At 39.9% G+C, this 124,965-nt stretch overlaps 1 protein-coding gene across 4 annotated transcripts; it reads right to left on the reverse strand.

The window, feature by feature from the left end:
- Window positions 1-12,760: 12,760 nt before the first annotated feature.
- LOC126253705 (mitochondrial enolase superfamily member 1-like) lies at window positions 12,761-103,074 on the reverse strand. Of its 4 annotated transcripts, none has more exons than XM_049955237.1 (11): window positions 103,052-103,074; window positions 76,718-76,829; window positions 72,490-72,592; window positions 52,926-53,041; window positions 50,919-51,073; window positions 43,263-43,381; window positions 31,046-31,203; window positions 25,765-25,899; window positions 25,475-25,646; window positions 16,810-16,991; window positions 12,761-12,943 (listed from the first exon to the last, which is right to left on the reverse strand). In XM_049955237.1, exons 2-11 carry the CDS (start codon window positions 76,805-76,807, stop codon window positions 12,818-12,820), a joined length of 1,356 nt encoding a protein of 451 aa, XP_049811194.1. In that variant the 5' UTR covers window positions 76,808-76,829; window positions 103,052-103,074; the 3' UTR covers window positions 12,761-12,817. The 4 variants fall into 4 exon arrangements, with proteins under 4 accessions (XP_049811194.1, XP_049811191.1, XP_049811192.1 ...); XM_049955234.1 differs by lacking the exon at window positions 103,052-103,074 and adding an exon at window positions 85,499-85,648; XM_049955235.1 differs by lacking the exon at window positions 103,052-103,074 and adding an exon at window positions 84,391-84,416.
- Between the last annotated feature and the right edge of the window lie 21,891 nt (window positions 103,075-124,965).

Consider the following 124,965-nt stretch of genomic DNA (forward strand, 5'->3'; position numbering starts at 1 on the left):
TCCAGTCAACATTGTCAAAAGCTTTCTCTAAGTGCTAGAAACGTGGGATTGCCTTTCCTTAATCTTTCTTCTAAGGTAAGTCGTAAGTCAGTATTGCCTCAAGTGTTCCAATATTTCTACGGAATCCTAAACTGATCTTCCCCGAGGTCGGCTTCTACCAGTTTTTCCATTTGTCTGTAAAGAATTCGTGTTAGTATTTTGCAGCTGTGACTTATTAAACTGATAGTTCGGTAATTTTCACATCTGTCAACACCTGCTTTCTTTGGGATTGGAATTATTATATTATTCTTGAAGTCTGAGAGTATTTCGCCTGTCTCATACATCTTGCTCACCAGATGCTAGAATTTTGTCAGGACTGGGTCTCCCAAGGCCGTCAATAGTTCTAATATAATGTTGTCTAATCCCTCCCGGGGCCTTGTTTCGACTCATGTATGGGGTCAAAATGTGGCCAATGACAACAGGTCAGAAAAGTCTTGAATGCAAGGGACCGCAAAGTACTGTACAAGATATATGGTGAAGTGTATGAAAATGGTGCTTGGAGAATTAGGACCAATTCAGAACTGTATGAACTCTATAAAAATCCCCAAGTCACCATAGATGTAAAGGCACAAAGGTTACAGTGGTTAGGGAATTTGCAGAGAATGGAAGAACAGCGAGTGCCAAAGAAAGAACTGATGGCAAAACCAGATGGTAGCTGCTCAGCAGGGAGACCGGGATTGTGATGGCTAGTGTGTGATATAGAGACGGCTCTGAGAAAGTTAGAGTATGGAACTGGAGAAGGCTGGTGAATTCAAGAGAGGATTGGAAGAGACAGGTCGTCGACAAGGCCTGGGCCCTCCATGGGCTGTAGCATAGGAAAAGAAGAAGAAGATTCATGTATTTATAGCCTTCTTAGCAATATGGCAAAATTGCAGACTACCATTATACTGATTGAATATTCTTTGTTGCAACAACTAGGAGTAAAATTGTATTCTGTTGTTCAGTTTTATAATATAGTTTATTGGCAGCATTAGAAAGCCTGGTGATGTAGTTTGCTGTCCCACTACCCACTCAGAAAGTAGCCTTTCTTTCGTTTTGAAAGGGTGAAATTTGCAATTAAGCCATTGGTGTTGAATTACAATTTTCCATATTTATGTTTGACAGTGAAATTGGAGTCATTTAGTTTTAAAGACCAGCATATTAGACAACTTTTTTTGTGTAATAAGTAGTATAATGAACCATAGACCTTGCCATTGATGGGGAGGCCTGCATGCCTCAGCGATACAGATAGCCGTACCGTAGGTGCAACAACAACGGAGGGGTATCTGTTGAGAGGCCAGGCAAATGTGTGGTTCCAAGAGGGGCAGCAGCCTTTTCAGTAGCTGCAGGGGCAACAGTGTGGATGATTGAGTGAACTAGCCTTGTAACGTCAACCAAAATGGCTTTGCTGTGCTGGTAATGCAAACAGCTGAAAGCCAGGGGATACTGCAGCCGTAATTTTTCTCGAGGGCATGCAGCTCGATCTCCAGGTGGGAACTACTCACGGGAGCATGGAATGTTAGATCCCTTAATTGGTGCAGGAGGGTTAGAAAATTTAAAAAGGGAAATGGAAAGGTTAAAGTTACAGTGTGCTGTTGAGTGGTACTTAAGTAAATAAATTATTGAAATCAAAGTGAACTAGAAATTAGAATATAAATGAAAAACTTGGTTTAGTTTAGAGAGTTACATACTCGCAAACAGCGGGCCGAACAGCAGAACAGAAGAGACAATGACCGTGAAGTCAGCAAGTTCCACATAAGCGGGCGCTGTCGATTCAGCCGTCAGGGCATCACCCGACCGGCTCACGTGTTTCTCAGATGTCGTATGTGAGCAAAGGCCCTCGCCTACATCCCAAGAGCCAATGACCGACGTAAAGAAGATTCTTCGAGAAGCTATTCAACGTGACAGAAGAGGCAATACCCGGCTCACGTGTTTCTCAGTCGTCACATGGGATCAAAAGCCCTCGCCTACATTCCAAGAGCCAATGACCGACGTTAAGAAGATTCTTCGAGGAGCTTCTCAACGTGACAGAAGAGGCAATGACCATGAAGTCGTTCACCTCCAGTAAACTGAAGTGAATAAATATGCGAGACGCAGTGGGCCAGAGAGATGAAGACGGAGACGAAGACGGAGACGGGGACGGAGACGAGATGAGAGACGAAGAAGGAAGAAAAGAAGAGTAGCAGTAGTTTTCAGTCAGTTTCGGTGCTGAAGACCGTCATGCAAGAAGAGTCTGCATCATGCACAGACGAACCAAGTCCGCCGCTGTAATGGAATAGCAAGCAGCAGCCGCGGCGCCAGAAGACAGAAGTTAAAAGGTATTTGAAGTCGGATTTTTACATACCCGGGTGACTCGTGAGGTCGGGAAGGAGACGGCCTCACATCAGCAGTCACCTGTGAGCTGGGATGAAGACCTGACAGCCGAAGACTGGCAAGCGGGAGTCCGTGGTTCGAGTCCGCCACACTGGCCTTCCCCCGCCGCACCGCTCCGCTGGCCGACGCAGAACACACGCGGCCGCTTAGAGAAGAGAAACACTGGGACGCGACACCCAAGGTATCATCCGATGCACGATTTCGCTCGCAATAATTAAACGGGCCACCTCGCGCTGCGCGTCTCCAGTCAACTGGGCGAGACGGCGACACGAGATACACACCGCTACGCGTAATCAGACGCCGCCGCCGCCGCCGCCGCTGCCGCAGCAGAAGACTTCACAAACGACACAGCTGCCGCTCTCCGAACCAGAACATCCCGTAAGATACAGTTGTACAAATCTTCAATAAAAGTTATCTTATGTAAAAATGATGTTTCATTCGACCTCATACCCGAGCCAAGGAAGAACCCACCCTGCCCACATGTTGTTAAGAGGGAAAAGTTAATTTATTTAATATTTTCACCCTGACAGAATGCTTTAGAATGCTCATCCTGACAATTGACTTGCATCAAAAGAGAAAACCCAGTTACATTTAGTGACAGAAGTGTCACATTTAGTAACACAACTGTTACATTTGGTGTCAGAGAAAAAACCCTTGGCTCAATATGAGGTGTGAATGACAGTCACTAAAGGTCCACAGTTAGTATTGTTTAATGTGTGAAAGAATAGAGGTTTGCATAGCAGTCGTAATATTTTCTTTATTTAGAAGTGTATTCTCTCTCATAATTTTAAGAGTTTGTCGAAAATATTTAAACACCTTTTGAATTCAGTGTGGTAATATTGTGTAACTAATAGTTTGTAAAATGATGACATGAAATCGTACAAAGTCAGAGTCAGCATCACAAGCGGTTTCTACTGATGAAGCTATTCAGATCTTAGTTAATCAGATAGCACAGCTTAAAAACGATAATAATGCATTATTTAAACAGTTGAGTGACGTTAGGCAAACCAGTTCAATCCCTCCCACCCTAGATTCCTCAGCAGCAGCCTTGGTAACTCCTTTTTCAGGTAAACCTGGCGAGGACATAACAGCCTTTTTTGATGATTTAGTAGCAGCTGCGAAGTTAGGATCATGGTCAGATGAACAGCTCTTACAAATGACAAAGTTAAGATTGCTAGGAGAGGCTAAAGCACACGTATTATACCATGAAGAATTACGGAATGCTCCAACATTTGAGGAATTGAAGAAAGGATTACTTAAACGTTTTCAAAAACAGAACAGCTGTAGATTTTATAGAGAAAAATTAAACACTATCACTCAGAGGCAAAACGAGTCGTTAGAAAGTTTTGTAGATAGGATTAGAAAAGTTAATATTAACACCTATCAGTTGACAACTAGTGATGAAGCAAATAAAGTTATTTTACAAGAGGCAGAAGATAGAGCTTTGGATACATTTTTACGTGGGTTACCTCCTGAAACTTCCCGTCGTGTCAGGGCAGAGTTTCCTAAAAATTTAGCAGAAGCTGTATCTGTGGCGACGGCTTTTGAAGAAATTGACATTGCCACCAGATACAAGGAGAAGCGAAATGTATTTTCAGCAGGAGTACGATGTTTTAGGTACGATCGACAGGGACATATAGCAAAAAACTGCAGACAACCTCAATGCACTAATTGTCAAAGAATAGGTCACACATTCAAGGAATGCAGGTCTAAGAAAGTTTTTGGAAATAGAAACCAGTTAAACGGGAATGTCGGAGCCGCCGCCAGGCGTTCCCCATAAAATTTCATGCCATTAAGGCGAATGTGAAGGCGGAATGCTGGTTATCTGCTACCATACAGGATAAAGAGGCAAGGATACTAGTGGATACAGGCGCAAACGTATCAATAGTAAGTAATGAAAGTATTGGACAAAAGAAATATGACCCTCCAAGGTATAGATTGAGTGGAGTAGGAGGAGGTACAGTGAAGTCATTAGGATGTACATCACTGATTTTCTATATTCACGGTGTACAATTTCAGGAAGATGTAGAAGTGGTAACAAAGGTAACTGACGGGTACGACGCGATCCTAGGGTTGGATTTCCTGAATAAACATCACGCTAAAATCGACCTCAGACAGCAAACTGTAGAACTTAGCGGAATAGTGTTTCAGCTAGGTGACACCGCTGCAAAGGGCCCTCTGCCGCAAGATTTCCCTAACCGGAAGGCGAAATCAACTATACTGCGTGCAACGTCCTTGAAGGTTGATTCGCGGGATCAGATACCATCTGGTTCAGGAAAACTTTTCTGGATGACCGTTGACCCCGAAGTACCTACAGATACAGTATGTCTAATAGAGCCATTAGAGGAAAATGAGGAATTAGATGTATCACATTGTTTTGTACGTAGGAGTGTTGTACGGGTTCAAGACGTTGAGGGAGAAAGAAAAGTACCGGTACATATTGACAATTTCGGAGTGGAGGACAAAGAGTTGCATAAGGGAATATTAGTAGCTACAGTCAGTACTTTTGAAGAAGAAGATTTCATTTGGTGAGATATTGATAATGGTCAGAAACCAGACGCCTATAAAACCGCTTTACGCCAGAAGATTGAGCATTTGAAAGGAAACGATAGAGACACGATAGAAGCAGTTTTAGTTGAGTTTCAAGATGTATTTAATGCAGAAGGTCCACTGCCAGCAACAGATATCACACAGCATAGGATCCCAACAGGAAATAGCCCCCCAGTTTATAGGAAGCCTTATAGAGTTGCGCATCACTTACAGCCAGTACTGGATGAATTTTTAGAACAGCATCTAAAAGATGGAATTATAGAATATTCTGATTCGCCTTATAATTCAAATATCGTAATTATTCCAAAGAAGTCTCCCGACGGTACGAAACGATATAGATTTCGTTGTGACTACAGACACCTTAACAAACAAACTATCTCAGATGTTTATCCTCTTCCAAACATTACAGATATCATTGACAGTTTGGGTAACAGTAAATACTTTTCAACAATCGATCTACGTAGCGGATATCATCAATTGGAAGTTGCACCTGAAGATAGGCATAAAACAGCATTTTCTACCCCTGGAGGCCACTGGCAATTTAAAAGAATGCCTTTTGGTTTGAAAAGTGCACCAGCAACTTTTCAAAGACTACTCGATGCAGTATTGCGAGGACTCAAAACTCAGCAATGTTGTGTATATCTAGACGATATTATTGTATTCTCCAAAGACATTAATGAACAGGCTGTGCGTCTGCGTAATGTTTTTCAGAGACTTAGAAAAGCTAAATTAACATTAAATATGGAAAAATGTACTTTTGCATTGACAGAGGTTACATACCTAGGGCATGTCATTAGTGAAAAAGGAATTAAAACAGATCCTCGATTAATTTCGGCAGTTAAGGACTTCCCAACACCACAACGCGTTAAGGAAGTACAAAGTTTCATTGGTCTCGCATCGTACTACCGGAAATATGTTCAAAATTTTGCTGAAATTGCCCGACCCTTAACCCAATTATTGAAAAAGGGTGCAAAATTTCATTGGTCTGAAGATTGTGAATCAGCATTTCAAACCCTTAAAGATAAGTTAACACACAGTCCAGTATTAGCCTACCCAGATTATAATAAAGAATTTATTTTATCCTGTGACGCAAGTGGTCATTCAGTAGGAGTTGTTTTGAGTCAGAACATTAATGGCGCGGAACACCCCATAGCCTACGCTTCGAGACAACTAACAACGGCAGAAAGAAATTATTCCACAACGGAGAAAGAATTGTTAAGTGTTATTTATGGTATCAAATACTTTAAATGCTACTTGTATGGTAGGAAATTCAAGGTCATTACAGACCACGCAGCTTTAAAATGGTTGCTTGGATTAAAGGATCCATCTAGTCGTCTCACGCGTTGGGCCCTATGTCTTTCCGAAATGGATTTCGAAGTTATCCATAAACCAGGCAAAAAACACACGAATGCAGATTGCCTAAGTCGGAAAATAGCACTTTTGGAAGCAACAGGCCGAGATACTGAGGACTGGAGAAAGGCACAAGATGAGGATACAGAATGCAAAAAATACGCAACTCAGAAACAATTTTGCTTTGAAGATGGTGTATTATGCCATAAAACAAAACTTGGACCGCGAATTGTTGTTCCCCAACACCTTAGACAAGAAATAATGGCAGAGGCCCACGATCATATCCTTGCAGGACACAGTGGACAGCGGACAACCAAAAGACGTGTAGCAGAGCGATTTTGGTGGCAAACCAGAAAGCAGGATGTTGCGCAGTACGTTCGTAATTGCATTGCGTGCGCACAACGAGCTGAACTTTCTCGTTCAAAAATACCCTTACAGAGGCTCCCCGAGGCTTCATGTCCATATCAAATCTGCGGAGTGGATCTCTACGGGCCATTTCATAAAACACCTGCTGGTAATAAGTATGTCCTTACAATTATAGATCACTTTTCACGCTATCTAGCTATGGTGAGCTCCCAGATCAGCAAGCAAATACAGTTGCCCACACTTTAGTTAACAACTGGATACTTAAATTTGGCGTACCTGAAGCTATTATCACAGATCAGGGATCTAATTTTATGTCTGAATTAATGAAACAGCTATGCCACTTACTAAAAATACGTAAATTACGCACAACTCCATTACACCCTCAGTGCAACGGGCGCACAGAAAGAGTTCATCGGACAATTGGCAAGATGCTTAGTTATTATATTAACGAACAACATTCTAATTGGGATACGTATTTACCAATAATCGTGTCGGTATACAACGCCAAAACGCATGAAGCAACTGGCATGTCACCTTATGAAGTGGTCTATGGGAGAAAAATGCCGTCCCCTTTTGATGTAATCAGGCAGAAAAACGGAAAAGTCGGAGAAACAGTAAGAGATTTCAGTCGAATGATGAAGGATGTATGGCAAAAGGTTCAAAAATCTAATATGAAGGCTTTGGAACGATTAGGTAATGCCCAAGCTAAATATCCAAATTACAAAATCGGTCAGTGGGTTATGCTTTCAACTCCTTACATTGCGAAAGGAAAAACGAAGAAATTTGTAACAAACTACAGAGGTCCTTATCAAATTATTGAGATCACGTCACCAGTCAACGTTAAATTGCAACTGCCCACCCGAACTGCTATTGTCTATGCAAGTCGGTTAAAACCTTTTAAGGGCGCTCCAGATGTAATTCCTTCAACAATAGTGTCTGCTTTTCCGAAGGGTGGAGGAAGTTCCCGTAAAGGAAAAAGAGTGGCCACGCCAGCACAACATACAGACATGGCACCATACAATCTTCGACCAAGAGTGCGAATGTCCTAGTTGAATCTTAGTAGACTGTAGTATACATATGTAAATAATTAATAAATTATAATGGTTTATTTTTTTAAGAAAGAAAAAGTTGATCATAGAAACATTTAGATCTTGTAGTTAACAATGTATTCCTTCATTTCTTTGTTTTCGTTTTTAGTAGGTTGGTAGGTTCATAACCATGTTGTTTGCTTTTTTCAGAAAACGCCATGCAAGCATTTCCTACACAAAACCTATCCTACCTCAATTACTCCCTTGACAGTTCCCTTCTGAAGTCATTAGATACGTTCATAACAAGGCAAAATTGATGCCAATGTTATGATGAAACATGTCTTAAAATTAAAAGGTGAACACAAAACTAAAATTATAATCCTAGGAACGGGTATATCTGGAACCTTTGTGTTGGTGTTTCTGCTTTGTACAGTTTTCTTTTATTTAAGACGAAAAAATAAGACAAATAATAATATACCACTTCATCAAATCCCTGTTCATTGGATACCACACTCTTAACTGGTGTACTTCAGTAGTTACTTTTGAGCATTAGTGTATTAATTTTGTTTATTGTACTTCATTCTTTATAAACAGTCTCTTGTTAAAATAAACAATACTGTAGAATAGATATTCTTGCATTCATATAGGGTTAATTAAACAGGTGTTGCTATGTAACTTTCTAAGTGAATAATCTATTTTTGTTATACATTGTCATCAAGATTTGTTACACTTATTACAACGATTTATGTGTACACTATGTGATTCATGATCGTACAGTGCTTTAGTAAAGTGATAAAGTACTTTCAACATACTTAATGTGAAGTGTGTGTAATCTTCTAAGTCGAGAGTTTTCATTGCTTATGTCAGTGCTTTTGCCGTGTGAAGAGTGGAGGAATGTTGAGTGGTAAATTCGAGGGCGAATTTCTCCGAAGGGTGGAGGAATGTTGAGTGGTACTTAAGTAAATAAATTAGTGAAATCAAAGTGAACTAGAAATTAGAATATAAATGAAAAACTTGGTTTAGTTTAGAGAGTTACATACTCGCAAACAGCGGGCCGAACAGCAGAACAGAAGAGACAATGACCGTGAAGTCAGCAAGTTCCACATAAGTGGGCGCTGTCGATTCAGCCGTCAGGGCATCGCCCGACCGGCTCACGTGTTTCTCAGTTGTCGTATGTGAGCAAAGGCCCTCGCCTACATCCCAAGAGCCAATGACCGACGTAAAGAAGATTCTTCGAGAAGCTATTCAACGTGACAGAAGAGGCAATACCCGGCTCACGTGTTTCTCAGTCGTCACATGGGATCAAAAGCCCTCGCCTACATTCCAAGAGCCAATGACCGACGTTAAGAAGATTCTTCGAGGAGCTTCTCAACGTGACAGAAGAGGCAATGACCGTGAAGTCGTTCACCTCCAGTAAACTGAAGTGAATAAATATGCGAGACGCAGTGGGCCAGAGAGATGAAGACGGAGACGGAGACGGAGACGGAGACGAGATGAGAGACGAAGAAGGAAGAAAAGAAGAGTAGCAGTAGTTTTCAGTCAGTTTCGGTGCTGAAGACCGTCATGCAAGAAGAGTCTGCATCATGCACAGACGAACCAAGTCCGCCGCTGTAATGGAATAGCAAGCAGCAGCCGCGGCGCCAGAAGACAGAAGTTAAAAGGTATTTGAAGTCGGATTTTTACATACCCGGGTGACTCGTGAGGACGGGAAGGAGACGGCCTCACATCAGCAGTCACCTGTGAGCTGGGATGAAGACCTGACAGCCGAAGACTGGCAAGCGGGAGTCCGTGGTTCGAGTCCGCCACACTGGCCTTCCCCCGCCGCACCGCTCCGCTGGCCGACGCAGAACACACGCGGCCGCTTAGAGAAGAGAAACACTGGGACGCGACACCCAAGGTATCATCCGATGCACGATTTCGCTCGCAATAATTAAACGGGCCACCTCGCGCTGCGCGTCTCCAGTCAACTGGGCGAGACGGCGACACGAGATACACACCGCTACGCGTAATCAGACGCCGCCGCCGCCGCCGCTGCCGCAGCAGAAGACTTCACAAACGACACAGCTGCCGCTCTCCGAACCAGAACATCCCGTAAGATACAGTTGTACAAATCTTCAATAAAAGTTATCTTATGTAAAAATGATGTTTCATTCGACCTCATACCCGAGCCAAGGAAGAACCCACCCTGCCCACATGTTGTTAAGAGGGAAAAGTTAATTTATTTAATATTTTCACCCTGACAGAATGCTTTAGAATGCTTATCCTGACAACTGACTTGCATCAAAAGAGAAAACCCAGTTACATTTAGTGACAGAAGTGTCACATTTAGTAACACAACTGTTACAGTGCGTTAGTGACGTTCAGTGGCAGGGGGAACAGGACTTCTGGTCAGGTGAATACAAGATTATCAATACAAATGGGTAGAGCATGTAACTGATGAGGAGGTACTGAACAGAACTGGGAAGAAGAGGAATTTGTGGCAATACTTGACTAGAAGAAGGGATCAGTTGGTAGGACACATTCTGAGGCATCAAGGAATAATTAGTTTAGTACTGGAGGGAAGTGAGGAGAGTAAAAATCATAGAGGTAGAGTAAGAGATCAATACAGTTAACAGATTCAGAAGGATGTAGGTTCCAGTAGTTAATCAGAGATGAAGATACATTCACAGGATTGAGTAGCATGGAGAGTTGCCTCAAACCAGTCTTTGGACTGAAGACCACAACAACAACATAATAAAGACATAACTACGATGTCAATTCAGAATGATACTTAACAGTAGTGAAATTTTATACTATATAAGTAACTTGTGGTGCCAGAAACTCCCCTTTGGTTGTACTGTAAATAAGCTCTGCTTGTTTTAACTTCCATGAAATGTAGCCTATTGGCCTATGAGGTCACCCTAGGCTCAGTTAATACACACGCCATCATAATTGCTAGCACTGCTAGATAAACTGAATGATTTCACAAACTCTTGTTAAACTAATACTGGCAACTATTTTACAACCTCCTTTTAACTTTGACACCCCTTTTTCACAATTGGGTTTCACATAAAACTTGTGCCATTTTTTAACTGTTAGTTAGGGGTGTAGAAACCTTCACATGATGAGAGTTGAATCACTGATCATAGTACAAAAGTCCTTGAAGCAACTGTAATTATTTTGCACAACTAGGGGAGGGAATTCATGAGCATCGCCCGTTGAGAATGGAATGGCCATACTTCTTTGCCTGTGATTATACATCCTAAATAATTTACAAGTTGATTGCACAAACCTACACTTTTCCAGTTTTAAAATTAAGTTAGTACCTTGTAATTGATCTGTTATTTTCCATTTGTTCTACATGTTTGGACATAGAGTGAGAGAAAATTTTGGCACCATCCAGGTCATACTGTGTCTACCCTACGGCATGCATGGCTATCAATCTGGTTTGCAAAGAGCACACTCATTTGAGCCTCAGTATCTGCTAATAGCTTGACCTGTCCAACCATACCTGTAGAGAAGCTTTTACCACATTCAGTAACCACAAAAATCACAAGGTTTTTGCCTCATTGGCTCTCAAGTACCCAGTGTCTAGCCTGGTCAAGAAGATAACATCCGGTCTCTGCTCTAAATAAACAGTATGGTTGTGATGACTTGGTTATGTCATGCCATAAACTGACAGGCATCTTGTTGCAGCACCACTAAATAAACATCTAGTAAAGTTCATGGAATAGAACACTGAGTTTCCATGCCTATTCTGGGATCGATTCCATTAATGAGTGTATCTTCTGCTTGTGCTTCTGCCCCGTCAAGGAGAGCCACATTTTGAGTACTTTTGTTGCCCAGGACATAGGTTGGACATGATACAGATCATATGTGAGGCACATGTACTTCATAATTTTCTGAAGTTTTTTTCTTTGAGAGAGGACAACTTGCCGAATTCAAAACTGATGCTCCTATGGTTGGTACATTCTAAACCCCTGGTCAATATTTCAAGCCTCTGCAGTTAACAAAAATTCTGCAGAGTCAAACTACGCACTGACGTCCACTACGAGCTTTAGTCGTGTGCTGTTCAGGTGAAATTCATAACTCCATACAAATATCTTGCTATTTCATGAATGTTCTGAAGGAAAACAACATTCTCGGTCACTGTATAGGTGGGAATAAAATTACTAAGTGAAATGTAGAGCCATATTTATAAATACTGCTACCTGAATTTATGGTTGGAACATTTATAGCTAAATCTGCAGGATACTGAAGTACATCTTAGTTATGGTCAGATTTTCCCAGGACACCTGCAACCACTCCCACAGCCTTTTGTATTCTACTTGAAATGGTTCTAGCTCCTTTTATGATGACCTCGATACTCCCTCACAATTCAGTATTCATCAATTGGAGGTTTTGTGCCTCAGTTTGGAAAGACTAATAGCCCCCCTTCACTGTTGTTAACGTCACTTTTTAGCTGCTAACATGTGATGCACCACTTTTAACTCTATGAGTACTTGTTACTCAAAATACGGCAGCAAACAAACATTGACATGCAACATAAAAACTGTAGCTAAACACTAGTACAGACAGAACATTCCCATGTGGCTGGTGTGTTCTCATGTGTGTTTGCAATCATTGAAACTTACACTGTCAAAGACCTTTTTATCTCCAACGTTAAGTGAGTGTACCCCCCTTTTAAACACACTTCCGACCATATGTCCATGTAACCTTTTTAGCTCGTTATCCTCTCAGCAGTAGTTTCCTGCAGTTTGTTCCTATTTAGAAAAAACATCCTGTAAGTGAAAAATACCAAGTCATACCATTGTTCAGAATGCTTTTTAAATTGTAGGTCCTCTTGTAATTGCCTGGATATTTTGGTTCACATGCCAGAGGTAAGGACACACACCACTTGCAAGAGAACTGTGCCCAATAAGATGCTGTGGTGTTCAAACTAACCTTCAGGTTCAGAGAACCTTCAGCTCCTCTTTTCAGTAATACTACACATGTTAGTGAAAAAAAATTTAATATGCTTATGGGTACATTTGCAACTCTTGATGTGCTTCTTTGTTAAATTTGGGCAAAATTAAGAAATATTAACAATGGTAAAATGCATTGAATAAAAGGAAGTTTTATTTCAGCTTATTTTTGAAGTACAAATTTGTATTTTAACTGAGTGGTACGTGAGGTCGTTGGAATGTTCCCTCATTGAACATCTTCTCCCATTCGTGTCCAAGTGGGTACTCATAAGATTCTGCTGATTTAGCTTTCATCTTTGTACTGTAACCTGGAGCCTGTTAAAGATACAGCACATAATTAAAATTAAAATATAAATTAACTGATACAGTATCTATAATTAAGCAGTGTACAAACAACTCATTTCTTATAAAGTGCAGCTCAAGTCTTTTCAGTAGCTTCCAAGGATGTCTGACCATTGCTTTATGTGGTACACGTCAGAGTTTTGACCAGTCCTCATAAGTTAGTCTGTCTGCCACAGCAGTAATTAGGTTTAATACTTCCCTGACTCTTCTGTTTTACAATAGCACCACTAACAGTGTACCTGAGCATTTGTAGCCGCTGAGGAATGTCTCTGATAGACTGGCAAAAGTCCCTACAACCATGCATCATTCAACTTGATCAGGTTTCTCTAGTGACTGATTTGAGACAAATATCAACAGTTGTATTTGTACTTATACACCATCGGATGTATATTGTGACTCAGTGCAGAGTGCATTCAGCAGGATGTCCAGAAACTCCTTACATAGTGTATGGGAGGCAGGTGCTGTACAGCAGTGGTAAATGGACATAGTTTGAGGGAATTTATTATAAAGACTACTGGCCACTAAAATTGCTACACGAAGAAAAAAATGCAGATGATAAATGGGTATTCATTGGACAAATATATTATACTAGAACTGACATGTGATTACATTTTCACGCAATTTGGGTGCATAGATTCTGAGAAATCAGTACCCAGAACAACCACCTCTGGCCGTAATAATGGCCTTGATACGCCTGGGCATTGAGTCAAACAGAGCTTGGATGGCGTGTACAGGTACAGCTGCCCGTGCAGCTTCAATACGATACCACAGTTCATCAAGAGTAGTGACTGGCGTATTGGGATGAGCCAGTTGCTCGGCCATCATTGACCAGGTGTTTTCAATTGGTGGGAGATCTGGAGAATGTACTGGCCAAGGCAGCAGTCGAACATTTTCTGTATCCAGAAAGGCCCGTACAGGACCTGCAACATGCGGTCGTGCATTATCCTGCTGAAATGTAGCGTTTCGCAGGGATCGAATGAAGGGTAGAGCCACGGGTCGTAACACATCTGAAATGTAACGTCGACTGTTCAAAGTCCCGTCAATGCGAACAAGAGGTGACCGAGACGTGTAACCAATGGCACCCCATACCATCACGCCGGGTGATACGCCAGTATGGCGATGATGAATACACGCTTCCAATGTGCGTTCACCGCGATGTCGCCAAACACGGATGCGACCATCATGATGCTGTAAACAGAACCTGGATTCATCCGAAAAAATGACGTCTTTGCCATTCGTGCGCCCAGGTTAGTCGTTGAGTACACTATCGCAGGCGCTCCTGTCCGTGATGCAGCGTCAAGGGTAACCGCAGCCATGGTCTCCAAGCTGATAGTCCACGCTGCTGCCAACTTCGTCGAACTGTTCGTGCAGATGGTTGTTGTCTTGCAAACGTCCCCATCTGTTGACTCAGGGATTGAGACGTGGCTGCATGATCCGTTACAGCCATACGAATAAGATGCCTGTCATCTTGACTGCTAGTGATACGAGGCCGTTGGGATCCAGCAAGGGGTTCCGTATTACCCTCGTGAACCCACCGATTCCATATTCTGCTAACAGTCATTGGATCTCGACCAACGTGAGCAGCAATGTCGCAATACGATAAACCGCAATTGCAATAGGCTACAATCCGACCTTTATCAAAGTCGGAAACTTGATGGTACGCATTTCTTCTCGTTACACGAGGTATCAAACAACGTTTCACCAGGCAACGCCAGTCAACTGCTGTTTGTGTATGAGAAATCAGTTGGAAACTTTCCTCGTGTCAGCACGTTGTAGGTGTCGCCACTGGCGCCAACCTTGTGTGAATGCTCTAAAAGCTAATCATTTGCATATCACAGCGTCTTTTCCCTGTCGCTTAAATTTCACATCTGTAGCATGTTATCTTCGTGGTGTAGCAATTTTAATGACCAGTAGTGTATATGTCATTGAAATTAAATAATTTCACAACCAAGACCGTTTTTGTTTTCAAACTATGTTATTTATTTAGCTGGATGCTCAATGAATTTCTGAAATAGTTGGAAAGTTTTGTGTTACCCGGGATTTACAAAGCAAAATAGGAAACATCATCATAAAATTTCAAAGACTGACATGCCTGACTGGAATTGTACTTAAACAGATTGCTGATTCTGTCATGAAACTGGGGCTACAACCAATTAATGTGTAGGAGTTTTCATTTACAGGCCAATAACTGCTTAAAACAAATTGTACATCATTGGAGAAAATCAGCAGAAATCTTTCAGGTAAAAGGTTACTATAAAATGTTATGTAAATACCAATAAAAATAATAATATACATATACTCTTAAGGTCCAAACAATATGTCAGTCTTTGTGGAGTTAAAGAAAGCCTACAGTTAAATAGCCTGCACTGTCCTGTTAAACATCCTCAAAGAATTCAGAGTTTACGTTAAACTGCTGGCATTAATTAGTCACCCTGACAGATACAAACTGCAAGATAAAGTTCCTATGACCTCTCTCAGATTGAGATCAAAACAGATGTCAGGAAAGGTGATGCTTCTTAACTGTGTTCTCGAAAAAATCATCAGGATGTGATCGAAATTGATGGAAACCACCTATAGCCTGACGAGAATGGGAACTAATTCCAAGATAATCTTGCTAGATGGCTAGCTTTTGCTGCTGTAGAAATGGCTAGGATTCAAACTGAACTATTAAGAAAATGCCAAACAAACTGACTTTCAGATATCATTTGATAGAACAGAAGTAATGACTAACATAAAAGCTGCCTCCCCACACCTCTGGACGAGTTATGAAGATGTCAGCAGAATAGAAAGACTGGAGTACCTGGATGAGATCATTATAAGAAAAAAGAAAATTGACATGGAAGCAGTTAAGGCATAAATATGCAAACTTGTAATAGACTTCCAAAAGTCTTGCACAATCTACAAGAAAAAATGTCTTTCATAAAACCTAAATACATCATTATGAAATGGTTCTGAAGTCAGTAGCTATGTATGTAGCCAAAAACCTATCCATAAATGCAAATAAAGGCCATGCTTGAAGAATCATACAAAAAAAAGAGCACAGAATCATTAGGGCAATTGTGGGATCCAATTACATAAATGTCATCCACAAGTCTGTGGCAAAGGCGAGAAAGTACGACACAATCTATAAAAGAAGTGTACAACTTTACAATTATCTAGAATGGATGGACAGGAACAGGTTGACCAAGAAGATCTTCCTCTTTCTTTCTGCAAACCTCAAAAACAGAATGCCCTGGTTTAGTAATCCCAAAGGCGACCTCCAACTTGTATCAATGAAACCTGAAGATACCTTTGACAAGAATCTCTTCAGCGAGAAAACTGTGATGAATGGGCTACACTAAGATACAGAACCAAAAAGAAGATGCCATGTCCCCTTGGATGGAGGAGTGTAAGCAAGCTCGTTGACAAAGTATTAAGGACATTTGCGCTGAATTTAAGTTCACTGCCAAATGTAACAAGACTTAATTCACTGCCAAATGCAACAAGATTTAATTTGGTCTTAGACAGTCCCAGCAAAATATACATATATAGACAAACTGGGGGGGGGGGGGGGGGCTGTCTCAAAGCTTGCTAAACACCATGGACTGATAATATTGCCAACTGCCTGTCATTTTTTGTATTATTTATGGTGTATTTTGCTTCTTCAATTGTTTTACAAATAATTAATATCTTCATTTAAGTAATTTCTCATCTGATGACAGATGTATATCCTGAAGTAAGAGCAATGCTACACGGGAAAGCCATGTGTATATTTGTGATTCTCTTAAGTTACTTCTATTGCAATTTAGGTTTTCATCTGTATTTGATTGTGATAGATTTCTGTGTCAGTGAATACTTACAGTAGGTGCAATGTAGTGAGCATGTTTAACATTGGTTGGGTTTTCAAAATGCTCGTGCTGCTGATCAACATACTCAATTACTCTGTTCTCCTTCGTTGTCGAAAGACAGATGTAATCAAATATCTGGAGATGTTGCACCATCTCACAGAGTCCAACACCACCAGCATGAGGACAAACTGGAACTGTAATAAAGAAAAAATAATTAATCCTTAGTTCATTTCCATGAATATAATGGAAAACACCAGCTTTTGGAAACATAGAGCTGTCATACAAAGTTTTTGTGACTTTCTTCAGAGTCAAATGTACATGTGGGTTTTTTTTTTTTTTTTTTTTTTTTTTTGGGGGGGGGGGGGGGGGGTGTTTGTCTGCCTGCCTGCCCGCCCGCTTAATGTTATGAATGTTATGATTTGGAGGTCAATGGTAGGTCAGTGGTGACTTATCATTTCATCCAAATCCTCCTTCAGAACAGACATTAAATAAACTAAGGTGAACATACTTTTTATGTTTTAATCTTTCTGTCCAAAAGAGGAATGTGAGTTTGAATGCTTAACAGTCATCACCACTTTTTGCATGTGTATCCATCACTTGAATCTTCAGCATAGAAGGGAGTGTAGGTCTATCATGTGAATCATTATTTTTGCCTGATCCACAATTATTGTAACAATTATTTTGAATACTGCAAAATACATGGCATTATTTTATTTAACAATTTAAAATAGCCCTCAATGTGATCCCTCAGGTTTTCTCTGTGCAAATGATTAATAGAGTGCTTCCAGGTGTTCTGCTGAGCTGTTGGTTCCATTTATTGCACAATATTTTGATGACTGATGTAGCCATCTTCTTCAGGTATGATGAGTTTTGCTGTTTTGTGTGTTCACTGCCTGGACTCCAACCATATTGTGAACTAGTTTCTATGACAGCATAATTAAGAAGTCTATCGAAAAGAAGGTGCCAGAAAACCTGAAAAACAAGAAGGCACTTGGAGGCTAGCACTCAGTTTATTAAAATATTGCCAATCATAATGTCCACCAGAGTTGGAAGAAGGTGAGAGAATTACTTTTACATGTGTGTTGTCTGTTCTTTTGGGGCATATGTGGTGTCTGTTCTTTCGGGCATGTCTGAAAGAACAGACACCATGCCGTCATGATTCCATGGACATATATATATACATGATGAAAGAGAGATACCAACATCAGCTGCATGATGGCATTGATATAATTCAGTGGTGATAAGTGAAAATTAATCCTGGATTGGGACTCAACCTGGATTTCCTGCTTAAGGTGGGCAGTCTCCTTACTCGCTTCAGCTATCCAACCATGATTCTTGTCCAACCCAAATTCCTAGCTTGCCACATGTTGATTTCGTACCTCCCCTGGTCCATTTTCCTTATTGCTTGCAGTATCTCATGATTTTCGCAAGAAAATGGCGTAACTATTATGATTATGTGTGTGGTGTCTGTTCTTCTGGACATGTTCGAAAGATAGTCATATTGCAGAAGTGATTAACACGACCCTTCACTTAAAGCAGGAAATCCAGGATTGAGTCCCAGTCTGGCACACATTTTCACTTGTTGCGACTGAATTATTTCAGTGCCCTTATGCAGCTGATATTGGGTTTCTCTTCCATTGTGTTGAGAGAATTTGAGTTTCACCAATATCAGTGCTGTCCGTGAAAAACCAAGTGGCATAGTGGGCATCAGAAATAAAACTCAGTTATAAATAGCAGAGTGGGACCAACAATAGTTCACAATCTGGTTTGAATCCAGGCAGCACATACACACAACAGCAGAGCTTGCAGTGCCTGAAGTAGAAAGCTGGATCAGTAGATATTGTGCATAAAATGAAAACAACAGCTCAACAAAACCACGTAAGGCTATCAAGCCCTCGACAGGCAAATAGTTGTCCTTAAACTGTAATACATAAAATTTATTTCTATGAGCATGTGTTATGCAACAATATATGACATAACTAGACATGCTGTAGGAATAAGCATAAGAACTAAAAAAAATGTAAGAAATTATATACCTTACTTAATAAGAAAATGTTATGAAACACTGACGATGTCTATAAAATATACATTGTACCATGAATGAATAAATAAATAAATCAAAAAGAAAAAAAATGTAGGCATGTCTCATTCAGCATAAATCTTGGGCACATTACAAGGACTTAAGTAATGATTACACAACAATTCAGGGGAACTTATATTTCATAAGCTTTGTTTGAGCCAGCTGAAAATCAAATGATCAAAGAATGCAATTGGCAGCATTTGCTTACACTGTTGCCCAACTTATTGGATAGCTCAATAATAGATTCACGAAAATCAACACTAAACAAAGTGCGATACTTTTGCTTATGTGTATATTGATTACAATATGTGCCAAAAATTCTGATAATTGATTCAGATGTGTGTTGTGTGTGTTTCCAATTTGCATTGTTCAGAAATATAAGAATGCTGATGTTTATAAAGAACTGAATGATCATCTCTGCAAATTCATCACCCAGAGTAATCACTAGTAGTGATAGCTCATTTTACAGCTGCAACCTTTCAATCTGCCTTTGGTCTACAGCAGAAATATCCTTAGAAGGTGTAGATGATCCAGATGATGATGATAATAATAATAATAATAATAATAATAATAATAATAATAAATAACCAGACTTAACGTCTGAGAAAGTAAAGAAATAATAATAATAATCAACCCCGTGGAGGCCCAGGAAAAGAATAGGCCTCCGGTATGTTCTGCCACGACGAAAAGAACAAACCACTAATAGGGCTAACCCCCCTTTTAGTGTGATTACTTGGTTCAGGACAGAACTAAAGAAGCCTCGCACAAGCGCCGTCATGGTCGGGGACGACGCTTGAACCCTATGCCCGTCCACAATGGTAACGACATTGCTAGCCAACTGGAAAATGATTTAAATCCAAATAGAGGTGTTTTGCAGGATATGCTTCCTGCAACCACCCTAGAAGGAAAACAAAGACAGAGGATGAGATGGTCAGATGAAGTTAATTGACACCTCATGTTCTGTTATTACCAAGCAACAAACCTAGGAACCAACACAACTGGATACAGATCACAAGTATACACAACATTTATTACCAGATACCCAGAATTAAAATTTTTAACAGAACAACGACTAGCTGATCAGATCCGTGTAATAATAAAAAATAACAGGATACCCCAGTCAGAATTAGAAAACAACAAGTACAACAAATACTGGAGCAAAATAATGTGCAATCAGAAGAAGAAGAAAATACAGTAATGGACTCAAACATCCCAGAGCAAACAAATAAAGACCAACACGCATCAATTAAACAATCAGAGGAAAATGAAATCTTAAGACAGCCACCAGAATAATCACAAATAGAACACGAAGTGACACACATGTTAGATATAGAAGAGAAATTTCAGCTGACATATATAGAATACAAAGACACAAATACAGACATTAGACCATTCTTGCATAGACCACCAAATAACCCACAAGTCGAAACAACAATAAAAACTATCAACACAATCATACACAACAAAATAAATGAAAACACAACTATGGAAGAGTTACAACTACTGGTTTATATAGGAGCACTCACTACACTAAATATACACACTAGGCAGATATCAGAACCAACCAACACACAGAAGAAACCCACAAAACCAGCATGGCAACACAGGCTACAGATCAGAATAGAAAAACTGAGAAAAGACATTGGACAGCTAACACAATTTATAAGAAATGAAATGTCAGAAAAAAAAAACGAAAAAGGTTAGGTAAAATCTCACAACAAGAAGCGACAGAGCAATTAGATGAAAAGAAGCAGAAATTACAAGCATTGGCCAAACGACTTAGAAGATACAAAAAAAGTGAAAATAGAAGGAAACAAAACCAAACATTCAACACAAACCAAAAGAAATTTTACCAGACAATAGATAACACATGCATTAAAATAGACAATCCACCAAGCATAACAGACATGGAACACTTCTGGAGCAACACATGGTCAAACCCAGTACAACATAACAGGCATGCACGGTGGATACAAGCAGAAACAGACACATACAAGATGATACCGCGGATGCCTGAAGTGATAATTTTGCAACATGAAGTCACCCAAGCAATTAATTCTACTCACAATTGGAAAGCCCCTGGAAAAGATAAAATACCAAATTTCTGGCTAAAGAAGTTCACCTCAACACATTCACATCTAACTCAATTATTTAACAAACGTAATTGTTGGGTTCAAATTAATGATATGGTTATAATAGAGGGAAACATTCCACGTAGGAAAAATATATCTAAAAACAAAGATGATGTGACTTACCAAATGAAAGTGCTGGCAGGTCGACAGACACACAAACAAACACAAACATACACACAAAATTCAAGCTTTCGCAACAAACTGTTGCCTCATCAGGAAAGAGGGAAGGAGTCGACTGACATCTCTGCCCAAACTATTTGTCTTTAAATATGTCTGCTTGTGTCTGTATATGTGTGGATGGATATGTGTGTGTGTGCGAGTGTATACCCGTCCTTTTTTCCCCCTAAGGTAAGTCTTTCCGCTCCCGGGATTGGAATGACTCCTTACCCTCTCCCTTAAAACCCACATCCTTTCGTCTTTCCCTCTCCTTCCCTCTTTCCTGATGAGGCAACAGTTTGTTGCGAAAGCTTGAATTTTGTGTGTATGTTTGTGTTTGTTTGTGTGTCTGTCGACCTGCCAGCACTTTCATTTGGTAACTCACATCATCTTTGTTTTTAGATAAATTATTTAACAGTTACATTGCAGACCCATACACATTCCCTGATACACTTACACATGGAATAACTTATCTGAAACCTAAAGATCAAGCAGACACAGCAAACCCAGCTAAATATCATCCCATAACATGCCTACCAACAATATACAAAATATTAACTTCAGTCATTACACAGAAATTAATAACACATAGAACACAGAACAAAATTATAAATGAAGAACAAAAAGACTGTTGCAAAGGAGCACGAGGATGTAAAGAGCAACTGATAATAGATGCAGAGGTGACATATCAAGCTAAAACTAAACAAAGGTCACTACACTACGCATACATCGATTACCAAAAAGCTTTTGATAGTGTACCCCACTCATGGTTACTACAAATATTGGAAATATACAAAGTAGATCCTAAATTGATACAGTTCCTAAACATAGTAATGAAAAATTGGAAAACCACACTTAATATCCAAACAAATTCAAATAATATCACATCACAGCCAATACAGATTAAGCATGGAATATACCAAGGAGACTCATTAAGCCCTTTCTGGTTCTGCCTTGCTCTGAACCCACTATCCAACATGCTAAATAATACAAATTATGGATACAATATTACTGGAACATACCAACACAAAATCACACATTTGCTATACATGGATGATCGAAAACTACTGGCAGCAACAAATCAACAACTCAACCAATTACTAAAGATAACAGAAGTATTCAGCAATGATATAAATATGGCTTTTGGAACAGACAAATGTAAGAAAAATAGCATAGTCAAGGGAAAACACACTAAACAAGAAGATTACATATTGGATAACCACAGCGACTGCATAGAAGCGATGGAAAAAGCAGATGCCTATAAATATCTAGGATACAGACAAAAAATAGGAATAGATAATACAAATATTAAAGAAGAACTAATAGAAAAATATAGACAAAGACTAACAAAAATACTGAAAACAGAATTGACAGCAAGAAACAAGACAAAAGCTATAAATACTTATGCTATATCAATACTGACCTACTCATTTGGAGTAGTGAAATGGAGTAACACAGACATAGAAGCACTCAATACACTTACACGATCACAATGCCACAAATATAGAATACATCACATACATTCAGCAACAGAAAGATTCACATTAAGCAGAAAGGAAGGAGGAAGGGGATTTATCAACATAAAAAACCTACATTATGGACAGGTAGACAATTTAAGAAAATTCTTTCTAGAACGAGCAGAAACTAGCAAAATACACAAAGCAATCACTCATATAAATACATCGGCTACACCACTGCAATTTCATAACCACTTCTACAACCCTCTAGATCACATAACATCAACAGATACGAAGAAAGTAAATTGGAAAAAGAAAACACTACATGGCAAGCACCCGCCACACATTGATCAAGATGCATCCAACACATGGCTAAGAAAAGGCAATATATACAGTGAGACGGAAGGATTCATGATTGCAATACAGGATCAAACAATAAACACCAGATAGTACAGCAAGCATATTATTAAAGATCCCAATACCACAACAGATAAATGCAGACTTTGCAAACAACAAATAGAAACAGTATATCACATCACAAGCGGATGTACAATACTAGCAAATACAGAATACCCCAGAAGACATGACATTTTAGCAAAAATAATACATCAACAGCTTGCCTTACAACATAAACTTTTAAAACAACACATTCCCACATACAAGTATGCACCACAAAATGTACTGGAGAATGATGAATACAAATTATACTGGAACAGAACCATTATAACAGATAAAACAACACCACATAACAAACCTGACATCATACTCACCAATAAAAAGAAGAAAGTAACACAACTAATCGAAATATCCATACCCAATACAACCAATATACAAAAGAAAACAGGAGAAAACGTTGAAAAATACATCCAACTGGCTGAGGAAGTCAAGGACATGTGGCATCAGGATAAAGTTGACATTATACCAATTATACTATCAACTACAGGAGTCATACCACACAATATTCACCAGTACATCAATGCAATACAGCTACATCCAAACTTATATATACAACTACAGAAATCCGTAATTATTGATACATGTTCAGTCACCCGAAAGTTCCTAAATGTGATGTAACATATACCGCACAGTTAAAAGGAAGTCACGCTCGATCGAGGTCCGCGTCACTTTCCATTTTTGACCAGACATAACGTCTGAGAAAAGAAAGAAATAATAATCATAAGAAGAGGAAGAAGAAGAAGAGGAATTTAGGGCATATGCATGTTCTCATGTTTGTACTTCTATACACTGATCATGACTGCTGTTATTACAGTGAAGTACTGCATGAGGAGATACGAACTATCAACTCCATTCTCAAAAATTTCAAACAGACAATTGTATGCTAAGTTCACTACTGAACAATGAAATTATTATTGACTGGTGTTAGAATTTAGAAATAAACTAGTATCGGCATTAGTTCTTATGATTTCATTCTTTAGGAGTTGGGACACACAAGAAGGTACTTTCTGAAATCTGAACAGGACAGTTTATGACAGTTTTGTACAGGAAGTGCAATGAAATGGAACAATTAAACGTGTTGGAAACTGTGCATGGCATCTCCCCCGAATATGAGAATTACTGTAACAAGGCACATGTTCCTCACAATGCAAAATATCTTTATACCAACAGCAGAATCTTTGAAATTATAGCAGCTCCACAAAATAAAAACATGTGGTTTAATGGAACTACAATACACAAAACTGTATCACTTTTATGAAACCCTGTAATTGTCTCCCATTGTGATGCATAAGTTTGAAATTTGGCTCAAGGTGGCTACTACAAACTTCCTCTTTAATGGTGCAAAAACATGGCACCCTGTGACTTCAACCTCGGGCTGAGTGACATTTCAAAAAGCAAGGTCTCAACACGTGAAAAATAGGCCACAGCTCAGAAGTTCATGAGATATCCTTAAAGTAGGGTTGAATTGACCAGGACGTAGTTGCAGTGTTGAACATTGTGAAGAACATTGTCCTGATGCTCACTGTACAGTGAACTGTAGGTTTCACCTGAGAAATGTGTGGGAATCAGTGTCCCGAGGGAAGGGGTCATTTCAAATGTTCAGATGTGTGTGAATTCCTAAGGGACCAAACTGCTAAGGTCATTGGTCCCTAGACTTACACACTGCTTAAATTAACTTAGACTAACTTATGCTAAGAACAACACACACACCCACGCCTGAGGGAGGACTCTAACCTCTGATGGGGGCAGCCGCACGGATCGTGGCAAGACGCCTCAGACTGCGCGGCCGGGCTCATCTCATTGCCGCCTTTTATCCAACCTCCAGGGGGCTTTTCGTGTCGATTCTGAGAGGCTATGTGTCTCAAATATTTTCCTCGGCTCCACATAAGAAAACTGGGTGATTTCAAAGCTTGGTGTTGCAGTTCTGACTGCAGAGACGTCAAAGGAAGGGATAAAATGTGTGTAAGAGAGTGTGTTACAACCTTCCCATCATGTGACACATCCACGATTGGGCAGAATTGTGGTGAAATTTGATGCCAATGTCGTGTCATTCACCCACCTTACATCTCATATGAGCTTTAGAGTTGTGACTTTTTTTTGCACGTGTCGACACCTTGCTGTTTGAAGCGTTGCCAGGAAGTTTCATATCAGCGCACACTCCGCTGCAGAGTGAAAATCTCATTCTGGAGGCATACCTCAATGTTTATGCACACATGGTCCATCAGTTAGTTTATGTCATGTAGATTGTTGCTCTTCATAATGGCAGATATCCTAAGCATTATAAATGTTCTGGTACTGCAGCATAATAAATGCAAAATTATTTTTACATCTGACTAAGAGTTCATAATGCAGGTCGAATTTTAAAAAGAGCCAATAGAATACAGCTTTAAACATACCTCCCAATTTGTAAGCCATTAGGTAAACAGACAATATCTCATTGACACCACCAATGCGACACGAATCAATCTGACAATATTGCATTCCACCAGCCTGCAGAAATTGCTTGAACAATACGCGGTTGCAGCACATCTCTCCAGTTGCCACACCAATCCCAAGTGGTTTCAGTGCCTATTTTGTTTAAAAATGCACAGAAAAACAATAAATTATTTTGACATCAAATTTATTTTGTTTCCAATAATTCCATTTCCTGAAATATTTAATTATAGTTACTGGGCATTTGCTGTACCTTGGCTATTGCAGCATGTCCAAGAACATCATCAGGGGAAGTAGGCTCCTCGATCCAAAGTGGCTTGAACTCGGCCAGTTCCTTCATCCAGTCAATAGCTTGCTGTACGTCCCAATTCTGATTGGCATCTACCATCTTCAAAAAAGGATGCCAATCAAAAATGTGTTATAATATAACTCCGTATTTACAAAGTCAACTTTTACCTACACAAAAATATGTGCAGATTGGGACCAGGATGTAAGAAACATAAGATCACTTTTAAAAAATCATGAACTTTCAAAACTACACATTTCTTATTTGAAAGGTAAAGAGGAATGACTAGGGAAAAAACAAATACTAACATAGTTTCACCCAGCTGAGAATCAAACCCGGCCCCCTGCGGTTTGTACAAGCTATCACTTTTTACTCTCTCTCTCTCTCTCTCTCTCTCTCTCTCTCTCTCTCTCTCTCTCTCTCTCTCACTCCCACCCCCCCCCCTCACCCTGCACACGAGTGTGTGCACACACACACACACACACACACACACACACACTTGTGTGATTTATGGAGAGTGATAACTGGGAAAGCGTAAAATGAGTGGGGAATGGCACATTAGTTACGGGCACTCTATTATATTTCATTTATATATCATTATTGGATAATGGATAATCCATTCAGCTGTTTTACTGATGTTATTTGATTCATATAATCAATCAATTTTAAAATTATACAGTTTCATCTTCAGACGTCCTTGTGACAGTCCAACTCATCCAAAACACTCAAATACAAAAGTGATCCAAAACATTGGCAAACTGAAAATCAGTAGTGCTACTGTAAGCATAAAATATGCCAATTCTTGTGTACATTCTATGTGAAGCTACTGGGGCTGTGATGCACAGCATTTTCAGCCACTGGGCATCTGGGTTTGGGGAAAAGTAGTGTTCGACAACAGCAGCAGCAACACCATGGGATATGTTGACATGCAGGAACATAAGGCCAGCATGTAGTCTAACGATAATAGGACAGGAACCATGGAAACGCATGAATTAAGTGGTCAATGTCTTGAATGAGATTTTCACTCTGCAGCGGAGTGTGTGCTGATATGAAACTTCCTGGATGATTAAAACTGTGTGCCGGACCAAGACTCGAACTCAGCACCTTTGCCTTTCGTGGGCAAGTGCTCTACCAACTGAGCTACCCAAGCACGACTCACACCCCATCCTCACAGGTTTACTTCTGCCAGTACCTCGTCTCCTACCTTCCAAACTTAACAGAAGCTCTCCTGCGAACCTTGGTAGAGCACTTGCCTGCGAAAGGCAAAGGTCCCGAGTTCAAGTCTCGATCCGGCACACAGTTTTAATCTGCCAGGAAGTTTCATATCAGCGCACACTACGCAGCAGAGTGAAAATCTCATTCAGGAAATATCCCCCAGGCTGTAGCTAAGCCATGTCTCCGCAATATCCTTTCTTTCAGGAGTCCTAGTTTTGCAAGGTTCGCAGGAGAGCTTCTGTTAAGTTTGGAAGGTAGGAGACGAGGTACTGGCAGAAGTAAAGCTGTGAGGACAGGGCATGAGTCGTGCTTGGGTAGGCAAAGGTCCTGAGTTTGAGTCTCAGTCCGGCACACAGTTTTAATCTGCCAGGAAGTTTCATGATCAATGTCTTGTAAATAGAAATGGAGGATACTGTGGAATATCAACTGAAGATGTCGAGCAACCAAGAAAATGTTTCTTTGGGAGGATTGTAGCCAGTTGTGGTGATGTGACCAGTAGACAGACTAGCGTATTTCATTTGTCTTGCTTTGAAAGAAATGAAAAGTGCTGGCGTAAGGAGGAGATAGAAACAAGAGACAGATTTTGTTGGAGGCCATATTGGACTTACAGAATGGGATCATAGTGGTAATGTTTGTAAGCAGATATAGTGTAAATCTAGCAGAGATATTCAGCCTGTGTCTCTCATCCTTCCCTATCTCTGTTTTGACATATCATCATTTTGTCAGTGCTGGTGAAAGTGATCTGTATCCTCTATCCTCCCTCAAATTACCTCTTCATCCCACAAATACACAGCGATGGTCACTACAACTGTAAGGGTTGGTTGCATTTTATTTGTGTGTGTGAGGGTGAGGGTGAGAGAGAGAGAGAGAGAGAGAGAGAGAGAGAGAGAGAGAGCACATGCACACATGCCTCTGTTAATGGCGAGATTATGAACAATGAAGCATTGTAAAAGCTAGAAATATTTTCCTGACTGTTTTCTTATGCTGTTACTCTTTATTTGACCCATTTCTGCTGTACACGAATATGAATTAATTTTTTTTATGTTTATGTTTTTTACATACAGAGTGTACAAAAATGTGCCAGAAAATGTATGCCTAGTGATTTATTCTTCTAGCAATTTATTCTACAAGGGTTAGTGCAAAAGCCATTGCAACTATTTTTTTTTCTTGCAGATATGTGAACAGACCACAAACTGCTGTTTGTCACGTTAAATCTATGGATGCATAGTGTGTATTCACAACAACAGATGGCTCTGTGATCGCTGGTAGCAGCATATAGTGCACTACAAAATCAGTTGTGTGGCAAGTGTCATGTGAGATTGAAGTAACCCATTTTGAGCTGCACACACACACATCAAAATAAATCTACTCCAAGGAAGAAATGTGAAAGAATGTCACAGTGAATTGGTGGAAGCCCTTGGGAATAATGCCCTCCCATACCGTATTGTAGCATAGTGGGTGGGAAAGTTTCAGCAAGAGCATGTGGCAACTGGTGATAAGTATTGCTTGGGATGACCTTTGAGTGTGCAGGCCAGTGTGGCATGTTCCATAATAGAGTATCTCTTGGAGGAGACAGACAATGGACGCTACTGCAGTTAGAAAGGGTAAGCGGTATTGAGAAACCAACCATCCACAGGATATTGGGAACAGACCTACAAATGTGCAAAATCGCTTCACAGTGGGTACCTGCTTGAACTGAAAGAAGTTCAGTGGTGGTTTTGATATGTAATATGCTCCAAACATTTAGCACACTGCAACAGGATGGCAACCACTTCTTCTCGTGCATAATCACCACTGATGAATTTTGTGCCAAGCGATATGAACTGGAACTCAAAAGATCGATCCACAGAGTGGTGACATGCCTTATCACCAAGGCAACAGAAGTTATATCAGAAAACTTCCCCTGTGAAACTGACAGTGTTTGTCACATATGATGTCAGGGGTGTCAGTGTGTGCCGCTTTGTTTCACAAGGCAGAATAATGAGAACTGGAATTTATTGATGCGACAGGTATGATGTAGCATTTGGGAGGAACATCTGGATCTTGTGGACACTGGAATGATATGGCAAGACAATGCAAAACCACATAAAGCAGAGTGTGAATGGTGGCAACTGCGACACTGGGTGTGGGAAGGATAGGAACACCCACTGTATTATCCTGAGCTTTCGCCCTATGATCTCACATAAAAGATAAAAGAATCACTATGTGGCAAGCAGTTTGTGACAAGAGGACATTGCAATTGCTGTGTGACAACAGATGACCCAATTCAGACATGGTGCAAGACATGGTGGTGCAGATGGTGTTCAGTGCCTCCCACATTGTTGGCAGCATTTGGTGAACGTTGCAGGGGGCTACTTTGAATGACTTTATATCCAGTTTTTTCATGTCAACTGTATGTGTGATGCGCTGTAATTATTTTGCACCATCAAACTAGTATTGTCCTGTACACTACCGTAATAAATAAGTGAGGTGCAATGTTCACGTGTTCTTCAGTGTCCATACAGATAGTCCCCACCTTGTACTTTCATCTGTATATGTTCCATTTTCCAGATTGGCTGGTATCTGCAGGATGAAAACAGTTGCAATGAATTTTGCCCCAACCATCATTTATACAAATTACACATGTAAAAAACACATTTACAGCTACAAAAATTGCTCAAAGTGACCACTCTCTGCTTCCATGCTTTCCCTGAGCTTTCATTCAAAATTTGGTCAAATCAATTTTCAATATACTCTCTCACAGCACATCAACATTTGGTATACAAGTTTAATACAGCAAGGAGTTTAAATGTCCCCATAGGAAAAAACCAATGGACTCAAATCTGACGATCGAGCAGACCCTTCAATGTATCCCCCTCGGCCAATCCACTTGTTCAGAGACTAGTTATCAAGATACTGGTAAACTATCCATGTAAAGTTAGGTGGAACACCATCGTGTGTAATCCACATTTGCTGGGTGATATTTAGAGGTACACCATCAAGTAAACAACTCTTGCTGGGAGATTGTAGATACAGATGTCTAGCAAGATGTCGCAGAAAGAAGTGGGGACCAATGAGATGATCACAAATGATTCTGTCCCACACTGGAATTGAACTTCTGTCGATGTCTGTCTTGCCATACTTCACGACCATTTTACCAGCTCAGATGTGATTGTTATGACAATTGATGACCCAATCACATGAAAAGCCAGATTAAACAGTAAATAAGGTACATGCTAAGAACTGCAGAAACACAGTACTGAGCCTTAAAATGCATTGGCTGAAGGTTTGCATCATTTAATCCTTGCACATGTTGAAGGTGATATTAGTACAGAAGATTTTCATGCCGAATGTTCCAGATCATCAAGTGATTAACCCATCCCTTTTCACAATTCTCCTTCTACTAGGTGATGAAGTTTCATCCACAGTGTGAAGAAAGTGTTCATCTAGCTCAGGCATTCACATATTGCAGGTCTCCTGTCATTTGCAAGTATCTTCTCAAATGAGCTTTTCTCTCTCAAGCATTGGAGGTGTCATAAAAACATTCTTCCAGAAGCTAACTGCCTCCCAGAGAAATGCTCAGCATAAAGCTGACATTCTGCATTCACATTCCCATCTGCTAGGCCACAAATGTAGTGCATATCTGCCATTTCAGACATTGAAGACACCCTTGTGAAGTGTTCTGATGGAAGTTACTGTAAACAAGAAGTGAGTGAAAACACACATTTGAAAATAATCACACAACCAGGAATCATTGCAAGGAATTCCTTTCATAGCTTCCTAACAAAGGATTTTTGGACCCATGTTAATACAAACATTTTGTAATGCTTTAATGTCAAGAACAAAACCATAAATTTTCTGATACATATTTTTATACACCCTGTATAATATAATGGATAGAAAACTAAGTAACATAGCACTAGAATAAACACTGTTTTATGTATGGGTTCCCATTAATCTTTAAAATTGGTTCAGATTTAATTTTCACAATTTCTACACTTTCTCCTTAAGAAATATATAAGTACACCAGACAAGAGAGTTTTTGTCTACATACCAATTTATTGTCCCAGCCGATGATTTCTCTTACTATTTTACAACGGCGTTTATCGTCCTCTAAATTTTGACCAACTTTAACTTTGAAACACGTGAATCCCTGAGAAAGGTACTCTCGGCAAAGATCACGCACACGTTCAGATGAATAACCTAACCAACCTGTAATGTAAAATGAGTATAAGTAGGGTTAGTTGACATATCAATAGCAAATTAAATTTCAAGTGCAGATATGTCCTCCTTCCCTCCCCCAGAGTCACTATTGTTTTATTGTGCTGCCCCATTGCACTGCTGCCAGGAAATCTGTGAATATCTTACTTTTCCTTAAAATTGAGATGCAATATCAGTGAGGTACATCTAGATCTACACCTATATCTACATACGTACTCTACAAGCCACACTATCATGCATGGTGGAGGGTACCCTGTACCACTATCAGTCATTTCCTTTCCTGTTCCACTTGCAAATAAAGCAGGGGAAAAGTGACTGTCTATATACCTCTGTATATGCCTTTATTTCTCTTATCTTATTCTTTGTGGTCCTTATGCGAAATGTACACTGGTGATAGTAGAATCATTCTGCAGTTAGTTTGAAATGCCAGTTCTCTAAATTTTCTCAACAGTGTTTCACAAAAAGAGCATCATATTCCCTCCAGGGATTCCAATTTGAGTTCACGGAGGATCTCCGTAGTACTTTTTGTGTCGATCAAACCTACCGGTAACAAATCTAGCAGCACACCTCTGAATTGCTTCAATGTCTTCCTTCAAGGCGACCTGGTGGGGATCCCGAACATTCAAGTGGTACTTAAGAATGGGTAGCACTAGTGTTCTATATGCAGTCACCTTTATAGATGAACTAAACTTTCCTACAGTTCTCCCAATAAACTAAAGTCGATGATTCACCTTCCCTACTGCCGTCCATACATGCTACCCCATTTCCTATCACTTTGCATCATTATGCCTAGATATATAATTGACATGCCTGTGTCAAGCAGCAAATCACTGCACTGATGTTCACTTACAAGTGCAGTAATCCACTGTATCAACAAAGCTCCCAGAAGCCACCAGTCAAACTGACTACAACCATCCAACAGCTGCCTCACCATCAACAGTGGGACATATCCCCATTTCCTGACCAGCTAAATGAGCTGAGTACAAGAACCTGACACACAGTCATTGTTATCAGGAACTGTGTACCTGCACCTCTCCTCTAACTGCTGGATAAATTCTGGCGACGAAATTTGTTTCTCCCACCAAGGATTGAACTAGTTATCTGCACATGCATTAGTGCCCTTGGCTACAAGGCCTGACATTCCTTCAATAACCACAAGTTGTAATGAACAGTTCTAGTGATAAGGTGTATGCTGTGGTGTTCACAATGGTATTCTCTCATTTATGTTTTATTGCTGCATTATTATTCTGTATTAGCAGGCTGATGTAAATTTGTTAGAGTTATCTTTTATTACCAGTCAAAATTTTAAAAATTTAACTAAAAACTAAAATCATGAAAAATTCCTAAAAGTATAAAAACTCCTGAGTTTTTCTCGAATTTCCCAGTTGTCCTGGGGTGCATACACCATGTACGAACTTTCACCAACAGAAATGAGTCTCCAAATGTAAGGTCTTATGTAGTCTTTAGGAATAGCACCGACAGTTTAAAACAGAAATCTCACTGAAGCTGGTGTGCGGTAAGCACATTTAGTGGTGACTCAGATAAGGCGAAAACTGTGTGAAGTACAACAGTTTGATGAAAATAACACTAAGACAACTGATGATACCATTCAGGTTACAAAAATGTCATTCTGCCACAAGAACGTGAATCTTTGCATATTCACAAACAATGGGCAGCAAATGTGAAAGACCTGGATGGCTGTGGAGACAGCCACACGACATTTATGATTTGCCTTTTCTTTGAAGTGACTATGTTGCATGCTCCTTTAATATAAATGAGAGCTGCACTAGTTATAAGCACAAAAATCAGCCACTCATAAAATTTATTCTCACATGGTACAGCCTACTCTTCCTTTTTCTTGTTCTGTCCACTCTACCCCATCCAGTTGCCTCTCCCACCATGTGCTGCTGATGCTCATAGTCTGGCTTCAGCTGCCATAAACTGGTTTTTTTTTTTTTTGGGGGGGGGGGGGGGGGGCAAAGGTCTTGTTGGCCGAAAGCTTATTTTGTGAAGTATTTTTGATGTGCCTATCTGTGACTCAGCAGCATCTCCCACTATATGGTAAGTAGCAACTATCCTTTTCATAATATTACCACAAATGGGTATCATTGATGTGGTGTTTATCTATATATACATCTATACTCTCCAAACATTGTGAAGTGCATGGCAGAGGGTACTTCTCATTGTTCTACACATTAGGGTTTCAGTAAGTGTATTTGCAGTAGTGAATATGGATTAACATCAGCTGCATAATGATATGATGACAATGAAATTTTGTGCCAGACTAGCTTTCGAACCTGTATTTCCTGCTTTTCACAAGTGGTCACCTTACTGTTTGGCTATCCGAGCATGACTCATGGCCAGACCCAAACTTACATATGTTGTCAACCATGTGCCTACAAATTACACTTGTAAATCCATTACGTATATTCCCATACAGGGGAGACATTTTATTTGAAAGTCGCTTGCCCAGTGTTGGTGGATAAATAAAATATTGCAGTGCCTTTTCTGAATTACAATGCAATCTTCCTTCGTAATTTGTAATAACACAGGCACTACTTACACTGGACACGTGACTTTCAAGTAAAATGTCTCCTCTGTATGGGAATATACATAATGGATGTACAAGTACAGGTTGTACACACACGGTTGATGACATATGGAAGTTTGGGTCTGGCCATGACTCATGCCCGGATAGCCAAATGGTAAGGAGACCACTTGTGATAAGTGGGAAATCCATGTTTGAGTCCCAGTCCGTCACAAATTTTCATTGTCATTCCATTATACACCTCGTGGTAGTCCTTATTCACTACTGCAAATGCATTTAATGTATTTCATAATGGTCATAGTCGTTACAGTGTCTGTTCCTTCAGACATGCATGCATGTCCGAAGGAACTTAGCATCATAATTCAGAATAACACAGGCACTGCAATATTGTATTAGGGTTTCTTCCCATTCTGTTCATGTCCCAGTGCAGGAAGAATGATTGCTTAAATGCCTCTATGTGTGCTGTAATTAATCTAATTTTAACTTCACGACCTCCTAAGGAGGAATATATCGGGGTTGTAGTATACTTCTAGATTCCTCTCTTAATACTGGTTCTCGAAACTTTGGAAGTAAGTTGTTGTGGGGAAACTGGCACCTAATCTTCAAGTGTCTGCCATTTCAGGTTTTCAGACCTCTGTGATGCTCTACCACACATCGAACAAATTTGTTTCCAACCTTGCTGTCATCCTTGGTACAGTTGGAACATCACCTGTTAATCCTATTGGGCATGGGTCCCACACACATGAGCAATATTCTATGAAGAGTCTCATGAGTAAGTTATAAGCTATCTCCTCTGTAGACAGATTTCATTTTCATAGCAGTGAACTGAAGTTTGCCAGCTAAAACTGAAACTATGCGATCATTCTATTTTGTATCCCTAGAAATTTTTACACCCAGGTATTTATAGAGTTGACTGATTCCAATTGTAACTCATTGATATTTTAGTCATAGATAATTATGTATTTAATTTTTTGAATTGTGTAATTTTACATTTCAGTATATTTAATGCAAATTTCCAATTTTTGCACCACTTTGAAATCCTGTTTACATCTGACAATATTCGTGTTGCTTTTTTTCAGACAGTACTTCATTACTGATAACTGCATCACCTGAAAAAAGTTTCAGGTTACTCTTAATATTCTGTGCCTGGTCAACAGCATATAACATGAACAGCAAGTGTCCCGACACACTTCCCCGAGGCATGCCTACAGTTACTTCTATATCAGTTGATAACTCTACATCCAAAATAACATTCTGAGTATTCCTCATCAAGAAATCCTCAGTCCTACCCTAAATTTTATTTTATATTGCATGTGATAGAAAATAAGCATTGATGTGGTATTGAGTCAAATGCTTTTTGGGACTCGAGAAATGCAGCATGTGCCTGGGACACTTCACCATTGGCTTTCAGGATGTCATGTGAGAAAAGTGGATGTTGGGTTCTGCATGGCATATGTTTTCTGAATTTGTGCTGTTTGTCATGTAGGACTCATTCTGTTCAAGATACCTCATTATGTTGGTGCTCAGAATAAGTTATAAGGGTCCACACAACATGGCTGTCAAAGGTATGGGACAGTAGTTCTGTGAATCATTTCTGCTACCTTACCTGTAGACAGATGCTAACGGTGATTACTTTCAACTACAGGGCACAGCTTTTGGCTGACGGGTTAGTGGTACATTGTGATTAAAACAGGAACTAACTTGGCCAGAAATTCTTTATATGGTCTGCTGAGATTTCATTGGCTGTTTCTCAATATCACTGACACTAAATCTATACCAATCACCTTTTGTGTGGTGTGAGGATTAATACAGGGCAATACTTCAGGATTCTCCTTTATAAAGGAACATTTGAAAATGAAGTTAATCATTTTTGCTTTAGCTTTGCTTCCATCAGTTTTAGTTCCTTTTCATCACCAACGTCTGGGACACAAAATTCAACGTGGCCTGCCCAAAGGGATGAATGCTATTTGCAGCCACAGACCTAATATATTTCCATTGTAAATGGACTTCTGAACTACCTCTTTGAGATAGTTTTTCAAAAAAGGCATATAGTTATTCCACAGGCTGTCTTGTCACACCTACTACTTACAAAACTATAATTATTTCAACTGATTTGTGCATGATTAAATTCCACTCCAATGATGGCTGTATTATTGGGGAACATATGTACTAGTGAGCTTGGGTTTTCTCAAAAGTTTTTGGTTACATCTGGAGGGTGATTCTGGTGGCTCATAAAAAGAAGCAATTACAAGGTTATGCCCACTCTTGATACTGAGTTTTGCTCCAACAATCTTGCATGCATCTTCAATGTCTATCTGTGTGGATTTCTGTTTATTGTCTGCTGCAACAAATACAACACCTCCATTTCCCATTAGTCTATTCTTACAATATACACTTAGATTTACCACCAGAAATCTCACTGCAGTTTCAGGTTTTAGACACCTTTTGATACCTAGATTTCTGTGGACTCCACTGCTTTTAAGGAATGCTTCAAACTCTGGAATTTCATTGCAACTCCTTCAGCAACTGATTACTAAGATGTTAATAATCTCATGTGTAGGGGGCATCTCTTTGGATCTTGTGCTACTGCTTCAATGTGTATCTTGTTGTTCTAAAAGATCTAAATCGTGTCTTCAAACTCCTTGGAAAGGCCTGCTGATCAAGTTAATTTTTTAAACTCTCTCACTCACTTCAAGCATAAATAAGTGAATATTTCTCCAGCTGTGTCTCACCATGTTATACATATTTGTACTTCCTTTACTTAAAGGTTAAAAGAAGTTCAAATGGGTAGCCAAGTTTATTAAAAACCTGCTTATTTGGTACTGGCATACCATATCTCATACGTGATCTCTCTACCAGCCTCATAAGTAGGTACATTTCAAAGCCTCGGATTTTCCTGCTTATCGCTGTAGAAGTTTTTATCCTGGTGTAGGAATTTCAGCATTATGCCACTGTCAAGTACAAATAATTGATGCCATGTCATGGCACAGAGATAAATTATATGTGCCATGACATGGCATTTAATATTTACACTTGTTTCAATAGCAGTGTAAAAATTTCTCTACTTATCAGCCAGAACATTATGACCACCGACCTACTATCGATATAAACCCATTCGGGCAACAACAACGTCACGTGGCAAGGAATGACTGCTAGTCAGACACGTGCACAGTGTATGTAGTATCAGTGAGTGTGCTGTCCATGTGAAGAATGAGTAATGTGCGCAATCTATCTGAGTTTGACTGAAGTCTGATAGTGATCGCCCGAAAGTTCGGCATGAGCATTCCGGAAACTGCACGGCTTGTCAGGTGTTTGAGGAGTGCTGTGCTGAGTGTCTTCAACATGTGGCAAAACACGGTGAAAGCACGTCCAGACATCATTGGGTGGACACCCATTATTACCTATGTCAGACGTTGTATGCTGGGCAGACCGGTAAAACAGGACAGGGCAGAGCACAAATGTGTCTGAGCACACAGTGGACCAAACACTCTGAACGATGGGCCTCGCAGCCGATGACCCGTGTATTAATGTTAACACCATGGCGTCAGCAACTGTGACTGGAATGGGCCCTTGACCCTCAGCACTAATTGTCGGCGCAGTGGCAGAGTGTTGCGTGGTCTGATGAATGTCGATACCTTCTTCGTCGTCCCAATGGGAAGGTGCGAATCTTTTGTCTTCCAGGAGAACAGCTTTTCGACACCTGTACTGCGGGATGGAGAAAAGCTGGTGGTGACCCCTTTATGCTGTGGTAAACATTCATGCTGGTATCCATGGGTCCAGTGGAGTTCATGCGAGGGACTATGACAGACAAAGGGTATTGTAAACTGGTTGCAAACCATCTACACCCCTCCGTGATGATTACGTTTTCCGATGGCAGTGGCACTTTTCCAGAAGATAATTGTAAGGGGTCCGCAGGTCCTTACTGCTAAGTTTGCGCTCGCACAGGTCGACAGGGCAACTATCGAGTAGTGTGTGCAGGGCGCGAGAGCTAGAGGGGGTTCACCGGAGTGCCGAGTGCTGCTTGGGTAGATTCCCGCGCGGCGGGAAGAACTGGGCGGAGAGCAGTTAGTTAGTGTGGAGAGTGCGGAGTCAGGGGGTGGTAGGTTCCCGCGTGGCGGGCAGAGCTGTGCAGAAGCCAGCAGTTGAATTAATGCAAATTACCGGCAAAGGGAGTGGCCATCGCCGTGGTTTAACCCCTTTGTGTTAGTATTATACGGGAAATTGAGAAAGTTTAATTACAGAGTGATTTCAGTGATATTGAGTGCCGCTATTGAACTTCCGCGTCTACCGCACCGGCATTACTTGGATTACAGTGATTGGATGTTGCGTGTGACGATTAAGAATAACTAGAGAAACCTGTGCTGAGATTAGCCGTCATTTACAGTGTATTGACGAAGGCAGTGGCTGTCTCCTTATTTTGTGCTTTTGCTAAGAATATAGATCTTGTTTGTGAAACTGTGTTGTGTCCTTCTTACCACCAAACAGTACTTATTATAGTATTTGCGAAGGACAATATGGAATGTAACATCCCCTGAGCAGTCCAATCCGATTGCCAGCCCATTAGGTACACGGTCACATTAATAAATTATCTAAATTTGGGCTGCTATTTTGATCCCGAACGAGCGGATAAATAAAAGGACGTGTTACACCCTTGGCGACCGTGACAGGACAAGTGCAATTTTCGGACAAGTCGTAATGAACAATAGGTAATTTACCTTGCTTAACGCCAGAAAACTAATTTTTCAATGTGGAATCGGGACAGTGCATGAACGTTAAAATCGCGATAAGGAACAGTGCATTTTTTTGAACAATACGAAGTAGTAATATCGCACGATTGTGACTAAACTGTTTTTCTTGCCATGTTAAATAGAACAATAGCGTCAATAAACTGTGTTGTAAAGTGCAAATGCGAAAATCTGCGCGAAAAACTGTGAAAAGTGGACACTAAAGAGAGACACGTGTGAACAGTAAAATAGTGAGACGAGCCAAGATTTCGTCATACAAGTCGTCAGAAAGGTGTTTTGTGGTAATATGTTGACCGAAATTGCCTTTTGAACGGTGAAAATCGGATGGTTTCGTGTGGACCCATAAACTGGTATGCTGACGATAATGTATTGTGGCGACGCAATTAGTGAGTGATGTCACGCAGACCCGTGTAGCAGTTGCACCAAAGAGCTTCGACGCGCGAGGTGATTTCACACGACACCACGGCGAGCGACGCAACTTCGAGACAACGAGCGCAGTCCCGGCATCTAGCGGCCGAACTACAAACTACGCCCGCCTGCAGCGCCACGGAGCGGCCGACGGGGAACTACGTCGCCTTGCAGCTGATCTTCAACTTCACGCGAGCTCCAGCGGCGGCCCAGCCACACCCACCTCAAACGTCAAAACATCGCGACTCGTGGTAACGTCGGTTGGTGAGTGAAGATGACGGGTTAAAATAACAGCAAAATGGAAGTGTGCAATATTCGCGATGAATAAACAGTTCTTAACTGGTATTTACATTAGGAAGAGTACTCAATTGCAGTAATTTCAGAAAAGTTGGGAAACATACTATGAAGTATAGCATGCTTACTTATGCACACTGCACTGTATAAATGGTAATTGTTTTGGTAATTTGGCATTTATAGATTTTGTGAGTGTTATGATTATCTGGTTTAAAATATTTTTCATAAATTTGTGTATGTGAAAATGGTATTGGAAATTTTGGTCTTTGGGAGCTGTTATGTTCAATACTCAGGCACGTTGTATCATTTTGCGAATTAACTGAAAGGATTGCAGGTACCGTTTGATTAGTTTCATCATAATTAGGAGTGTTTTGGTTTATTAGAGGTTATATTAAATTACTTGTCTGGGCATCAGAAATAAACCAAACATGTATACGGAAGATAAGCAGGTTTGTGAGGCAGTAGTTGAAGGGAAAGGGATAGGATCGGAAGACAGAGATGATTCAGGAATTAGTGATTGTGGATTGTCATTAGGAAGCCCATCAGCACATTCAACTAATTATCCCGAGACACCGGGACAAACGACGAGAGCTAGGCCGATTTCAAAGGATGCAGATATACGATCGATGTTAGCAGAGTTGCTAAAGGAGGTTAAGGCATTAAAGGAAGATTACCGAAAAACTGGAGAATTATTTAAGAAGAGTTCACAAGAAACGAGAGAATCACTAAAGAAAGATTTTCAAGAGATCAAAACATCGTACACAAAGATAGAATGTAGTCTGAAGAAGGAAATGCAGGAGTTACCAGAACGATTGAAGGTGAACGTCGACGAGAGAGAAAATAAGCTACAGCCAAATGTAGACCAGGTCCAGGGAGACGTGGAGAAGATGGAAGGAAGGTTAACAGAGAAGATAGAAGAAGATGTTGAAGAAACTAAAACCGAATTGGGAGAAAAGATCAGCGAGGTGACGCCGATGCAGAAACAATGCAACGATGTGGTTGAGGGGATAGGAGAGAAGCAAAACCAATTGGCAGTCAAGCCGAGAAATGCTATAGCCATGCAGCGAGAAGAAGATGACCAGTGGGTTGCAATCGAAGGTGAGGCTTTCACTTGTGGAATCAAGAGGAAGAAAGGGACTAATAATTATGATCAGTTTGGAGAAGGATTATTGAAGAAATGCTGGCCCAAAAGTCGTCAGTGTGCAGCACTTGAGAACCCACTACGATGCAGACCACTTAGTAATTGGAAAGGAACGCCGGAAGAATTTGCCAAACATTTGTGGAAATGGAATGAGATTTTGGAACAACCCCCGAACGATAACGTCATGGTATCTGCGATAAAAAGAAGATTGAATCAGAAAAGGCAAGGAACTGTATCTAGGAGCCTAATCAAAGGTAGAGAGGCCTTAATGAAGATACTGGAGCAGTTGGAGTCTATTAGATCACAGAAATACAAGCAAGCTAATGATCGAAACAGAGAAGGAAATAATGACCCAAGGATTCATATTAATCATTCGTCTGATTTCCGAGGAAGAGGAGGAGGAACCGAAAAACCGAAGGACACTCCAGGTGAGGTCCGACCAAGAGTGAGGGCTATAAGGACCCGAATAAACCTGCTAAGACATGGTTAGGACATTTTAGCTGTAAAATGGACTTTTGAAAGAGGGGAGTGTTTATTTACATTGTGTTTTGTGATGTATTACAGTTAGAGTTGCATGTTTCATGTCAAAGACTATCTAAGGATGAATATAAAACCTATAATAACTAAAATGGTAGTAATAATTCATATGGTCTGTGTTTAGATAATAATTATTGAGTATATATGTTGTGTGTTTTTATTTGATATTGGATTAGAGAGAACTATTGCTGGTTGAAATGAAAAATTGTAATTTTGAACAATGCCATTTATGTGATGTAATAACCTTTTGTAGAAATTGTTGTGGAGGCAGCCCACTACCGGAGTCCAGGATCATTTTGAAAAATTGTAAATTCATTAATGATTTGTATTGCATGTTTTGTTCAATGTAACTATGTTTTAAATCCCTTGCCGATTCTTTTTCACCTGCGGTTCAAAAGAAGTTTTTGAGGGCGGGGATGTAAGGGGTCTGCAGGCCCTTACTGCTAAGTTTGCGCTCACACAGGTCGACAGGGCAACTATCGAGTAGTGTGTGCAGGGCGCGAGAGCTAGAGGGGGTTCACCGGAGTGCCGAGTGCTGCTTGGGTAGATTCCCGCGAGGCGGGAAGAACTGGGCGGAGAGCAGTTAGTGTGGAGAGTGCCGAGTCCGGGTGTGGTAGGTTCCCGCGAGGCGGGCAGAGCTGTGCAGAAGCCAGCAGTTGAATTAATGCAAATTACCGGCAAAGGGAGTGGCCATCGCCGTGGTTTAACCCCTTTGTGTTAGTATTATACGGGAAATTGAGAAAGTTTAATTACAGAGTGATTTCAGTGATATTGAGTGCCGCTATTGAACTTCCGCGTCAACCGCGCCAGCATTACTTGGATTACAGTGATTGGATGTTGCGTGTGACGATTAAGAATAACTAGAGAAACCTGTGCTGAGATTAGCCGTCATTTACAGTGTATTGACGAAGGCAGTGGCTGTCTCCTTATTTTGTGCTTTTGCTAAGAATATAGATCTTGTTTGTGAAACTGTGTTGTGTCCTTCTTACCACCAAACAGTACTTATTATAGTATTTGCGAAGGACAATACGGAATGTAACATCCCCTGAGCAGTCCAATCCGATTGCCAGCCCATTAGGTACACGGTCACATTAATAAATTATCTAAATTTGGGCTGCTATTTTGATCCCGAACGAGCGGATAAATAAAAGGACGTGTTACATAATGCACCGTGTCACAAGGCCAGGAGTGTCACAGAGTGATTTGAGGAACACAGTGGCGAGATACAATTCATGTGCTGGCCCTGCAACTCACCAGATCTGAACCCGATCAACCACATCTGGGATGTTATGAACGTCGTGTCAGAGCTCATCAACCCACTCCCTGGAGTTTACTGGAATTAGGTGACTTGTGTATGCAGATGTGGTGACAACTCCCTCCAGTGACCTAACAGGGCCTCACTGCTTCCATGCCATGCTGCATTGCCCCTGTTATCTGTGCCAAAGGTGGACACACCAGCTGTTAGGTAGGTGGTCATAATGATTTGGTTGATGACTGTACAATCACAAGCAGAAAATGACAGCCTTTAAACACCAAACCATATAGCACAACCATATTACAAGAATTTATTATGTTTATGTTGTCAGAATAAAACTTTCACTCAGTAACAGAGTGCAGTATATGCAACACTGAAATTTTGTGACTGATTGAAACTGTGTGCCAGATCATGAATTTAAAGTAATTGAATAGATAAAAAAATCTACTCACCAAGTGGTGGTAGGAGAACACACACATGAAAGAAGGTCATACTTCTGCAAGCTTTTGGAGCCACTGGTTTTTTCTTCCGGAACAAGGGTTGACGGGGAAGGAAGAGGGGTGAAGGAAAAGAACTTGAGAGATTTAGGAAAAGGGGTAGATTTCAGAAAAGTCACCCAGAACTGTGGATGATGGGAGACTTATCTAAATCTCTCCAGTCCTTTTCCTTCACCCCTCTTCCTTCCCCTTCAACCCTTCTGCCACAAGAAGATGCCACTGACTCTGAAAGCTTGCATAAGTATAACCTTTTATGTGTGTGTCCTCCTGCCGCCACTTGGTGGGTAAATTTCTTTATCTATCCAATTATATTATATTGTCAAGTATTGATTATTTTTGTTGTTATATTAGATCATGAATTTAGCATATGATGATAAGTTTATGCCGTCAATAGCTGAGTGCATTATGTGTAAGAGCATATACTGTTGACATTATGTCTATTTGAGCATATATGTGGGTTAAGTATTCAAATATATAGATAAGAGGTGAAGGTCAAGAAGAATTGAAATCAATAGGTATCAGTTTGTCAGTAGATAAAAGGAAAGAAATGAAAGACAACATGTTGATTAAAGGAAATAACAATACACAAAATATCTTGAAGGTTCAGATGTTTGTGAATGCATACCAACTTGTGTCGTATACGCAGGGTAACCTACTGTCCTCATTTCTTCTTCTCTTTCTCCTTTCCCTTCTTGCTTCGATTTTAGTATTTGAATAGCCTCCTCCTTTGTGATGACATCTGATCTGTAAAAGACAGCAAGTTCCTTTCATTCATTTGGACATAACATCATTTTATAATTTAAAAAAATGCCTACAAAACATCTTTGTGAACTATTTACCATCATTAGTAAAGTGTGTTTAAGCTCTATTTATTTATTAACTCATTTAATCCTGTAGAACGTCTCTAATATCATGCTTATAAATTAACAAAACAATATGAATATACCAAATATATGAAGAATGGTATACCCTAAAAACTGAACACTGTGCTTTTACTGAGTTACATCTTATATAATGGGAGTCTAGTTATATTAAAAACTTTATATATATATATATATATATATATATATATATATATATATATATATATATATATATCTAAAAAGAAAGATGATGAGACTTACCAAACAAAAGCGCTGGCAGGTCGATAGACACACAAAAAAACACAAATATACGTGTATATTTGTGTTTATTTGTGTTTTTTGTGTTTTTTTGTGTTTTTTTGTGTGTTTTTTTATATTTGTGTTTTTTTGTGTGTCTATCGACCTGCCAGCGCTTTTGTTTGGTAAGTCTCATCATCTTTCTTTTTAGATATATTTTTTCCACGTGGAATGTTTCCCTCTGTTATATATATATATATATATATATATATATATATATATATATATATATATATATATATATATATATATAGACACACACACAGGGTGGTCCAGTGATAGTGACTGGGCCAAATATCTCACGAAACAAGCATCAAACGAAAAAACTACAAAAAAACGAAACTTGTCTAGCTTGAAGGGGGAAACCAGATGGTGCTATGGTTGGCCCGCTAGATGGTGCTGCCATAGGTCAAACGGATATCAACTGTGTTTTTCTAAATAGGGACCCCCATTTTTATTACATATTCGTGTAGTACATAAAGAAATATGAATGTTTTAGTTGGACCACTTTTTTCTCTTTGTGACAGATGGCACTGTAATAGTCACAATCATATAAGTATGTGGTATCACATAACATTTCGCCAGTGCGGACGATAGTTGCTTCATGATACGTTACCCGTGTTAAAATGGACAGTTTATCAATTGCGGAAAAGGTCGATATTGTGTGGATTTATGGCTATTGTGATCAAAATGCCCAACGGGCGTGTGCTATGTATGCTGCTCGGTATCCTGGACGACATCATCCAAGTGTCCGTACCGTTCGCCGCATAGTTACATTATTTAAGGAAACAGGAAGTGTTCAGCCACATGTGAACCGCCAACCACGACCTGCAACAAATGATGATGCCCAAGTAGGTGTTTTAGCTGCTGTCGCGGCTAATCCGCACATCTGCAGCAGACAGATTGCGTGAGAATTAGGATTCTCAAAAACGTCAGTGTTGAGAATGCTATATCAACATCGATTGCACCCATACCATATTTCTATGCACCAGGAATTGCATGGTGACGACTTTGAACGTCATGTACAGTTCTGCCACTGGCTACAAGAGAAATAACGGGACGATGACAGATTTTTTGCACGCATTTTATTTAGCGACGAAGCGTCATTCACCAACAGCGGTAATGTAAACCGGCATAATATGCACTATTGGGCAACAGAAAATCCATGATGGATGTGACAAGTGGAACATCAGCGACCTTGGTGGGTTAATGTATGGTGCGGCATTATGGGAGGAAGGATAATTGGCCCCCATTTTATCTATGACAATCTAAATGGTGCAATGTATGCTGATTTCCTACGTAATGTTCTACCGATGTTACTACAAGATGTTTCACTGCATGACAGAATGGCGATGTACTTCCTTTCGTGACAGGTGGATTGGTCGTCGAAGCACCATACCGTGGCCCACACGTTCACCAGATCTGACGTCCCCGGATTTCTTTCTGTCGTGAAAGTTGAAGGATATTTGCTATCGTGATCCACCGACAACGCTTGACAACATGCGTCAGCACACTGTCAATGCATGTGCGAACATTACGGAAGGTGAACTACTTGCTCTTGAGAGGAATGTCGTTACATGTATTGCCAAATGCATTGAGGTTGACGGACATCATTTTGAGCATTTATTGCATTAATGTGGTATTTACAGGTAATCATGCTATAACAGCATGCATTCTCAGTAATGATAAGTTCACAAAGGTACTTGTATCACATTGGAACAACCGAAATAAAATGTTCAAATGTACCTACATTCTGTATTTTAATTTAAAAAACCTACCTGTTACCAACAGTTCGTCAAAAATTGAGAGCCATATGTTTGTGACTATTACAGTGCTATCTATCACAAACTAACATTCATATTTCTTTACAAACTACACGAATATGTAATAAAAAATGGGGGTTCCTATTTTTAAAAACGCAGTTGATATCCGTTTGACCTATGTCAGCACCATCTAGCAGGCCAACCATAGTGCCATCTGGTTTCCCCCTTTAAGCTAGACAAGTTTCGTTCTTTGTAGTTTTTTCGTTTGACGCTTATTTCGTGAGATATTTGGCCTGGTCACGATCAATGGACCACCCTGTATGTATGGTGTCTGTTTTTTGGACATGTCCAACAGAATTGTGAGTGGTTTATTTAGTCTCGTAACATACATGATCAAAATCATTTGATTCAGGTACAGGAGACACGTCAAAAGTTTGGTAAAATTTACCGTAAACGTAGAAAGCTGATGTTTACATACAGCAGCATAATAATAATACAATTTTGTTTTATATAGACAAAAGGCACTGTTAATAACAATAAATAAAACAGTATCTAAAACTCTTACACTAAATTACGCTAGCTCAAATTATCAAGTCATCCTCTAAAAATTCTTCTTTCAAATAGTAGCATTTCTCCCCCAGAATATGATGTAGCCTTATTTTTAGGATCTCTGGCTTAACATTAAATTTACCTTTGCCCATTAATTTGTTATATGTTGTCATTTTCCTATACTGTGGAGCCCATTAATATAATTTCAATTTGTGTGTGAGAAGCATAAAATTATTTTTATTTCTTGTGTTGTATGTGTGGTTAAAATGATGTTCCTCAAATAATTTTTCTGCTGTGTAGGAAGATAATAATTTCATAAATGTATATGGAGGGTACAGTTAGGATTTGCAGTTGTCGAAATAATGGACGACAAGATTCTGTTTCCTGTGCAGTACACATGTATCTGATAATTTTTTTCTGAATTTTCAGTATACAAGATACTCTACTTGAACTTCCCCAGAAAATTATACCATACCTAATGACTGATTCAAAATGACTATGATATGCTATTTTTTGTGTACTCATGTCGGTAGAATTTGCAAGTATCTGCATTGCAAATGCAAAACTGCTTAGTTTATTTGATAAGGAGTCAATATGTGTGTTCCAGTTCAAGTTCTTGTCCACATTTAGTCCCAGGAATTTGACAGTGTCAACTTCTTCCACAGGTTGATTACTGCATTGTATTTTAAGCTCTGCACATTTTGAGTGTTTGGGTTGGAAATGTACCATATGGGTATTTGCAATGTTCAGTTTCAACCCATTTAATTGGAACCACTTTTCTAGGGTATCCAGTGTACTCACAGTGAAGCTTGGAATTTTTTCTGCATCACCATCTTCAATTAAAACAGAAGTATCGTCTGCAAAAAGAACTGATGGGGAATTGATATTTGTGGATAAGTCATTTACATATAATAGAAACAAGATTGGCCGCAAAATGGAGCCTTGAGGGACACCTTGTGTACAGTACTCCACTTCGAAAAATAATTCACCACATTTGAAGTGATAAAACAGACACCTTGTGTGATCCTGCAGCCTTATATGATTGTTATCCAAAGGGAATAATGACATTAGCTACTAGTGGGCACTGAAAAACATCAATAGGGAAAGTTGAAAATTTGTGCTGGACTAGAAATCGAACCCAGATTTTTCTGTTTCTTGTGAGCGGTTGCCTCAACTGCCTCAGCCGTCTGGACACAGTCCCTGACCAACTCAAATTTCCAACTTATCCACACACTGCCGACACAGTGCCCTGCCCATTATCCTCATTATTCACAGCAATTTGCCAATTCCTGTAAGAGTTTGAGCGTGTTTGTGCCTCTGTACATAACTAGAGTGAGATGGCTGGTTGGCCCAGAAATTTACAAGGGGGAACCACACTGATTATGTTGACTAACCGAGCTAATGCGAGGCTCAAACAGCTTTACTCAATGCTCAACAGGCAAAGCACACTGTATAGGAGGGTGTCGAGGTCCATGTGATGATGATGATATGATGATGATGTGATGATGATGATGTGATAATGATGATGAGGTCCCATACTCTGAGGAGCGTAGGGGACGATGTGGGACACCCGCGCCGCCTTACTAGGCAAGGTCCTAGTGGAGGTGGTTTGCCATTGCCTTCCTCTGACCATAATGGGGATGAATGATGATGATGATGATGATGAAAACGACACAACACCCAGTCATCTCGAGGCAGGGAAAATCCCTGACACCACAGGGAATCGAACCTGAGACCTCGTGCATGGGAAGCAAGAACGCTACCACAAGACCACGAGCTGCAGAACACAACACTAATTAGACCACTGATGATGTATGCAGCTTTAGTCCGGCGATATGCAGCTCCAACATGTCTGCTCCACTTGCAGATCATACAAAACTAAGTGCTATGTATCATAAGTGACGCACCACAACACACACGCACCACAGACCTTCACAGAGAATACTGCCGTGAGACTCTCACAGAGGTATTCGAAAAAATTGCCACATGACGGTACAGGAAAGTGAGAATTCGAACAAACCTTTCATCCTTAACATGATACGGGCAAGTCTTCAGGTCCAGATTGTATACCGATTAGGTTCCTTTCAGATTACGCTGATACAATAGCTCCCTACTTAGCAATCATATACAACCGCTAGCTCACCGATAGATCTGTACCTGCAGATTGGAAAATTGCGCAGGTCGCACCAGTGTTTAAGAAGGGTAGTAGGAGTAATCCATCGAACTATAGACCTATATCATTGACGTCGGTTTGCAGTAGGGTTTTGGAGCATATACTGTATTCAAACATTATGAATCACCTCGAAGGGAACGATCTGTTGATACGTATCAGCATGGTTTCAGAAAACATCGTCCGCACGAAGTAATGGCCGCTATCGACAGGGGATCTCAAGTTGATTCCGTATTTCTGGATTTCCGGAAAGCTTTTGACACCGTTCCTCGCAAGCGGCTTCTAATCAAGCTGCGGGCCTATGGGGTATCGTCTCAGTTGTGAGACTGGATTCGTGATTTCCTGTCAGGAAGGTCGCAGTTCGTAGTAATAGACGGCAAATCATCGAGTAAAACTGAAGTGATATCAGGTGTTCCCCAGGGCAGCGTCCTGGGACCCCTGCTGTTCCTGATCTATATAAATGACCTGGGTGACAATCTGAGCAGTTCTCTTAGGTTGTTCGCAGTTGCTGTAATTTACCGTCTGGTAAGGTCATCCGAAGATCAGTATCAGTTGCAAAGCCATTTATAAAAGATTGCTGTATGGTGTGGCAGGTGGCAGTTGACGCTAAATAACGAAAAGTGTGAGGTGATCCACATGAGTTCCAAAAGAAATCCGTTGGATTTCGATTACTTGATAAATAGTACAATTCTCAAGGCTGTCGATTCAACTAAGTACCTGGGTGTTAAAATCACGAACAACTTCAGTTGGAAAGACCACATAGATAATATTGTGGGGAAGGCGAGCCAAAGGTTGTGTTTCATTGGCATGACACTTAGAAGATGCAACAAGTCCGCTAAAGAGACAGCTTACACTACACTCGTTCGTGCTCTGTTAGAATATTACTGCGCGGTGTGGGATCCTTACGAGGTGGGATTGACGGAGGACATCAAAAGGGTGCAAAAAACGGCAGCTCGTTTTGTATTATCACGTAATAGGGGAGAGAGTTTGGCAGATATGATACGCGAGTTGGGATGGTAGTCATTAAAGCAAAGACGTTTTTCATCGCGGCGATATCTATTTACGAAATTTCAGTCACCAACTTTCTCTTCCGAATGCGAAAATATTTTGTTGAGTCCAACCTACATAGGTAGGAATGATCATCAAAATAAAATAAGAGAAATCAGAACTCGAACAGAAAGGTTTAGGTGTTCGTTTTTCCCGCGCGCTGTTCAGGAGTGGAATGGTAGAGAGATAGTATGATTGTGGTTCGATGAACCCTCTGCCAAGCACTTAAATGTGAATTGCAGAGTAGTCATGTAGATGTAGATGTAGATGAACCCTGCAGCATAGCAAAACTAACTAGCAGTGACAGCTGTAAACCAGCTGAGCAACTGGCAATGCAGGGAAGTTGTACTGCACACTAAAATGCAAACAAACCCAACCAAAATCCTTACACAGTGTGATCAATTTATGACCAATATACTGCCTGTATAACGACCTTGGCTTGTTACGGGTACAGACACTACAGCTGGCCCAGGAAACTCACACGTGCCTAGCCCAGCAGTACCCCTCCTCGATAGGACTCACACGATATCCAAAACTAACAAAACCTCACCTTTGCATGATCTGTCACAGATGACAAGAAAACTGGTACTGCTGTTACTACCCGACCCGAGTATTGTAGGGACTTTTTTTACCCTTGGTGGTTGCTTTGGCACTTTTTTCCTTCTGTCCTCAAAATCCTACCCTTTGTTCATATTTTGTCCACTATTTATCTCCTTGATGTGACCATATTTGTGGGTAATCCTACCCACATGTACAGATAGCATCACCGGCCCACATCCCATGAAGTCCTCAATTAGTAACTAACATATACAGAGGTGACAGTAGAACTTTTGTGATGGTCACCATGTCGGTGTAGGTGTGGAGGGGCTCCATCCTTAAAAAAAAAAAAAAAAAAAAGAAAAATGGCCCAATAATCCCTTCAGTGCAAATGCACAAACACACTTGAACTCTTACGGGAATCAGCAAATTGCTGTGAGTAACAAGAATAATGGATAGGGGCACTACATCAGACATGTGTAGATAAGTTGGAAATTTGAGTCAGCAAGGGACGATGTCCGGATGGCAGAGGTGGATAATGGTTGGTTGGTTTTTGGGGAAGGAGACCAGACAGCGTGGTCATCGGTCTCATCGGATTAGGGAAGGATGGGGAAGGAAGTCGGCCGTGCCCTTTCAGAGGAACCATCCCGGCATTTGCCTGGAGTGAGAGGTGGATAAGTCAACTGTTCATGAGAAATGGGAAAATCCACATTCAGACCCCAGTCTGGCAGAAATTTTCAACTTCCCCATTGATGTATTTCAATGTCCACTAGCAGCTAATATCATTATTCCTGTGAATCATAATCAAAAGTTTCATTTTGGTATCTCTGACTGAACCAATGAAATAATTAATAAAGGATATCATGCAACAGGAACAGTGTACATCCTCTACTAACAGCACAGGTCAAAACCATCTAACATTCAAAAACATATATTTGAATGGTTCATTTCTCAAATAAATACTTCAATAGTTGTGCATTTGCTTTATCAACAGTGATATCTACTGTCAAGTGTAGAATATTTTAGACTAGTGTCAAATACGTTTTTATACTTACATATATCTGAAGTCAATTGTGGATACAAGAGTTTCTGGATCCATGTCAACCAGCAGTTTCCACAGAGGTTTATGTTCTGCTGTAGCCCACAAATCCCACAAGGCATTGACTATTGCAGCTGTTGCCAGATGAATTACTCCCTTCTCGGGACCCACCTGTGGTAACACAGAAATAACAACTATTATTGTACACTGACACATAATTAACTTATTCCACCAAAAACTTGCAAAACAATTGTTTAACATGTGTAATTTGGCTTTCAATTATTTCTTGTAACTAAAATCTGAGTAAATACATTTTCTCATGTAAGTGAATGGAAGACAAAGATGTTGTATTTGCTATAATAGCTGCCTTCTCTCAAAAATGAAGGTGACTGGAGGGATGTGCGTTGAGTCAAAATAAATGGCTTGCCTCCCCCACCACCACCCCTCTCTCTTTCTCAGCCTGTCGAGTTACCGTACCAAAGATTCTGTGAAATGAGAATGCAACCACTTAAGATGGTAGAAGTGAAACAGACTGCTTGTACTGCTTAATCAATTAATCTACCATGCAGTTAGATATTTTACAAATTGATGAAAAGATGGTTTTCTTTTTTCTAGACTTCCCAGTTTTGAAAGCTCATGAGCACCCCTTCTGCATTTCCTACCAAGTCCCAATTTTGTGTGGCTCATTTCTACACAGGATGGAACCAAATTATCAAAATTAAAAATGAAATGCCACACTAAAGGGCTTACTACCATAACCACATTAGAAAAGAGACAGAGAGACATTCAAAATCTCAAGGTTTACATTTCTTTTGTACCTAGTATTTTAATACTATTTTACTGCTATGTTGATATTCTGCCTTTTTTCTCTAATTTTGTCTTTGTATCCTTAAGAATAGTTAAGAAATTCTGTGAGTCTGAATTTTGATGATATTTTATTTATACGCTAACTCATTTGACATCATTCAATCGCTGTATTCCACAGTTCTCATCAAGATAGAGGATCTTAATGGACATGGAACAGTGATGGTATACATGCCTCATACATAATGTTAAGCTAAATATTTGTTTTTATAATATTAAGTCCTATTATTGCTGGATCAGTTACATAAGTAGTAATCTTTTCCTATACGCTGCTCTATGACAGTTGAAAGTGCCATACATCATACTAAGAGAAAATAGTAAACTTTTCTACGTGTATTATCTATCTAGGTGCACTGGCATGAAATGACAATGACCTGAGAATGACTTAAAACATCACATGTTCTTCCAGGAAACAGAGTTATGGGTTACAAATAATGGAAGGAATAGAGGTGACTACTCACCATATAGTTGAAGCATTGCACAGTTAAAAAGCACATAAGTAAGATTCAAACTGTTGCTGAGTTTTCAGGCAGTGTTCTTCTTCAGAGACAACTAATACAAATATACAAAACACACAAATACATGCTCAGTTACACTGTCTCAGCAGTACAGTTTCAGAACAGTGTAGTTGGCTGGGACATTGAAGCAATGTGTGTGTGAATATCGGAATTTTGTATCAGTTAACTCTGGAGAAGAACACTGCTCAGAAGCTCAGCAATTTTTTCAATCTCGTTTATGTGTCTGTCAACCAATAAGGCCTCAACTACAGTGATTAGTTATCTTTTACTCCTTACATTATTTATACTCCGCACAGGACTTTCCAATATAATATTAAATTTATGAGTTAACACAATACTATCCTTTTCAACTACATCTAAAACATAATTTTAATGCAGAGACAATTTTATTTCTCTGCCGAACATAGGGTTTTAGTGCTGTCATATCTGAAAAGAGAGCCATAACCACAAGACAGGATAATCAAAGGAAAAGTGTGAGTACAATATTTTTAACTCATGATTTGGTTCACTTTTGTTTAATATTATGTTCATAGTTGTTTCTTGTATGAATTACAAAAAACAACTGAAATCAGCTGCTACATTTTTTACAGAAAGTAACTTTTCACTCTAGTGATAAAATTGTTTTTCAATGATATTCTTACCCATCTTAGTTGTGATTCACTTGTAAGCTTTCTCCAAAAGCTGCCAAAGTCCTTGAAAATGTCACCTGCATCTTGGCCTACCACGAGGTAAGACAAAGACTTAACTGCTTGCACCACTGAAAAGAAAAAAAAATTACATCTGTAAGATGATATCGCATTCATCAATCATGGAATCTGTGCCAGGCCTACAAACACAATGAAGAGAAAATTATTTTTGTCACTGATTAATTTCTGCAGGTGGGAAAGATGGGAAAGAACAAAAGTATCTCCCATAGCTTTTATTATTAGTTTCAAATGAAGGAATTTTCTTTTACAAAACATCAGATTTCATCACTTATTTTGCAGATAACTTTAACCACTGGTCTAATAGAAATAGGAGACTAATGCATGATAGTGATTAGTTATCTTTTACTCCTTCTTCAAATAAATAAAACTAGTAAAGTAGCTGTCAGCACTGAGGAGGCTAGGAGCTGAAGTGTAGACATTAGACTTTCTCAAGTATAAACTTTAAAGCACAGGGTTTTATTTAAATAAAATCACATCTAAGTTAACCATGTTACTTAAATCTCACTTGAGGACAGTATTCTGTTTATAACTGTTATGACAAGAACACACATGATTTATGGAACATAGTACTTTATAGAGACAATTACGATACAATGAAGTACAGGTGGCATGTAGCACTGAATACACTGAATGGACAACAGTAATACAGGTTACAGAGTATGCCGAGCATTCATTTGTGATTGCTTAAATAATACTGTTTCCTTGGCAGCTCACCAGATCGCGTCTGGAAGCCAACCCAGGGGGCCCCTGTAAGCGGGCCTGTGAACTGTATGGATGCGCAATCTCTGAAACTGTTTGCGTAATGAGTGAAGGTACATCACTTGTCCCTTCTACAGGGTTGGAAAACCACATACATACATAAAAACACTAGGCACAGAAAAATACATGGTACTCAAAAAATGCAGGGTATAGAAAAAAAAGTCACTGGTATCAAAGAAGCACTGGTACTGGAAAAGCACTGGTGCCAAAAAATCACTGGTACCATGAAAAAAAGCAATGATGTCACAAGGCACTGTGATTATGAGTCATGAAAAACACCACTGGCAGCGATGACATACATTTCATCACCCCACGATGGCAGCTGCTGCAGCATGTGGCGAGCACGCACCAGTGAGTGGGGTTGGAAGTGATGAGGGGGCAGTTTGGCATGCCATCTCTCCTCTTGTGAGAGGCCACAGGGCAGGACCAGGGATCGCATCTCCATCGCGACATCCTCGTCGAGGTCAACAAAAGGTTCCGGAGGCATCAGTGGGGGCGTCGGAGACAACAGCCACACAGGACCCAGCAATGGAGATGGCAGCGGCGGCGGCTGTGGAGGCGGAGGCTGGGTTGGTGGCGGTAGTCGAAGAGCAGGGGTGCAGGTAGGAACCCCAGACAGCAATATGCTAGGCAGCGATGCCCACTGCCACACGAACTGAACTGTCTGTGACATAGGGATAGGCATCAGCAGCAGTGGTGGTGGGGGAGATGGTGGGCCCTCTGGAACAGACCCTACCAAGCACGGCCACAGCTGTTCAAAGTGACAGGATGTCAGCCATCGGCAGTGTGGACAACGTGCAAACACCAGTCCTGTGGTGCTTGATGATGGCAGGAATCCAGTTCAGTCAGCAGCCGAAACCGTGAGCCCAGACAGGCACACCCAGCCGGAACCAATGTGGAGGCCTTGAGATCGGCAGATGCGGCGTCAGATGCAGCAGGTGAAGGAGGATCTACAGTTGGCATCCGTGGAGCAGCTTGGCCAGGCTCTTGCTCCCACCAGAGTGAAACAGTATGAACTCAAAAAATGATCTACAGCAGCTTCAGAGGACCAGCCGGAGATATGAGCCCACATTTGAATTTCAAACATCCAAACCACATGTTTGTCCTCACCATTGGACTGACAATGAAATGAGGGAGCTGTGAGATGGCGAACGCCGCTAAACTGTCAACAAGATGCAAATTCTCAAGAAACAAACTGGAAGCCATTATTGGTAACTACAGTATACGGATGCCCCTCAATTACAAAAATCTTAGACAAGGCCGAAACACCACAGACACGGACGGACAAAGTGCCGTGCAGGGAAACTTGGAATAGGCCACTACAATGAGCCTACTGATGTAGGAAGGGCCCAGCAAAATCAACATACAGATTCTCCCATGGGCGCTGTTGGGTTGGTCAGGGGGAAAAAGATGCCTGCAAGACAGCCTGTTGCTGAAGACCGTGAGTGCAAACAGCAATAAGCCACATAATGTCCCTATCTGTGCCCAGCCAATACACATGCTGGCGTGCCAAAGCTTAGGTGTGAGAGGTCCCCCAATGACCAACACGTAGAAGCTGCAGTACATTACGGCGTAAGGAAGCAGGAATCACAACCCGTGAAGCAGCATTCTCTGTAGCTAGCAAAAGATCCCTGTCAAACACAGAAAGACAGTGCTGGAGAGAGAAGTAATTATGCGAGGCACGGCCCGGTTTTTCCGGCCAACCGTGCTGCACAAAAGAGAGGACATGACTGAGTACTATCATGCCATTAGTGATGGGGAAACCATCGACTGCATTCTGGTTCTCAATATCTAAATAGAAAGAAAGCAACCCACCATGATCGAATGGCAGGTCCGACCCAGTTGGAAGGCAAGATAAGGCATCAGCATTGGCTTTTTGAGCCATTGGCCAGTAATGGATATGATAATTATATTGTGAGAGAAAGAGTGCCCAGCACTACAAATGATGCACTGTCTTGTCTGACATAGAAGCCGAAGGATTAAAAAGAGCAGTCAATGGCTTGTGACCCATGATTAAATGGAACTGCGTCTGGTAAAAACATATGGTAGTATGCAACTTTATCTAGAAACGCCTGCAGTTCCTTAATGAAGTTGGCCATGGCAAAGTCACAATTGTGTCAATATAGTGATGCAATGGCTTGACCCTTGTGTGAGAAACCTCAAAACCTAAATAATCAATTGACAGCTGAAAAAACTGATATTTGGGAATATTGCATGTAAGTCCCGCAGACTGCAAAACAGAAGACGACAACTGGACATTTCTAAGGTGGTCTTCAATAAAAGCACCTGAAAGAGTGATGTCATCGAGATAACTGATGCGGCCAGGTTCTAAAAATCATTGAAAAATTGTGAGCACACAGTGTTCATATTGCTATAGGCCGAAAGGTGTATTGACAGTGGCCTAGTGGCCTTATCCGAAGGGAGCTGGAGGTACACTTCTGACAAATCAATCTTGGAAAAGTAGTGGCTGCCTACTAATCTTGCAAGCAACTTGTAAGAGTGGGGCAAAGGGTACATACTTGTCATGGACTGTGCATTAATCATGAGATGGAAGTCACTGCAGAGGCAAAGCTTACCCGTCAGCTTCGTAACAATGACCAGTGATGTAGCCCGGCCACTGGAAGAAATTGGCCAAAAGACATTGAGAGACATCAAATGGTCTAATTCAGCCTTGACAGAGTCGTGCAAGGTGACAGGCATCTGTCGTGCTTGAAATAACAAGGGCGGGTGGAATCTTTCATGGTCATATGAGCTGAAAATCGGTAGTACAACCAAGCCCACAGCAAAATAGCAATGAAAACTCAGAGCAGAGGGCCTCTAGTTGCTGATACAGAACTTGATCTGACTCTAAATTTACCTCATCGGCAATGGAGAAACCAAAAGCATTAAATGCATCTAACACAAACAGGTGTGTGGTATGGGAATGATCCACAGGAAGGAAGGTGAGAGGGCAAACAACAGATTTGTAAGATACAGGAGTGGAAAACTGACCTAGGTTTAGAGTCTGCTGTTTGTTGTAGATAACCAACTTCTGTGAAACCTGTGAGATGAGTGGGAACCCCAAGTCCATGTATGTTTGTGCATTAACTAAAGTCATTGCAGCTCCTGTGTCCACTTGCACTTTTAGCTGTTTATTAAACACACGCAAGTCAATAACAATTTGTTCAGGGAGAGATACGTTGAAGAGACACAGCTGATGCCCATCAGTAATACTGTATCCATTACGTTTGAAGAGGAATTGCACACTGATGCAATGTGGCCTTTCTTTTGACACGTGCTGCAAACAGCCCAATGCTTAGGGCATGCAGCACACTCACGTTGGATGAAGCAGTATTGGTAAGACAGAAGGGGGGAGCGGGCACACGGTCGCTGTTGTAACTTGGCCTGATGCAGCTTTTTTGTGGACTTCCCTATCCGGGGCCAGATGAATAATAACATCAAACATCATGCACCACATGATCAGCGTAAGATTCATGGTGGGTGCTAGTGACAAATTTACAATGATGGCTCAACCCATGTAATTCTGCAGCTCAGGCTTTGTAAGATAGGTTTGGGCATTTCCAACTATAGTAAAATTCTACATATAACATGTTCTCAGTCACAGTAATAGATTGCACATTTTATCAAATGGTAAGCTGACCAGTTCCTTCGAAGCTGGAAGTTGGCACAACAACTGATACATGTGTGGTGAAAGCCAGGAAAGAAAGAAAGCCCTACACAGGTTTACATTGCCCATATGAAAAACCGGGAAATGTTGGCATAACCATGTCTGGTAGGAGTCCCAATCTTCAGCAGATTCGTCATATGCTGGAAATGGTGGCGGTTGCACTAGCGAAAGAGCAATCTACCGTGAACACACAAATGCCACTTGAGTGAGAGCAGTGGTAAGAGCCTACTGTTTTTCCACAAAAGCTTGCTGCTGGGCAATGATATGTTGGAGTATTTCTTCCATCGAGATGTTTGTCAAGTGATTAGCATTGAAACAAACCCATGAAGAAAACGTAACGAAGTTTGTTATGGTAAGAACAAACACGATTTATGGAACATAATACTTTATAGAGCTAATGTTAGGGACACTGAAGTACAGATTGTGCATGGCACTGAACATTAAATGGACAACAGTAATACAAGTTACAGAATAGGCCGAGCACTCGTTTGTGATTGCTTAAATAATACCATTTCGTTGGCGGCTCACCAGATCATGCCAGGCCCGTGAACAGTATGGATGTGGAATCTCTAAAATCGTATGTGTCATGACTGAAGATACATCAATAATGTAAACAGTCTGCCTATCTGTCTGTTTTCTGCTCCCATCTTCTTTGTGTGTATTTCTTGGCTTGAGTTCCTTGAAGAAATTAACATTGTTCTTGAATGCAGTTGTTCATCATGTTTATTTCTGGAGGTCCAATCTAAAAATACCATATGATGCACTGGTTGTAAAATGCAGGTTGGCAAGTAAACAAATTAAACTGCCTATAGATCATCAGGCAGGGGCTTATAGTGCTCCTGTACTAAGCAACTTAGCCACACATCAGTCACCTACATGAGACAGTACGGTAGAGACACGTGAAACGCTAACCAGGCAAGTAGCAGCAACTAGAAAGACATTCAGACAATGAATTTCACAAGGAGGAGGGGAGGAGGGAGAAGGAGAGAGAGAAATTCATATGATCTGAGTCCTGTGAACAGTTTTTACACTATTCTGATGGATTTATCTAATAATGAAATGAATTATCATACAAGCTGAATTTATAGCATGATGTTTTGGGGTAACTAAAACAACTATACAACTCCATGCAACATACCTAATATTCCCACCTGGAATAGTAAGTACACTGTGGCTTAATAACAATCATGATGTTTTGGGGTAACTAAAACAACCATACAACTCCATGCAACATATTTAATATTCCCATCTGGAATAGTAAGTACACTGTGGCTTAATAACAATAAGATAAGAGCATATGCTTCACAAATTTACGTGTTTTGACAAGTCATCAAGCATTCTGCTTTGACCAGGGTGAGAGAAAGAAATTACTCTAAAGCTGTTGACGAAAACATACGAGAATTTATTTGTATCATTATGGAGAGATAATAAAGAACAACAATCAGACATAGAATTTAGATGTGACTCCGCCAAGTTGTTGGTTTATTGTTTTACACTAAGTCACACTAATTGGCACTGTAAACACGTTAATGTGAGGATTACAAAAAGATTCAAAGGGTAAAAGTGAAGACAGAAAAATAATGGGAAAATCTGAAATGTTTTGAGACACTGAAAGAATATTATCGATAGAAAGCTACAGGAATATATTAAGAGTCTACTAGCTACAAATACCTGTCAGTAAAATTATGTCCAATATAGAATCAGAGAGGACAGAAAATATAAAATTGTGTAAGAGCAAGAAGAGGAGATCTTGACCTGGCAGAAACAGACTACTTTTATGTCAAAATGCACTTTTTGAGGTAGTTCTCTCTGGGGTCAATACATTTTGCCCACGATTTTTCCCAGTATATTTTCATCCATGATGTGTGTGAGAGCTACAAAATATGTGCCGTGACCTCTCAGTTGGACTGAAAATGTTTACCAGCACAAATCTTTTTACATGTGAGAATGGGTGCAAGTGAGACATTGCCAACTGTAGTGGATAGGGTGCATGTTCCAACAATTTGCTCTTTAAATTTCTCAGTTAACAAACTGTCAAAAAACTTACGCAGAAGTGCATTGTCCAGACAAAAGATGTTTTTTCTTTAGCTATTCATTTGGTTTTTTCTCATCCTTGTATGTTTCTCATCCAGTTGCTCCAAAAGTTTCCAAAGTATTTGTCAGTTACTGTTTCATCCTTTGCTAACTAATGGATAAAAGGAATCCCTTTTGCATTTCCAAAAACTATGAATATAACATTTCTCAAAGATGAGTTCAGTTCCTCCTGCTCCAATGCTTAGCTGCCAGAATCCAACCTTTTCTTTGATTGCTGTTTCATTTCTGGTGACAAGCAGGCCACCAATTTCTTGTCCACAATAATAAATTAGCATAATTAATGACAGGGATTCATTTTAAAGTAGTCCATGCATTCATTTCCATGTTTGCTTTTAATCAGCATCAACACATGCAGCACCCATCTCACAAAAATCAATGTCATAGTTAATTCTTCATGCAAAATGTACTTGTCTCTTTCTTTTACTATGCTTACAGCATCACAAAGATTCAGTTAGGCAATTTCAGACAACCAACAATGATCTGCTGATACCAGAAGCAGACATTAATGGCACCCTGTTGAATTGGATTAGAAAATATTCCTTGCTGATTAGTTGGATAAGAAATTGAAATGGAGTCAACACATAAATAAACTAATCAAGAATCCCTGTTCAGCAAGCTTACCCTTCTCTCACTGTGACAGAAAAATTGTACGTTTGCCATCATATGTACAAATCATTTTCTACCAGTTTCAATCATAGCAACCAACTTCACAGGAAGAAAAAGAGCTGTAGATGAGATGGATCACTGAGTGACCATTCTGTTTCAAAATAGTGAAGTTAATTTTGTGATTATATCGAAATCATGGCCCTGTTAAACATGGAGTCTGTAAAGATTTTATGATTAGTGGGTTTCAATTTATCCACTGGAATGTTGGATTGCATATCCACCTCATATGCATCTTCTTTTTTTCCTCTGAAGATGGTCACCATTTCTCTAACTAGAAACACAAGGAAAGCCACAACTGTAAAAGAGGTACAATTTATTGAGTCACAGAGTGACAACAAGAATACATTGAAGGCAGTTACACATCTCGAACATATTACAACCTAGGACCCAGAAGCCTATCCATGGATTAGGGTATAGAGATTCATGCAGGGAAATCTTTGTTCATCATAAATACCTCACAGTCTACTCACTGTATCTTTACAAATTAATTATATTTTTTGTGACACATCAAAACAAAGCAACAAAGTGCTCTGATATGCATGCCTATAATACAAGAAATAAAGACTGCTACTACAGACAAAGAACAAAATTAAAAACAACAGACCATAGTCCATGCATTAGTGGTCAAATATGGTACAACAGATTACCAAGCTCTATAAGGTGCCACAAAGGGAACTTATTCAAAGTGAAACTGAAATATTTCTTGATTGACAAGTGTTTATATTCTTTAAGCGAATATTAAACTAAAATAAATTATTGTATATATATAGGGAAACATTCCACGTAGGAAAAATATATCTAAAAACAAAGACTTACCTTAGGGGGAAAAAAGGACGGCACACACACACATATCCATCCACACATATACAGACACAAGCAGACATATTTAAATATGTCTGCTTGTGTCTGTATATGTGCGGATAAATATGTGTGTATGTGCGAGTGTATACCTGTCCTTTTTTCCCCCAAGGTAAGTCTTTCCGCTCCCGGGATTGGAATGACTCCTTACCCCCTCCCTTAAAACCCACATCCTTTTGTCTTTCCCTCTCCTTTCCTCTTTCCCAATGAAGCAACAGTTTGTTGCGAAAGCTTGAATTTCGTGTGTATGTTTGTGTTTGTTTGTGTGTCTGTCGACCTGCCAGCACTTTCGTTCGGTAAGTCACATCATCTTTGTTTTTAGATATATTTTTCCCATGTGGAATGTTTCCCTCTAGTGTATATATATATATATATATATATATATATATATATATATATATATATATATATATATATATAGTCTTTAAATATGTCTGCTTGTATCTGTATATGTGTGGATGGATATGTGTGTGTGTGCGAGTCTATACCCGTCCTTTTTTCCCCCTAAGGTAAGTCTTTCCGCTCCCGGGATTGGAATGACTCCTTACCCTCTCCCTTAAAACCCACATCCTTTCGTCTTTCCCTCTCCTTCCCTCTTTCCTGATGAGGCAACAGTTTGTTGCGAAAGCTTGAATTTTGTGTGTATGTTTGTGTTTGTTTGTGTGTCTGTCGACCTGCCAGCACTTTCATTTGGTAAGTCACATCATCTTTGATATATATATAAAATGACTCCTATATATATATATATAGGGAAACATTCCACGTGGGAAAAATATATGTAAAAACAAAGATGATGTGACTTACCGAACGAAAGCGCTGGCAGGTCGATAGACACACAAACAAACACAAACACACACACAAAATTCAAGCTTTCGCAACAAACTGTTGCCTCATCAGGAAAGAGGGGAAGGAGAGGGAAAGACGAAAGGATGTGGGTTTTAAGGGAGAGGGTAAGGAGTCATTCCAATCCCAGGAGCGGAAAGACTTACCCTAGGGGGAAAAAAGGACAGGTATACACTCGCACACACGCACATATCCGTCTGCTTGTGCTGTATATGTGTGGATGGATATGTGCATGTGTGCGAGTGTATACCTGTCCTTTTTTCCCCCTAGGGTAAGTCTTTCTGCTCCCGGGATTGGAATGACTCCTTACCCTCTCCCTTAAAACCCACATCCTTTCGTCTTTCCCTCTCCTTCCCCTCTTTCCTGATGAGGCAACAGTTTGTTGCGAAAGCTTGAATTTTGTGTGTGTGTTTGTGTTTGTTTGTGTGTCTATCGACCTGCCAGCGCTTTCGTTCGGTAAGTCACATCATCTTTGTTTTTATATACACTCCTGGAAATGGAAAAAAGAACACATTGACACCGGTGTGTCAGACCCACCATACTTGCTCCGGACACTGCGAGAGGGCTGTACAAGCAATGATCACATGCACGGCACAGCGGACACACCAGGAACTGCGGTGTTGGCCGTCGAATGGCACTAGCTGCGCAGCATTTGTGCACCGCCGCCATCAGTGTCAGCCAGTCTGCCGTGGCATACGGAGCTCCATCGCAGTCTTTAACACTGGTAGCATGCCGCGACAGCGTGGACGTGAACTGTATGTGCAGTTGACAGACTTTGAGCGAGGGCGTATAGTGGGCATGCGGGAGGCCGGGTGGACGTACCGCCGAATTGCTCAACACGTGGGGCGTGAGGTCTCCACAGTACATCGATGTTGTCGCCAGTGGTCGGCGGAAGCTGCACATGCCCGTCGACCTGGGACCGGACCGCAGCGACGCACGGATGCACGCCAAGACCGTAGGATCCTACGCAGTGCCGTAGGGGACCGCACCGCCACTTCCCAGCAAATTAGGGACACTGTTGCTCCTGGGGTATCGGCGAGGACCATTCGCAACCGTCTCCATGAAGCTGGGCTACGGTCCCGCACACTGTTAGGCCGTCTTCCGCTCACGCCCCAACATCGTGCAGCCCGCCTCCAGTGGTGTCGCGACAGGCGTGAATGGAGGGACGAATGGAGACGTGTCGTCTTCAGCAATGAGAGTCACTTCTGCCTTGGTGCCAATGATGGTCGTATGTGTGTTTGGCGCCGTGCAGGTGAGTGCCACAATCAGGACTGCATACGACCGAGGCACACAGGGCCAACACCCGGCATCATGGTGTGGGGAGTGATCTCCTACACTGGCCGTACACCACTGGTGATCGTCGAGGGGACACTGAATAGTGCACGGTACATCCAAACCGTCATCGAACCCATCGTTCTACCATTCCTAGACCGGCAAGGGAACTTGCTCTTCCAACAGGACAATGCACGTCCGCATGTATCCCGTGCCACCCAACGTGCTCTAGAAGGTGTAAGTCAACTACCCTGGCCAGCAAGATCTCCGGATCTGTCCCCCATTGAGCATGTTTGGGACTGGATGAAGCGTTGTCTCACGCGGTCTGCACGTCCGGCACGAACGCTGGTCCAACTGAGGCGCCAGGTGGAAATGGCATGGCAAGCCGTTCCACAGGACTACATCCAGCATCTCTACGATCATCTCCATGGGAGAATAGCAGCCTGCATTGCTGCGAAAGGTGGATATACACTGTACTTGTGCCGACATTGTGCATGCTCTGTTGCCTGTGTCTATGTGCCTGTGGTTCTGTTAGTGTGATCATGTGATGTATCTGACCCCAGGAATGTGTCAATAAAGTTTCCCCTTCCTGGGACAATGAATTCACGGTGTTCTTATTTCAATTTCCAGGAGTGTGTGTGTATATATCTGAATATTTGTAATAGGTACGATGTAACACCCAATATTGTGCCTTATTAGGTACAATGGTACATTTGTATCATGTATATGTAATCAGATATGTATATATGACTGTACTAAACTTGTATAAAAATGCTATGACGTTTGCAAAGGACACCAGTTGGTGTCTCCATGCAAAAAAATACAATAAATAAATAAATGTCTTTATGAAAACACTATCCCCACCAGGTACTGCTGCGCGAACATGGCAGACCAGGTGATGGCAATTGGTGACTGGGCAGCCCCTGCCAGCTGCCTCAGGTAGTTTGGGGCTTGCCGTTTCAACATCGGCATGCACTACAGTGGGTTACTACAGTCCACCTTCCTTACAGAGGGGAAAAAGTGGCTTCACCATCCATGATGCTGTGACTGAAGAGACATCTGTGGCATCCATGGTAATGCCAGGGGTGACAGCCGAAGGCGAGAGAAGTTCCTGATCCATACAGAGAGGCATGTATGGATGAAAATAAGTGGGACGAGGGCACCTCTACTGCCCACGGACCCTGAGGCAACCAGTGGACAGGTCCAGCAACAGGGAGGCAGCAGCCATCTGAACATGGGGAGTCCACAGCGAGGCATCCAGCATGAGCAGCAATGATCGTGGACTGGGCAGGAGAGGCTCTGGTGATGGAAACCTGGCTTCCATCCCTGCTTTCAGTGGCACCTGTTCAGCACAGCCAGTGGCACCTGTTCAGCACAGTGGGAGGTACCGACAACTGCCACAGGAAGTAAAACCAGAACTGGTGCTGATGAAGCCCCAACCACTGGGCTGGGCAGGTATGACTGAGCCTTCATGAACCCTGGAGTGCCAGGGATAAGGAAGAATGAGACGTCCTGCCTACGGCCAAAGGATGAGGCCAAGCGCCACTCTCAGATGCAACTGTTTCTGATAGCATGTCATGAAGTGATCTTTGGTGTGAATCATGAAGATGCAGTAACTGTGCCAGCTGTCGACAACAGCCTGAACCCAGTGAGGGTGCCATCCTGACTCCCTGGACCAGACTGATGGGCAGGAGGCGAACATCAACTAAACTGGTATTGCTCGGAGCACCTGCCCAGCAGCAAGAGGTTGAGCAGCATCTGCAGCTGACGGCTATCCAGGAGCTAGGCGGGAGTCTTGTCCTATGTTAGGAAATCCTGTACCATGTGTGTCTTAAACATTCAGATAAGGTGTTGAGCCTCACTGTTCAACTGCACCTGGAAGGGAGATACCGTGCCATGGTGAATGCCATTTTGTATATGAATGTCTTTGGAAGGTTGCACCATGAAATGAGGACCATTGCCTAAAACCAAAGTGCAAGGCAAGCCTTCTATGGAGAATATCTTGAACAGGTTCTCAACAGACATGTCTTCTTCACAGACAGACAACAAATGACAGAAGGAAAATGGGAAAAAGCATAAATTGCCAATAACCACAAGGCGTCTAAAAAGGACCAGCGAAATCAAAGTGGACTCTTGCCCAAGGATGATTAGGGCCTGGGATAGCAAAAAAATAGTGTGCGGTTGCTGCCTGTTGGCCCGTACACATGTGGCAGGCCACAACAAGGTTTTTCACCTCCCGATTGATGCCTGGACAAAGTACATGGCAGCGCACCAACAGTTTCGAGCAAGAGATCCCCCAGTGACCCTGCTGTAATAAGTGGAGGACCTCCAGCTAGAGTGCTGGAACCAGTAAACAGGAAGTTGTAGTAACCAAAACCTACTGCGGGAATGCCTTGGGCTGTGGATCGGAGCCACCGGGCGGGGAAGCCACCAACGGTGGAGCACGCACCACCGGGTAAACACAGGACGAGTCGGACGACAGACAAATGACAACTGACAACAACCGACCATGACCAACGATGAGCGACACAACAAGGAAGAGACAAACAACGGAGGCTTGTGGAAACCACAACACCAAACACCAAACGTAAATACACTCGGAACCAGAGCCAGGCAAATGTCAACAACGAGCAATGACCAGAACGCAGTACCGCCGAGATAGAAACGAAATCCAGAGCGAGTACCAGATCGACTGGACTAGGGCAGAGCGGGTCCCTATATACGAAACCGGAGGGAGCGGCTATTGGCCGCTGTCTGCACGTGGCGTAGCGGTGGCGCCCTCACTGCGCGAGAGCCGCTGCGCGGAAGAACCGCCGCGGAGGCGGAGCCCTCTATGGGCTGACCGTGTCCATTTGTTCTGGCGCGTTTTCGACTTCCGCGGCGGAAGGTACTATAGAAGTAAACCCTTCTGTTGACAGGAGAATAATGCCATCCAAAAGGGAAAGGCAATGGCATGATGCATAAAAATGCTGCCTAGCAGACAGTCGAGACACCCATATTAGAACGTGTACAGCCTACCGGAGCCCTGGATCTGCCTCCACAGTATAGGCAGCATGGGAACTGCTGATGGAAAAGCTATCCACTGAGTGCTTCACCTCCATATCCTGTTGAAAACAAAGCAGCCTCCTGGTCAAATGAGGGGTCGGGGCCCGTGCGGAGCCAGACAGAGCATTTGGATTCGTATGTTGTAACTTGGGGTGAAAATGGATCTCATCACTGTACAGTGACAAAACCAGAGCCCAGTGCAGAAGATGATGAGTGGCTTTGTTTGGTAAGGACACTAACAGGCTAAATGTGGAAATCAAGGGCTTACGGTTGGCAATTAAATGAAATTTTGCACCATACAAGAACACAAGAATTTTTTAAGGCGTACGCAATGGCAAGAGTTTTTTTTTCCCACTTGACAATAAAGCTGCCAAGCCAAGTGTTTTCAGCGCAAAGGCGTAGGTCATTTAGAGCCATTTGAATAGCCACTGATCAGGGTTGTCCCTCCCGCCCTCCCCCTGTGCTCAGACCCATCCGTGGCCAGGAAGAGATGCTTGTCGGTTTTAAATGTTGCAAGGCACCACACAAAGCAAAGGCTATCCTTAAGGTGCACAAGAGAAAGCTCGCAAGCTGCAGAATAAACAAAAGGAGCATGTTTCTGAAACAACAGATGCAAGCGGTGGGCGATAGTAGCTTCTCTGGGAATACACCTATGATAGTACGCCACTTTGCTGTGGAATGCCTGTACTTCTTGTACATCAGCCAAGTGGAGCAAAGGTGTAATGGTAGTGACACATTCCATGGGGCGTATGCCCTGCTGAGAAATTTCATGGCCCAAATAAACAATGGAAGGCTGGAAAAAGTGAGACTTTAGCAAGATTACATTTGAGGCATGCAGTCAGTAGAACAGTAAACAAAGAATGTTAATTATATAGGTGACCCTCCGTGGTAGCACTGTCACAAAGATATCATCAAGATAGTTAATGCAATGGCAGACTACCAACGTAACCTATTCTAAAAAATGTGAAAGATAGCAGGTGTACTAGTGACCCCAAATATTATCCATTGATACTGATAGAGGTTGAAAGGTGTATTAACCACAAGAAATTGTTCTGATACCTTGTACTATGGAATTTTGAAGGTAGGCTTCGGCCAAGTTGATTTTCGAAAAGTATTGACTCCCAGCCAACTTTGTGTGCAACTCTTCTGGGCATGGCAGGGAGTAAGTGTCTATGACTGACTGTGTGTCAGTAGTGACCTAGAAGTGGTCACAGAGCCAAAATTGACCATACAGCTTCTTTATGATTACTAAGAGCATAGCCCATCCACTTGAAGAAGTTAGTCTAATCACTCCCAATGATGTCAAGTGATTCAGCTCCGTCTTAACCTAATCACATAAAGCTACTGGCTCGACCATGCCTGAAAAAAAGTGAGGATGGGTGGAGGGTTTGAGGGTGATGTGTACCATGAAATCGTTTGCACAACATAACCCTGAGGGAAAGAGATCCGACAACTCACAACACAAAGAATCCAGTTTGTGATAAGGCACTCTTGATCTGAACCATATGCACTTCACACTGGAGCTGATACCATATGCACTGCCTTTACAGTAAGAAAAACCAAAGGCAGCAATCTAACCCAAACAAATTTTCAATACTCACATCATTAACCACCGTGTATGTAACGTAATGGGCAATTGAGTTTGAGACTGTGTCAGCCGTGAATAGGAATCTGCTGTTTGTTATAGCTTACCAATTAAGATTACCAATTAATGCTCAACACACACTAATGGTGGTGACCCAAGCCTGGCGTACGTCTATGAATCAATTAGGGACACAGCAGCTCCCATGTCAACTTGTAGGATTAATGGTTGATCCATCACCCACACTTCAATGAATATTTGGTTTTGTCCTGTAGACAACGGTGAACACAATAACAAAACAATATAAATATTGACTGCCATTTTCCAGCAATGACTCCTGGGGTGGGGAGAGGAGGGAGGGGGGAGGGGGGACAGCAGAGATTGACATACTGCTGCTATGTGACCCCTTTTTTACATTTATGGCAAGAGGCCCACTGTTTGGAGCAGGCTGCCCACTCGTGCTGTGCGAAACAAGAGGGGCACAACAGAAGTGGCATTTGTTATTCCTACTGCCAACAATGTATTTGTCCACATTGGCCTGGTTGGCTGTCTGTACTGCAACTACCTCCTCCATCCCTAGGCTCCAAGCACTGGGGTCGTATGCTGTCAACAACAGCGACGTCACTCAAAGCCTCTAAATAGCAGCCAGTGCTGCAGGAGACTCGAACAGCTGTAAAGTATTCAAAACTTCTTCTAATGTAGGGTCCTCAAACTGAAGGGCACATCGACACAGCTCCTTACCTGGGGCTGAAAGAATGACTGTGTCTCTGACTATTTTGCCTTAGCCATGACAAACCGACTCAACTGAACCACCCATGCTTGATATGACTGCTGTTGCTGCTCGTGACATTGGCAGAATTCAACACATGTAGCCATCACATGCTTACAATGCACATCGTCATTAGAAAGTGATGCTGGTTCGTGCAGAGGAGTTAAATGGCAGAGTAAATGAGCTGTGCAAGGGATATCCATGATAAGAAAAGAGCCTTACAGACCTTCTTGTCAACCAGATTGAATACCATGAAAGGTTAGCAAAGTCGCTTGTTGTAAGTGTCCCAATCTTCTGCAGATTCATCACAGGGTGGGAAAGCTGGTGGGTGAACAACCAGCAGCTGAGGCTGACTCAATGCAGTCAACAACCATTCCAATGCAGCCATCTGCACATGCCATTGTTGCAGAATGGAATGGAGTAAAGCCAGTAGGAAAGGTATCTAACCCAAACAAATTTTCAGTACTCACATTATTAACCACTGTGTACATAATGGAATGGGCACATGACTTTGAGACTGTGTTGGCCATGAATCAGTCCAGAATAGGAATCTGCTGTTTGTTGTAGCTCACCAATCAATGCTCAATATGTGGATGAGCAGACTCCATAATAAACAGATATTCAACCCTCGTCATTGTCAGTTGTGTTCTAACAAGGAACACAAAGCAACACAAGGCCATAAGAGAGATATAATTCATTGAGTCATGGAGTGACATCAATAAGAATTCACGGAAAGTAGTTACCTGTCTCAAACATATTACTAATAGGGGCCCAGAGGACCACGAATGGCCTTATGAAGATGCTACCCTTTCAGATATCACTGGTGTAGGTGTAGTGGTGCACGTGCACAGCGAACCAGGTGATGGTGGTCAGTGACTGGGCTGACCCTGGTGGTTGCGTCGAATAGCTACAGACGTGCTCTTTGAATGTTAGCACACACTTTGACTTGCTGTTGTGTCCCAACTTACACCCACTGTGGGTGGCATGTGTTGTAACTCGTGAGTTACTACAACTGTGACACCAAAACTGGTAGAAAATGAGTAATAAATTTCTACAGCTCATGGCAGACAGGCAATTCTTCAAATTCATGACAGCAGTATTGAGTCACCTCATTAAATTGTTAGTCTCACTGTGTTAATGTAGCAACAAGAGTTTTAGCTCATTTTGCATACTTACACTCTTTGTTGTCTTACGTAATTCTCTTCTGGTGCTGTGCACTTGTAGTAAATAAAGTGCTTATTCGGCAGAAGTGAACAGTAAGAATATTGTGTAAAGTAGATAACAATACATCTTACAGATGCCTTTTTAAAGATCTTGGAATTCTTACACTTGCTTCCCATTATATTTATTTCTTAATGGTTTTTGTTGCTGACAATAAAAATTAGTTTCAGCTGAAATAGGATCTACACAGTCACTACACTAATACAAAAATAATTTTGATGTAGACTGTGCCTTCTTGCCTAGGGTATGCACTCTGGTGTCAAGGTATTCAACAAGTCTCCATCTAACATAAAGCCAAAATTGAGAATTCCAGCCAGCTCAAAAGAAAATTTAGCATATCGTCTGAATGTCTAAATTCAAGGATTGAAAAGCTGTGTTAACTACATGGCAGGTAACAGTGTTCATTGCACCTGTACGACACATAGTAAGGTAGTGTAGGCATGACACAGTATTTAGAAATGTAAGTTACTGTTTTCCCTGAAAATACCAGATTAATCAAATAAATATTAAACTTCCAGTAAAATATAAAGAGCATCTATTTAACATAACTGGGGAGATAGCAGCTTTCTCTTTAATTTACTTGATTGAATTTAGCTGACATAAACATGCGTGGTGGTCTATGGGTAGAGCATCAGACTCTGGCCCTGGAGGTCCCGGGTTCAACCTGAGATAGGGGCAGGGAGTTTCCTCATTCCAGTCTGTCCAGGATGGCCCTAGATCCACTCAGTCTGTTATGAAATGAGTATTGGGGATGTTTCCCAAGGGTAAAAGGTGGCTGGGGCTATCGGCCAACCACCTTTTGCCTCCTAAGGCTGTGGCAATGAAAGACTTTACCTACAGTATAATAATAATAATAATAATAATAATAGCTTTATTCAACATCGAATGGTACACTGCACATGTACAAAGAAACAGTAATGATTAAAGTTATTTGTACAATACACAAGACACATTCTTCTGAATACGTCATTAATTTACAACAAAATTACAATAAGCTGTTTACTTATTTCTATTCACATAATTTCACAAAGCATTTGTTGTTCTTCATATAACTATGGTACTCTTCTAATGTGTAGAAAGGATGTTTTACTAAAAATTTCTTAAGCTGATGTTTCAGTTTAATTGTAGGAAGAGCCATGACTGCTCTAGGCAATGCATTAGCTAATTTTATACCTGCACACTGAGGCCCCTTTTCGTAAAGTGCTGTTCTGTGGCTGCCAATGTAAAATCTTTCTTTATTTCTAGTATTGTACTGGTGGAAATCTGAATAAGTGTTTGGGTGCAGTCTTTTCACAAGCAATATGGCTTTTAGAATGTATGTGTTTATAACAGTTAACACCTCTGTTTTTGGAAACAAGTTGCGACAAGATTCGCTATATTTTGCTCCACAGATTATTCTCACACCCCTTTTTTGAAGAATGAGTAGCTTATCTAGATTAGCTTTGGTTGTTGCCCCCCAAATTTCAATACCGTAGTTCAAGTGAGAGGATAGCCCTATCACAGGCTTGCGCCACAGAAAAGTAGGAAAACATGTATCCAATACGGTCAATTTATGGTTAAAAATTTGGATAATCTGATCGTGGATCATCTTCATGAGAAGTATTGCCATGGTAAATTAAGATGTTTATTCCTTAACTATTGAAAAAGAATGTGCAGACTCCTTACACCTATTCACCAAGTTTGTATCAGTTTTATCACAGCATGAATTTAAGTTTGTTTTCAATACATAGGGCGAGTCAGGAGGAAAGGTGCACACTTTGATGGGTGATAGCATTAGTGATTCTGAACAGAAGATTTCATATGGATGAATGTCCTACTCTGAATGATTTCTGAGATAGGACACATTTAATATCACTTATTCCATTTTTCTTGAGTAACTCGAACACTGAGCCACCAGTGAAAACACATCAAAGTGCAAAATTAAACTACGTTAAATTCTGTACAAAAAGGGAACTATTCATTTCTTTTCTCTAGGACTAATAGATTGTGTGAAGAAAATGCAAGAAAACAAAATCTTGCGGGATGCGCTTGTGCTGTACCTTGCGGGCCAATATGAAGTAGTTTTGGGAGTTGCTAGACCACGAGTGTCCTGCATCAAACTGTTTGTCTTAACTTGCTCTACACTACTATGGTATGTGGTAAACAATGACAATGTTTGAATAATACAAAAAAAATAACAATGTATATCAAATGTGTTCTGTCTCAGGAACCAATCAGAACAGGGCATATGTCCATATGTAGTTTTTTGTTCAGAATCGCTAATACTATCAAGTCCTCAAAGCATGTACCTTTTCTCCCGACCCACCCTGTATTAACAAACAATATGATTACTTTGAAAAGCCATATAAACAAAACTATTCTGCAGCTCAAGGTACATATGATTTATTTGCAAATCAAGTTGATATTTGATTCATGATATTGTACAATGCAGAAACAAAAATTCTTTGATATCATCACCACCTCAAAGTTAAGCAGCAAAATTTTCACCTTGTACCCATATCATAAAATACGCTTACATCCATACAATGGCTTATCCTTCATAGATATGAATAATGATGAAAGCCCTAACAATGAAATGCATGTAATTCTAATTCTTTGTTTGCTGCACTGAGGTGGCAAGAAGCAATTAACTGACAAATGTGTGAATCCACGTGGCAGTGAATGAAAAAAACTAAGACATAAAAAATACAGCACGATTCTCAGACAGGCACAAACAGCTTACCTATTTCAGTTCCACGGCCACAAGTGAAGGTTAAGCCGTGACCTTCGATTTCTCGGTCAGTATAAATGATAACATATGCACAAGAATAGTCTGGATCTGTGTGCTGAAAATTGAAATAAAAAATCCTATTTATTACTAATGAAAGGTAAAATTAAATGTAACACTTAGATTTAAAAGCATTGAGTCTTAAAGAGCATTATTCAAAAGAAATTCATTGCTGAATTAATGGCCTCATTAGAGGACACACAATATAATTTGCTACTTCTCATTTTCTGCTTGAAGTAGGTCGCTTCATAAATTAATTTTTCACTGTTCATTTACACACTCTATTTTTTCTAGAGCAAAAATTTTTCATTGATACACAAATTTTTTTCACAGAATTCTTTTAAAAAAAATTTTTTTTTGAACATCAGTAACTATCTTTGATTACATACTACTGTTTGCATAATATATATTGTGAAGTGTTAAGCTTTAATGCGCTATGGGGTTATATGTACGCACACAACATCTAAGAAGAATTGAATAGATGGTGACATTGTTCATTGAGTGGAAAATGTGAATAAACATGAGTTCAGAGTGGACCATCTGGCAATGATGAAAGATTGTCAGCATCAATAGGAATTTCAGAATGAATAATTTTTCTTCAAAGTATCGAAGCAGTTTACACTGCTCTAAAGCTATGGCAAAACACATTTCACTCCCATAATGTTCAGTGGTACTTCTCGTGGGCTAGTCCTAAAAGAGATTTCTTTAAGTTATGAATTACTGTATCGAATCTCAATTCTGACAGAAGCATGTGAACATGGAGAATCCTTGATGAAAGGCATAAATAATTAGGTGTGGTGATATAGTGAAAGCTGAAGATGAAAGCTTTGGGGTGAACACTTGTAACTACCACAAACTTATGTATGTACTGTTGCAAATACCGGCACATGAATTATCTGTTCCACTTCTTCTCTCTCACTGCTGCATAGCCTTCTGTGTTTTGTATTCATCACATTATCAAATATATCAAAAAAGGAGGAAGATTAGGGTTTAACATCGGTTTACTGTGAAGTCATTAGAGACAGATCACAAGCTGTTTCAAGGATGGGGCAGAAAATTGGTCATGCCCTTGCAAAGAAATGATCACAACATTTACCTGGAGCAATTTATGGCAATCAGGGAAAACATAAATCAGAATGATCGAACACAGATTTGAACCGTCGTCCTTCCAAATATGAGTCCAGTATGCTACCCACAGTGCCACCTTCACCAGTCACCCAAATAAATGCGGCTTACAATGACTGGCTCTATAATTATGATTCTAGATTATTTGTGAAGATCCATATTGTGTAGTTTTGTGGATCTTAATTCAAATTTGGGGAGATTAAGGAAGATGAATCATCGACTCAATTTGATAAAAGATGATGTGTGGGTAGTGGAATGCAGTAGGTGATACTCAAATTGAGTCTGATATGTTTGACAAGTTTTTTTTTTCTTTTGTTACAAAAGGATTAAAGCTTTTGCCCTTGGTTTTTAATTCTTACAAAAGATTTATCACTGGGCTTTTAATTCTCATTTCTACTTCAATGTTGTTTCTCTTGCCTATCCTTTCCATTCCTTTCTGCACTATTTGACTCTTCTTTCCTTTTTCTCTCCTCTCTTTTACTATACCTCATGTCTTGCTGCCATTTCAACATTGATTTTCACACTCATTGGTACTGCCCTACTTTCATCAGCCCCTTTATTTTGCCTGGTGAAAGAGTTCCTAGCTTGTATTACTTTTTTACATAAATCTGTTGTCAACTGTTGATAAGAAGATTTTACTACAAATAATGTTATATTCAATTAAATTGGAAGAAACTGTTATTATTCATTTATTATAATCCAAGTAAAAAAGATCTGAAAGCCTCAAGTTATTTATAATGACTGCTTCTACTTCTCTTTAGAGAGCAGCTTCTTTTACTTTGGAAGTATGATAAATCTACAATCCTGTAATATTTATCACCCTCATATAGTTTTTCATTGATGCTGTCTTTAGGGAAACCAAATTTTCCATTTCTGAGGATATTACAGTTTTCCTTAAAATGTCTACATTTCATTGCTACCAAAATTATTAGTTAGCATACACAGAGTATTGTTTGAATCCCAATGTATACTAATCCCTTACAAATAAAAAAATAGATATAAAAATGTCAGGGCTACTTCCTTTTGACGTTCATTCCAAAATGTAAAAATATTTTATACAGATGGTTATTACTGTGATAATCTGACACATTCTACACCCTAGCGATATACGCACATCAAGGATCTATGTAACACAAAAATAAATAAATAAAATAAAATTATCAAGCAGAATATTGAAACTCAGAAACACTCATACAATGAGAGGGTGCCATAGTAGGCATAGTGTTCATGCACTTTAAAGAAACACGAACAAATAAATGAACACTTACTTACTGAATGTAGTGCAACTACTTGATCTGCTCGGTTGAAAACAGTACCTTTTACGAGGGTCGGTCAAAAAGTAATGCCTCCCTTTTTTTTTCTACTTAAAGAAATTAAGTTAAGTGAAAAATTTGAATTTGGCGCCATTCCTCAAACCTTCTTCTGCAATCCACTGCCGTAGTAACTTTCTGTGTCAACAGGTGGCAGCACAGCAGAAGTTTGTAAGATGGCCGACATCGATGTTCGTTTGAGACAGCGTTGTGTGATTGAATTCTTGAATGCAGAAGGTGAAACGCCCATACGCATTCATGAAAGACTGAAGAAGGTGTATGGTGTTGTGACAGTGGATGTCAGCACTGTTAGACGATGGGTTCGTCGTTGTAAGGAAGCTGAAGGGCAAACACCGTTGACTGACGAAAAGCGGAGCGGCAGGCCGGTGAGTGCAGTGACTCCACACAACATTCAGCAAGTTGATGACATCATTCGTGGTGACCGTCGGGTGACTGCAGATGAAGTGTGTCGCATTATTTCTCTTAGTAAAGGCAGTGTGATCACGATTATTAAACAATTGGGGTACTCAAAAGTTTGTGCACGGTGGGTTCCAAGAATGTTAACCGATCAGAATTAAAGAGGCAAGGAAAACAATAGCCTCCCAACACTTGCAGCGCTTCTGTTTGGAGGGAGATGAGTTTCTGAAAAAAATTGTGACCGGGGACGAAACATGGGTGCATTTTTTTGAACCCGAATCAAAGAGGCAGTCAATGGAGTGGCGTCACACAAGCTCGCCGAGGAAGAAAAAATTCAAAACTGTGCGATCGGCAGGGAAAGTTATGGCAACAGTTTTCTGGGATACAGAGGGTGTGATTCTGGTTGATTTTTTGGAGCAGGGATGCACAATAAATTCTGTTCAATACGTCACAACCCTCAAAAAACTTAAAGCACGTCTTCAGCGAGTTCGCCCAACAAAATCAATGGCAGATGTTCTTCTTTTGCATGACAATGCAAGACCACACACCAGTCGTCACACCTCTGACGAGATTGTCAAAATTGGATGGGAAGTTTTGCCTCATCCCCCATACAGCCCTGACATGGCACCATCAGACTTCCATCTGTTCGGGCCACTAAAAGAAGCTCATCGTGGGATTCATTTTGAAGATGAGGAGGCCGTCAAAACATCCGTGCGTCAATGGCTTAGGAAGCAGAGCTGTGATTTTTACCGTGCTGGGATACATGCCCTTGTTCAAAGATGGACCAAAACTGTAGAGATGGGCGGAGATTACATTGAAAAATGACAAAATGATCCTCAATGTTGTGGTTTTCAACCTATGTAATTGCATTTAAATTTCCTGACAATTAAACGTAGAAAAAAAAATAGGAGGCATTACATTTTGACTGACCCTCGTACAAGCACTTGAAATGCCTAATATAATGTATATAACCTTCAACTCATAAGATGTGATTCAGCTGTGATGCTGTAAAACTAAGCACTTATAAACTTAAGAACACTTTGGAATAAACATGTTCAATGCTAAATGCTTGTAGAATGAATCCCACTGATATTGGCTCAGAACAGCACTTACTGTTGTGCTATAGGAGACTGGCCATTAATTTTAGAGCATACTGTATGCAGAACACTGGCTTTGTATCAACTGTAAAAACAATGCAAATGCAGCAAAGAAATGAACTACAAAATTTTGTATGAATAAATGGTGCACTCTTTATAAAACCCATTACATTACTAGCACACGCATAACTAACTTCACAAACAAATATTTTATTAAATAAGTTATTGAATTACCATAGCATCTGAGCCATGCGCACCTAAGGATGTGGGAAAACGAATATCCCGCACATGCAAAGTACGTATCCTTAATCCCGTTCCAGGCATGCTTCCTCTTACACGGCGGACTCTATAACAAAAAATACAAGATATCTGACACACTGTATTTTAAATTGTTATGATGAGTTTTGCAAAAATGTATACAAAAAAATTTAATTCTCTAGCAAATTTTTATTTGTTCTGTATTACTTGCAATTCCTTCAGAATGGTACTAGTCAGTAGTTAAAAGATTATGTAGAAATGTCCATAAGTATTTTACTTCTGTGCTTATTCATTAATGTTTAACTTTGATACAGGTAAAAAAATGATACCTGCTCCTTTTCCTCACAACAGAATACCTAAAATGTGTCTCATGTCTCCAAGATAATTTGCAAACTTCTTAAAAACTGAGAGTGTCACTACATTTATGTATCTCAATAAACACATATACTGTTTGTTATGTTTCATACAATGTTGTTCAGTACATTCCTTATAACTTCTAGTATAAAATAATACATTCCTGGTGTAAACCACAGCATGAAAAATCTAAGCATTTTTAGTTCATCAAATGTACTGCGGTTATTATCTGGACACATGACACCTTTATTACTGAAATGCTGCATGAGTCTGCAAGGATAATGTATTTATGATTAAAACATCATGTCTTGTGTTCTGCTGTCAAGGGCATCAATAACTTGAAGTACTCACAATTTGCAGTTGCACAGGCCGGCCACCAGCCTGTGCCTTACTGAATATGTTACACACAAACCCACTACTATCTCTATAGCTCAAGGTCACCAATGTTAGCAGAGCATTTAGAATTCGTTACACCATTCAAGGTTTACACAGCTGAAGGTGTGGCAATTTCTTTGGTGGAAGTTTGGGGGCAGTGATTTGTGCATTAATTTTTGCAAGTGAACTTTTGTGCTATTGTCAGTAAAATAAGAGTACTGTGCAACTGTTATTTTCCCACTTAAGATTCCTGGGTTATGCCAAAAGAATTCTCTTATTTTTAAATTTTATAAATTCAGTTCATTAACAGAATTCCTGTACAAAAGATGAATGCAAGCAATGACTTCAACGACTGATTTAAACAGCTACCACTACTATAGATATGTTTATCTCCGTTTTCATAAGAGGAAAATAAAAACAAATAAAAATGTTATCACATTAAAAAGCGCATGCAGCAATACAGAAAATGAATTACAGTAGCAACTAGCTGTGCAGATAATAAAATGCTGAGACCTGAAATACAGTTAGAGTTAATGGTAGCAGCACAGTTATTTAAGATACGGGTAGTCATTACGAATAAAACAGTAATTATTGAAATCTCATAGTCTGTACAAATTGAATCCACATGAGCTTGAAAAACCACATAATTACCATTATATATCCTGTTAGCTTCTGTATGTTAATGTACCTATTTGTATACCTTAATATCAAAATATCTTTTTAAAATGTAATCTTTCTTACTTTATTTCTTTAAAAAAATTAAAGAAAACAACATAAGTACGCAAGTGATAACAACTAAACCAAGTAATTCTTACAAGTTAGTGTTGTTAAACACTTCTCTGAAAAACCATTAGGAATTTTGTCATTACCTATATGCTAAAATATGGTTTCTCCACTCAATACTATTAAAATTTTGCTGATTATTTAAGGATATTTATTCTTACAATACATAACCATATCATCTTTACACTGAATGGCAAAATATATGATTACCAAGCAAAATAACATTTAATTTTAAAATCTTTTATTTATTTAGTTTATATACATTATCACAGTGATGATATTGGACTTGTTAAAGTATAAAACAGTATAAAATATTATATATTTACATCATGTACAAAATCTTGTCATTCTTATCAACATATCTTTATCATAAAAACATTATTCTGCTTTACTAGATTATAAAATTATATATGTACATATAGGTAAAATAAAAGCTAGTGAAACACCTTGGTCAATTTTACTAAAATAGGTACAGTAACATATAGCACAAAAGTTAGGTGCATAATTATATACGTACAATGATGAAAGAAGTTTAGTTTTATCTATTAATACTTTGATAATTATGAATTTTTGTTTAGAGGGATTATGAGGCAGACCTACAGATTTGTGCAAAGTTCTAGGTATTTATTAGTGCTGTAGACACTGTTGTTTGTTACTAAATTTTTAGCTCTTTTTTAAATGTATTAATGTTTGGTATTTTTTTGATGTTATCAGGCAGTGCACTTTAGAGAATTTTTGGTTTGTAAACAACTCTGTCCAGATATTTTGATTTTCTGTGCACATCCCTATGATAGTCATCTATTTATTTATTTAGTCCTTCCAATCCTACATGTGTAGAATATATACAAGGACATTGGACATAGTTTAGATCTTTACAAGATAAAATACAGTTTGTATTGTATTCCTAAGGGCTAGATATTTAAGTAATTTAGGAAAGAATCATATACACAACAAACATTAGAGGCAACATACAATGTAGAATATTCATAATGCATCTTTATTTTTTTTTTGTTTGGTTTCTAGGTACTCTGTCAGACCGTAAAAGCAATGATCAATTAAATATGCCTTTAGTTCATCCTTAAAACTACTGAGATTACTTGCTGATTTAATATGGTTAGGCAGATTATTGTACATATTTATCCCTGTATGTAGAGTGTCTTTTTGGCACAATTATGTTCTCACCTGTTTCATATGAAGATCAGAGTTTTGTCTTGTATTGATGCATGTATATCTTCATTTTTTAATAAGATATGGGGGGGTCTATAAATATACTGTTTGATAAAAACTGACATTTCGTATATAAAAATGCAAGGAAGAGGAAGAACTGACAGCTTTTTGAATATGGGTCTGCATGATTTCCTATTGGTTACCCCTTCAACAATTCTTAATATTCTCTTTTGCATCCTGAAAAGTTTAATATTTTTGTTGCATTGCCCCAGAAGATTATGCCATATTTAATTACAGAATGCACAGAGGCGTAGTATACATTTAACAGGCTGGCTTTGCTGCAACAAATTTTTAAGATCCTTATCATGTAGCAGGTTTTGCTTAGTTTTCTTTGCAAATATTCAATGTGTACCCCCCAGCTATTCAAAGCTGAAACTTGATGGTTTTTAATGAAGCAGATACTTTCAAATACAAATATGGATGGTAAGGTCATGATTCTCAATTCCTGAAAGATACCTCTACATGATTCTCTGTAAGTAACATCACTTATTAATCTTACACCTTCCTTTTGAAGTTTAAAAGACTGCTTTGCAAAAGAGATATTTCCCCAGAATACTATACCAGACCTCAGTAGACTATGCATGTATGCATAACAAGCACTTAATACTGTTTCGGTAGTGCAGCAATCTTTAAGCATTCTTAATATGTAACAGTACTTGCTTAATTTTTTGTTAAGCATTTCTAAATGTTTTTCCCATCGTAGATGCTCATCCACCCATAATCCTAAAAATTTTATGTGATTCTCTTGTTGAATTTGGCTACTCAATAATGTGAATTTTTCATTGATCCTAATTTTGTTCCTTGTATGGTTGAAGTTCATCCATACAGTTTCTTTTCAGTGACAAAAATGGGTCAAATGGCTCTGAGCACTATGGGACTTAACTTCTGAGGTCATCAGTCCCCTAGAACTTAGAACTACTTAAACCTAACTAACCTAAGGACATCACACACATCCATGCCCTGTCAGTGACAACTAGTCAGTTATCTTTGAACCACTTTAACCACTTTTCAGCCACTTCTGCTGTTCTGTCAGTTTTTATTTTTTTTTTTTTGTAATATTCTTTCCTTTTATAAAGAAGCTGGTGTCATCAGCAAATAATATAATATCAGCTATTGAACATTGTTGTGGTAGGTCATTAATAAAATCCAAGAATAACAATGGTCCCAGTACCAAACCCTGGAGCAACACATGATTAACTCTTTTATACTGAGAATGGTACACGTTACCATCCTGAGAAATTTGCACTCTTTGTTGTCTGTCATCTAAATATGACTTGAACCACTTATAGGAAACACCATGGACACCATGATTATATAGTTTTGACAGTAGTAGATTATGATTTATAAGATCAAACACTTTGGAAAGGTCAAAAAACAAGCCACAGATCAATTCCTTGCCCTCAATAGCTTTGTAATCAAGTTTTAGGAAATTGAAGTGAGTCATTTGCGTAGATTTGCCTTATCTGTAAACATTCTGCGCGTTTACAAGAATTTTACTTTTGTTTGGAGAGTCTAGCAATCTGTCATACATTATTTTTTCAATTACTTTCAAAAATGCAGATGATAATTACAGTGGTCTGAAATTTTTAATGTCAAACATGTCACTACATTTATAAATTGGTATTACTGTTGACTGCTTAAATTTACTTGGAAGCACACCAGTTTCAAAGGAATCATTGATTATGTCCACAGGTTGAGAGACAACTTTATCAGTACTGTATTTAGTAGTTTTGTCAGGGATACTGTCAAATCCCCCAGGTCATTTTGCTCTTTAGTTTACTGATAGCCTTTTGTACTTCTTCGGGTGTTATGGGATACAGGTACATTATCCTTTCATTTATTGAAGCTTTTACCTTTGTCTTTGGATTACATTTACTTGTGATCAGGTTTAGGGCTACATTATATAATGCTCATTAAGTATATTAGCTATTAGAAGTGGATCATCAACAATTTCATTTCTGTGTTTTATGTTGATTTTATTAATTAGTATTTTCATGTTTGCCTGTATGATTATTAATAACTTTCCACCTTGATTTCATTTTTTTGTTGCCCTTTCTGATATATGAATCATTGTGCTTCTTTTTTGCAGCAATTATAGCTTCCCTGTGCTTTTCCCTATAACACTTTACATATGGTTTAGAGGTAGTATTTTGATTTTATTGTATTTGAAAACTTTTCATAACTGCATTTCAAAAATTTGCAAAGTGATTTCTGTGTGAGATTACCTTTTGGAAGTAGCAATTATGCTTTTCACATTATTTATATTTCCACAAAACTGTATATATTCAGTTAAAAGCTGGATGTATTCTTACTTAGTTCAGTTCTCATAGAACTTTCTGGAGAAGCTGATTGTAAGCATTGCAAATCAAAACTCTGTATTTGTTAAATGGCCTCAAAACAACATATGGATGTAATCACACAACATTCCGTTAGGTTAAGCTAATGTTGTTTTGCAACAGCTCTTGTCATCAGGAACTATAAGATCTAAGCTGTATAATGCCACGGATTTCTCTGCATTCCATAGATCAAAAATTCTAATTTCACAATGACAATGTGCTCTGTCTCTCTCTCTCTCTCTCTCTCTCTCTCTCTCTCTCTCTCTCTCTCTCTCTCACACACACACACACACACAATGGAAACATTCCACATGGGAAAAATATATCTAAAAACAAAGATTCTGCAACTTACCGAACGAAAGCGTTGGTACGTTGATAGAAACAATAACAAACATAAACACACACACAAATTTCAAGCTTTCGCAACCCACGGTTGCTTCATCAGGAAAGAGGGAAGGAGAGGGAAAGATGAAAGGATGTGGGTTTTAAGGAAGAGGGTAAGGAGTCATTCCAATCCCAGGAGCGGAAAGACTTACCTTGGGGGGAAAAAGGGACAGGTATACACTCGCGCGCGTGCGCACACACACACACACACACACACACACACACACACACACACACACACACACACACATCACGTGTGTGTGTGTGTGTGTGTGTGTGTGTGTGTGTGTGTGTGTGTGTGTGTGTGTGTGTGTGTGTGTGTGTGTGTGTGGGTGGGTGGGTGGGTGGGTGGGTGGGTGGGTGCATGCGCGCGCGCTCACCCGCTTGTGTATACCTGTCCCTTTTCCCCCCCAAGGTAAGTCTTCCTGCTCCCGGGTTTGGAATGACTCCTTACCCTCTCCCTTAAAACCCACATCCTTTCGTCTTTCCCTCTCCTTCCCTCTTTCCTGATGAAGCAACCGTGGGTTGCGAAAGCTTGAAATTTGTGTGTGTGTTTATGTTTGTTATTGTTTCTATCAACGTACCAACGCTTTCGTTCGGTAAGTTACAGAATATATATATATATATATATATATATATATATATATATATATATATATATAGATCGTTATACTGCATGTGGAGCATACTTAAAAAAACTGTGTTGTTTTGATTTACACAATTGTTGTTACACAGTAATTTTACTGAAAACTAATTACAGTCAAACAAATCTAGGCCCAACCCTACTAACACCATGCAGACCTGTTGTAGCATGATGCCCAAAAATTAAAGGCTGTGGTTAAGGCTCTTTCTGAGATATTCATCGTTACAGGATTGTCACAGCACAAATTATGTGGAAGGAACTCTCTGGGAAGTAGAGGAAGTCTACTTGCAGAGAGAGTCTTCCAGCATTCTTAGCCAACTTAGTTCATATGATCATAATGTAAAAAATGCTAGTCCAAGAAGTCCAGGACAGCATCCATGGAGTTTTAAAAGTACATGACAGAGACAGACAGATTGAAGCTCTGAAATTGGCTGTGAGATGTGTACAGCACAAAAGGCTATAGGCTAGGTTTAAGTCTACAGTTGTAATCTGCCAAGAATTCCAATAAAGGACAAATGTTAAGCATCTGACAATAAATATTTCAGAACTGAAAATAAAAGGAAAAATTGGGGAACAAATGACACAGGCAACAGTACTTAGAACCCTGGTTCTAGCATTACACAGATTACAGATTAGGATTAAAATGAAGTAACTGAAGTTCAAACATAGTTCTCCTCTCAACAAGAATCAATTCTTTTTCCTACTTTTCAGTAGAAGCTGTTGATGAACATACTGTTCTAGATTCCATTCTGATATACAGTATTGAACAAATGTTCACTGAATTGTTGTCTTTACTCCTTATATTATTGTACAATTAAACTGTATTGTTAAGATTATAAAAGTCTAAATAGGAAGCAGACAACAAGCTCTGCTCAGTTAACTGATCCAGTTTTCTGTCATATGCCACTCTCATAAACATAAACTTATCGTAAAACTGGCCTTTGGAACACACTGGAAATCCCAGGGACAGAATGGATATCATAGGTTTATTGGTACTACTTTGGTCCGAATTGAGGCTTTTGGCAATTAGCAGTGCAAGTAGTTCTTACTGGAAGAATTCAGGTACAAACCCTGATACTAAATAAATAACTAAATAAGATATGAGGTGACCTAGTATAAGGTGACGCGTCAGCCACACCCATGTGTGAGTGTCCTTCTCCTCTAAGTGGTTTTCTATGTTCTGCATTAACGCTTTCCACAGTACACTTCATCCAGGGCTTGTCATACTACTGAAAGCATGACAAGATCTCCACCCATGTGCGAGAAGTGTTCTCAGCAACATGCCTAGTGCCATCCTCAGTTGTATAGTTAAGGTTAGTGTCCAAACTGCTGCCTGCAACTGTTGCTATTGTTATATGATATTCTTTGCCAAGATATTTCCACAAATAGCCTAAATCATAGGTAATAATGCTGAATACTGCACTTGGTTTACAAATACTAGTTATGGCACCTGCTAATCACTTTCCAAAGAGCTCTGTACGCACTCTGACATTCCCCTCCCACTACTACTACCTAAGAAGAACACCTTAACACTTTTATTACTGAACTTTGCTTGCATCTTATGTCCTGTACTGTCAGACTGCTTCTTTACTTTTCAAATTCCCCATGCCTTCTCACAAACCTGAAGAATCTGAACACTGTAATCAAAAATTCTTAAAGAGAGATGCATAAATAAATAAGACACAATTAATTATCTGTAAGTCTGTCAGCCATCAATACAAAATATGTCCTCGGGTTATACATTCTTAATCAATGAAATTCATCTGGAGAAAAATAACATAGGTAATGTTTATACTTACACTATATTTAACAAATTCCAAAATAAATAAATATTTTCATAGACAGAATAAGAATCTTAAATATTAACTGTAGAAGAACAGTGGAACTTACTGAGATATCAGTGAGAGATCGTCAATACAAAAGGACTTTTAAAATGTGTTGTTGGAAACAGGAATCTGTACTGAATCGCCTCAAAAAATGTGGGTTCTCTACTGAAGCAACATATTATTTCTACTAAGAGCCTGAAACTGTATGCTTAGTAACTGGAGACATGAGATGGTAACAAAATCAGTGCACCATTAGACAAACAAGGCACTGAAACTAGGTTATAATGAAGGAAAAAGCGACTGGTTTATAAAAAAATAAAACAAGTATCATTAGCGCTCATCACTGAAAAGTTCCTCTTCTGTAGCACAACTGAGCTGTGTGCTTTATTTTGTAATAATTTTTTTCTATCTGCTTGTTTTTGACATGAAAAACCATATATTTGCCTTTAGGTAGAACTAACATGCACACAAATGTGGTAGTATCACATCCTCTGGAGACTTTCCAGGCTACAACAATTATTTTCCAATTAGGTAAAAGCTCATTAACACCTCATTAAGAAACTTCATTACCAAAACAGAAGCATCTATTTTCAGGAAGTGAATCCTGCAAGGTGAAGGCAACAGATTAGAACTAGAGACAAACAGTGTTATTCACTTATGAAAGTCCTGAAAAACACTTATTTCTTTTATAGGAAAGTTACATTAAACACAGAAATGAGCATAAACAACTAAGTAAGAATTTTACTTTTCTGTGATTTAGGTAATGCAAAGCAGTTTTACAGGTTATTGTTACAAAATTGATTAAATGCATGTTTATAGTATAGCATACCCTTGTTTAGACATTGATGTTAACTTATTCTTGTTTCAGCAAGAAATGAAAGTAATGTAGCTCAGTTATCTTGTTGTTGACTGTTTCTTAATAAGGTTATGTAAGCTACTGTATCTAACCTTGAAATTCAAAATAGCATTCCAAGCAGTGCTGTCATCTGTCAAGTATCACTTGACACATAATCTTATCATACAATTGTTATATAACAGTCTATGTCAATGTAGTTCAGTGTAAATAATAATACTTGAATCACATGAAGGCTGCAAAACTGACAGCCAGTGTGCAATAAAACAACATACATATCAAAGTACAAGTCAAGAATGTCATTTCCAATAAAAACTCATAATGTTAATAATATCAGGTGACAATATGTAATACAAATCTAATATCAAAATGCTTGTTTTTGTTTGCATATGTTTCATTTACTTTTGTCTTCTTTCCTCTTAACAGTAATGAAATGTAGTGAATTCCTAAATATGGCCTGATTCACATTTGTTGAAAATAAGGCTAATACTGCGCACTACTGCATCTAGAAATATCACGGTTGCTAGGACAATCGCATACTGGTACACAAAACTTAGTTATTAAAGCCAGTAACTTTTCAGTTAGTAAAACATTAACTTATTTTTTACCCTATTAATGATAGAAATTGGTCAAAATTTGAAAAAGAAGATCTTTATTTTATGACTCATTAGAGATAAATAACAAAACAAATGTCGTTTTTGAGGGAACGTAAAACCAAATCAAAGACTGACATAAAGTACATTAATACATTTCAGGGCTCTCAAAATATTTTGTATAGTGTTAATTCTGGTAGTGTATATGCCATCCGATTATAACTCTTAAATTATTCAACTGAATCTAAACAATGAAAGTTCTTTCTCCTTCCTACAATTTTAAATGCGGAACTGATGCATATTTTGTAATTAATTTAATTACATGTGCTAATTAGTATAATTTGAATAAAATTCTTATTTTTACAACAGGCTGTGACAGAAGCTCTGAACATATGCAATTTAATAACACCTCCCCCCTTTTTTTTTTTTTTTTTTTTTTTTTTTTTTTTTGCAACGCATCAGCTTGGGACATTTTCCACCAGAGGTAAATTCAGTTTTTTGGGGGATGTAAATCATAATAGAGTCATGAAATTTGTACATGTGTATGAAAGGCAACTACAGCCATTCACTAATATTATTACATTTAATTAGCATCTAACAGCTAAATTCAATGTGAAAATAGAAAATTGTGCCTGTATTATAAGCAAAGAATTGAGTAAAGGTGAGTACTAATCTTTCAGCCAAAGCCTTCTTCAGAAAAGAAAGAAAAGGAAAAAAACACACACATTCATACGAGTAGGCATACCTCACACACACATGAACGCTATCTTCAGCCATTTTAGTACTTCTTGCTAAAGCAGTAGCAGGTAGGGGTCATGTGTGTATGAGGTGTGCCTACTTGTATGAAAGTGTATGTGTATTTTTTCCTTTCTTTTCTGAGAAAGCTTTGGCTGAAAGCTTAGTGTGTAACAGTCTTTTTTTGTTGTGCCTGTCTGCAACTTGTGTCATCTTTATGGTCAGTAGCAATCTATCCTTTCCGTGTTGTTGTTGTTGTTGTGGTCTTCAGTCCTGAGACTGGTTTGATGCAGCTCTCCATGCTACCCTATCCTGTGCAAGTTTCATCTCCCAGTACCTACTGCAACCTACATCTTTCTGAATCTGCTTAGTGTATTCATCTCTTGGTCTCCCTCTAAGATTTGTACCCTCCAATGCTAAATTTGTGATCCCTTGATGCCTCAGAACATGTCCTACCAACCAATCCCTTCTTCTAGTCAAGTTTTGCCACAAACTCCTCTTCTCCCCAATTCTATTCAATACCTCCTCATTAGTTATGTGATCTACCCATCTAATCTTCAGCATTCTTCTGTAGCACCACATTTCGAAAGCTTCTATTCTCTTCCTGTCCAAACTATTTATTGTCCATGATTCACTTCCATACATGGCTACACTCCATACAAATACTTTCAGAAACGACTTCCTGACACTTAAATCTATACTAGTTGTTAACAAATTTTTCTTCTTCAGAAACGCTTTCCTTGCCATTGCCAGTCTACATTTTATATCCTCTCTACTTCGACCATCATCAGTTATTTTGCTCCCCAAATAGCAAAACTCCTTTACTACTCTAAGTGTCTCATTTCCTAATCTAATTCCCTCAGCATCACCCGACTTAATTCGACTACATTCCATTATCCTCATTTTGCTTTTGTTGATGATCATCTTATATCCTCCTTTCAAGACAATGTCCATTCTGTTCAACTGCTCTTGCAAGTCCTTTGCTGTCTCTGACAGGATTACAATGTCATCGGCAAACCTCAAAGTTTTTATTTATTCTCCATGGATTTTAATACCTACTCCGAATTTTTCTTTTGTTTCCTTTACTGCTTGCTCAATATACAGATTGAATAACATTGGGGAGAGGCTACAACCCTGTCTCACTCCCTTCCCAACCACTGCTTCCCTTTCATGTCCCTCGACTCTTATAACTGCCATCTGGTTTCTGTACAAATTGTAAATAGCCTTTCGCTCCCTGTATTTTACCCCTGCCACCTTTAGAATTTGGAAGAGAGTATTCCAGTCAACATTGTCAAAATCTTTCTCTAAGTCTACAAATGCTAGAAATGTAGGTTTGCCTTTCCTTAATCTTTCTTCTAAGATAAGTTGTAAGGTCAGTATTGCCTCACGTGTTCCAATATTTCTACGGAATCCAAACTTATCTTCCCCGATGTCCACTTCTACCAGTTTTTCCATTCATCTGTAAAGAATTCGCGTTAGTATTTTGCAGTTGTGAATTATTAAACTGGTAGTTCGGTAATTTTCACATCTGTCAATACCTGCTTTCTTTGGGATTGGAATTATTATATTCTTCTTGAAGTCTGAGGGTACTTCGCCTGTCTCATACATCTTCCTCACCAGATGGTAGAGTTTTGTCAGGACTGGCTCTCCCAAGGCCGTCAGTAGTTCTAATGGAATGTTGTCTACTCCCGGGGCCTTGTTTCGGCTCAGGTCTTTCAGTGCTCTGTCAAACTCTTCACGCAGTATCACATCTCCTATTTCATCTTCATCTATATTCTCTTTCATTTCTATAATATTGTCCTCAAGTACATCGCCATTTTATAGACCCTCTATATACTCCTTCCATCTTTCTGCTTTCCCTTCCTTGGTTAGAACTGGGTTTCCATCTGAGCTCTTGATATTCATACAAGTGGTTCTCTTTTCTCCACAGGTCTCTTTAATTTTCCTGTAGGCAGTATCTATCTTACCCCTAGTGAGATAAGCCTCTACATCCTTACATTTGTCCTCTAGCCATCCCTGCTTAGCCATTTTGCACTTCCTGTCGATCTAATTTTTGAGATGTTTGTATTCCTTTTTGCCTGCTTAATTTACTGCATTTTTATATTTTCTCCTTTCATCAATTAAATTCAATATTTCTTCTGTTACCCAAGGATTTCTACAAGCCCTTGTCTTTTTACCTACTTGATCCTCTGCTGCCTTCACTACTTCAGCCCTCAGAGCTACCCATTCTTCTTCTACTGTACTTCTTTCCCCCACTGCTGTCAATAGTTCCCTTATGCTCTCCCTGAAACTCTGTACAACCTCTGGTTTAGTCAGCTTATCCAGGTCCCATCTCCTTAAATTCCCACCTTTTTGCAGTTTCTTCAATTTTAATCTGCAGTTCATAACCAATAGATTGTGGTCAGAGTCCACATCTGCCCCTGGAAATGTCTTACAATTTAAAACCTGGTTCCTAAATCTCTGTCTTACCATTATATAATCTATCTGATACCTTTTAGTATCTCCGGGATTCTTCCATGTATACAACCTTCTTTTATGATTCTTGAACCAAGTGTTAGCTACGATTAAGAAGTGCTCTGCGCAAAATTCTACCAGGCCGCTTCCTCTTACATTTCTTAGCCCCAATCCATATTCACCTACTATGTTTCCTTCTCTCCCTTTTCCTACACTCGAATTCCAGTCACCCATGACTATTAAATTTTCGTCTCCCTTCACTATCTGAATAATTTCTTTTATCTCATCATACATTTGACCAATTTCTTCATCATCTGCAGAGCTAGTTGGCATATAAACTTGTACTACTGTAGTAGGCGTGGGCTTCGTGTCTATCTTGGCCACAATAATGCATTCACTATGCTGTTTGTAGTAGCTTACCCGCACGCCTATTTTTTTTTTTATTCATTATTAAACCTACTCCTGTATTACCTCTATTTGATTTTGTATTTATAACCCTGTATTAACCTGACCAAAAGTCTTGTTCCTCTTGCCACCGAACGTCACTAATTCCCACTATATCTAACTTTAACCTATCCATTTCCCTTTTTAGATTTTCTAACCTACCTGCTCGATTAAGGGATCTGACATTCCACGCTCCGATCCGTAGAACGCCAGTTTTCTTTCTCCTGATAACAACGTCCTCTTGAGTAGTCCCCGCCCGGAGATCCGAATGGGGGACTATTTTACCTCCGGAATATTTTACCCAAGAGGACGCCATCATCATTTAACGATCCGTAACTGTTGATATTCCAACTTGGACTTTCCATTGCAAGTCAAAGTACGTCAGAATCTTTATATGACTCTAAATACTGGGCAAGCAAGGATTTCTTTTTTTAATTTTTTGTGATACTGTTATCATCCAGTATATTTTAATCTTCATAACTAGAAAGGAGTGTCACATGGAATTTCATTCCATATGTGTCTATTAACATGTCTTTCTAAGACCAATAACTTACTTGTCAGTGAAGAACCAGTTGGTAACTCTATTACATATCACCTTGAATAAGTCTCAAATTGTGATTCTTGAGTTTCTCCCAGCATATTTTTTGCTCGAACAGTCCATGGATATACTGCCGGTTCATAGTGTCCAACGGGCACAATATTTCGGCGATCAGACATGTTGCCATCATCAGGTGCACTGACAAACTGAGCTCCTGAGGGTGGGCGGCCAGTTTAAATCCCCTCCTCCCGCGGGCCGCTCTCTTCGCCGTCCGCGCCCGCGCGCCGGCGGTCGCAAAAACGTGGTTGTCGGAATCTGTCATAGTGTCGATGTGCTTGCTATGTCTGCCCTGGTCACCAGTTCGTACTTATTGCTGAGAGTCTTCTTAATTACATTCAATGCCGAGTCCCAAGCCTTGCTGAGATTGTAGCCGCAATCTCAGTCGATAAGATCTTCCCTGGTTAGAATTTCGATAGCCTCCCTTATAACGCTGTCCCAATATTTAGAGGTCTGAGCCAGGGTCTTGGTACGCTCATAATCCATCTCGTGTTTCTCTGACAAACAGTGCTCTGCTACCGCCGACTTATTTGGATATTTCAGTCGAGTGTGCCTTTGATGTTCTCGGCAACGATCTTCGATGGTGCGTACTGTTTGTCCGATATAAGTCTTCCCACACTCACAGAGAATTTGGTATATGCCGGCCTTCCTCAAACTGAGGTCATCTTTCACACTTCTCAGTAATGCTCATGTTTTATGCTATGAGCAAACGGAGGGATTCGCAATGGGCAGCCCACTCTCGCCGGTGGTCACGAATTTGTACGTGGAGTACTTCGAGGAGGAAGCCTTGGCGTCATCCAATTGGGAAACCTAGTTGTTCCTTTTGTTATGTCGATGACACGTTCTTCATCTGGCCCCATGGCAGGGACAAGCTCCTGGATTTCCTTACACATCTAAACTCCATACATCCAAATATCAAATTCACTATGGAGAATGAAGCAGGAGGAAGATTACCATTCCTGGACGTCATGGTCAAGAGAAGAGCTGATTGCACCCTGAGCCACGGTGTGTACAGGAAGAAAACGCACACTGACCTGTACCTGCATGCAGACAGCTGTCACCACCTTTCTCAGAGGAATGGAGTACTTAAAACATCAGTGTACAGGGTGGGCAGCATCTCAGATACAGAAATCTGCCCCAGGAATTGGAACACCTCAAAACCGTGTTCCGAAAAAACGGGTACTCGGAATGGCAGATTAGACGCACTCTCCATCCCACCACTACAGCACAACCTGTGGAGACGGATGAAGTCACGGAAGAAGAGGTAGCCACTGCCTTTATTCCGTACAATGGCACACTATCAGGGAAAATCGGCCATATATTAAAGAAACACTGAGTTAAAACCATCTTCTGCCCACCCAGTAAAACACGGGCATTACTGGGAAGTGTGAAAGATGACCTCGGTTTGAGGAAGGCCGGCATATACCAAATTCCCTGTGAGTGTGGGAAGACTTATATCGGACAAACAGTACGCACCATCGAAGATCGTTGCCGAGAACATCAAAGGCACACTCGACTGAAATATCCAAATAAGTCAGCGGTAGCAGAGCACTGTTTGTCAGAGAAACACGAGATGGATTATGAGCATACCAAGACCCTGGCTCAGACCTCTAAATATTGGGACAGCGTTATAAGGGAGGCTATCGAAATTCGCACCAGGTAAGGTCTTTTCAACCGAGATTGCGGCTCAATCTCAGCAAGGCTTGGGACCTGACACTGAATGTAATCAAGAAGACTCTCAGCAAGAAGTACATACTGGCGACCAGGTCAGATGTAGCAAGCACATCGTCGCTAGGACTGATTCCCACGCCCACGTCTTCGCGACCGCTGGCACGCGGGCACGGACGGCGAAGAGAGTGGCCCGCGGGGGGGAGGGGATTTAAATCAGCTGCCCACCCTCAGGAGCTCAGTTTGTCAGCACACCTGACGATGGCGACATGTCTGATCGCCGAAATATTGTGTCCGTTGGACACTATGAACCGGCAGTATACCTGTGGACTGTTCGAGCAAGTCTCAAATTGTTCATTTTATGTCTCTTGCCAAGATGTTCAAACCAGAAAACATCGCAGGTACTGGAAAATTTTTTAGTATTTTTGATACAGCATTCATGTAGGACGGAACAGGAGCATGTCAAACACCAAAATATATGTTGTTCCATATTTTAGATTTTACTATTCTGAGATAAATGTCAGTGTTGAATATCAGCCTGTTACAGTGGCCATTATCTTCTGTTGTGGAAATGAGATTACACCCATGCAAAATAGGTATTATTAGTTCCTTAAGATTCTGTTTTTTACTGAAACTATACAATGTGTCTCAGGAGAAATGGTCAATATGCAGGGATGTAACAGGAATGACCATTTGAAGCAAACAAATCTAGTATATGTGGGCTCTAAAACGCATACTTTCAGATCTATGAGCACTTCTTCATCTTTGATATTGTGAAACAGATCTCTTCTACTGCAATCTCTCTGCTTTTCCTATTTTGGGAAGCGGTGGTATGGACCAAAATGAGAACAAATTGTCTAGTAAACAGGGGCTCTAAAATGTATATCTTAAGAGCTATGAGCACTTGTTCAGCAGAAGAGATGTGTTTCACAGTAGTGATAATAAACAAGTGCTCCTAGCTTTTACGGTATGCACTTCAAAGCGCATGTTTATGGGACTTTTTTTCTTGTTTTCATCCATACTACCACGTTTCAAAATATCGAAAGCAGAGAGCTTAGAGTAGAAGAGATTTGTATTACAGTATCAAAGATGAAAGGTACATGTATGTATTTTAGATCTCATGTTTACTAGACATTTTTGCGACAACTGATCATTGCTGACATATCCCAGAATAATGATCACTCCTCCCGGGACACCGTGTACAGCTCACTCAATCAAAGACACAGAAAGAGCAAACAAGATATGTCTCATTCCTGTTTGCTCTGTCTTGGTTTGATAGGTAATGCTTTATAAAATACATACCAGGAAGCTGTTACCCCACAGTTCTCGAAAAACTGTTTGCATTCTATTTCATGTGTATACATTTTTTAAATCTATGGACTGAATAAAATGGATTTCTTTAGTCCCTAGGATACAAGATACAAATTCTACATTAAAGAAAGCAAACTGCCTTTAATGGTTACACTGTTCAACATGACAACTCAAGTTGTAAAAGCTACCGTGAGTAAGTGCTCAGCTGAAGGCAGGAAACTGAGGGCTGTTCAAAAAGTAACCAACTTTTATTTATGAAATCAATCTTTACTCAGATACAACTGTTTGACACTAGTCCCCTTCAGCTTCTACACAGCTCTCCCAATGCTGCTACCACTGCTGGAAGCATCAATGGAAAGTCTATTTCGGTATGATATGCAGCTGCTCCATGAATTCTTTCCTGTTCTTTTTTAGTTTGGGGAAAAACCTGAAGTCACTCGGTGCTAGGTCAGGGTAAAAGGGAGACTAACATACTACACCTGTGTTGTGTTTGGCAAAAAAATCTGAATTAATTAAGAATGATGAGCGGATGCATTATCTCGATGAAGGTGCCAACTGCCTGCAAATCTGGCCATTTGTGTCTCACCACTTCACAAAGGTGATGCAGAACCTCTTGGTAATACTCCATATTGACACTGGTGCCTTTTGAGGTGTACTCATATGGAAAACACTACTGAAGTCAAAAAAGATGGTCAGCATGGTTTTCACATTGCTGCAGACCTGCCTTGCTTTTTTGGGTCTCAGGGATGATGGATGCTTCAATTGCAAAATGGTTCAAATGGCTCTGACAAGGGAACCTCCCCATCGCACCCCCCTCAGATTTAGTTATAAGTTGGCACAGTGGATAGGTCTTGATAAACTGAACACAGATCAATTGAGAAAACAGGAAGAAGTTGTGTGGAACTGTGAAAAAATAAGCAAAATATACAAACTGGGTAGTCCATGGGCCTCATAGATAACATTATGGAGACAGGGAGCTCAGGAGCGCCGTGGTCCCGTGGTAGCGTGAGCAGCTGCAGACCGAGAGGTCCTTGGTTCATGTCTTCCCTCGAGTGAAAATTTTACTTTCTTTATTTTTGCATAGTTATTATCCGTCCGTTCGTTCATTGACGTCTCTGTTCACTGTAATAAATTTAGTGTCTGTGTTTTGCGACCGCATCGCAAAACCGTGTGATTAGTAGACGAAAGGACGTGCCTCTCCAATGGGAACCGAAAACATTTGATCGCAAGGTCATAGGTCAACCGACTCCTCCACAGGAAAACACATCTTATATATTCTATACGACACTGGTGACGGCATGTGCGTCACATGACAGGAATATGTTGTCGACCCATCTAACTTGTACACTTGGCGAATGGGTAAAAAGATTCTTCTATCTTGCCCGATTTAGTTTTGCTTGTGGATGTGATAATCATTCCCAAAAAAGTGATGAAAACATAAGAGCTTGTCACATAAACTGAAAATAAAAAATTAAACTTTTCACTCGATGGAAGATTTGAACCAAGGACCTTTCGTACCGCAGCTGCTCACGTTACCACGAGACCACGGCTCTCCTACGTTCTTATTGCTCTTGATGTTGCATATGTTCCCATGAGCTACTCAGTTTGTATATTTTGCTTATTTTTTCACAGTTCCATACAACTTCTTCCTGTTTTCTCAATTGATCTGTGTTCAGTTTTTCAAGGCCTATCCACTGTGACAACTTATAACTAAATCTGAGGGGGGTGCGATGAGGAGGTTCCCTTGTGAGCACTATGGGACTTAACATCTATGGTCAACAGTCCCCTAGAACTTAGAACTACTTAAACCTAACTAACCTAAGGACATCACACAACACCCAGTCATCACGAGGCAGAGAAAATCCCTGACCCCGCCGGGAATCGAACCCAGGAACCCGGGTGTGGGAAGCGAGAACGCTACCGCACGACCAGCTTCAATTGCAATGACTGAAACTTTGTTTCTGTGATAGCCTTAAACCCGGGATTCATTACCAGTGATCACTGTGTTATGAACATTGGGATTACTGTTTGCAGCATCCAGCATGTCCTGTAAGGACTCTGAACAGAGTTGCTCCGGCTCAGTTGTTAACAACTTTGACTCAATTCCCAGGTGGTACTTGTTTTTTTGTTACTTCTTTCATTTCTGCCAATGATTTATTACTGTAAAAAATGTTATGAAGCACCATGGTATAGAGTCCACACTAAACTGGATATGTCAGTTCCAAGGACAGAAAAAGGCAAAGGCAGACCACAGACAACGTAACCATGTGTAGTGAATTGCCACAGAGTTCAGACTAGCCTCCAGGATGAAGTCATCTTTACTTTCTTATATGTCAAAACAAAGATCAGATATGTGGCAATTTTGAAAATGATGATTATTATTAAGTCACTGCAAGTTTAATGCCAATAATTTTTTCTATTAATGGAATTGGCCAAGGGTATAATTTCTTTTTTTCTTATTGTAGTGAAACACATGTACATCACTGCTCTCAATAATTTTTTTCTGCTTGCGACATCAAAACTAGCAACATTCCCATTACTTTAAATTCAGTTGGAGTCTCCAAGCCTTTCCCTATCCTTATAACATTTCCTCCTCTTAGAAAATAGAATCTGGTTATACAGTACTCCACAAAAAGCCAGTTTCACACATAATACACAATTACAAATTTCTACTTTTACACTGAGGATTCAAAAGATAGCTGTACATTTTTGACAGTTTTATTTCTTTATTTATAATACCTCCAAATCACACAGAAATATGTTAACTTCTGGAAATTTTTGTATCGAAATGCATCCAAAACTTCTGTGAAAAACAGAAAGCAGTCAGTGCAATCCACCTACATGAAATTCCCTCACTTCCAGTCCTACTGGAGCATGTCAAAGTGTCCAAGCAAAATGACTCAAAAATCCTGGTTCCGGGAAATCTGCACCATGACCACCACTAGATAACCAATTCATTTCACACCTAAAAAGAATATTCCCTGTGGTTTACATTGTAGCTACTATCGACAGCTGAATGTTCTACACACATCAAATAACATTTTGCATCACTTCGGTTCCGAGAGTTCCGGAACCTATACAGAAAACTGGAATAGAGATCAACATAAATATCATTTCCGCCCATTTTATTGCTCATGAAAAACACACATTGCATGTTGTACCACCATACAGTGAGACCTTCAGAGGTGGTAGTCCAGATTGCTGCACACACTGGTACTTCTAATACCCAGTAGCACGTCCTCCTGCACTGGTGCATGCCTGTATTCATCGTGGCATACTATCCTTAAGTTCATCAAGGCACTGTTGGTCCAGATTGCCCCACTCCTCAATGGTGATTCAGCTTAGATCCTTCAGAGTGGTTGGTGGGTCACATCGTCCATAAACAGCCCTTTTCAATCTATCCCAGGCATGTCTGGAGGCATGCTGGCCACTCTAGTCGAGTGATGTCGTTATCCTGAAGGAAATTCAAAAGATGTGTACAATGGAGGCACGAATTGTCATTCATGAAAACGAATGCCTTGCCAGTAAGCTGCCGATACGGTTGCACTATCGGTTGGAGGATGGCATTCACGTATCGTACAACTGTTACGGCACCTTCCTTGACTACCAGAGGCATACGTCAGCCCCACATAATGCCACCTCAAAACAGCAGGGAACCTCCACCTTGCTGCACTCGCTGGAGAGTGTGTCTAAGGTATTCAGCCTGACTGGGTTGCCTCCAAACACGTTTCCGACAATTGTCTGGTTGAAGGCATATGCGACACTCATGGGTGAAAAGAATGTGATTGCAATCCTGAGCAGTCCATTTGGCATGTTGCTGGGCCCATCTGTACTGCACCGGGTGGTGTTGTGGTTGCAAAGCTGGACCTCTTCATGGACGTCAGGAGTGAAGTTGTGGATCATGCAGCCTATTGCGCACAGTTTGAGTCATAACACAATGTCCTGTGGCTGCACGTAAAGCATTATTCAACATGGTGGCATTGCTGTCACAGTTCCTTCGAGCCATGATCCGTAGGTAGTAGCCATCCACTGCAGCATTAGCCCTTGAGCGGCCTGAGCAAGGCATATCATTAACAGTTCCTGTCTCTCTGTATCTCCTCCATGTCCGAACAACATTGCTTTGGTTCACTACAAGATGCCTGGACACTTCCCTTGTTGAGAGCCCTTCCGGGCACAAAGTAACAATGCGGACGTGATCGAACCACGGAACTGCCTAGGCACGGTTGAACTACTGACAGCACGAGCCGTGTACCTCCTTCCTGGTGGAATGACTGGAACTGATCGGCTGACGGACCTCCTCCGTCTAATAGGTATTGCTCATGCATGGTTGTTTACATCTTTGGGTGGGTTTACTGACATCTCTGGACAGTCAAAGGGACTGTGTCTGTGATACAATATCCACAGTCAATGTCTATCTTCAGGAGTTCTGGGAACCGGGCTGATGCAAAACCTGTTTTTCATGTGTTTACTAAACATAAAAACATTCAGTTCTACTTAGGCTATGAGAAGTTTTGGTTTTGTCTTACTGCATCTTAATCAGCAGGCGCAGGTTAATTTGTGAAAGAATTGCACAGCAGGTGATCCCTGTGGTAATGACATAGTTACAGATAAATTAAAACTGTTCAACACATTCAATATATTCCTTTAAAAACTGTGGAAAAAGTGTATCAAATAAAACTAAACAAATACATATGGATTAGATTTACAAAGGTAAATATTGTATAAGCTTCCAAAAGTCAATGAACCTCTAAGAAAATTGTAAAGGGCATTAGATACAAGCAACTGAAAAGTGCTATCTTAGTTGGAAATACTAGTAAATATGTATCCAATAAATCTTGTGTTGGTTTGGTACCATAAATGGCTGATCTCCTTGGCAACTGGTTAATGATTTAAACTATATTTTCAGGAGGTTGGAAGGTAATATATCAGTCACATTAGTATGTGTGCATCTTATTCTTCTCAGCTGTCCTTCAAGCCCATCATTCATCTATTCCCTCAACCACATTATCGAATGCTTATCTTGCAACTTGAAGAGTCACATAATCTTCACATTCCAAGTGATGTAGCTAATGTGGTCTTGTTTTGACATTAGCCTATACCTACACGGAACTATATCTATGTGTAGTCACAAGATCTCATCTTCTTAATCCTTCTCTTTCTCGCCTTTGCGTGCTTCTTGTACCATGTACTGTCATACTGTTTTTAATTCCATTTGATAGTCTATAAAGTTTCAGCGCTGAACATATGGAACTAAAGTGAGCAAAAAAAAAAAAAAAAAAAAAAAAAATGGATAAAATTTTAATGGAAGCTGTAGGACAGAATGGCATAGCTGTGGTTACGATTCCTAGTTGAACTTTGGAACCCACAAAACACTCTGAAGGTCAGAGAAAGAAAGAACTTACCTATTAGGTTTACCTACAAAATGACATTGCTTATAATAGTAGGTCATTGTGGTGCTCAGACTGATGATGTGTTTTGACTGTTCATGCTAAGGGAATTACAAGAAAAGTGTTACATAATTTTCTTTATATCTGTGTCAGCAGAACACCACTGCCCTCTTTTTTTCAGTGCTTGGGCCTGCTTCTCTCGCTGTTCTTCCTGAACACATCTCCGTCCACATTTGCAGCTGCCAACTTTCCCCATAAGACGATACTTCAGTGTAACAGTAGGCTCTGGCTCTGAGCACTACGGGACTTAACTTCTAAGGTCATCAGTCCCCTAGAACTTAGAACTACTTAAACCTAACTAACCTAAGGACATCACACACATCCATGCCCGAGGCAGGATTCGAACCTGCGACCGTAGCGGTCGCACGGTTCCAGACTGTAGCACCTAGAACTGCTCGGCCACCCCGGCCGGCTGCAACAGTAGCTCCAAAACCATTGTTGAACCTGTCGTGAACTTACAAATGCAACTCATGGCCACTATTTGATGATTAATTGATCCCTCACCCACAAAAGCGGCAAGTAATAATTGTGGACCCTTTGCGATTGATTTTGTGGACAGGATAGCTTTGCTGCCAAATTGAATTCATCACAAAACCCCCTTATTTGCTTCTCTTAGTTTTGTTCAAAATAACTTAAGTTGCACTTCAACTGCTGATACAAGTGTTTGGCTCCACTTCAATGTGCACAGTTATTGGACATGTTTACTTGGGTCTAAGTATGTATTTATACTGTAGTTTATACCATTATTAGTATCTGTAGAGTTACATCGCACGTTCATTTCTGATTGCACGTAATACGAAGGCTTCCTTGACTCCTTATGGTACTCTTCAAGCATAGTCTGTCTGCCCCCAAGAAATGGGAGTCCGGAAAGCATTGAGGGCACTGTGACTGCAGTCAGAACTTCACCAGCTGCGTTCCATGATTTGAGAACTATTTTTCAGTTATGTATCTGTTCATCCCTGCTCATATTTTGTCACACAGGGGAAAAGGGAGGCACTCTCAGAAGTGAAAATGCAACAAACATTTGTTGTTGTTGTGGTCTTCAATCTGAAGACTGGTTTGATGCAGCTGTCCATGCTACTCTGTCCTATGCAAGCCTATTCACCTTCAAGTAACTACTGCAGCACATGTACATTTGAACCTGTTTACTGTACTTGTTAATTGGTTCAAATGGCTCTGATCACTATGGGACTTAACATCTGAGATCATCAGTCCCCTAGAAGTTTGAGCTACTTAAACCTAACTAACCTAAGGACATCACACACATCCATGCCCGAGGCAAGATTCGAACCTGTGACCGTAGCCGTCGTGCAGTTCCAGACTGAAGCGCCTAGAACCACTCGGCCACACCGGCCAGCTGTGTCTTGGTCTCCTTCTGTAATTTTTACCACAAACAATTACATCTAATAGTAAAGTTACAATTCCTTGATGTCTCAGAATGTGTCCTATCAACCAACAACGTCTTTTAGTCAAGTTATGCAATGAAATACTTTTCTCTCAATTCTGTTCAATACCTTCTCATAAGTTACATGATCTACCCATCTAATCTTCAGCAGTCTTTTGTAGCACTACATTTCAAAAGCTTTTAGTCTCTTCTTGTCTGAACCACTTATCATCCACGTTTCACTTCCATACAAGGCTACACTTCAGACAAATGCCATCGGAACAGAATTCCTAACATGTAAATTTTATATTTCATGTTAAAAAATTTCTCTTCTCCATAAATGCTTTTTTTTGCCATTGCCATTATACATTTTATATCCTTTCTACTAAGTAAGTAAAAACGTATTTCGTTTTACACTAAGATGTAAGTGCCATTCCACATGTTAATATCAGTTTGTATTTAATAAGTGTGTGCTTTGTTTATGCATAATATCTGCTAGAAATGACATGCCTGAGCAAACCCTACAACTTTGTTAACGAAGTGTTTGCATTGCTTTTATTAATTACACATATTTAAATGTGTGTTGTGGCTACTGTGGTACCTATGTTATTGATTTCTGTTGCAGGAGTTTTCTGTATGATAATGCAGTGTATGAGCAAAACTTAAGTAAAACAACACAGAATCAATTTCATGATCATTCTGATAATTTCCAGATCACAGCACATTTTTGAAGTGACAGAACAGAATTATCACTTTTTTTTTTTCTTTTTCTACTAGTTTTGAAACAGTCTGTCTTGTTTTTCATACATCTGGAACATGGGATGTAATAGATTCACGAGAGCACAGAATCAGAAAAAATTTTTTGCACTCTAGTGTCAGTTCGTGAACGCCATATAGTAGTTGGCACAGAACACTAAAAATATAAGAATTACAAGACTCATATTAAGGCTAGTTCACTCAACAACATTAGGTTGCACAACTCGTATCGTGAAAGAAGTTTTGTGTAGGTGGTTTCATATATGACTGCAGACACAGCAACACCTGCGTGCACTTCAGTTTTGTGTTTTTTCGAGTGTTGGAGTTGTCTCTGAAATAAAAGGTTTGCAGCTGTACGAGTGGGGGATTTAATGCATTTTCTGATGAAATCGCTGAAAAAGAAAAGAAATACGAGACATGATTGGGTTCTTGATTGGAGACCTCATTCAGTCATCTGAGAAGGTCCACAGAACAGTTCATATTGATTCTAAGTGGGTTAATAATGCAATAAGGAAGAAAGGTACTACACTGCATTAAGCGCTGTCACCTCAACTGAAACTACACATCAAGTTGTGCTTCTCGGATTGTGGGGATTCATGTTCATGTCTACAGTAGTATACCATGTTCCAAAATCAACTACTGCCAAATTTAGCATTTTTCTCTTCACAGTTCCGAACGGTAATAACTGTTTTATTTACATTGATATGGATGCAGCAGGAAGGTAATCTGATGGTGGTATCTCTGCGAACAGTGCTCTAAAATCGACAGCAAGTCTGGGACTCTCGGCCTGCCAGAAGATGCAATTTTATTGGGTGATGAGGCATTTCCACTACAACCATTGTTAATGAAGTCTTTTCAGTTCACTGAGCTTCAGCTTGAGCGTTTGCTGCATTGTGGAAAATGTATTTGGAATTTTGGTTTCCAAATTTCCTTTACACGATTTTCCTTAAACAAGAATCGGCCAACTTGAACCATGGGTTTTCAGTCTTGCAGACATGGGCTGTTCCAGAGTCAGATGTTTTGCTTGCCTGTATTTTTTTAACTGCTCCGTATTTGTATTCCTAACTGAGTGAATTTCAAGAATCAAGAATTTTATTCACCATAAATCATTTTACAATGATATTGGCTTCATCATACAGGATGTCAATACATTATAGTATACATTTTAAGCATTGCAGTGTACCAAATTACATCAGCAATAAGCTATACTATAACATACCATAGTATAGTATACCATGTACATAGTGTATTGTTAAGTCCCATAGTGCTCAGAGCCATAGTGTATTGTGTATTGCATACACTATGTACATACACATGACTTAACCACGACACATAATAATATGTTTAACTACAGAGAGCTTTTAAATGCTAATATCATCCTCAGGCATCTCAAAGACTTCTTTACTGTCATAAAATAGGTGATCTGGCAACCAGCTGTACCATTTAATTTTAAAAATTTTTATCACAAATTATTGAACACTTTGAGTGGGTTTACTTTGTGGCAATTTCCTGTTCTTGCTATCTGTGGTGTGGTATGTCTAAATTACCCTTACCTCTGGTGTTGTGTTCATGTATTTCCCCTCTGGCAATACAATCTGAAATATTATTTTTAATATAGAGTACAGACACATAAATGTATAAATTTATAATCGTGAGTATTCTGTGTCTGGAAAAAAGATGACGAAAGTGCTCCCTATGACTTCTTTTTTGTAACTTCAAAATGTTGTTGATGTGAAGGGTGTACCCCCATATAATCAGACCATATGAAATATGTGACTAGAATAGCCCAAAGTATGTCATCCTACAGTACTCCAAACTCACTATCTCACTTAGTTTCAAGATAAGGTGGTTGCCATGATCCTCCCATTAGAGTTTTGAGTCAATGTAAATACCTACGAGTTTTACTAGCTTATCACCTACTTCAGTTGATATTCTCATTAAAAGTTGTTGGTTTTTATCAGGATTGCATATGAGCTTAAACGCCATTCACATCTGAAATGTTGTGATGTGTGATGTAATTAGATAAATCATTGACAGCTGCAATGAAGAAGAGTCCAAGGGCAGACCCGTGTCTTACACCTATGCCGAAATCCATTACGGAAGAATTTACAATTCTGACTGACAGAAATTGTTTTCTGTTACCTAAATACAAACTTGTCACAGCTAAAGTGCTCTGGAGCTCAGATATGATCAATCCCTCGATGTTTAGGTCCCGTAGGGCAGCCGCAAGTGCAGCTACATATTGCTTCATGTTTTTGTAGTTAGCATAATTGAATTCAAACAAATATATAACATTTTCTTCCATTCTCCACTTCATATCTCAGTTTTCCGATCTGTTGACAGGACACCTAATCTCAAAACATATGCAACCAGAGCCGCCAAAGTTGGAACGAACCGAAACTACTTAGTACCACCATCGACTTGCGCTGTACATTATTCTGCCGTCTGCACGCACTTCCACACGACCTAGCTTCGTCTTGTTACGCAGAAGCAGAGAATGACAGCACCACTCATAGTGGCCTGGCAAAGAACTTAGAATATGAGAAAATGTGGCGCGAAAATCCAAACTTTTAATTAGAAACACGCGATTTATTGTGACAATGCTCGAACAGTCCACGGGTATATTGCCGGTTCATAGTGCCCGTTGGACACTATGAACCGCCAGTATACCCGTGGACTGTTCGAGCAACAAATACGCCAGGAGAAACTTAAGAATCATATTATTTTATGCTTTATGGATAAGCCTAGTAATCCAGTAACAACGTGCGCGCCTGGAAACTGAAAAGTTTTTGTAAGTTTGCAAAGTAATATATTCGAAAAATCTCAATCAAAAACAAAGATTAACTCACATACTTACATACATACATTAATACTTGTTCCACAGATCATCCTAGCTGAGCCTCACAGTCATCTTTTATTTTGTAAATGACGCTGTGGTCGCCTTCTGCCAGTAAAATTATTTATTTGTAAAACCCATTATTGCAATTTCGACCATATTTCTATTACTGAGTGGAATTAACTGTGCCTTAGCATACACCAAAACCTCAAAAATCATCTGACATGTCATGACACAGAATGTGGTTTCACTGCATTATTTTCATAATTACGACTTCTTGTGTATATTGCACTCTTTGAATTGATTGTGAACATGTTGCTATAATCTGCATTATTTTTGCTCACGTCTGTAATACTGCATAGAGAGTAAATGGTCCCGTATTCGTTTTTGTTTTATATAAAAAGGAAGCTGTTTCTATTACATGGTGCTCTGAGGAAATTTGTGCCCACCTATGAATCTGTGTGTGAATAGTTCAATTTAAATGTGTTTTAAGTATACTGATGGTGTGGCACAAAAGTACAAAAAACAGATGCCAACTAAAATAAAATAGAATACGATCAGCATATTTGTAATGTATTTAAATCGAGCAGCTCACGTGCGAATTTGTAGGCAGGAAGAAATAATGCCTACAGAACACTGTGACGAAACCAACTTCTATTTTATGTGAAAGAAAAACAAATGCGAAATCATTTACTTTCCATCCAATATTACAGATGTGAGCAAAAATCAAGCAGTATATGAGCAACATATTTACAATGCAATTCGAAGAGTGCAATACACATGTGGGAACTCGGGATATGGATGGACGTAGAATATCGAATACAGGATCCCTACGCAGAGTAACCCTACATTCTCAAAGATAAAGTACATGAGACATCTGCACACGACCAGAGCACAGAGTTTGCTAAACAGTCGGAGAGAGTCCAAACAGTCACTCATTCTGGTCAGCAGTGTTGTTGCGGTCGATCGGCACTATAAAGGCGCCCCTCCCCTACAGTGTGAAGTATGCGGGAGGAAATGAAGGAGCGGCCCCAAAGTCAGCGAGGCGACGTGGCAGTTGGTCGGCGTCAGGCGTACTGTGTGCTAACTTTGCCTGACCAGCTGCGTCGTGCCTGGCCCAAAGGGCGGGGGAGGGGGGGGCGGGAAGGGGCTGGACTGTTTCTCATAAGGGATGAGGTGCAGATGCACTTGACCCATCATGCAGTGGCTGACACTTTCACAAGACATGACTGGACCGTTTCTTGAAGTTGTGGTGGCTGTCATACAAATGCTGTACAGGTGGTATATATGTGATTGATAGGGAAAATGTCTAATGTGTCCACATGGGACGCCGATGGTGTTAACAATGAGAAGAGAGGTGGGTAAGGAGGCCACATGTACCAAAGGGTCTCTTAGCTGATCAAAGTGACAGAGTATTTTGAGAGGATGATGTGACTGATGTGAGCCGCTAATTTATTAGCCAGAGTGCACTTTAATGGGTGTGGTCTGCATGGTGATTGTCCATGATGGACTGGAGGTCGAGATGAGGCAGGAATGCTGATGCTGAGTTCCAATACGTTTTGGGTTGTGCTTGAACTCGGTGTAGGCAGAGATGCAGTCACAGAGTCTGGCACTGTTGTGTTGAACTCATCTTCAGAAGAGACGCTGAAGTAGTCAGTGACACTTTGAGGTGAATAGTCCAACTGACAGTGGTTGCACTTTCATTGTGTTGTCTTCGATTCCCCTGATGTGTCAAATGTGATGATGTAGAGCATCGTCATCCTGTGGTAAGTATGTGGTAATTGAATGTGGAAACAGATGAATGTAGTCAGTGATGTTGTTGAAAACTTGCAGCAGACAGTGATTGAGCTGTGTTCTGGTCAGTCATGTGGAAAGAGATGTGGTGATAGTGTGCTGTCCAGTTGAAGGGGTATGCTCAGAGATGCCATTAGCAGAGGAGCCAGTGGTGAGGAGAAACACAATGTGCTGGCATGTGTTTTGTTGCATGTCTGGGATCAGTATCAGTGCAGAAGCTAGATGGAGTGAGGAATGAGTGTGATCGCACATTGGGTAGGCATGACTGGTTGGCAGGACCGGGATCATGAGCATGCTGCCACAGTCATCATGATGGGATGTGTTGAGACGATGAGCTGCTCATATGTGGATGCAGAAGTAACAGGGTCTCAATACAGAGTGTGTATGATGATGCACAGCAGTCGACATAGTGTTGCTGAGTTGCTAAGAACTAGTCAGATGAGGAGGCACACGGCCTGAGTGTGCGTCAGATGTACAGTTATCTTCTTGCTGCATTTTCTGAATGGTTAATGTAACAGGTAGGGGCGAAGATGCCAGGGTGAAAGATCTTGGGATGCAGAGGCCCATGTGGAAGTACAGGGGCACAGTGTGGTGAGTGAATAGCGACAAAGATGGCGCCGCACGGTAAAACAGTAAATGAGGACGGCTCCGATAAATGTGACTATAAAAGTGTTAACAATTGTAAGATGTATGACAAAAAAGTGATTAAAGGTATTCGGTGTAAAGGCTGTCACCGCTGGTTCCACGAAAAGTGCGCTAAAACGAGGACTACATATGGACTTGTTTCACGTGTGTTAGTCATGCTGTGAAAAACAAATTTAGAAACACCATCATGGAAAAAGACCAAAAAATTAGAGTACTTCAAAGTGATTTACTTACTCTAAACAACAAATACGCTACTCTGAAGGATAAGTGTACAGGTGGTGCAAAGGTACATCTTCAATTAAAGGAACCAAGTGTAAACAAACCAGATTCCTTCTCGGTAAGAGAAGACGATTTCTCGTTTAAGGAAGATTATGGACACAAAGAAACATCGAAAGAAGTCTTCTCAGCGTCGTGTAAAAACGATTCTACGAAGAAGATACAACAGAAGAAGACGGTGAAAATATTCGGCGACAGTCACGGCCGCAACATTCGGGAACTCTTGACAAACAGTGTAAATAACGATGTTCATATCTCAGGCATTATAAAGCCTGGTGCCAGTTTTGACAATGTGGTTAAAAGTGTTAACGAAGATTGCTCAAAACTCACAAAAAAAGACAGTGTGGTGATAATAGGAGGTGCAAACAACGTTTACAGAAATGAAGCCACGGCCTTTATTAAGAAGCTGATCACAGTGCTGCGGTTCCTGCATTTTACAAACGTATTTGTAACAACGCTCCCACAAAGGTATGATTTTCCGGACTGGTCGTGTGTTAACAAAGAAATTCGACGAACGAATTATAAGTTAAAAAGTTTTTGTGCCAAATTTGTAAATGTAAAGCTCATAGATATTGATACTTACAAAAGAAACTGTTTTACACGCCATGGAATCCATCACAACAAACATGGTATGAAAAGATTAGCTGTGAGCATTAACGATGTACTTGAACAGATATCTCATGATAACGAAAACAGACCTGTTATTGCAATGGAAGCCCCTTCACAGGGAAGCTAATGCGGCGGACGAATTCCTATGGAAGTAGGTCCGAAAGAACTAACAAAGCGAGGGACCGTAAATTTGCAATAAAAACTCACATAGGTGTAAACTTTGCCGACAGTTTAATAGATACTGTAAATTCTTTAGTCAGTAAAAATAGGTTCATAATGCACTTAAACATAGGTGGTGTGTCGGGAGAAATGATGAACAAACTATATGATTTAGAAACACTCATAGGGCAAATTAACTCTGTAAAAGTCATATGTTTGAATGAACATTGGCTTAAATGGGACAATGTCAAGCTACTAAATTCACTCTCAGGATACAAGTTAGCATCGAGTTTTTGCAGAAAATAGGGGTATGAGGGATCATGTATATTAGTTGAACAGATACAAAACTTCGAAGCCAAAACTACTTTCGATTGTTTAAATGAGGACCAGGTATTCAAAAGCTGTTGCATTGAGCTGTCTGAATATGGTTTACTAACCATAAGCATATATCATGTCCCAGAATATTGGGCTACTAGGGCATTTCTAGAGAAATCTGAAACTCTGCTAAGTAGGTTGCAGGTAAGGAAACCATATAAAAAGATTGTAATTTGTTCTGATTTTAATATAGATATGTTGTTGTTGTTGTTGTGGTCTTCAGTCCTGAGACTGGTTTGATGCAGCTCTCCATGCTACTCTATCCTGTGCAAGCTTCTTCATCTCCCAGTACCTACTGCAACATACATCCTTCTGAATCTGCTTAGTGTATTGATCTCTTGGTCTCCCTCTATGATTTTTACCCTCCACGCTGCCCTCCAATGCTAAATTTGTGATCTCTTGATGCCTCAAAACGTGTCCTACCAACCGATCCCTTCTTCTAGTCAAGTTGTGCCACAAACTTCTCTTCTCCCCAATCCTATTCAATACCTCCTCATTAGTTACGTGATCTACCCACCTTATCTTCAGCATTCTTCTGTAGCACCACATTTCGAAAGCTTCTATTCTCTTCTTGTCCAAACTGGTTATCGTCCATGTTTCACTTCCATACATGGCTACACTCCATACAAATACTTTCAGAAACGACTTCCTGACACTTAAATTTATACTCGATGTTAACATATATATATATATATATATATATATATATATATATATATATATATATATATATATGTATATATATGTATATATATGTAAGAGACGAAAATAGATTTGTTACCACCCTGAAGGATTGGTTGGCTACAAATGGCTTAACACTAAATTTTACTGAGTACATGAGGGTAACAGCCACTTCTGCCACAAGCTTTGATAAAATAGTGAGCAGCAAAAATTATGGGAATACAGAAAAACGTGTATTAGACTTAGGAATATCTGATCACTCAGCACTTTTTATGTCATTGCCATACGTAGACAAAACATATAAGCCCACAGTCAAATTGGTCAGAAATGTCAGCCAGCCAAATATAAACACATTTATCTAGAAATTAAAGGCAACCTACTGGACCTTCAGTAAGCAATAATTACAACACTTTCATATCTGAATTCAAGAACATTTTCAATGAATGCTTTCCCCTTGTATCAACACGTGATAAATACAATAAAAGTAAGACATGGATTACGGAAGGTATCAGGATCTCTAGTATTAGAAAGAGGGAAACGCATAAAGAAGCGAAAACCAACCATGATGCTGAATTTATTAGGTACAAAATCAAATACAAAAAATATTTGATTGGGTAGTTAAACAAGCAAAACAATTGGCAAACAGTAAATATATAGCTAATGCCTCAAATAAATCAAAAGCAGTATGGCAGGTTGTCAAGAAAGAAACAGGTACTGAAGAAACAAGGGAAACGCATAAAGAAGCGAAAACCAACCATGATGCTGAATTTATTAGGTACAAAATCAAATACAAAAAAATATTTGATTGGGTAGTTAAACAAGCAAAACAATTGGCAAACAGTAAATATATAGCTAATGCCTCAAATAAATCAAAAGCAGTTTGGCAGGTTGTCAAGAAAGAAACAGGTACTGAAGAAACAAAACATTTTAATTACAAACTAGAAATTGGTGGAAATACTGTTACTAACACTTGGCACATCTGTGAAGAATTTAATAAGTACTTCATAACCACAAACAAAATTCATAACTTCTTACTTCCATAAATAAGACCTGATGCAGTACTGCAGGAATCAAGAGAGTTTAAATTTACTGCAGTATCATGTCATGAAGTAGCTAAGATCATACAATCCCTAAAAAATCTTAAATCTGGGGCTGGGATGAAATTCCAACAAATATCATAAGGGCAGGAAGTGACAGCATTGCACCTCAACTCTGTAAAATAATAAACCAATCATTTGATGATGGCTGCTTTCCAGACAGACTGAAATATGCGGAAGTCTGTCCAATCTACAGAAAGGGAAAACAAGATGATTTAGTAAATTTCCGCTCAGTGTCTATACTCCCAGTTTTCTCTAAAATAGCTGAACGAATAGTATGTAATCAATTAGAAAAGTATAATAAGGAAGGTAATATTATTCTCAATAACCAATATGGGTTTAGGAAGGGACGAAACACCTTACAAGCTGTAAATGAACTAACCTCTAAAGTAAGTAAATGCCTTCACAACAACCAAAGTGTATCTGGTATTTTTTGTGACCTCCCAAAGGGTTTGACACAGTAAACCATAAGCTACTGCTCCAAAAATTGGGTACCTATGGCTTCCATGGAAAATCTATAAGATGGTTTTCATCTTATCTCAAAAACAGATATCAAAGGGTGGTGATACATCAAAAGGGAGAGAAAACTTGCTCTAACTGGAAAGAAATTCAAGCAGGCGTGCCCCAGAGCTCCATATTAGGACCACTTCTGTTCTTATATTACATAACTGACATGCCTAGCAAAGTAAATAAAGATACAATACTTTATGCAGATGACTCAACTGCTATAGTCTGCTGCAAAAACACTGATGAATTAGTAAGGACCACGAAACAAACTCTACAAGAACTTGGACAATGGATAAAAGATAATGCTATGAAATTAAATCTTGAAAAAACCCAAATCATACACTTCAGGACCAAACAAACTACTGAATGTATATCACAATTAGAATATTCAGGTAAAGAACTGACCAAAGTTGATTCTGTAAAATTTCTTGGGATAACTTTAAATAAAAACTTGCAATGGACTGACCATGTGGACAGTTTACTGAAGAGATTAAAAAGTTTAGTTTATGCAATGAGAGTACTACACAAAGTAACGGATTTAACGGTGAAGAAAACTGTATACCACGCATATTTCATAACACTTATAAGATATGGAACAATATTTTGGGGTGATGAAAAGACAAACCTCCTTAGAATCTTCAAACTATAAAAATAAATAAATAAATAATCAGAGCAATGACAGGAACCAATAGTAGACATTCATGCAAACCACTATTCGAAAGCCAGGACTTCATGACAATCCCTTCCATCTTCATACATGAAATACTTCTCTTTGAACAGAAAAACTCGCATCTGGTTGAAGGAACTACATTCACACATGCCTGTGAAACTAGACATAACTTGAAATACATGCTGGCTTGTCATCGACTCACAATAGGGACTGATGACCATAGATGTTAAGTCCCATAGTGCTCAGAGCCATTTGACTCACAGTATATGAAAATAAACAATATTATATGGCTCTGAAGGTCAGAAATAAGACAAGATCAATATTTGGGGAATCCACATTGCAGACCATTGGCACATACCTAAAAAGCAAATGTTATTATACTGTAGAAGAATTTCTAAATGAATAAAAAGCAATGTTATAGTTTAGAAGAATTTATAAATAGGAATAGATCGTATACTTTCGAAGCCATATAGATACAAAGTATACACGTTCACTGTATATTCATGTTTATATATAGAATTATAGTTTGAATGGCGGTTTGTATCCCGTTCAGTACATCCATACTTCATATAGGTAGTGAAGGCTATGGTAATGATTCGATGAGTTATGAAAAGATTTAAAATGTAATGTTCTATTTTTATTATAATAAGCAATGTACATATTACGTATTTCCTGTAGTATATAAAATACTGTAACAACTTAGATTAAAGACTGACGAGTCACCAATGTTCTCAATCGAATGATTGTATAAAAACATGTTATGTGACAATTAAATATCTTATCTTGTCTTATCAGGTGGAATTGGTGTAGAAAGTCCATCGCTAGGTCTGACTTGATGATATCCTTATGAGAGAATGTCCACGTGAGGCAATGAGATAATGACAGTCGCAGAGTCTGGGTGACAAATCCGTGAACTGTGATCAATGAACTAGCAGCTTCATGTGGTTGCAATGCCACAGGTTCATCCATTGTCGATGACTCTTCAAGTAGTAAGTTGATGTCAGAGCTAATGACTGCTGGGAAATGGTTCGTCAGAAGTAGGACAGCTGGAAATGGAAGCCTCACAGAACACTCACCAGACTATGAGTCAACGAAAAGATCATGTTCATGGGCAGAATAGGAGATGTGATACCGTTAGCAGTCGTTGTCAGTGGCGTGAGAGAAGATTCACTGTCCTGCAGACTGGTGAGGCGTCAAGGATAGTATTCTCGAATAGATAAACTTGTTGCAAGCACTATTGAGTAGCGAAAAGCCGGGCGACAGCCGCTCATGGACGTGTCATAGCATGGGTTGTGGTCAAATGACGCGAAGTCGTTTGTTTTGACAGGTTGGAGGTCACTATGCTGGGCTGTGGTGACGACGTACATTGTATGATAAGGAGTGCAGTGGAATCGTCCATGTTTAGGAGCTATGCAGGTGTGGCACTGTTGACGATGCTCGCACAAGCGAGAGTTTAGCATGCTCGATGGTGTTCTGCCCAAGCCTGGGTGCAATGCAGATGGGAATGTTCTGTGCGAGCACAGAATTGGCGTGCTAGGCAGAATTCTGCACAGGCCTCAGCACAATGTGGATGGCAATGTTCCGAGCAGGTGTGGAGCATGTCACAGGGAGATGGGGGTTAGTTGATGTGCGAAGGCCATCGCTGCAGCTAGGCACAGAGACGTCAGAGTCGGAAAAGATCGGACGAAGTTGGTTGGGCTTGGCCATTACCTAAAAGAAAGCACACGGAGGCTGATTCTGTGGTGCATGGCAGGCAGCATTGTCATCAACAATGGAAATAGGTTGTGAATGTTTGATGAAATTTTCTTGATGTGAATGTTCATTAGCAACTCCACTAATCAGAAATAAACTGTTGACACTCGAAGTCCAGGTTTGAGGTTGGTTCAGATGAAACTGGGTATGTCTCATGTCCATGTTAGAAATCCAGGCAACTGGTAGCATCTAGGATGGATCGAAGGAATTTGCACATGGTGTGGAGGATGTGCATGGCGAATGAAAGTGAATCTGTGCAGCCATAATGGTGAAATCCATTGGTGTCGTAAGTAGAACCACATTAACACAGCTCCCTGCCGCCGTTGGATAAACAGCTGCCAGCAGCAAGTCGTATATTCTTAGCTCACTTATTTGTTACATAGTTTAATTCTTAATTTCTTTGTGTGTTTTTGGGTACTTGAATTCGTAAATTTCGGACGTATTATAGTATTTGAGAGTTGTAGCATCGCGTTTTAGTACCTGAATAGTGTAAAATCGCGTAGTCTCCTTCCGCCGCCGAGCAGTGAGTCAGCAGTGCGCAAGTAGCAGCATTACTGCATTTACTAGGCAATCTTGTATTTTAATAACCGTTTAAATTTTGTGTCGAATTGTTTGTGCTCTCTGTAGATTAGTTCAGACGTCCTTAGCACAACAGTTTTTAGCATGGATAGGGACTGCAACTGCTGTGTTCGGATGCGGGCTGAGTTGGCATCCCTTCACTCCCAGCTTCAGGCAGTGTTGGCTTTGGTCACACAGCTTGAGGCTGTTGCCAATGGGCATCACTGTGGGAGTCCGGATGGGGGTTTGCTGGGGACTATGGCTGTGGCTGCCCGGGATACTGGCCACATTGAGGCTGACCACTCACCCGTGGTGGGAGGTCATCTCAAGGTGTGGCAGGGGGCAAAAGACATTCCGGAGGGCTGAACGGAAGGCCTCTCCAGTTTGTCTGACGAATCGGTTTCAGGCTCTGTCTCCGGCCTGACATGGCTGCTTGTCCTGTTCCAGAGGTTGCCCCTCAGTCTGCAAGATCCGGGCGGTCACAGAGGGTGGGCTTACTGCTAGTTGGGAGCTCCAACGTCAGGTGCGTAATGGGGCCCCTTAGGGATATGGCAGCAAGAGAGGGGAAGAAAACCAATGTGCACTCCATGTGCATACCGGGGGGAGTCATTCCAGATGTGGAAAGGGTCCTTCCGGATGCCATGAAGGGTACAGGGTGCACCCATCTGCAGGTGGTCGCTCATGTCGGCACCAATGATGTGTGTCACTATGGATCGGAGGAAATCCTCTCTGGCTTGCGGCAGCTATCTGATTTGGTGAAGACTGCCAGTCTCGCTACCGGGATGATAGCAGAGCTCACCATCTGCAGCATCGTCGACAGGACTGACTGCGGACCTTTGGTACAGAGCCGAGTGGAGGGTCTGAATCAGAGGCTGAGACGGTTCTGCGACCATGTGGGCTGCAGATTCCTCGACTTGCGCCATAGGGTGGTGGGGTTTCGGGTTCCGCTGGATAGGTCAGGAGTCCACTACACGCAGCAGGTGGCTACACGGGTAGCAGGCGTTGTGTGTCGTGGACTGGTCGGTTTTTTAGATTAGATGGCCTCGGGCAAGTACAGAAAGGGCAACAGCCTCAAAGGGTGCGGGGCAAAGTCAGGACATGCGGGGACCAAGCAGCAATCGGTATTGTAATTGTAAACTGTCGAAGCTGCATTGGTAAAGTACCGGAACTTCAAGCGCTGATAGAAAGCACTGAAGCTGAAATCGTTATAGTTACGGAATGCTGGCTGACGCCAGAGATAAATTCTGCCGAAATTTTTACAAAGGCACAGACGGTGTTTAGAAAGGATAGATTGCATGTAACCGATGGTGGCGTGTTTGTCGCTGTTAGTAGTAGTTTATCCTGTAGTGAAGTAGAAGTGGATAGTTCCTGTGAATTATTATGGGTGGAGGTTACACTCAACAACCGAGCTAGGTTAATAATTGGCTCCTTTTACCGACCTCCCGACCCAGCAGCATTAGTGGCAGAACTACTGAGAGAAAATATGGAATACATTTCCAATAATTTTCTCAGCATGTTATAGTCTTAGGTGGAGATTTCATAGTAAACAGAGGCTGCCTTCAGTACACTGTGCTTCTAATTAAGAATTCTTGCATGTGTGTAGTGGCTATGGACCACAACAATAACATTTTTTCTGAGTTTGCAAAATGTTATTGTTGTGGTCCATAGCCACTACACACACGCAAGAATCAGAAGCACAGTGTACTGAAGGCAGTCTCGTGGTTACTATGAAACGAAAACAAATTGAAGGCTTTAAATCACTGACTACGAAAATGATACGATGGACTGATAAACTTGTTGCAAGTGGCCTGGAAGTGAACTAAGGTGTGTTACCAGAAGTCACAGCTGACTTTACACAAGCCAGAGTCACGAAAAGTGGCAATGTTGTGAAGACGGCCTACTATCAGTGAGTTAGGTACTGTATTTGGGGAAGTACGAATTGTGATAGTTTTGATTTCAGTTGTTGTAAAATGTGCAACATCTGGTAAAATATTTTCCCCAGACATTGAAAGACCACTGATCTGACTGTTTACTGATTTGTTATTATAGAAACAATATCAAAAGATAGTGTGCGGGACACAGAATATACTGCATAGATGTAACATGTAAGTAAAAAAAAGCTGTGTGTTACTTCTACACAGTGGCGCAAAAAGAATGCATGAGCCCCATACTACTATGATTAGATTTATTTTGATCATATATAAAATGTATTTACATCAATATAACCTGTAAGTAACCTGGTTTAAGAACTCCAATTATTTTTTCAAAATAACGTCGGAAAGATGGCGTCTTTCTTCGTGCACAAACATTAAAAGTCGTTCTTTAAGGTTCTGCATAACTTTTTTCAAAGTGTCCTTAGAAACAGCAGCAATTTCCTCACATACGCAACTGTCAGATCGTTAAGTGAATGAGGTTTGTGGCAGTAAGTTTGCATTTCAAATAGCTCCACAAGAAGAAGTCATGAACTGACAGATCTGGCGAGCGTGCAGACCAGTGGAAATCGCTGAAACGTGAGATCAAGTGTAAAGAAAATGTTTCTCAAACAAGTGCCGTGGATGCATTAGCTGTGTGGGTTGTGGCTCCATCTTTTTGGAACCACATTTCTGCCTTGTTGATCCCCAAAGCCTCAAGTAGTCGTCGCAAAAAAATTACATAACGTCCAGAGTTTACTGTTACACTAGCACCGTATTCTCAATAAATAAATAAATAAACAATGCCCACTAATTTCCACATTGAAAACTCCACACCACGTGGTCACTTTAGCTATGTACAGTAGTTTACGATGTAATTCTTTTGTGTTGTCTGCTGACACTTTTTATTATTTACAAAACCGGCCAAGTGAAAGTGAGCTTCATTGCTTTTCATTAACAAAATATTATCTGTAGCAAGAACCTCAAGCAGTCTTTCACAAAACACCCTCCGTTTGTCAAAATCACGTTCGTGAAGCTTCTGTACGATCATATTTTAGTAAGGATGCAATTGTAACTCACGGTTGAGGATGCAGTGTAGTGAGTGACGAGACATCGAAACTTTTCAGCACGCCTCTTAGTGGAGCAGCGAGGACTTTGATGTAAAGATGCTCTTACTCTGTCGACGTCATCTGTAGTTCGCGCTGTACGAGGATGACCAGTCAACTTTTTCGTCATAACTGTTCCAGTTGTGAGAAAAGAGAACCCAACGACGTATTGTGTTGCGATTAGATACTGATCCATTATGTTCAACATTGTACTCTGTACGGAAAAACAATTGAATGGTGATAAGCGATCCATTAGTTTTGAAATAACGTTGAACAGTCACAACACGTTGCTGAACAGTCCATGTCATTTTTACTGATACTGGAAACTCTAACCGACAACCGTGATCAGGGATGATTGACTACTCCACCCATGGAATTATTCTACCTCCGTGGCTCCACCCATTTCTACTACGTAACTCAAATCCATGCACACTTCATTTAGTTTCTAGAAAACAACAAAAACGGTTATTGGAGTAATGCCTATTGCAGCTGTCGAAACTGAATCATACGAAACAATTTAATTGACCATACCTTCCAACCAACAACTAAGTTTTCAGTCACTAAAAAAGCTTAAGATATTATTCCCCTGACGTTTTGGAAATGTTACAAACCGTGATGCAGGCCTTTGTTACATTTTCCGTCGTCACAAAATTATCGGACTGTCGTTTGCTTAGAAAAACTTAGATGAAATGAGCTTTATTACATAAGTAAGAAAATGCATCACTATACAAAAATCAGAGCACAGTTACAGAACACAATATGTAAAAATATTTACACCGATCTTCATTATTTTTTCTAGATATGTGGGAACATTTGTACTCTGAGCATACAGCTGGCACGATTCCGAAATGAAACTTAGCAACTATGGCTTTCAAAGACATACACGAAATGTCTATCTTTCAAAACAACGGCAGAATGACTTACCAAAACATGACACGTAATAGTAAGGCGCGACACCTCAAGGAACGTGCCAACAAAGAAGGCGACGAATGCGGGTGATGAGTGTGTTGAGTCCAGAAAAAAGTGTAAAAACAATGTTGAAAAGTGTTCAGCTTGCAATGTAATCGATGTATATTGCGATAGTTTGTGCTTGTCGTCCTATATTATATATATATAAAAAAAACAGAATGAAGCAACAAAAGCAAAGAATCAGGAAAAAGACGTGACGAGAATTAGACATGTGGAACATCTACGTAATAGTAAGATGATTCTAGCGAAATACTCTGTCTGAGGCTCGGATCCCTGCCACTGTAAGAAACATGCAGCTATAGGTATAACGTTCGATATGTAAAATTATGTATTATTAAATATGTGTTAATGCAGAAACGAAATGTAAAGTATGGCTCTACAAAAAACGTAACAGAGATGATCTTGATCAAAAGCTAACCGAGGAGGACTGTTGTGCAAGCAAAATTATTGTACTGTTACTACATGCAGTAAGGGTTTCAAAACACGAGTGTAACAATTCAAACAGCAGAACGCGAAGATGCATGTGAATCACACAGTGAACTGCACCTAGATACTACTAATTTTAGTACGAAAAATTCAAGTTATAGCGTGTGCAACAAGTACCGGAGAGTAGGCGGAAATGAGGACATACCAACTGTGTGCGGAACTAATTACCATTTTCTCTGTAGCAAAGTTAATCCGTCGCCGAAAACAGACGAAAACACAATAACAAAGTGGACATGTAGTCACTGCAACACCTGAACCACTAAAAACAGAGGCGAATTTCTAAACGAAATAAATGATGAAAGTGCTTCAGAGAATGTTATTGATTCACAGATATGTGATTCGTCTGTTGCTGTTCCCCAAGAATACTCTAAAACCGCGTCGAAATATGCCACACCACAGCAAAAACAATTCGTAATCGCTTTCAGAAGCTCCACATCCTAGTTGATAGCCACGAATTCGGGATCGCTTCACGTGTTAATGAAGAATCAATAGTGAAATCCATTCGTTTCGTCAGGCATGGGTCATCGCTCTCTGAGATAACCACAAATGTCAACACTGAAGAAATTATAAAATTGTCTTCGAACGATTTTGTAGCCCTGTTTGGCGGCTCAGATTATTTATAAAAGAATGAAACATCCACAACTTGACGTGAATTAGAGAAGCGCTTGGCTCATGTGTCGCACACAAACATTGTCTTTGTGGACATTCCACACTGCTATGATTTGCCACGTTGGTCTTGTGTAAACAAGGAGATTAGTCCTGTTAACAAACGTTTTTAGAATACATGCAAACAGTTCAAAAATGACTGCATTGTTGATATTAATGGCTTTTGGCGCAGATTCCATCCTACACATCGACACAAAAGTAAATACTTTTATTCAGATGTTAGCAAAGGAAACCTAGGCGAATTGAGTTTCAAAACCGACAACTGATGACTCATACAATGCTTTTTCTAGTACTTTCATGTCCCTATTTGAGATTTCCAAAAAATATTACAAAAGTCAATGTCATGCCAATTAACAATAGCCAGCAGATATCACCTGCTATCAGAGTATCTAGTCAAGTTCTAAAACAGTCCAGTCAAATGAAAAAAGACAGCAAAGATAAAAACTTTGCAGGCTATGTTAAGAGATATAAGAACATTTACAGGAAGGTGATTAAAAACGCTAAAAAAAATGCGCAACGGCAAAGTAATTTTAGGGTCAGTAAACACATAAAAATGGTTAGCAGAGTAATTTAAGGGTGATTTCTGATTGGAACAATTTATTAATACATTAAGCAAGCTGCATGAATTACACACATAAAGCTCAATACACGGAATGTTGCCCATCCCATAGTAACACAAAAGATATTCACACACCGGGGAGGCATAGATTCTAAAATCCCACACACCCACTAGAATTATGCCTGCAAAAAAGATACACAGACACACACAACAAAAAACTACTTTCTCAGTCCAAAATCTTGCAGTAGCAAATGATGGCGTGCCTTCATCAGAGATTTTGTCATCTTATATGCCAGAATTTGGTCTGAAGGTATGTGCTCCACAGTAATTTGTGCTGACTTTATTTTTTCCCTTATGAAGTGGTGTCTTGTATATATATGTTTGGTTCGACTCTTATAGCCACTAGTCTTAGGCAGGTCAATTGCTGCATTGTGACATAATACTTTGACAGGTTCTTTTTTGAGGTTTGGTGATATTTCATTGCATAGCTTTTGAAGCCATAGAACCTTCTGACATGATGAGCCAGAGTTGTAGATAAGATCACTGTTGTCTGTTTCTTACAGTGCCAAGATATCACTGCTCCTTGTGATTTAAACAGATATCCAGTAATTGACTTTCTGTCTTCAGAATCTCCGGCCGAGTCTGCATCACGGTAACCTACTATGTGGCAGTCCACTGATTTGGAAAACAAAAGTTTCATATCCTTAGTACCTTTTAGATATCTGAAGATTCTTTTGACCGCTTGCCACTGCAGTATGCCTGGATTATTACAAAAACGGCTAACAATTCCTATCGTAAAAACTAGGTCCGGCCTTGTTGTAAGAGGTACATGACTAAGGAATCTATTGCTAGCACACTCGAGCAGATGTAATTTCGATGGATTGCTCATGCGCTGCCTGCGATATGTAAGCTATAAGAGAATCTCAGACCAAAGAGCAATGTTGGCTGCAGTAGGAACTGTGTGGCAGTAGGAATAAGTAGTAGCTAGCAGTCTGGTGTATCGAGTTGGCTGGGCCAGTCATGGGGAGCGATGGCGGTGCCTGAGCGATGTAGTATAAGGTAAAAGCAGCCTCGTGCATGTGTACTATTGTTATATCAAGTCCCATGTAAATGTTTTAAAAAAATATTTTAATAATAATCTTTCTTATAAAAAATTAACTTTTGACAATCATTCATCTCAATTTAAAGAATTTACTAATTTCTCCAATCCATGGTCATCCCAATTATTGTAAAGAAAAAATCAGTTGTTCTTTTTATACATGACAAATCTATCGGACAGCATTGCACTGGGCTGTGCCAGAAAAATTTCTTATAGGAACAGATATATATGCGTTATCCGGCGACTTCATTGAGGTAAGATTTTTCAATTTATTAAGAATAATCTTTCAGGGTCATGACGCAGCACTGCTGACGTTCAAAATTTACCAGTTTAAATTCACAGTCAATTATTGAAAGGTTATATGTGAGTCACATTTTTTGTTGGGAGGTTACGCTGAATGTGAATAATATATATAATTATATTTTTACTGTGGGGAGATTACACTTGTCGACAACTGGCCAGGATCGTATTTTTTTTGTGAATTTCTGAGAAGTAGTCAGTTATATATCTGCTCTTATTTACTTAATGTTAAATGTAGTTTGCATCTGGAGCAACACATTTATTAATTTGTTACTCTTTCTTTCACAGATCATCGGCAATTTATTGCTATTTGTTGTTATTGTATTTGTTCAATTTTGCTTCGTCTTTGATTTTGTGCCTACCTTAGAATTGTGAAAATGCCGAGAAAAACTGCTAACAGTACATCGCGATGTGTAATGAGTGACAAAGTCGACTTGAAAAATTTGACTGATAATACTAGCGACACTCAGTGCCATAATGATAATCCTCCAATTATAGATAATCAGTGCGTGCTGACCACAAGTAATGATTTTATTTCAAATGATGAACAGACAAGTTCAATTATGTCCACACTTATTAAACACTTGATGACGTGGCACATTCCGTTACAATGAATGCTGCCCAGTTTGATACACCTGATTTGCAAAGTTTGCACGGTAAACAGATAAATGTTTCTAACGAAAAAGAACAATGTTGTCAAAATACGTCAGATTTATTTGATTCCGATGTAGTGACCAACAGTGCACATCCGATTGGCAAACCTTTTCATGAATCAGACAATGACGAAATAGTTACACAAGACTTGACACATGCAGATACATCATCAAAGAAATAAACTGATAAATCAAGGTTACATAATTTTCGCATGTGTTCAATGTGTTGCTGTCGTATTTTTTTTTTGCAAAGAAACTTTCAAGATTTATTGTTTAACTATCTGACCGTATCCAAGATGGCTTTGGTTGGACAATCACTGTTTAATTTTGAAAAGTTGACCGGTATGACAAACTACAACGACTGGAAATTCATGATGGAAATGTACCTGAAACATGAGGGACTATGGGACATAATTGCTGGCACTGACGAAGATGAGAAGAATGTACAGAAAGCATTATCGAAATTTTGTTTATCTGTAAATTCATTTGTGTATCCAAAACTTTGTGGAGCAATGACTGCTAAAAAAGCATGGCAAAATTTACAATCTGCATTTGAAGATAAGAGTTTATCTAGTTATATTGGGCTGTTACAATGCATAATGAATGTACGATTGGTTTCTGAGAAAAACATGGAGGCGTATTTGTCGAAAATTATGTCACTTGCTCAACAAATTCGAAGCACTGGTAAGAAAATGGACGGAGCTAAGTGGACTTTCGGCAGATTTCCAACCGTTGATGATGCCAATTGAGAATTCGGGTGTCAAGATTACTAGTGATTTAGTAAGTTAGCGATTAATTCAAGAATCGACAAAACGTCAGTTTGCATCCAAAAATGAGACCACAGATTCAGCGCTGACAGCTAGTAACCAGGACAGTAAACACCAGAAGACGAATATCCAACGTGATGTGCGAAATATCAAGCCTTTTAAGTGTTATAAATGTCAGAAACCTGGTCACAAGGCGAATGAGTGTACAACAAAGAAGATACCAAATAAATTTTCAAATTCTGCGAATGCAGTGAGAACTGAAAACGAAACTGTGTTAATGGCTCTAACTGCATCTTCGCTTCATAGTGATGCCTGGTATGTGGATTTCGGCTGTTCACGACACACGACGAATCAAAGAGACTCGTTCAACACTTTCCAATTGACCACAGCTGCTAAAGTGACAGTTGCAGATAATAGCAACCTTCAGGTTATTGGAGAACGTGATGTTTTTCTTCGAGTTTCTTGTGACGACAAGAATAAACAGATAACTGCTAATGATGTTGCGTATGTTCCAAGCCTTGCTTACAAACTACTGTCAGTGAGTCAGATGACAAGTCGTGGATTGTGTGTATTGTTTGACAATGTGCAGTGTGGTGTATACAATAAAAGTGATGTAATTGTTTCTGGAACACCAGTAGCAACTGCAACTCAAATAAATGGTATGTATCGGTTAGATTACGCAAATGTTGTAGAAATTGACAGTTATGAATTGTGGCATCGAAGATTGGGACATTTGAATCGTGTAAGTATGCATTTATTAAAAGAAAAAATGGATGATGGACTGAACTGGACGAATGTCAATTTAGATCCGTGTATGCCCTGCATAAAAGGTAATCAGTCTCGACAACCGTTTCCTAAAACATCAAGTAGAAGAGCAAAAGATCTACTTGACATTGTGCATTCTGATGTTTGTGGATCAATGAGCATGGGGAGGATCATGATATCTTCTCACTTTTACGGATGATCTGTAAAGAAAATCTTTTGGTTATATGCTAAAATCAACAACAGAAGTCTGTGACACATTCATCGAATTCAAAGCATGAGTAGAAAATGAAACCAGTCGAAAAATCAAAATACTTCGAACAGACGATGGAAAAGAGTTCGTCAATCGGCGCATGAAGTTATTTTTAAAGACGAATGGAATTCAACATAAAACCACAACTCCTTACACGCCAGAACAGAATGGTATTGCAGAACGCTTAAATTGGACAATCATTGAAAAAGCAAGATCAATGTTAACGGATGCAGTTCTAAGTAGACAATTTTGGGCTGAAGCTGTAAACACAGCAATTTATTTAAAGAATCGATCTCCAACAAAAGCTGTTAAGAATGTCATTCCTGAGGAATTATGGAGTGGTCATCGGATAAATCTGAGTCATTTACGAATCTTTGGATGTCGAGCATTTGTACACATACCAAAAGAAAAAAAGGACGAAATTAGAAGACAAATCTAAGGAACTTATCTTTCATGGATATTGCGAAGATTCTAATGCATATCGTCTGATTGATCCAAATTCACCAAAGACAATTGTGAAAGCCCGTGATGTGCAATTAATCGAAAACTCAAAGTGCACTTGTGGAAACAGTATTCCAAACAGTAACCCAATTGACGATAATCGTATAGACAGTCGTCAACTAGCGCCAGCACCTAACATCATTGAAGAGGCAAATGACCTGACACAACATGCTGAAGTTGACAGAAATGCAGTTTATCTTGAATTAGTACAAAGTGACACGAAGAAAACAGTAAATAGCAACGTATATAGTCACACGGAAGTTACGCAGCCAGAAATGTAACCAGAAATTAGAAAATCATCACGTGAAAGAAAACCAAATACGAAATATTTTAATGATGATTTTGCTTGTCTTGCTTGTATTTGTGATGACTGTGGAAAATGGAAGGAAGCCTTAGATAATGAATATAAATCATTACTTGAAAATGACACATGGATTTTGACTGGTTTACCACCAGGCAGGAAGGTAATTAATTCTAAATGGGTGTTCAAGGTGAAAGAAACGTAAAATGGTGAAATTGAACGTTATATGGCTCGTTTTGCAGCGAAAGGTTATTCCCAAATACCAGGAATAGACTTCGATGAAACGTTCTCGCCTGTTGTTCGTCATTATTCACTTCGCAACCTATTAGCTTTATCAGCTGAATTTGATCTTGACATTGAACACATGGATGTTCAAACTGCATTCCTATATGATGACCTTGATGAAGAAGTATATATTCGTGAACCTGGAGGCTATGGGAAGGAGGGGGAGGAGATGAAGGTTTGTAAACTGAAGAAGGCAATTTATGGTCTAAAACAGGCGTCACGCATTTGGAATATGAAATTAGATATAACATTACACAAAATGAACCTAAAGAAGTCAGAATATGATTCTTGCATTTACTTCAGAATTGAGAAACAAAATATACTCATTACAGCTGTTTCTGTAGACGACTTGACCATTTTCTCTAATAGAAGTAATAGGTGGAAGAAAGAACTGAAGAAAGGATTAATGAGTCAGTTTAAGATGAGAGATCTTGGTGAACTTAGTTGGTGTCTTGGCATGAGAATAAAACGAAACAGTAAACAAGGGACGATTAGTATTGATTAAAGCAAATATGCACCAAACATACTCAAGAAATTTGGTATGGAACATTGTAATCCGGTTGCATAGCCATTTGAACCTGGTTCGAAGCTGCAAAAATGTGAAAATAAATTGACAGATGAGGAAAACCTTGTGTAACATCGTATTCCTTATCAGCAAGCCGTAGGATCACTACCGTATTTAGCTCAAAGCACAAGACCGGACATTGCATATGCTGTGGGGGTTCTAAGTAGATTCAATTCTAATTATCGAAAAATCCACTGGGAAGCAATCAAACGAATTATGCGATACATTAAAGGCACAGTCAATGTAGGACTAACTTTCCGAAAAAGTGGAACAACTGAAATTGAAGGTTTCTGTGATGCTAATTATGCATCAGCGGCTATCAACGACCGGCTATATCTTCAAGTTAGCTGGGACAGCAGTTTCCTGGACTTCAAAACGACAACAAACCGTCGCTCTATCAACTACAGAAGCTGAGTATATGGCTTTATCAGCAGCAGCGCAAGAAGCGGTATACCTTCAAGGATTGCTTCGTGAATTGTGTGTTATGCATAGTGAAAAACCAGTAAGTGTATGCTGTGATAATAGAGGTGCCATTGTACTGGGTCACAATGGTGTGCATCACGCACGAACAAAACACATTGATGTGAGGTACCACTATATTCGTGATTTATCTAAAACAGGAAAATTCAGTGTGAAACCTGTAAATACCGATAAGCAGCAAGCTGATTTTTGACAAAGGCACTGCCTAAAGGTAAACATCTGTGGTGCTGTCAAGCTGTGGGACTTTCAGAGTTCACGAATTGACATCTCGAAAACTTGTGGGGGTGTTGGGAACATTCACATTTTACTCTTTGATGTGATGTATGTATGGTAGTTTATGTTTTCTCCTTGATCTTCGTTATGTACATCGTTGATAAATGGTCTCTAAAAATGTGTGTTCCTGGCAATACAGTGTATTGTGTATTTGATTAAAAG

This window comes from Schistocerca nitens, chromosome 4, assembly GCF_023898315.1.
Source record: "Schistocerca nitens isolate TAMUIC-IGC-003100 chromosome 4, iqSchNite1.1, whole genome shotgun sequence".
NCBI classification, from domain to species: domain Eukaryota; kingdom Metazoa; phylum Arthropoda; class Insecta; order Orthoptera; family Acrididae; genus Schistocerca; species Schistocerca nitens.

What these genes read in the sequence shown, in the direction of transcription:
- LOC126253705 (XM_049955234.1), bottom strand. An exon ending in TGCGTATACGACACAAGTTG is followed by an intron (nt 31,204 to 43,262) that starts GTATGCATTCAC and finishes TTTACATTACAG; the next exon opens with GTTGGTTAGGTTATTCATCT. An exon ending in TCGGCTGGGACAATAAATTG is followed by an intron (nt 25,900 to 31,045) that starts GTATGTAGACAA and finishes CCTTTTTTGAAG; the next exon opens with ATGGTAGATGCCAATCAGAA.